The following is a 143,272-nucleotide window of genomic DNA, read 5'->3' on the forward strand; positions in this document are numbered from 1 at the left end:
GCGAAAGAGGGGTGGCTGTCGATAGGGGTGGCAGGTGTCCCCTGAGGGAGCTGCCAATGATGGCTGAGGTGTTAAAGCAACAAAGCAGACAAGCCAGCAAACCAGTACACCTGTGGGGGGGGGCACGGCACTCCTCCCTCCCCCCCTCCACCTGAGCCCCTGAGGAACGGCTGTCTAGGCGGTCTACTTTGTAACAACTGCCTGGAGGTCTCGTGCTAATGGGCCTGTTGGGCCTGTCCCTCCCTCCAACGTCAGTTCCTCCCGGGCAAAGCCCTTGTCTTGCTGGTCCTGTGTGTCCAGCGCCTGTGCCCGGACGCACAGGCCTGAGAAGGCTCCCCGGCGCCCCCCACCAGGCACGGGGGTGCTGCCCACCAGCAGCTTACAGCTTACACAGCCTTCTCCATTGCAGCTGGGCTCCTATCGCCCCGCCAGGCCCACGTTATGATCCTCTTCATCCAAAATTGAGGGAATGGCCTTGCGGCTGCCATCTTGTCTTCTGTGGTGCGCTCTTGGCTGACCCGCTTCACTTCTTTGGATTTGTCCTCTGTCCAAGGGGAGCCATTGTTTCTGATTTAGCCACAGGCCAGGGAACACCTAAGATCCAGGGTTTCAAAGAGGTGATGTGGTCGGAAGTAGTAAGGGAGGGGCAGAGACCCAGTTCAAACCAGCTTCTGAGCAGAAATGTTTCTGCCGCCCCATCAGCCTGGGGAGGTGGCTGTCTGCTCCTTAGCACCCAAGGTGATGGGGAGATACTTGGGAAGGGTTGATAAACGCACTTATTTTCTCTTGTTGCTTTGGTCATTATTAGGAATTTGTTAGGGGAGAGGGACAGGCAAAGGTCTACCTTTATGCTTATTTAATAACCTTTTATTGGGTACTCCTATGGGCAGGGGTGCGGGGCAGGCAAGTATAATGATGATACAGAGAAAAGCAAGAACATTTAACTCCTTACGGCAGGCAGGTGCCTGCAGAGAGAGTATCCAGGAATATTAGGGGTGGAAGTCTCCACTCTTATATAAGGCCCAGAATGCCAAGCGTCTTGCCCAAGTTCCACAAGTCAGAGGGCTCAGGCGATCTTTAATGGGATTTATCAAGGAGAAATAGGAGTGAGGGTTCTTAGCCTCCAATCCTGATGGAGTGAAGCAGGGAAAGGTGGGGCCTGGGAGACAGATAGGAGGGGGAGGCTGGCGTCATCCTACAAAAGGAGGGCGGGGAGCCCAGAACTGGATCCAGGTCCTCGGTCTTCCCTCCCTCCCGTTTGGAGGTCCCTGAAGACTACCGTTTCCTCACCAGAGGACACAGGGAGCGAGATGGAGATTGGCCTGTCCACGTCGGAGCCCAGAGCCTCACCCCGGGGAATGGGAGTGAGGGCTAGGAGTTTGCTCGTTTCTGTTAGGTCTGTTAAGTTCTCCTGATGTGCTTCTGGCTAAGTCCCTTCTCCCCTCAGTTTTGCCACCTGCAAAATGGGGTCACCGGCCCTGCCTGCCACACCGCGCGGGCCAGGATGGCCTAAGATGATCCGACGCGAGGAGCGCAGAGGCCGGGTTCTGTGCCCGGCTGCCGGGAAACCGGTTCCTCCCGGCTCCCCCAGGGCCCGTCCCAAAGAGGCGTCTGGAAATTGCACCGAGCCGGCCAGTCTGGGAGGGAAACAATCAGCAGCCCCGACGCTGGGGATCCGCTGACGCCGAGCTGCTCTGCGGACGTAGGGGGTTGGGGAAAGGCGCGTGTCGCACGCACCCCCGTCGCCGCCGGTGGCCGCGGCTGCCCTTCCTCCCGGCGTTCGGCTCGGCGCGAGGCCCGCACGGCCCCGGCCCCGCTCGGCCCCGGGCCCCGCCGGGCTTCCCCCCCAACCCCCGGCCGCCTGGCGTGTGGCCCGGGCCGCCGAGCCCGTCACGTCCGGGAAGGACCAGACGGGCCGCGGCGGGGACCCGGCGTCCGGCGGGCAGCGGCCCCCGCCCAGCCCCGGGCACGCCTCTGCGGGCGCCACGTCCCGGCGCGGGTGCGGTCCCCGGGCGCGACAACCTCTCGAGGCCCCGGGGTGCGGGGGGGGGGAGCCCCGCGCCCCGCCGCGCCCCTGTCCCCAAGAGGTGGCGCTTCCCGGAGCCCCCTTCACCGCCCCGACACTCGGTCAGCTGCGAGCTGACAATTTGGGGGCCAGAAGCAAAGCCAACCGGGAAGAAGGGGCGCCAACCACCGGAGCTGGGGCCCCTCCTCCGCTCGGCACCGCCGCCCCTGCCCCTGAACGAGCCCGAGCTAGCCTTGAACTGTAGGATGACCTCCTACGCCAAGGAGGGTGGAGAGAGCCTCCGGGTCAACCTTGTGGTTTGACGGATGAGAAAACCCAGGCCCAGAGAAGGGCCCTGACTTGCTCCAGGTCCCCACTGTCCCTTAGCGCCCAGCCCACGTCTTTGTCGCCGGGCCCAGGGCCCTTCCTCGGACACCCGGTACCCTGCTTCAGATTAAATCCAATCCACCCTGGGACTAAGGACAGCCAGACTTTTTGCCAAGAGTGGTTTGGCTAATTTAGTGAAATGCCAGAAAAAAAAAAAAGGAAGGTTTCTAATAAAAGCTGTCTCCACCAGCGGGAGCGTCTAAGCCTCACCCACTAGCTCCACAAGTCACCTGCACAGCCTTGCTGGACGCTGGCAGCCTGGCAGCAACAAGCCCATCCGCCCTCCCTCCTTTCTTGCCCCCCCCCCCCGCGCCGCCCCCCACACAATGACATTTTCTTCTCTGGTACCTGGAAGGGGCAGAAATGCCCAGCGACCTGATTTGACTCAGGCACGCTGCCCGTGCTTTTTTCCCTACGTTTAAGAACCCGCCGGGCTGGGAACGTGGGGATAGGAGACGGATTTGCTTCTTCCGCCGTCTTAGACCTCTAGCTAGGGTTCCTGCGTTCTACCCACGGCAGATCTCAAACTGTGTCCCGTGATTATATTTAGACATCCGTCCATTCCCAGTCTTTACGGAGGGCTCATTTAGCCATTGTGCAAACACACCAAGGCACGGTTTCAAACCACACCAAGGATGACCCTTTGCTTAAAAGTCCCACGTCAAACGCAGCTCCTCCTAGATCGCCGCCTGCCGCCCCACAGCTCAGCGAGGAAATGGCCCGCTGCCCGTGGTGGTAGATTACAAAACATAGCTTGGTCAAGACTTTCTTGGTCCGGGTAACCCAGAGGGGGAAGTGAGAACCCCAGCTCAAAATCTAGGTCACCCTCAACAAGTGTCTGGTTGAGCAAATCGTTCAGCCCCTCTAAGATTTTGCCTCCATCCCCACTCCGCCTTCTCACCTGTTCAAGAAACAGCATCTCATCTCAGGGCGTGATGACTGACCTCAAAATACATCGGGGTGACTGATCTACACTCACAGAAAGAAGAGAGGCACGTCTCACCCCCCAGTCCTTGTCATACCTGTGTGTATAATATATACATGGAATTTGTGTCCCAGGGACCTGCTTGAGGGTTTAGGAGTCCTAGGTCTTTCGCCTCTCTGTGCTTCTCAGCCATTAGGGCCCAATCCTGGAAGTGAGACTGAGGTCATCACAGACTTTTAAATAGGGAGGCCACCTTCAAGATCATACATCCTGACCCTCCCATTTTTTTTTAAGATTTCATTTATTTATTTGAGAGAGAGTGAGCGAGCGAAAGAGAGCACAAGCTGGGGGTGGGGGAGGCAGGGGGGAGGGAGAGGCAGACTCCCACGCTGAGCAGAGAGCCCGATGTGGGGCTGGATCCCAGGACCCTGAGATCATGACCCGAGCCGAAGGCAGCCGCTTAACCAATGGAGCCACCCAGGCGCTCTCATTTTGAAGTGATTCCGTAATTATTAATTTGTATATTGAGTACCTACCAAGAGCTACGGCTGAAGACTGTTCTCTTCACTCGGGCTCACAGCGGGACGAGGAGACAAGGAAGTCACACGCGAGTTACAAACCATGTGAGAAGCGTGACAGTCTTGTGCAGAGGGTAGGATGGACCAAGGAGGGACTGGCTCTGCTTGGGGGAAGAATCCTATATACAGAAGAGGTGATCCCTGAGCTGGGTTTCGAAGGATAAATGGTTGGCCCCGAAAGGTGGGCTGGGATAGAGGCTGAGTTTGGACTACAACCCCATTTCCTAGGCTGGCTGGTGCCCTTTCCACGCGCGGTCACTATTTCCATCACGTTGAGATGACGTGCTAGGGAAGCTGAGGACCTGAATTCCCAGCTGCCTGAAGTGGGGTACCCATGCGGTAGTCTGGGGAGGGCCACGATGCTGTGCGGCCTTGACCCTGCGTCCATCAGCAAGACCAGACCAGCCTGGGCAACAGAGGGAGGAAGTAAGAGCCAACCGCTCGGGCAGGCAGACCATGCCAGGCAGCAGCGAAGACTTGAATCTTTCAAACTCCTGGCATAGCCTGGAGGGAACCCAGGGTCTAGCTCTGTTTTGCCTGGGCAAGGAGAGGAAAGGTAGATTCCATTTCTCTCTCCACTCGTCGGCACCACCAGTATACCCTGGTGAATCCGAACAATGGATTCCTGGTTGTCTGTGTGTGGCTTGTCCCACGAGTGGAGAAACTGCTTCCTGGTCCCCGCCATCTGGCACGGGGTGCTCAGAGGAGGCAAATGTCTTAGTGCAAGACAACCCCAACTCAGAATGGCGACTGGCTGGGTTAAACATGCAATTATAGAATGAAAATCCAATAAAAACGAAGTTGGAAACTATTGCTCTTTTTGGATCAGTCTCTATATTGCTTCCCCTCCTTTAAAATATGAATGAAGTAGAATTTTTACAGTATTTGAAAAGACTGGAATATGAGCACTGGGGGTTCTATGCAACTGATGAATCACTCAACTCTACCTCTGAAACTAATAATACACTATGTGTTAATTAATCGATTATAAATTTTAAAAAAAGACCGGAATCAGAGAAATATGCAAGCGAAAGGAAGAGAAAGGAAGTCTACAGGGAGGTCCTGGGACTGACTTCCTGAGGGTCAGAGCCGCAGCAAGGCCGTGAACTTGCAGGCTGGCTTAGTGGCCACTTTGCCCTGGGAGACAGTTTCCTTACGTATAAGGGGCGAGCTGAGATCCCAGGACCCTGAGATCATAACCTGAGCCGAAGGCAGATGCTTAACCGACGGAGCCCCCCAGTCGCCCCTACAGCGTTCTGACTCATGAACCCACGGCTCACCTGCCTGATTCCATCCCCGGCCGTGTGGAAAACAGTGTGTCCTGGTGGCCGTCTGACACATCAGTCTAGAACACCAGAGTGAAGGAACGTGGCGAGGGTGGAGAAGGAGAAGCGTGTGCCCAGGGCCCAGACCTGAGTGAGCGCGTGTAGAGGGGAGACTGGGAGGATGGTCTCAGGGACAGGCAGCGGGGCTGTAGGGGGTGGTGAGGGCTGGCTGGAGGGAAGCAGGGGAGGCAGAGGGAGGGCTGTAGACCGGTCTGCCCGTTGCTGGTCAGGTGGCCTTGATGGAACTTGCTCTCCTGTCATTCCCACAAACTGTGGCTCAGCTCGTGGGGCAGCTCTTGGGATTCACCAGAGTGGGTCCCCCACTTGGGTGGAGGCTTCAGATTCTCCATCATTGGCGTCCTGAGCCGAAGTCCCCGGCTCTCTCCCTGACCTGTCCTCAGGGTCTAAACACTTGGATCATAAAGAAGTGGAAAAACCCCAAACCCTTGAAAAGGGCTCTGTTCTTTCAGTCAAGACAGTGGGTGTGAGTCTTACGAGACCCAACCCAAACATGTCACATCATCCCCAGATACATAATTCCATTCATTCTCCTTGTGGTAGGGATCTGGGCAGAAAGATGGCCTCCCCCACGACGAGGAAGGTAAATAGAGGAGTCTTAATTCGTAACCAGCTCTGTTTGAAGTTCTAATTTTGTAGCTTTCCAGGGTGAGCATTATTTTGTGGTCTCACATTGTCTGGCACCTTCTTTGCTAACCCAAGCCACCGTCGTTCACCTCAGCCGGCCTACATTCCTGTTCTTTAAACGTTCTGCTGCTCCAGGCCCGCACTGGGTTCGCTGGATCTTAACCCACCGCCGTGCTGGCCGCCAGCAACGGATGTCCTCTCACCGGAGCCCCGCAGGAGACCTCGCCAAACCCAGCTGGGACGTCGAGGCGCCAGTCAGAGCAGCTCCGTGCTGTCCTAAACAGATTTGCACAACCAGAAAGCAAGGAAAATCATTGCCACACACCGAAGAACCACTGTTCTCGTTTGTTCAGCTCAAGATTCCTGACTCCAGGGGAGCGCCCCTCATTACTCTGACGGGTCAGTCTCTCATTCCTCTGCTTCTGGCCCCCCCACATGCTGTCACTTCACACCTGAGGGGTTGCCGGGGGCTGGGCTTCTGCATTCATCCTGTGGGGACCCCACCGCAAACTTCAACACCTGTCCATTTCCCCAAGGCGTTGTGTGTTGGGGATATTTCCCATCAAAAGTCTTCTTTGGCGTGATCTGTGCCCACGCGCTCAGGTTGGCCGCACTCTGTGGTTACCATCTTGTCATCCGCTGACAACACTGCAGACTGTGACTTCCCGCCATCCGTGCTGATTAACACCGCGCATCAGCGCAAAGCACGGGTACGGGCCCGCGGGGTCGTGGTCCTGAGTGGTTTTCTTCTTGCCTGGTCTCATCTTTCCCCTCAAGTCCGTATTAGTGGACACCACACACCAGGTGCTTGGGACAGGTGAGCTGTGGCCTTCAGTTGGGTTCCCTGGAAACTGGTGATTTGGGAGCTGGAGGCTTAATGGTCACTCTACTCCTCCTCCTTTTTTTTGTTTTTTTAAATAAGCCCTCGGAGAGTGATGCGGGCACAGGCCCCGTACCTGTCCGGGCTCCAATGGAGAAACAGACCAGGAGGAGGGTAGCTCTCTCTCCAGCTGTAGCTTTATCTGCATATCCATCTGTAGTACCTATCTGGAGATTCACTGCAACAATCTGGCTTGCACGGTTGTGGGGGCCAGCCAGCCAGATCCCAGACTCGGCAGGCAGGCCCGCAGGCTGAAACTCTAAAGCAGGAGCAAACGCGGAATTTCTTCTTCAGGGAAACCTTGGGGTTGATCTTAAGGCCTTTCAACTGATGAGATGGGGCCCACCAAATTATCAAGGATCATCTCCTTTACTTAGAGTTACCTGACTTGTAAATATTAAACAGCATCACAGCAACACCTGGATTAGCATTTGGCTGAATAAGGGTACTCTAGCCTAGCCAAGTTGGCGCACGGAACTAACCATCCCGGGCCCTGCGGCAGGAAAGGCAAACCCATTCTCGGAATGTGTGTTGATTCCAGTCATGATTAATTGTTGCTTCAACAGTTGGAAGGGAGCCAATCTAATCAACTTGTCATCGAGTGGCTGGTTGATCTTTCTGAGGGATGGTGATGCCATATCAAGGGCATGGCATTGGTCTCTTATTGAGAGATTGGTGAGTGGGAGCTCATGAATCCTGGTGAGTGGGAGCTCATGAATCCTGGTGAGTGGGAGCTCATGCTGGTTGGCCCACTTAACACTTTCATCAGGGGGCGCCTGGGTGGCACAGCGGTTGGGCGTCTGCCTTCGGCTCAGGGCGTGATCCCGGCATTATGGGATCGGGCCCCACATCAGGCTCCTCCGAAATGAGCCTGCTTCTTCCTCTCCCACTCCCCCTGCTTGTGTTCCCTCTCTCGCTGGCTGTCTCTATCTCTGTCGAATAAATAAATAAAATATTAAAAAAAAAAAAAACTTTCATCAGTTACTCCCGTGGATCTCCATTCATGTACCTGTTGAGTGAGCACTGGGCTGACAATGACGGGGCTGGTTCATGTCCACTGGGCCGGCCATTCAGTCTACTTTGTTGTGTAAGTGCGTCTACCACGATAGATGCCCCGTGATAGGCACTGATGTGTAATGTGAAGATCTTCACAGCTCATGCCCCTTCCCACAGGCCTGTCCCCCTGTCTCATTACCATGCCTCTTTGTCCCTGACCTTCTAAACTTTCTCTCTCAAGCCCCTGGCCAATAGTCAAGCCATTTGCTGCTGTCCATGTCTCCGGTATATTCTCACCTTGGGCTATTTTTCTTCCCGCGCGTCGTGAATGTCCGGGTGGACTGCCAAAGCTCTGCCCACTGGCACTTTCCCTCATTGCCATTTTCCAGGATCACCCAGAGTAGGACCGTAGTGTAGGCAATGTCTCTTCCCAGCTTGCATTCGGCAAGCCAGCCCATCAGTGAGCCAAGCTCTGCATTTTTCCCCTGTACCTTCAGACGATCATATAGGAGCCTCCACCCTCCATCCCCGCCCCTGCTCCCAAGTAGCCACCACACATGTAAGCTGAAGGACAGATACCAGGGTCACAGTGGTGGATCACGTGGGGGGCTGGGCCACATGCCTGTGGAGCTTGCTCCCACACCTTACTTGTGTCGCCTGTTTTTGCCCAAGTTCACTCCTGGTTATATTCTTTGCCTCTTAGAGTGCTGCTAGGCCCATGTGACATTATGAATTGGTGGGTCTGAGAGCAATGAGCTCATGAGGGGAAGTTCTGGCTGCATGAGCACTGACGGCCGTGGTCAGGTGTTCTGTTTCCACCAGGATCCAGCAGCACTCCAGAAGCTGTTTTGGAAAAGGTTTCTAATGATCTAAGACAGATGGCATGGGCCCGTGTCTACATAATTCTCCTAATGGGGCTTGCCATAACCTCCGCGTAATTTCTTCATAGTTGCCTCTAATGTCACAGCTGTATGGCCCTTACCTGGCAAGCGGTAGGCCTGCTCGCACCATGGCCTGGACCTCCCGAAGATACCCTTTCCCATTCTGGACCCCACTCTCTGCCATCAGTGTTATGAGTTGAAGCGGCATGACTAAAGTAAGAAAAGATGCTTCCAGAATCCAGAAAGGCCTACCAGGCATTGCACTTGTTTCTTTGGGGTGGAAAGTACAGGATGAAGTAATGTGTCCTTTATTTTGGATGCCCTGGATCACTGGGCCTCTAGACATGTCACCGGCACTGTGGGTCCATAAATCATAGGGTTTATTTTCCACCCTTTAGAATAAATGTGTCTTAGCAGAGCCTCAACATACTTGCTGCTTCCAGCCCATGCAGTCTGATTAACACGGTGCCCCTGAGAGCGGGTCACTGTGATGTGCTCCAGGATGTCAGGTAGGTCCCTTTGGACCACATTATATCGGGGGGTGGGGTGGGGAACACAGGTAGAGGGTAGGGGGAATTAGACCATAATGTATACTTTTATCTGTCTGAGTGAATGTACGTTTTTCCTGATTCTCCTTGGCAGGGATGGAGAGGAAGTTGTTCAGTAGATCCGTGGCCATAAAGCAGGTGCCGTGGCCACGTCAGTCAGCTTTAGCCAAGATTCCACATCTGGCACGGCCCTTCCTAGCAGGTCTCCTAGTCGTTGAGTTTGCCGTGGTCTGTTTGAGCCCTGGAGGGTCTGTCTGGTCTCGGCAGGGGCCAGACCAGTGAAGGTAGGAGGCTATCATGGCGATGACCACTCGTGACATGCTAATCCCCTCCGCAGCTCTCTGCAGACCAGCACCCTGCCACCCCCGCCCCGAGTCTGACGCGGCCTCTCCTTATGATCACTGACCTCACCTGCTTCGGGTGTTTGCTGCCATCTGGCCTCTATCATAAGGCTCCCATCATCCCCGTGGCTGCTGGGGAGTCTAGTCCAACCTTCCACCACCCTACACCCCTTGACCCCAGCCCAGAACCCTGACCCACCTCTTATCTGTACATGGCGGCTGGGTCCTGCAACTTCACGTGCCAGACAGGGTCCAGTTGGGAGACAGAAACCACGCGGTCATCTGAACGGGGCAAGTAATAGGTAAGTAATGAAGTCTAACAGGGACCTGGAGTAATGAAGGATTGACTAGTGCACCAACAAAGAGGACTCCAAAGTGTCTAAGAAGAGCAGATCAAAGAACCAGCCACTAGCCCTGATGCTGAGATAGAGCCCGTAAGTGGCCTCCCCAGGACCGAGACCCAGATCTCATGAAGAGGACACAGCCGTGGCTTGCCGGACGGCAGGAGAGTCATCGCGCCGAGCAGATGGGTCTTGTGGGAAATTTGCTCCGCAGAACTCACCAAAATCTGCCCTCTGGGGCCCTGGAAATCCGTGCAGGAGGAGGTAGGTCCTGGGAGGCAGTCCATGCTGAAATGCCTGAGGGCAGTGTGGGGAGGCTGCTGGCCTCTGAGTGCTGCTGACTGCCGGGTCTTAGAATCAGAGCATGGGTAAGCTGTCCAGGCGCGGAAGGCGGGAGCCGGAGAAGCTGCTGGAGGCTGCCAAGAGCTTCACCCGAGAACTGCAAAGAGAACCCCTTTCTCCTGCAATGAGGCAAAAATTGACACTGGCCCAGTCCTTTTCTTCCTTTAGTAAGGCCAGCACTGCCCTAGCTGGGCTGTGACTTGACCCTCGCTACTGGTCTGGTGGCTAGGAGCAGAGGTGGGGTAGACCCAGAGATGCGGATCTGCGTCGGCTCTTGGCAAGAGGGGAACGTTATCCTCTTGCGGGAGGGGTGAACCACTTCTGCAGTCCCAGAGGGTTAAAAGAGATCTGGAACTTACTAGACCCAGATGTCCCCAACACAAATGCCAGAGTCCCACCCCTTCCCAACCAGGCCCCTGACCTTGTCATGGTAGGTTCTCAGTGGGTAAGAATTCAACTTTCTCTAGAGCTCTGCTATTTTAATAATTAAGTCTTGGACCTGAGCCCGATCTTCAGCTTTTGTGCTTGCTGGCCGCAAGAGATGAAAGTTGCTCCTTATATTCCCAAGGCAGTTAGTTTTCTAAGGCCGCATAAAAATTACTCTTGGTTTTGGCTCAGGTCATGATCTCAGGGCCGTGGGATCAGGCCCCGTGTGGGGCTCTGGGCTCAGCGCGGAGACTGCTGGATATTCTCTCCCTCTCCCTCTGCTCCTCCCCCTGCTCTCTCTCTTTCTCAAATAAATAAATTAAATCTTTAAAAAAAAAAAATTACCGCAAGCAGCTGCTTCCAACAGCATCCACTGAATATCACGCGATTCTGTAGGAGTCTGGGCTGGGTTCTGCTCGGGGTACCAGGTCAGCTGTGCCATGAAACGTACATAGCATGATTGTGGGAGTAGAATTTCATCATAGCGAAAGGTTTTGGGGTTAGGACGTGGAATCTGGGGCGCCTGGGTGGCTCAGTCATTAAACGTCTGCCTTAGGCTCAGGGCGTGATCCTGGCGTTCTGGGATCAAGCCCCACATCAGGCTCCTATGCTGGGAGCCTGCTGCTTCCTCTCCCACTCCCTGCTTGTGTTCCCTCTCTCTCTGGCTGTCTCTCTCTCTGTCAAATGGATAAATAAAATCTTAAAAAAAAAAAAAAGGACGTGGAATCTTGGGGGGCCACTGTAGACTTCTGCCGTCCATGCTCCTGCAGATTCATGTCCCTCCCAAGTACCAAATACATTCACCTCCCTCCAGATTTCCAAGCATCAATTCAAAGTCCCAAATCTCGTCGAAGTATCATCAGCTCCAAAGTCCAAACCTGCATCATCTAAATCAGATATAGATGAGGCCCCTGGGTACAACCCCTTCCAGAGCACCTCTTGGACGCAGTTCCTCTCCACCTACGGACCCGGAAACTAAAGATTTAAGTCATGTAGCCCCAACATTCCCAACACACGGGGCGAGACAGGCATAAAGGAGGTTCAAAAAGGGGGAAATGTCACCGGTCCAAAGAAGTTTTATTTTTTTTTTCGTGCACAAATTATCCTTTATTTATTATTATTTTTTTTATTTAATAATGATTTTTTATTATATTATGTTAGTCACCATACAGTACATCCCCGGTTTTCGCTGTAAGGCTCGATGATTCATTAGTTGTGTATAACACCCAGTGCACCATGCAATACGTGCCCTCCTTACTACCCATCACCGGTCTATCCCATTCCCCCACCCCCCTCCCCTCTGTAGTCCTCAGTTTGTTTCTCATAGTCCATAGTCTCTCATGTTTCATTCCCCCTTCTGATTACCCCCCCTTTCTTTATCCCTTTCTTCCCCTACTGATCATTCTAGTTCTTATGTTCCATAGATGAGAGAAATCATATGATAGTTGTCTTTCTCTGCTTGACTTATTTCACTAAGCATTATCTCCTCCAGTGCCGTCCATGTTGTAGCAAATGTTGAGAACTCATTTTTTCTGATTGCTGAGTAATATTCCATTGTATCAAAGAAGTTTTAAAATCGAGTCAGGCAAACTCTGTTAGGTTTCAGGCCTGGGAATAACCCCTCAGGCTCTCGCCTCTGCTCTCAGGGCTCTCGGAGCTGCCCTCTGAGTCACTCTTCCTGTCTCGTGAAAGATCGCGCACGTTTGCTGCACTTTTTACCAAACTGCTTTCTGTCAGTAAAATCTGGGGAAGCCCAAAGCTTCGTTCATTTTCTGTGGTCTCTTCCAGTCCATCCTCATGCTGTTTCTCCAGGGATAAAGTCTTCAAGAACCGGTGGGTTCCGCTCCGTTAGACCAAAGGCTCTCCCCACCGATCTTTCCGTGATGGTCTCTTCTCTCTATTGGACTTCTGCTGAGAAGGCCAAGGGGCAACACCCCCTAAGCTTCCTAGAGCACCCCCCCGTTTGATCGAGACTATGAAGAATACCCTTGGTACAGACTGAATTGTGTCCCCTGAAATTCCTAGGTTGAAATCCTAACCCCCCGCACCTCAGAAGGTGACCTTCTATGGAAATAGGGTTGTGGCAGACGTGATTCACTAAGATGAGTCAACCTAGAACAGGTGGACTCTTAATCCTATAGAAGTGGGAAAGTTGGCCACACACACACACACACACACACACACACACACACACAGGGGAGCGCCACGTAGAGGTGGGCAGACACGGCCGATGCTTCTACAAGCCAGGGAAGCCCAAAGATGGCCAGCAGCCGCCGGAAGCTGGAAGAGCAGCACGGGACGGGTGCTCAGCTTCGACAGGAACCAACCCCACTGACACTTCGATGGGGCTTTTGTAGCGGAGACAATACATTTTTATCACAGAGGCTGCCCAGTCCGTAGGCCTTCGGCCCGGCAGCCCCAGCACACGGCACAACCCTTGCTCTCCTGTGACTGGCCTTTGGGTCCTTCTCAAGTTTCAGCAGAAGGTTGCGGTGTCACGTCCCCGAACCTCGCTCCTCGCCAGTGCTGGGCGGCCGGTTCCGAACGCTAGCACCGCGCGCGTTCTGGACAGGCCGAGCGTCTCCCCGCTCATCTCGTCCTGCCTGGCTCCTCTTTCAGTGTTCCCCTTAGTTTCTTTCTCTCCCCCTTGCATTTTAACATAAGCAGCAAAAAGAAACCAGACTTGATCTAAAAAATCTCATTGAAAACATCCCGGTGTATTGCTTATATGTTCTGTGTTCGGTACCGCTGTCGGGCACAGCCCTGCTAAGCTTTCTGCCGCGAGCAAGAACGGCCCTCCCTCCAGTGCCGATGACATGGTCCTCACCTCCTTCTGAGCCCTGGCCATTAGTGTCCTCGCACCCAGGTGTCAGGGCGCCGCACGGGGGTCACGGTCAGTGGCGCTGTGGCAGCGCTGTGTGGGGACGGGAGCGCAGCGCAGCGTGCAGACGTGTGGAATCACTGTGTTGCACACCTGAGACCAGTGTAAACCGTGGGTCAGTGACAACTCAGTCAAAAACAAAACAAAACACCTGCCTTGGCAGAAGCCGCTGCCTCGCGCCGGGTGTGAAATTGTCCTTCAGCGCCCGGCTCGGAAGAGCCAAGTTCATGCACCGAAGTCACGGCAAGGACAGCGGAGCAACCGAACAGATCTGCTGTTGTTTGGCCAAAATGAGAATCCTTTGTTTTTCGCTTTGTAAATATATACCCTGCAATCGCATTTGCCACGAAGCTTTTTATTACACATTTTTATCAAAGATTTAAGAAAAAAGAGTCCAGGTTTCCACTAATGGTCTGTTCGTGGAGACTGAGCCTCTCCCTCAGGCAGTTCAGAGTCGGACTTTTCCTCATGTTCTTCTGACCGGCAGTGACTTTAACATATATATTTCCAGGGGCGCCTGGCTGGCTCAGTCGGTTAAGTGGCTGCCTTTGGCTCAGGTCATGATCCTGGGGTCCTGGGATTGAGCTTGCATCGGGCTCCCTGCTCAGTGGGGAGTCTGCTTCTCCCTCTCCCTGCTGCTTGTGCTCACTCGCTCTCTCTCTTGCACACTCTCTCGCAAATAAATAAATAAATAAAAAATCATTAAAAAAACCACACAAACATACATATTTCTACTAATGGTCTGTTTAGAGCAATCTAGGCTTTTTTCTAGAAGGCTAGAATGCTCCTCATAATTCCTGCAGCCTCCACCCACTGCCCGATTCCAGAGCCATTCCCGTATCTTTAGGTATTTGTCATGGCACTCTGCTTCCAAGTCCCCCCCCCCCATCTGTTTTACTTTTTATTGCTGTGTAACAAATATCACAATGCGGTGGATTTAAACAACCCAAGGCCCCCGTGACTTTCCCATTTGCCTTTCATTGGTGATTAAATACTCAGCCACTCATTAACTTTCTCTGCTCCGGCAGCGGCACTCACCAATGGCCTTCAGATTCTACTGTCCTTAGAATGAGTACTCCCCCCAACCTCCCCAAAGCCTGTAGTATTGCCCTCTCCCCACACCGAGTGCATCCCTTCTCCCAGTTCGCCCCTAGTGAAACTTCGAACGATTGTGCCAAGCCAGCAGGAATGCGCGTCAGTTCCACCTACGGCTAGTGACGGGGTCTTCAGCGCCAGCTGCCCCGCGAGGGTCCCAAATCTCAGCTTAGACTCTGCTTCCCCCAAATCAATCCTGGCACCGACTCTCAGGAACGGACTTCAGTGCTGAGAATCAAAACCTGGAGAGTGTTCCATGACATAGGCTTGGACAGAGGTCACGTTGGACCCGGAGTTGAGCTGTTTCTGAAAGGCGGAGAATCTGGGTGGTGCCCCACAGCATCCACCATAATTATTGTCTCCTGTATCTCCTAATAGCTAATATTTGCACTTTATATTGTCTATTGCTGCTTAATAAATTACTCCCAAACTTAGGAGCGAAGAGCAGCAACCCATCATCCCGTAGTTTCTGTTGGTCATGAATCTGAGCTCAGCTTAGATGAGCGTCTCTGGCTCAGGTCTCTCGTTAGGTCATCAAGCCATGGGCTGGGGCTACGGTCACCTCAAGACTGCCGTGGCTGGCGAGCCCACTTCCAAGCTCACTCCTGTGGCTGTTGGCAGGCCTCCGAGACCACTTCCAAGTTCACTCACGTGGTCTCTGGCAAGCTACTGTTCCTCGTCGCGTCCTCCGTAGGTGGCCTGTGTTTTCATGACAGAGCAGCCGGTGATTGGAAAGAGAGAGGCCACGCCCAGTCTTTCTGTAACTAATCTGGGAAGTGACATCTATCCCTTTGGTCATATTCCATTCTGCAGAAGCAAGTCACTGAATCCAGCCCAACCGAAGGGGAGAGGACCGCACAAGGGCATGAACGCTAGGAGGTGGGGATCACTGGGGCCATCCTGGAGCTGCCTGTCACAGACACGACTTGCCAAACACTGAGCTGAGCATTTTACCTGCTTTGCTTTATTTAATCCTCACCATGACCTTAAGGGAGCTGCTATTAATATCCTCTTTTAGCAGATGTGGAAACAGGCTCAGAGTGGTTAAACAGCCTGTTCACAGCCACACAGATTACTGTGTGGGAGAGAAAAGACTGAGCCCAGATCTGCCTGGGAACAAGCCTGTGTTTCTCTTTTACTACAAGGTCTCCCTCAATAACATCTCCGGAAGGATCCAAGTCGTTGCAGGAAGTGGAAGCTGAATAGGGCGTCACTATGCTTTCAGTGCTGGGACCGAGGCTGACATGGACCGGTCAGGGCTCCACAGCCAGGCATTCCCTAACTCAGGAAGTTCAGGAATAAGGCTGGGAACACAGAAGAGCAGGCCAGATGACCGGCTGGAGGGGAACTCTGAAAACCAGCTGCAGACAGGAGGAGACTCTCCCTCCTTTCCAGTTCGCAGCTACCATAAGCATGGACTGGAAATAGAGGGAGCAGGAGCCTGAAGACGGAGGAGCGATAGGCATTATTCAGATACGGCCGGAGAAGGTTCAGCTTCTTGCATAAGGAACTATGCAAACTTACAAGCGCTTCATAACTGCTGGACCTAAATCCTAGGGCTGTTCCGAGTTACCTACTGCTGTGTAACAAACCACCCCAAATCTCAGTGGCTTACGGCAATAATAATTTACTTCTGGTGATTCTTTGGGTTGGCCGGGCAGCTGCTCTGCTGGTCTCCCCTGGGCTCCTAAGCATGCATTCAGTTGGGGGGCCAGCTAGGACCTCTCTCCACACAGGCGTCACTCCGTGGTCGAGTCTGGGCTTCTGGTCTCACTGGGCAGTCATGTTCCAGGAAGCTGCGAGACAGCTTGAAGCATAAGCTCCGGACCTGGCACCCCATTTTTGCCATTCTACTGGTCAAAGCAGCCACAAGACGAGCCAGGATTCGACAGGGTGGAAAATGGCCACACCACTAACTGGGAGCTTACTGGGAGGAAGGTCGGGGACACACTATGACAGGGTGGGCACACCAGGGCTTGAGACTCATCCAGGGTCGTTATTAATCCCATTTACAATGGAGACCTTGAAAGGGGGTTCATGTTTGAATCGCGATGAAGGACAGTTGACCCTTGACCCACATGGGTTTGAACTGCGTGGGTCTACTCATCACATGGATTTGGGGGAAACAGCACAGTCCTGTAAATGTCTTCTTTATGATTTTCTTAATAATATTTTTTCTCTAGCTTACTTTATTGTAAGAATACAGTAAAAATGCATATCTAAAATATGTGTGAATCGACTGTTTGGTATTGGTAAGCCTTCCATTCCACAGAAAGCTATTAATAGCGAAGTTTGGTGGGTTGGGGGAGGCAAGAGTCCAAAGTGATACACGGATTTGTGACTGCACGGGGGGCCAGCACCCACAGCCCCCATGCTGTTCAAGGGCCAAATGCGGTCCTAGTTACCCTGGTGAGGGCAGTGAGTCACAGGCCCCATGAGAAAGGACTGCCCTGTGCCTGCGGTTTGAACGTCTCCACGGCAGGGTGCTGGAATGAGCAGTGGGCTAATCTGTGCAGGGAAGTCCGAGTTGGGACCTCGTCAGAAATAGGAACCCGTTAAGATGTTGCATGTTCGTTACAACGGGTTCTATATGAAAGTGAATGCAGGCTGCTGTGGGAAGAAAATAATACACATATACACTGCTTTAGAACAGGAGTCTTCAGGGGCACCTGGGTAGCGCAGTCGTTAGGCGTCTGACTTCGGCTCAGGGTGTGATTCCGGCGTTCTGGGATCGAGTCCCACATCGGGCTCCTCTGCTGGGAGCCTGCTTCTTCCTCTCCCACTCCCCCTGCTTGTGTTCCCTCTCTCGCTGGCTGTCTCTCTCTGTCAAATATATAAATTAAAAAAAAAAATCTAGAACAGGAGTCTTCAAACTGCAGGAGGACTTATGAAAGATATTCGCCTTGAATTTTTAATTCACTTATATAAATAAGCTTATAGATCTGCATCTTGGATTAGCTGAGTCATGAGAAGATCCATTTCTTTCCATGGGTCACAAAGTTTGAAAGCCACTGATTTAGTCTCTATTGAGGTGGTGGGGGGGGTATCTACTCTCTCTCCGTGGAAAAAAAGGCTGGGACACGGGGTGTTGACCTCTCTAGCCAGAGTTATACAATGATAAAGAGCAAGAGTGGTAATCCTATGATCTGGACGGTTTCGTTCCCTTCTAAGAGGCCTTACCCAAAGGGAACTTGAACAGTAGGACTTCTTTCCCACTGCCTTCACTCCCTGCTGGAAAGGCTTGCGACAGAGAACAGCTGATCCTGCAGTTGGCTCCCAGGGTGAGCCTCGACCAGCCTCTCCCCACCTGACGTCGTATCAGATCGTATTTGTTTATTGTTGAGTTTCCTCTACTCGGGACAGAAGCTCCATGGTCTTGCTCACCGTGTGAATTCCCAGCGGCCGGAGGAGCGCCCAGCACATACGAGGCACTCCGCGAACATTCGTGGGCTCGACCGCTGAGGGAGGGAGTGAACAGGGGCGGGCGCAGGAAGAGGGGCCTCGGCCCGAGGGCCGTACTTTACGATCCCTGCTTTTCGGGGCCGGGACTCTGGTAAGCTGTGTCCGTCCGGGCTTCCCGTTCTTCAGACTGCTTCAGATCTCAGTCGTGATCCTTTTCTCAAATACTGTTTTCTAGGATATGTTCAGACGGCCGCTCGGCTGGTCGGAGTGGGCGGGCGGCAGCCCCAGCGGACGAGAACTGCCCACGTTCACTGTGGCCGGCAGCCCTGAAAACATGTCATCCTGCAGACGGAGGCCGTCGGGTCAGTGAGCTGGGCAGGACTAAAGGCCACAGATGAGAGCAGATCAGGACGGCCCATCTCGCAGAAAACAAGGACAGTTCACTGAGCAAGGAGACCTCAAAATGGTGCTGACATAGGGTGAGGAAGAGAGGGAGGTAAGAAAGACACACGACAGATAGGGCTGCTTTTTTTTTTTACTCTGAACATTAGCATTAAGTTTGTTACCGTACACATCCAAAGGCCCAGCACGTCGGAAATAGGAAGTGGCACGCCTTGTACCAGAGTCTCACAAGAATAAAATAGACAATGCTACATCGAGTGGTTAAAAATACACAAAAAAAGTAGTTTTAACAGTCTATAAATTTTTTATACTTAAAATCATGATTGAGTTGAAATAAAAAAAGTGCATTTCAATTGTTAAAAAAATAATATTGGTATAGTTAACATGAGGGGGGAAATGAGTACGTTGAGGGATCTGACAGGATGCTGGAAAGAGAGGACTCCGGGAAGCGAGGCTAACTGGGAGATGCAGGGGGAAGCCTGGGTCTGCCTGGCCACAGCTTCCTGGGGCCAAGAGCTCTCCTCTCCCCAGCATCTTCCCCATCTGAAGAGATCCTGTCTCACCTACCTGTCACCTCCCCAACTGAAAGGCTCCTCTACGCTTTGCAGCAAGAGAAATACCTGCCCTACGCGAGTCCAACTTGACCTTCAATGGCGTCTTCACAGAGGTAGGAGAGGGACACTGCCCCCTTCTGGACTTGACACAAGTACCCCAGCCGCATGGCCTGAATCCTTGCGACCTAGCAGGCGAAACAGAGACCAAGCAGCTTCTGTTTTGTCAAACTCCTTTGGACAAATGTTCAACATTCAACAACAAGCTTTGTAAACCTAACGCTAAACAATTCCTGGCAAGCAAACTGGGTTTTCTTTTCTTTAAGAAACGAGGAAAAGTGCAAGTGATTTCAGTACTGTTGGGGAAACCAAAAATAAAAGCCAACAAGTTACACCTGGCCACCTGTTACCTAAACCAATCACAGCTTCAGTTTCGCTCGCGTTTTGTCAAGTGTGGGAGTGGGTCAGACTCGGCCGGGGGCGGGGGTGAGGGGGGGGTGGGAGGTGGGGAAGGAGCCAGGCAGAGATCCGGTAAGAAGGCCGTTCCGGGTGCAGATGCCTCCTGCCTCGACGGGGTGAACAGTGATGCTCGAGTGTTTGCCCTCAGTCATGACTGGCTGTGAGGAAGATGTTGCGGTGAGGACAAACCTCGTGGTCAGAGCGCTGACGAGGGTCAGGAGCGGCAGGACAAGTCCTGGACAGAGATGGAACAGAGACTGAACTCCAAGCTGGAGAAGCGGCTGCTGCTGGGGACCTCCCGCGGGTCAGGACTTGCTCCCTGGCATACCAGACCTGCGCTGGAGCAGAGGGGAGAAGCATTTCCTCTGTCCTACTCCAGAGTCAGCCCTGCTGCTTGTCCCTCTCGTCGATGGGATCCTCCCGCAGCGATGGTGGGGTGTGTGAGAAAGAAGTAAGGAGGGCTGCCTCCCTGCTCTGCGCAGTCGAGCGCCCAAGGGTGGGTCCTAAGCTCTCCATCTCAGGCCACCGTTTTCAAGCGGCTAATTCAGATGCCTGACCCACTCATCAGTCTTTGTTTGCATCCTGAAGGCTGAGCAACCACTGGACTTGGCAAGAAGGGAAAATGTCTTAAACACACAGATCTATAAACAAGCTCGGAGCCAAGAGAGTCTATTCTGTAAGACTTCAAAGAGGCATCTCCCGAAGTTTTGAGAAGAAAGGCGCTGAAGGACTTTGTTGCCCTCTTGTGGAAAGAGCCAGTACTGCGGATGGAAGAGAAGCCCTTGTCAAGAAATGAGTAAAATGCATATTGAAACTGATGGAAGATTGAGAGGAATTCAACGGATTTTCAGAGCCTGCGGATCTATCCTTTGGGATACAACTTTAGAAGCAAACCCCTAAATCATGCCACACAGTCTCTTTCTTTTTCCCTTTTGGCAAAACCTAATGAGTTGCATCATCAAGCACAGAAAGGGTATTTCCAGGAGTGTCAGAGATGCTAAAAGAATAAAATGTTTCCCACCAACCTTCAAACGCACTTAAACGCAGCCCTGACTCCTCTGCAGGATGTGATGGGACGTCCCTGTTCACCTGTGAAAGGCAGGCAGGGAGGAAGCTGGGGCTGCTCAGGGGAGCTGGATAGTCCCAAACAACTTGATTCTTTGGCACATCCGAGTCAGACAGCGGCTCTGGGGCTGATCAAAACCAGCATTCCCTTCTGAAGCGAAGCACAAGTCAGCTTCCACCTCTTCTAGCTCCATTCCCATTTCCTTCGTGTCCCCGAAATTGTTTTCAAGGAATCTGTACCATCCCCCATCTCACCGGAGAAGCTCGGAGAGTGTGGAAGAAACCTGGAACTAGAAGTGGAGGGGATGCTTCTCAGGGCCCTCTGAGACTACTTGAGAAGACAAAGACCAAGCCAACAGTCTGTCTCGGGGATGTGGCTCCCCCAAGAGTGAGGCCGCCGTGCCTCTCCCCAACCTGTTGGGCTGCTTCGGGCTTTGGAGAGAAGCCACACGTTTCAAAGTGGTTACTTCAGGTGGCCAGTTACAAGAAAAGAGGCAAACTTCCAGGTCAGTAACAGGGACCATTGAGGCAGATTAAAGTGGAAAGGATTTAACACATGACACTCTTGTTACTTATTTCTGTAGTCTACTTTTTTTGCATTCTGTAAACTGGCCTTTCAACTCCAAATAGTTAGGGAGGCCTTCAGATGTCTTGAATTGATTCATTATCAAACATTAACCAATTCTTACAATTTTGCACCATCTCACCAATTTACATACTCTTGCCAGGCAAAAAGGGTTAGGAATTTATTAACAGCTGCCTTCACAGACTCCCACTTTGTGTGGTTATTAGTCTTGAAAACCTGAGTGTTAGTATTATCAACTTTAAGAAGAAAGGACATGACATTTTGGGTCAGAAAGGAACAATTTTGACTACGACCAAAATACTCAATAGCTTTCATTCACTTAAAGAAAAGAAAATGCAACCCAATTTCCTCATTTTAAAGAGTTCTACTTGTTTTCGGTCTTAGAGGAGAACCGAACAGGAGCAAGGGACCTGCACAATGATTACACGTCAGTTCTGACTGAGAAAGATGAGCCGATTGCTACCAGGGTTTATCAAGAAGGTGCTCCTATCACGTGGAGAACACACTGCAACCCCCTTTTCATTACATCCTTCATATATTATGTACCAATCACACTTTTAAAATTCATGAGATGAGAACAAGTAGCAAGGAAGGTAACTGGAAGTTTCTGAGGGACAGGCGGATGGATGAGAGAGGCAGATCGACAACCAATAAAGGACTTCTGATCAACCCAGAGAGCGATTTCCAATTCATCTGACTGAACTAGAATTATGGGTGCAATCTTCCGGGATGTTTCTGGAAGAGAGAGTGCATGCAGCAGCAGGGCACAGCAACAGCAGCTTTTGGGATCCCTTCATCAGAAAGGGGAGGCATTCAGGGAGACCCACCATGAGAAGATGTTCAAGACAGGTGCTCAGTGACCTTTAATTTTAAAGGAATATCTTGTTTCTGATGAAAGCAAAGCAAATGAGGAGTAAGGATAAAATCTTTCATCACTAGCGACAGACGAGGTCAAGAAATAAGATGGAAGCAAGAGTGTAAATGTAAACTGCAAGTGACACGGGGCAACAGAACAGGAATAGGTCCAGAATTCGCACCCAAGGGTCTAGCAAGTTTGGGGAGCCACACCAACGGGAGTAAGGTGACTTCCAATACTCAGGAGAATGAAATAATCAGAGGTAGGATTCAGACCAGGGAAAGGCTGTTCCGGGATGCTGGCTTTTTGAAGGCACTCAAGAACAGAGTGAAAGACTGAGCTGCAGTGAGCTAATGGGGTGGGAGTGGGGTGGGGGAGGGAGGTCGGGGGGAAGCGTGGACTCACTTATCTGTCACAAGGAAATAAACACAATTCCAGGAACGTTGTGACAATACATATATTATCGAGGAATACACAGAGTAACAAGGTAGTAGAAATCCACTTTATAAGTAGTTTCTTACAACAAATATAGCTTCTGCTTAGGGAATAAGAAAGTGTTTTCTGGATATGCCACTCTGCAAAACAGCTGTGACTTAAATCAAGAATTGGATAAATGGTACATTAATCTGATTCTTTAGACAAATTTACTGAAGCTAGGGCTTCAAAGTTGGGACAACCAAGGAGTTTGCTTTTCCTTTGAATCTTGCACAACCTATCCTCTAAGACAAAAAGATCTGATCATAGAGTCTATAAAAAGTCTAGAGAGTATAAAAGTATAGAACTATGAAAGTGGACTTATTGATGGCAACTTTTATGGCTTCCATAGAAAGTGTGGAGAGGATCTCTGGTTTCCTTTATCGAGGTAGTGTCCAGGGCCGGAAGGCCGTCGTTACTTAGTACAAATGCTACAGATGACAGGAGCAGGGTAGTTCGGGTGTTCTTATTGCATAAAATGCCACTGTCTCTGGTGGCTAATGACCTTTCATTCCTGAAAAGAAATGATCTTTTGGGAAATTTCCTACCTTAGTTTAGGCAAAGAGAAATTAAAACCCGATATTTATTTGCTCAATTTTATCGTCCGAAGAATTCCAAGTGAGCTGGCTTTCGTCATGGTAGAAGAGTTGATAAAATTCTTAAATGTAACTTATCCCCCTTTCCATTAAATACTTCCCATACAGTCTAGAACAGCACCGAAAGGTTCAGCGTGTGCATCAGCAACGCAATACAAGTCGTCTCTTCTATACAGTAGCTCGAACAGAAGGGTTTCCCCGAACTTGTTTTCTTCCATCTACTTCCTCTTCCTTTTACAATAAAATCCCCTGCCTACCATTCTGTTTCACTGGCTGAAATCTGCAAGATGGGGAAAATACATATCATCGGCAATGGATTTCTATTTCTGCCTGATCTTCTCAAAATTTAAAACTTCCAGTGACATAAAAATTAAACACACATATCCATTTGACAAACAGAAGAACTGAAAACGATTTCAAGAACTAGGAAACTCAAAGTGGACAAGCATCTCTTCAGCGTACTTTGCCGTCCGTTACTATCCTAGGGACGATAAAATTATAGGGAGCCTTCTAACCACAATGAAAAGGTACTTCCAACAAATGTATTTTTTTTTTTTTAAAGATGGTACAACCACGGTAATGTCATGCTCAGTCATTAACTTGGGACGATTCGTGTAAATGGTAGACTGTGAACGTATACATAACTGATTTGCACAGATTTCTTTGAACTTCCATAAAGTCTTATGTGGAGACTCCCTGCTTGCTAAAAATAAGAATCAAATCACAAATACACACAGAAGTGAAGCCACGTGCCTTTAAACTGCTCATCTTATTTTCTTCATTCAAATTAAAAAATCTAACTCAGAATGAGCCTACCTGACTCAGTTTGAGAAAGCAGCAAGCAGCCTTTTGTTAAGGCTGAGGAAGAGTTTATGTCTGAATGATACATCTATGAGAAAAAAGAATAGAAAAAAAAAAAAAGGCAATGTCAACTCAAGAAAGTCCTTGGGAATTTTCCTCGAGTAAGCCTTAACCCTACCAACGATCTAAGCCTTTGAAGACAGTAAAATTAAGTAATGAGAAACAGCCTTGACTGGGCATCTAGATAATGCTGAAATGTGGCCTCTCTTGTCTTTAAGAGACGGACAGATAAGGGCTGAGAACACAAACTCCTCCATGGTTCTTTTTTCATAGACAGACAGCAAGCAGGCATGAAGTTCTGAAGTCACAGGGCGCTGTGCCCTCTGTCGGAGGGAACACACCACAGAACGCAACTTTCATCTTAGTGAAGGACCCCAATCAAATTTCCAACCCTGAGTCTGAGTCTTAAGCATGTTAAACCTGATGCACAATTATGTTTAAGGCTTAATCCTGCAGTTCTTGTACTCAGAAGCACGAATGCCGCGAATATTCTTAATGCATTTCATTATTTACATGTGATAGGAGACGGACGAGGAGTCACTATGTTCTGAGCAGTGCTCCTGAAGACCACAAATCCCAGGTCAGGGAAGGTATACTTATCCAGGGAAAAAAAATTAGAAGTTTCTAGATTGTTCCACAATACATTTCACTGTGAACTGTATTATGTGACAATGCTGATTTAAAAAAAAAAATCCCTTTTTTTTTTTTTGCTTCTGTTAAGGGTGGTGGTGATTATTTGCTTAATACTGGTTTTCCTATGTAGTAGGCATTTTTTTATGGCTATAATCACTCGGATGAAAAAATCAAATATGACTACCTGAATTTTCCAGTGTATAATTATAGTACACTTCATAAAATGGTTGATTTAACGGTCTCAAGTCTAGAATTCAGAATTGCTGCCCAATACGGTAAATTTACGTAGAATAAAATAAGGGACTAAAACCAATGAAGTTGCAATTTACATCTTTAAAAAAAACCATCTTAGTATTACAGGCTTGGCCATTAAGTAATGATATGTCTACATGAAGGTACAGATCCACCCACAGACTTGTCATGGAATGGGAGGGGGCTTGTGGAGTAAGGGGAGGCAGCCACTAAAGAAATAACGGTCACAAACAAGACATTAACTTTCCTCATTGGTTTGGGTACCTGGGTGTCCAAAAACTGTATACAAAGACTTGAAATAACATTCTTTAAAAATGACATCCACAAACAGGAAGAAAAGTAGGTCTTGGGATACTTTTCTGCCTCATTCCAAAATTTTCCTATGCTCATCACAGAAGAGGAAAGGCAATAATCAGAAGGAAAAAGTGAGGAAATTTTAAACCAAAAAGCTAGTAGCGAACGTGGTATTTACAAAATAGGGACTTGACCTCACTTGAGAGTTCCATTTTTTCCTACCACAGAGCTAATCAGCCAGAAAAGTGCTTGAAACATATCTGCACATTTAATATTAAAAATTAAAAATAAATAAAAGCCAGGGTTCTGATTTAGGCAATGATCTAGGAGCCTGAGGAAACACAAATGAAGACATGTCCAGATTAAAACACAGAGGGAGAGAGAGAAAGAGAGCAGACCTAGTTTTGGAACTCTGTTCTCTGAGATAAAAAACAAAAACCAACACCACGGTTTTTAGCTATACTGAGTCTGGAGAAATCTGATCAGTTAAATAGGAGCAAAAAGTGAGCCCTTCTCTTCCGCCTTCCCCATAGAAGCTCCTGATTGATCGTGCTTCTCTGAAGCTTCCCAAACCCGAAAAAGGAGCCTGTCTTAAGGGTGTTAGAGACGCTGCTCTCCCCACCTGTGAACACTGCTGTCCCGTAATTATCTGCAGAGAACAGGGCAGCCCAACGTAGGCGTTTTCTTCCCTCGCTACGACTGACCCTGTGATAGAAGAGCTCCAAGCTGTGGCTATATCCACAGATGAACAGACATCTGAAAGCCCAGAGTCCATTTGTTCTCCTCCCAACTTCTCAGCTACTGTCGGGACACCGTGTTTGGGGTCTTAGTGTACTATTTCGCCTTGTCACAACAACGCTAGAGAAACGCAGCAACCTCAAAACCAGCAGCGTGTCGTGACACTGGCATCTGTCGTCGCCACAGGTGGGACACGAGCAAGCTCTGGGGACAGGGAGACACAGACATGACCGAGGACACGAAACCTCCACCACTTCCTCCTCCTGACGGTGAGCAGCTTGACTCAGAGTTTTAAAACCCGCAAGCTTGAGGTGACCCCCCTGGAAAAGGTCCAGCTCCCTGCCACTCTTTGTTCCATGGAACACGGGGACCCCACCAAGTGAAACGCGGAGGACAGGAGCGTGTCCACGAGCCTAACACACAGACACTTGAGCGCGACGCAGAGATCTGAAAACCTAGCAAGGACGTAACGCCAAGTTCGGAAAGCGACACCTCATCGTGCAGTGACCTGGTGTCTGGAGACCCTCGCACATACAGCTGGCCTCTCTGCAGCACCTTTGAGTTGTACGGATGTAAGAATAACTTTGAACTATAGAAGTTATATGCATCTTTAAGAATCACATTTTGATGATTATAAAAATTTTTTTTTTCTATTTTACAACATAGGCCCAGCTACACTGAAAAAATTACACCGCTTATTGAAATACATTTCATTTTAGAAACAGACCACTAAAGAAGTCTATACAAAAACTCTAAAATAATTTCTGTAGTAAAATAAAGAGTGCGTTAGGAGAGCTACACAAAGAAGAAACTTCCCGTCTTTCTCTATAATGCTGGATATACTGGGTAACACGGCCGGCTCCATTCCGAAGCCAGCCCCAAAAGCTGAAAAGAATTTGTTACGATACACAGTGATACAATTAATGCTCTGGATTAATCTCACAGCCTTCCCGATTAGTACAAAGGAAACCAGGCCTGTCCCCTCTTTGAGGAGAAGTCCGGGATATAAAAGCAAGCATACCTCATCAGCTGATATGAAATTATAAAATTCCACAAGTCTGAGTATTTGAAATCTATAAAAGTCACCAGAAAATGCGAGCAAAATGGGCTTTAGTTCGGTGGTTCCCCTGGTTTAGATGACAGTTCCCTCCGTGAGCTCAAGGTAGTCTTCGCGTTCATTCCCTTGGACGTGCTGATTCACCAAGACGATGACAAAGCTCTCGGTGGAGGCTGGCGACGGAAGTGCTCACCAGCTCCCTCCCTGCACACTCACACGCGGGCACACGTGGAGAACACACGTGAGGAGGTGGACGTTAATGATGCTGTGCCGAACTGGTCTTCTCGGCCAGGTGCCGCAGAAAGTTGTCCTCGCCCTGGCCTCTGTGATTTAAAGGCTCGCTCTTGAAGAGAGCGGGAGGTGGGGGCAGGTGCGGGACCGGCGGGATGGGAAGGTGGTGCGGGTGGTGAGGGTGCGGGTGGATGTGGAGGTGAGAGAAGGGGTGGGGGATGGGCCGGGGGGGGAGAGCGCTCACAGGATTCATACTGATCGGAGGGGTGGGGGTGGCGGGCGTGTTCACTACAGAAGGAACTGGGGTGGCCGGGGAAGTGGTCAGTGGGATCTGGACAGCAGGCGGCACATTCACGGGGCTGGTCACCCGGAAGCACTTCTCCTTGTGGGCCTTAAGCATGTTGGAGAAGCGGAACCGCTGGCCGCACACGTCACACGGATAGGGCTTCTCGCCTGTGTGAGTTCTGCGGTGCCTCTTCATGTTGGGGCGGCTGGTGAAGCTTTTGCCACAGATTTCACAGATAAAGGGTTTCTCTCCTGAGACGAACACAGACACAAAAACATGATTAACATACTAGGCGGTAATTATGTGCTCCCGCTATTCCTCATCTTTAACCAGGAGATTAGCGCTCCTCTCCCTTCACGGGATGTCATAGTCTAAGTGCCATGAGAGAGTCTCCCAAAGTTGGGAATTCACAAGTAAGAGCAGACAGGAGTGAAACTTACACACAACCTACCATCTGGGCATGGTCTAAAAAAAAAAAAAAAAAAAAAAGGGGGGCCCTACAGTCGCGATCCTTGACGGTGCAGAACCGTTCCCATCGTTCTCCTGTGCTCAAGGCAGCTAGGACCGCGGACGTTATCTCTGCATCTTGAATTTGGGCCAAGCTCGTCTGTTAGCCATTTCTAAATTCCAAACAAAAGGAAGACTGCTAGAAATGTCCCGTGGAGCAAAGAAGTCTCTTCGTGTCTCCTCACACATAATCCTTAGCATGTGGCGTACTTTGGTGCTGGACTTGGAAATGCTGGATGGCTCACCCGCCACCAGGACTGTCCCGCCGCAGCGGCTCCCGGTGGGGGAGCTCCGGCCGTTCCTACAGATGATGTCTTGGGTCTGTGGGGACTACCTGGCACACCTGAGCAGCACACGGCGTTTCTGGGGCCAGTCTCCTAACTGCCCCCAAGAGACTCTGCCAACCCCGACTGTCCTCACACCACTCCCAAATGTCCATGGGGGGCGGGAGGGGCGGGAGGGGGGCTCCTGGCCCTGGTTGGGAAGCGTGGGGCCCGTGAATCAAAAAGGAAACAAAATTCCATAATTCTAAAGGCACTGAGGGAGGAAATAAGGGGTTAATTTTTAGGGTTCCTAAGTTTCCTTTGGACCACAGCACAGTTCCATGCAGTCTGCCTGCTTTTCTCCCTGGGCCACAGGGGGAAACGAAACGGTTTCTGAACATCTATGTCCGTTCACCACTTCACACGGAATGCTACGGTGACACCTGTGTGCACGTGCTTCACGGACCACAGGCTTGTACTGATGAATTCCTTCGTCAGTGCTCGGTGGGCGGAGCTTGGACCTTTCCTGGCACTCCCGCTGCGAGAGGCTGTTCTCACCGCAGTGACGGCTCCCTTTTGTTCCGACAGTGTCCTCACTCTACTCTGCATATATGATAGCTCTGGTGTACGGAGGCTTCCTGTGTGCCTGGTACCGTTCCAACCACTTCACACCTATGACCTCTGGTGATCCTCACGGCGACAGCCCGTGGGAGGCAGCTGTTACCATCCCTATTTTACTGATAGGGAAGCTAAGGAGTTTGCCCAGAGTTCTACAGCTAGAGGGGAGCCAGGATTTCAAACTGCAGTCTGGTTCCATCCACAGCGATGTTTTGACACACAAAACATGGCACTTCACACCTTGACGCTTTGTGCATCCTGGCAAGCACGAGGGAAAATCACGTCCCTCCTGTTCTCCAGTCTGGGACCCCTTCGTACGCGAGCAGAGAACACCTCTTCACCATAGCACGGTCCTTATTTCTTCTCTCTGCCTTTGGAAACTGGCAGCTCCCACTGCCCTCCTTCTGTGAACGCCAGAATTGTCCTCGCTTCTTCAAGAGACTGGACTGTGCAGTCAGGAGGGAACGGTCCCGGCTGTAATCACCGGTACTAGTTTCTGACATCTTTCTCTCTCAGCTTTTCATTATTCGGTCGCTGCCACGGCTAGGCTCTTCACTGTGATTCATATTCAACTTTCTAGATAACCTCAGAGCCCACCTTGTTTTTCCATCTTTTTAACCCGTTTCCTCCAATTACCTTAAAAACTTCAAATCTCTGTTAAACAGAACTGATTAAATCAATATGGCATACCCAGCTGATGGAAAGCGCCATTAAAAACAGTATTATGAAAGTACAGAAATAGAATTACTAACAGGAAAATACATAATCTATTAAGCTTATAGTCTATGAAGTAAAATGAGCAAGTTAGGAAAATGTACACATGGTATTACCCACTTTTAGTTAGAAACAGGTATAGAAAAAATATGGAAAGAACCACAACAAACGTCGGTGATTCTCTCTAGGGAATGGGATGATGAGTGATGTTTTGTTTTTTATGCTTACGCGCACTTCCTGTTTCTCTCACATAAACACGATTTACTTGTATAATACAAGGTTTTAAAAGCACACCTGTCTGACAACCTCTCAACCGCCCCCGGGCTCGCCAGAGTTAGCACTCTTTACTCCCAACAGCTATAGGGAAACAGAGCCAAAGGACTCACTCTCTGAATTATTAGTCTAATCGGAGCACGGGCTCACTTGATTCACTAATCACTTCTCAGGCACACTAGACCCTGCGTCCACAAACAGCACGGATTCATCGTAAGCTCACTGAAATACACAGACACTAACTTTCTGTTGCGTGTTCCAACCGGGATCAAACCAGGATCTCTCTAACCATCGCCCGTTTGTAGTCTTCTCGGCTATAATGATTTGCCACAGGAAGGCCAAAAACTGTTAGAACCCACCTACCACAAATCCATGGATTCAAATTAAAAATGGGTCCTTTTTATTGCTTAGTACTCTCTTATTCATTTCTTGAAGTCCTACCAAATTTTCCACATTTGTTGTTCCAGACGTAAGCCTACAATCCCACTTACCCCTAAGTCTCCCTACTCATCAGGCCCCATCTCCTAATTGTACTAATGAGTGATGTTAAGGTCGCCGTGAGACCTCGACGTAAGATTCCAAGGAGGCTGAAATGAGGAAAACTAAAAATGTAACATTTGCAGTCAACCACCTGCAGTGTCCCACTTTAAGGGAGAGCTGGTAACTGGGTGGCTGGGAGCTACACTAAAGCTAAGCGCAGCGAGGTAACTGGAAAAGTGTCTACGTCAACATCAATACACCTGAGGACACGACCTCGCTGCTACATAGAAAGCGAAGCTGGTTCTAAGAAGCAGTACTGTAATGAGTCTGGAGAAAGGCTTACACACGAAGGCAGAGTCTACAGCGAGATAGAAAAGAACAAGAATTTGGCTGGCTACCTAGCTGTTCTTTGCACTGTTCAGAGGAGAAAGCGATCTGGCTTCCAGTCGGCTCTGTATGAGCTTCCTTGAGCGGCAACCAGGAATCTGTATATCTACACATGCAGCCGAAGTCTCTCTCAAGTCTTTACCTTTAAACCCAGTCTGCAAACTGCCTACTGGCTATTTCCACTTGACTGTCCCGTAGGGTCTCAAAACTAACTCGTGCAACATTAAATTCATTACCCTACTTAGCAAACCCGCTCCGCCCTCTACCGTTCTCTATCTTGACAAATGGCATTCCAGACCCAAATCTGGGATTATCCCTTGATTCTTCCCTTCTGCACCACCTTTATCCAATCAGTCCCCATGCTCATCTAGCCCTATCTTGTGTACCACTTTCATTTCACCCACTGCCATCACCACAGTCCCTATCATCACCCTCACTCGCCTCCATTCCTGTGACAACCATCTGACTGGTTTCGCCGTCTCTTTTCTCGCTCCCTACCTTCCCGTTTTCTACCCCGTAGCCAGAGTGAACTTTCAGACTCGTGTCGCAATCTGCTCATCCCACTGTCCTTAGAATAAAGTGCAAACTTTTTACATGGCTTATGGGTTTTTTTTGGTGACCTGGCACCTGCTTACTGCTCTCCAGTCTCATGTCTCATCAGACTTCCTGCCTGGCCGCCCCCATCCACCAAACTCTAGCCAACTTCGTTTAGTTCCACGCACTTGCTGTGCGCTCTTCAGTGAACCCTGCGTGTCTACCCAGCCAGCTCCATACTGCAAGCCCTGTGAACCTGGGGACCTTTCAATCCCGTTCCCTACAGTAGCCCAGTTTAGTAGGTTCTTGGTTAATGTTTATATATAAGTATTTGTTAATTCTCAGACATGTGTTCCGTGGCATACTGCCATCCCTGAAACAGATCGATACCTTACACTCAAGGGCCTGCCATTTCTATTTGCAGCGTTTCCTTAGCAGTGTACAAATTAAGTTTGTCTTACAAGAGATGGCTTCTTGGACTTGTGCATGTAGGGTACTCACCATTAAGATCACTCAGCTACCTTCCTCTGCTGTAATGCCCTGTCCCTACCAATCTTCTGATGATAATTTAGCTTCTAATACAGATTTTTATTTAGGCAAAGAACATGCTGACCAAAGAAATAAGAGTTCTGAACCATCTGCCACTCAGCCTTTTCACGGTAAATTAATAAATCAGCAATTTAATCTATATGTCATTAAGGCTACTGAACGCATTATCAGTCCCTCTGATCTTGATCTGCGTGCACGGACTCATCCCGGAAGCTGAGAACCAGACTCTGGAATGGTGCGGTTTGCCCTTACGGTGTCCTGCACGTCCCTCCATTTTATGACTCGCTACATTCAATTATATCAGAATCATTAAAATATGTGGTTCTGGAATCAGACTGCCTTGGACAAGTGATTTACTCTCTGAGCCTCAGTTTCCTCATCTGAAAAATGAAGATAATAATAGGTGATTGTGATAAGCTGAAAATACAAGGAAAGCGCGTAGAACGGTATCTGGCACATAGCAGACACTGCATTGTAGTGCTTCCGTGATCACGATTACGATTATTACCACCACCAGCCCTGTCCCTGGACTGTAAGCTCCTTGAGGGCAAAAACCAGGTCTGAATTCATCCTTGTGTCGCCAGGCACTCAGCGCTGTACCCGGTACAAGGAGAATCAGCAATTATTCTATGTTGAACTCACCCCACGTCCACACGGTCCCAGGAAACCCCGCCTGAGGGCTGGGTGGCCTCCCTAGACAGGGTCTGCCTCACTTCTCTTTAACTGCAAAGAAACAGCCCAATCAAGGGCAGTTCCTGCAATGGCCTTAATCCCCAACAAAATATACTCTAAATGTGGTTACGTCCAGCCTCAAAAGAGCTCTTTTTTTTCTTCTTCAATGCTAATCCTTCTCTTTGTATTTTCCCAGGTCCCGTATTTAACACCAAGGAACCAGGGACCCTCGAGGCCGTGGCGAACCCCACCGGCCGGCCACTTTCCCAATTTGAGTATTACGAGCAATATTAAAAGGCAGATGACAAACCAGGGGAAAGTACTTTAATACTGGTGTGAAACGAGGTCCAGTATATGTAATATGTATAAAGAGCTATTAGAAACAATAAAAAGAAGTCAAACGCTGCAATGGCAAGATAAATACAAAAAAGGCACGAGCAATTCAGGAAGGAAAATATACTGACACCAAGCACGTGAGGAAATGTCCAAGCTCACTTAGCAATGGGTTAAATGCAAATTAATACAGTCAGAAACCATTTTCCACCTATCAAATCAGCAAGGGTTTTATTTAGCCCTGGAAAACGCTGGGGAGATGGGCGCTTTCATAGGCAGCTGGTAAGAGCGTATGTGGATGGCTATTTTGGAATACGTACCACCAAGTCTTAACACTGTGCCCGTCTCTTTGCCCTAATAATCCCGTTTCCGGGAATTTATCCTAAGCGAATAATCATGGATGTGTTATTTATAACACAGTATTATTTATAACAGCAGAAAAACTGGAAGCAGAAATCATCCAAATGTCCAGTAGGCTAAATAAATGTCCAGCAAGCTAAATAAAATGGAAACGGCATTCTTTACTTGATAGGACTACCGTAAAAGTTACATTGATTACGTGAGGTAATGTACGTAAAGCACTTTATAGTGCCTGGCATATATGTGCGTAATAAACAATGGCTATTATTACAGCAAATTTACCAGAAGGAATATTATATAACCATTAAAATTATATTGCTGTTAATGACATAATACAGTAAAAAGGAAAAATCAACTACAATAAAGACCCAGTTTTTGTTTTATGTCTATCTATATACATGAATACATAAACACTTATGTATAGTATCTATCTACATGTGTATTAAGAAACTAAAGAATTTTTTTTAAATGTTTGCCAAAATGTTAACAGTAATGATATTTCAGTGATGATTTTTGTTCTGAACTTTCACATTTTCTTTCTTTCTTTTTTTTTTTTTTTAAAGATTTTATTTATTTATTTGACAGAGAGAGACAGCCAGCGAGAGAGGGAACACAAGCAGGGGGAGTGGGAGAGGAAGAAGCAGGCTCATAGCTGAGGAGCCTGATGTGGGGCTCGATCCCATAACGCCGGGATCACGCCCTGAGCCGAAGGCAGACGCTCAACCGCTGTGCCACCCATGCGCCCCATGAACTTTCACATTTTCTAATATTCTTTTTAGTAAGTATGTACTACTCTTTCAATGAGAAGGATATTAGGTGGCTGTATTTCTTTGGAAGAAACAGGTAATGTTGAGCTTGCCTATTTGGTTAAAGAAGAATATTTAACTTAAAATTTTATTCAACAAATATGTTAATCATAAAACATATACTCTGGTTTATATTATGGACATTTCAGGGTCTAAAGAAAGAAGGACAAAGGGGAAGGGAGAAAGAGAAAGAAAGGCGGGAGGAGGAGAGAAGAGGGAACTGGGAGAAAGACGCCTAGGAGACACGCAGAGAGGAGGAGGGCAGCGTGGGGACAGAGGTGTCAGTGGCTGTGGGTTCCTTCCAACAAGTGATGCGGCCAACGGCTCTGGGGCACCCACCACGTCCCAAGCATCGTGTATCAAAGTGACACAACTTCCGCCTTCAAAAAAGCTTATTTTCTATCAAGTTCCATGGCTTCCTGCTTTACAACAAAAAACTGAATCCTAAAAGTGACTCAGAACTAAGAGCCCATCCAAGAGTCACCAAATTATAAGAGGAGAATTTGTTAATTACTCTGCTATGTCCTGCTGTCTATCCACTCAGGTCTCAAAGTTCTCATTACCCTTTAAGGTGGAATTTATTTAATTAAACTCCTCTCATGACTCTTCATCTAGACTCATCCTTAACATCGGAGGATGCTCTGCTCTGAATGGGAAAAAAGCCCACCAGGCAGGCACTTTTCTCTGAACTTCAACAGGAGAATGGGAGCTAAAGCGATCCAGCCACGGCACAGTTTCCTCACCTCTGTTACTCCGTGGACTAACAGGATGTAGAATCCTGTGAGGAGATTTTATTTACAAACCCGAAAAATGGCTCACACTGTTCAATTTGTACAAAGACAGCTAACCCCAGAATATCAAGTTAAGGCTGTGATACAATGATGCAGTGTTTACAGGGGGCGCTACTGCTTTAGCCAGTAGTCAAATGCTTACGAGATTCACCTCCATGCTAGGAAGCAAAACCCCCCAGAAACACCAAATGGTTAAAATACGATTTAACTGCAGCTGATGGGAGTTGTTCCTGAAAAGCGGTAATCTTGGGGAAATCCAATCTGATCAAACTTTAAGCACACCGAGGGGGTATTGTATTTAAAGCAGTGTCCTTCAGTTTTGAAAGGTCCAGAAGCCTTTCCTTAAAAAAAAAAAAAAAATCACATACATTGTGTACAATGCACAGACACGAAACAAACTGCATACAATTTCAGGAGACCCTGTGCCCCAAGAAAACAAGCCAGGGTCTTGAAGGGACCCACGGTGAAAAGGCACTCACAGATATTCCTTTTTTTAAATGAACAGAGTGATGAAAGCCCCATTTTTCAGGCTAAAAAAATCTGGATTTTTATATGCCAGGCTTCTTGCAAGTGGAATTTGCACTTGGAATGCAAATCCGGGCTTTCGGTTTTTACATAGACAGACTCACAGGTGACCGTCAACAAGTGTCCGAGACGTAGCTGTACTTTCCCCAAGAAATTCTTACCAGTGTGTGTTTTCATGTGTTCGTCGAAGTACTGCTTCATGTTGAAATCCTTGCCGCACCACTGGCACATGAACTGCTTGTGCCCGATGTGGATGCTCATGTGGGAGCGCAGCTGGTACTTGTACTGAAACCTCTCGTCACAGTTCTGCATGGGACACAGTGGAGATTTTTGAACGCCGAGCATGGCAGCTTTCCTCGAGCCCACCCTGCAAAGTCTCTGAGATGAGGCTTCTCTTTCACACGTAAAATAGAAGCTGCCGTGTCAACTATTTGGCTCTGCTATATTCCTGCCGCTCAGTTACTCATAAAAGGGGAATTTTCTCCCATAATTAGCACTGAAGTTACACCCAACTTCTCTGGATTACTGAGGGAGGAAACATAACCCACCGTGTGTTATTCTCGGGCTTAACCTTATCTATGAGGGTTAACAGCGTGTTAACGATGACCTTTCTCTGCCTGGCAGTGAAGGCGACACGGGGCGCTCCGAGCGCGTGTCTGCAGGGCCCGTGGAAACGCAGCCTCGCGCCTGTACTATGCACATCTCTCCCTCGCTGCTTGCCACGTCTATAAAAGCTCGCCCCTAGGCCTGGGCCTGGGGGGCAGCGCGTTCCTTACCTCGCATCTGAAGGGCTTCTCTCCAGAATGCTGCAAGGAGTGCACCTTGAGGGACATGCTGCGCTTGAACGACTTTCCACAGGTCTCGCACGTAAAGGGCATGTCTTTCGTGTGCGCTGCAACACAGAACGCACCACACTCAGAATAAGCCCACCGAAAAGCTCACACGGGGAGAGCTTCCTGTCCTACTGCCAGGGGACTTTCTACACTTTAATTTGCGAGGCCGTAATAGCAACATTCTGAAGAGAAACCGAAATAACAAGGTTGGAAAGGCACCTGTCCCGTGCCAGCCGGTGACGCTTGCTGGGGACGTGTCGCGGGTAGCTTCGACAAGTCAGAACGGATTAAAGGGAGGCCGTTCCTCAGAGCCTGCCCCATGTGAAGCATAAAACACACCAAAGAACAAGGAAAAATTATAGGCGTGAGAGAAAAGCCACAGAAGAAACTTACCAACCATGTGTTTCCGCACGTGAGCCATGGTATAGAATTTCTTCTCACAAATTTCACAGGAAAACTTCTTTTCTGCATATCCATGGACGATCTTAATGTGTTCATGAAGGGACCAGAGTTTCTTGAAGGATTTGTTACAGGAAACACACTGAGCAGGATAAATAGAAATAATCTTTATTTACAGGGGCTTGCAGAAAGCCATAGCTGCCGACTGGCTGATGGAACGGGCGTGCCTGAGAGTCGAGGCACAAGGCGAGAATCCGAACAAACGCCAGTCCTCCGAGGAGCCCAGATGCCAACACCAACATCTGTATGTTCGACTTCCCAAGAGGCATCTTTTAGAGACGCTTTGGGAGTACGAAAACACTGGCAAAAAGTAAAACAAAAAGGAATGGAAAGTTCCGCTAATATGAGAGACTTGACTGCTTTTATCAAATTAGTACAGTACCAGTGGAGAAGAACCAAGTTCTTAAAAATAAATGGATTACCAAGAGCAGCTGCCTCCTACACACAGGTCACTAAGCAGTTCACAGGTGTTTACCAGGGAATACAAACTAATTTTAAATGAGCATAAATAAAGACGAGATAAAACACATATTAATGGTTATAGATCTGCAGAAGTGTAACAATGTTTCTGTACCTTCAAGAGTGCATCGGAAGCCTTCGTTAACACGATTATTGAGATTTTATTATACTTTCCCATATCTGATTTACTCTGTGAGACATGTCCCTCTGGCAGAATTTCCTGTGACTTCTAAGCTGTCAGTATCATCCTCCCGCTTCCTGGTAGCCAGCCCCAGATCGACAGGAGACACACGCAAAAGTGCCTCATTCCTTGTATTACAAATCAGCAACAGTCTGGAATATTAGGCATAACGTGTATCAAAATGAAGTGCTTCCGGTGAAAGCAAAACAATACTAGAAAGTTCTAGGTAACCACCAGCTTGGAGACATTTAAGGGAACAAGTTAGTTACTCACTGGAAATAAAAATCTCTGAACATCATAGTCGCTTCAGGAAACAAGGACTCTGAGAAGAGTGGGAGGAAAAAAAAGCCTCTGGTTGGACCCGCTCGAGAGGAGGACAGACCTACCCCTACAAGGCACTGTGCAGGGCAGGGTTTCAATTTTTACTCATGACTGGGTCTCCAGGATCATGAGGATCTGTATGCATGGACAGAGCAGCATTCTTCAGGAAGGTAAAGAGAGCAGAAGCCACAAAACCCGAATGCAAGCTGAAGTGTCGCATGGTGAGCAACAGTCAGGAAAGTCACAGAATGAGGATGTAGTCACTGTTTCCTTTCTGTAACTTAACAAAACACATTTAAGTAAAAAAAAACCTAAAAAACAAAAAACCCCCCAAAACCAAAAAACAACCAAACAAAAAAACCCACAACTATATGGACATCAAGATACAACTTTCAGCAGTGAGTCGGTGGTCGGAGAAGCCAAGGATGACCCCTAGGGAGCAGCACCGCATCACAGCGCCCTCGGCCTGACCGGTCAAAACCAATCTGTAACCAAGCAAGGGCAGCGGTAGTTACCAGAGGGTCTGGGCGCCACGACTCAGCCTTCTTTCATTGCCAAGCGTGTCAGAGACCAAGTCACAACTGACGAATCAAAAAGCAGCGGAGTTTTGGCAAACATAATTTATATTTAAAAGAATCTCTTTCAAGTAAAGCAGTGATCTCGATTGTTGATTAAAAGCGAGAGGTAAAGTGAAAAAGGAGGCGCACTCCAGATGAAGCGCACGCCAAGAAACCAACCAAACCAAAACAATCGCATTTTTCAAAAGAAGTCTGGCTTAAATGCGGCACAACACATTTGCATTGTACATATCTTACGGAGACAGTAATAGACTTACCTTTTATGAACATTCGTTAATATGCATTCACATGTACAAACCAATACAGCTCAACGTAAGATCATTCACTCGACATAATTAGCACACCTCTGAACCTATCACAATACAGTCCTTTCAAGACATCAGCCTGCTTTGAAAGCCACATTGTTACCTTAATAATACTGCACAGTAGCATTAGTAACCCTACTGCCAGGTGGGCAACATTTTCAACCAGCTCAGCCTCTGTTTAAAGTCTGCATATTCCCATGGGCTCAGCCTCTTGATAAATTTAATGTTGTCATCTCTCCACCGGTAAAAGCAAACTCACTCCTGGAGATCTTCCATTTTTCACCGGTCTGAGTCATTACGGTTTTTGTCCCCATCAGCTGCACTAGAATCTGGCATCCTTTCAAACCTAGAAGGGGACCTCTCTCTATTCCTGACCTTTACTCAGTATCTCCCACCTTGACAGAGAAGATGCCAGAATGAATTACGTATTACACGTCTCACAACAGTGAATCTCAGTGCAAAGTCGGTGTTGACTTTACCTCCTGGGCAATCAATCACCTACGACAGATTCCCCCTTCAGTGTACCTGGGTTCCCACTAGTCCAGCGTCAGGTAAGTGTAATGCTTTCGAAAGAAAATGTTAAGCCTGGGTTTTGAAAAGACCAAAGCAGGAGCTTTTTAAAAAGAGACATCGGTGAACACTGTCCCTTCAGCCTCTACTGTATTTATTCTCTTGGGCAGATACCAGGTGAGTCTGAACAGCCAGGTTCTATCCTGGAAAGTTTGCCCTCTCGGTGATGAAACCTACCTGAATATTTTTTTCACAGTCTGTTTGCTGGTGAAGGGACAGCTCACTTTCCAGGACAAACTTCTTGCCACACTTATCACAAATCTGCATACGCCTGTGAGTAACGTTCATGTGCTTCTCCAGGTACCAGCGAGTATTAAACACCCTGGGGCACTTCTCACAGGTCAGAGTCTCTTTCTCTTCACACTTGGCCTTCTGGACTGGCGCCTTGGGCTCCTTGGCGGCCCTCTTCTTCCGCTTCGGCGGCTCCACGCTCTTCCTACGCCCTCTCGTAGTCCTGGGAGTCGGGGAAGTGGTCGCCGCAGCCACGGAGCCGGCTCTCCTGGTTCTCCTTTGTGTGACGCTGGCCTTCGCCGCCGCCTTCTCCTTCTTCTTCTGTCTTCCGTTCTCTCCATAGTCATTGCTGTCATCGGTGGCCTCTTCCTCACTCTCTTCCTCCTCCTCCTCACTGCTTGTCTTAAGAACAGGAGTCTCTTTGGACTGAGAAGAGACACCCTTTTCCCCTTTAGAGACATTTAATGTTTGATTATTAAGGTTTACCTCCACTATGATCTGCTCCCTTTTGTAAGAGACTTCCTCCTCCTCCTCCTCTTCCGTGTCATCAGAATTCTCCCGGTCCTCCTTCACAGCGCGCACGTCAGACACTGCTCTTGGCTCCCTGAAATACGGCTGTTCCTCGGCTTCGTGGAGATGGGGCTTGCTCATCTTGGTGTCCACTAACACGGAATAAGGACTTCCTGATTCCCTTTTGTACACTTTGGTGGACAGGTCAAGTTCTTGGTTGGCACCATGGTAAAAGGTAGATGGCACTGGGGCACGACGGCTGTCTTCCTGTGCCATCCCTACTGCACGCGCCGCGCAGCTCTCCACCAGCTCCTGACGAGAGCCGGCTGTGTGGCTCATGGGGGAGTGGCCCGATTTATGACGCAGTTCAGACTGCAGAGAAACAGCTTTAAAACAGGGTAGTTATTAAGACTCAAATCTTTTTCCATCCACAAAGAATCACTCAAAAGAAAAAAAAAAAAAAAGTATTCCTGGAACCTGTGTGCAATCCCTCCAGGGTGGCAGCACCAAAGCAGAGGTCGGGAGGTTTGGTATTGCGGCAGGAGCAGAGCGCTAGCGACTTTCTTTCGAGGAGAGCTGCAATGGACTTGGAGCATCTTACCTGCAAAGAAAAGCAAAGAGGAAAAAGGTCAGATACCACGATTTCCTTCTCCCAGCATGCACGTACATCATACAGCACAACTGAAAATGATTCAACTCTTTACAGAGGCGACTCCTTATCCTGCGTAAATGGATCAGTGTGGGCCACTGGTTTGCTAAATTCAGCACAATTTTGTTCGAATGTAAATTCTAAGAAGGCAGGAGTCTATCTGTCCAGTGCACCGAGCTATCCTTAGAGCTTAGCGTAGTGCCAAGCGCTTAGGAGGTGTTCAGGACGTATCTGATGACAAAACGAACACGTACTATCGCATGGCATTCGTTATGCTGGATGCTACAGGACACACTGACACGGCAGAACATACGGTCTCTGTCCACAGGGAGTTTACAGTCTTGTCATATAAACGGGTGTCCTAGGTGAAACGCACCAGAGTTTTATGCTGGCTGGCTTTGTTTTCAACATCAGTCACTACCATCCACCACAGTTAGGCCTCAGAGAACAAAGCGGGCCGTGAGCTAGGCACTGGGGACCAGGGAAATAAAACAGCTGATTTTTTTTTTTTTTAAGATTTTATTTGACAAAGAGAGAGACAGCCAGCGAGAGAGGGAACACAAGCAGGGGGAGTGGAAGGGGGAAAAAGCAGGCTCCTGGCAGAGCAGGGAGCCCGATGTGGGGCTCGATCCCAGGCCCCGGGATCAGGCCCTGAGCCGAAGGCAGACGCAGCCTCAGCCACCCAGGCGCCCCTAAAACAGTTAACTGGTGTAACTACAGAAGAGACAGAAAATGTCCGTGGCCTTAAATGATGCATAATCTCGGCAGAGATATTATTATAGATATTACTGGTTTCAGGTTCATCAGCGTAATTTCAAAGTTGCTAAGTGTTTTTAAGTTTGTTCCATGAGTAGCTCACTAGATCCACTCAATAGCCGGGGAATTTTTTCATATGTCAGTTGCACAGAAGTCTAATAAATTCTAAGAAACAGTAACCATCAGGTTGATACGGTTCCAAGAAAAATGAAACCATCCATTAAAAAAAAAAAAACAAAAAAACAAGAAGGGCGCCTACGTTGCTTTGTGACATAACTCACACTGCTGTTCAGCCAACCGCCTCGCCCCTGAGTCGTGACTATTGCCAAAAGCACATACCCTGTCCCGCCGACACGAGGAAGGAAACGCGCTCACGGAGGGCCTGCCGCGTGCACCAGCAGGCAGACGTGCCTCGCCTTATTCCTATTTAACAGTCACCACAAGACTTTGGGGGATGCCTTTCAAACTCATTTTCGATTTTTAATCGAAGTAATCACAAAGAAAAGAAAAGCACACATCGCTGTCCAAGTCACACACACGGCCAGGTCTGTCACAAAAAGAGTAGCCCTCTGTCGACTCCATCCTACCTGATCCCGCAGCCTGGAGATGAAAATGTTCAACTCCTTTGGCTCCTCCTCCCCAGTATTTCCTTCCATATTGCTAAACATGATGATATTTCTATTTCTTGATTTTTTTTTCATTTTGTTACTACTTGTCTGCCACTATAGTTTTTTCTCACCTATTGCTCCCAATCCTCCCAATATAGTCGTATCACAGCTTTTTGTTACATCAACATTTGTTCTTACATGACGATGACTCTAATATGTAGTCCATGACTACTTTGTCATTTCTCTGTTACTATCTTCTGTTTTCTTTGTCCTTACGGATTTGTTCTTTTAAAAAAAGGGATTTGGGGCACCTGCATGGCTCAGTCGGATGAGCGTCCAAGTCCTGGTTTCGGTTCGGGTCATGATCTCAGGGTCATGAGATTGAGCCCTGTGTCAGGCTCCTTGCTGTGTGTGGAGCCTGCTTGAGATTCTCTCTCTCTCTCTCCCCTTGCCCTTCCCTCCATCTCTCCCCCATCCCCATAAAAATTAAAAATTTTTAAAATTAAAAACAGGAATGACTGGGTGGCTCAGTTGTTAAACGTCTGCCTTCAGCTCAGGTCTTGATCCCAGGGTCCTGGGATGGAGCCCCGCATTGGACTCCTGCTCATCGGGGAGCCTGCTTCTCCCTCTGCTCTGCCACTCCCCCTGCTTGTGCTCTTTCTCTCTCTCTGACAAATAAATAAAATCTTTTAAAAAATTAAAAAGTAAAAAGTAATTTTACTTTCATTTCAGTGGAATTCTGAAAGGCCTGGTGATAAATGCCACCATGTTTTACCTGACATCTGTAGATATATTTGTACTTATTTGTATTTATAAATGAGCAAATTATGCCTCTAAGAGGCTAAATAGTTTGTCTAAGATTACATATCTATTAAATGACAGAAGCAGTGCTTGACCCAGACCTGCCTGACACCACGGCTCATGGTCTATTTCTACTCTGGCAAATGACACTCTAAAATAACTTAAACTCGGTTGTCCCTACAACCACATATCTTTTTGCACATATCAAAATTTCCCATCTCATATTTTAAGCAGGAAGATCTCAGTGGCTTTTAATTCTACTTAGCCTTATTTTGCATGTGCCAAAACTTCTGACCCATGGAACTAATCTAAACTACTACAAATACCATTAAACTTACTCACATTAATTATCTCAAATTAAGCAAGGGAGGAGAGACTGTAAAATTCAATTAACCAGCAAAAGCCAGGAATTAAACAAAAAGCAGGAAGACAAAGAAAAATAATTGAGGGGAAATCCTCTGTGGTCATAATTAATGTGTTCTTCCCAAAGACCTCTGGGCTCTCAGCCTTCTGGGCACGTGGCAGGACTGCGTGTTCTGGCCCTGCCCCTCCCCTGCTGTTGGGTGGGGCCGTGTGACTGCTTCTGGACGGCGGGACATCATGAGCAGAAGTGGTGCACAGGAGGACGGGGCATTTTCTAACCAACGAGACCCTCTAGACCTCTCTTCCCTCCGCCACAGGGACCACCAATCTTCAAGATGACCACTGCTGTCACTGCTATCCACCCAGGTCCCGGAGTGACTACAGTGACCTGCAGGCTACCCATGGCACAGTGGATTTTCTTTCTCTTTTTCATTTAATTTTACACAGACTGTGCTTCTAAAACCTCAGAGATCTTACGTTGGCTAGTACTGCAGCGTCGTGCAGAACATGGCCTCTCCTAGCTGACACAGCTGGGATCCAGAAGTGGGGTGCTGTCTCATCCAGAGAACCCAAATACGTGGCAAAAGCTTAGGAGCTGGTGAAAATGGGCAAGGCCACAGGTACAGGAGGCTAACGGGACAGCAGTGGCGAATTCTCAGTGAGACGATCACCTATCTCAGAAGACAGAGGACTCACAGCTCCCACAGGAAAATGGACTGCGAAGACAGTGTTGGCTACCGTCGGCTCTACCTGACCAATCATTACAGGCAGAGGATGAATTCAGAAAAGAACCGGTGGGTTTAGTCGGGATGAAAGGAGTTCAGAAAGTCAGCGATATGTAGGTTAGAAGAAGCAGATGCTTAACAACAGAGAAGGTCGTGAGCTACAAATGCCGACTAGACTTCAGTCCTGAGGCAGAATCAAGCCAGAGACGTACCCTCCACCCCCACCGATAAAACGATAAAACGTCCCAATGGATTAAGGCGGTGCGCGGGAAAATAGCTCTTCTAAGAGAGACGCGAGAAGGTTCTCTCACTGAAGCACTTTCTTAGTGTATTTTGCTACAAAGCCTATTTCTCTAACGTGAATTAGTTCAAATGCTATTAGTAAATAGGGGAATGATGTCAGTGGAACACCGAAGTCCTGGTGGTTAATACGAGATTTTCCCCTGCAAGTCAATGCTTCAAGGGATCAAGAGAAAGCTTGCTCACAATGAACAAGATAGGCTTAGCGATAAACGAGGACCTTAAGAAAAAAGCTGAACATCCTACCTGTGTACCTCCTTTAATGCAAGTAGTGGCTCGTTCACTGGCTTCAGGAACCACTAAACTTTCTGCTTTGTATCTGGTGAACTTGAGGGCATATGTTTCCCTTCCTGTGTTTAAAAGTTTTTGATCGCCAAAGCCTACACATCTCATACATCGAATTTTTAATTATAATGAAATTGGTCTCTATTGTAAGCGAATGTCTTCAAGACCCCACCCAATCTCAGAGGAGGAAACCACCCCCCAGGGGATTAAGTCTGGAAAGGTTCAACAGACTGATGCTGGGTGTGTATGGCAATGGAGATTTAGTATATTTATAATTATATTTAATATATTTATTTATTGTAATACATTTATTATAATTATTGTTGTTTCTATGAGTGTACTGGTCGCAGTGTTTCCCAGATTTTGAGTGCTCTGCCCCAACCTGATTTTTTCATAAGCCCCATTGATTTTAAAGTATGACTCTGCAGCATCCAGGAAGGCATTTATGGCATCACAGCAGAAATACCCGTACTCAAAACTAAGTCAAGGAAGAAGTACTAAGACAGAGCTGTGTAGCAAATTCATGTACGATTAGGAAAGAACTGTGGCTGCAGCGAAGGCCCACAGAGCTGACCGGAAACTACTCTATAAAAAGTCGATTAAGTTTTTGAGAGTTATACTTCCAGAAGAACTTCCAGACTGGGTTAAAGAGACAGTGACTGTCAAGACTTACGATGGTCTCTGGGTTCTCAAGCACCTATGGCAGGAGGCAGGATAAGAAAGCTGCCCGCTGTCCATTCCCCTGAGGGGGCAGAGTCTTCATTGCCCATCTCACATACAACCAAAGATAACAGGAAAAAAAAAAAAAAGGAGGAACCAAGAGGATGAAGCTAGGGAGCAAAGAAAACACAGACAGATGAGCTACCCCTAATGAGCCAAATCAGGGTCTATTCCAGAACATTCCCCAACCCTGAGGAGGCCCGCTCAATGACTGCTCAGAGATTTCAGAATTTGCTACATATCTCCTACTCTTCCCCCTTACAAATGGGGAGTATTTTTATTATGCTGCCGATAGTCATGACTGCGTTTTGTATGCGGGGGCAGGGATCATGTGTCCATTTCTTTCCCAAGTCTCTGGACGGAGAAAAGCAACATCTGGAGCCAGTGCAGAGACGACTGCGCACCATCTCCTCACTGACAGAGCAGCAATCATCAGACCCTTGTGTCACTCAGAGATCCTGGACTTTGAGCTTGATGCGTGACTGGATAGGGCCTCGGGGTCCCCTACCTTGTGGAGGGACTGAGTGTATTTTGCCTATGAGAGAGAGTAGACTGAGGGTCTGATGACCAAAAGGATGGTTTGTCAAGTGTTTCCAGCTGTGTCTCTGGCGAAGGCAGTGCTACCCCTGCGGCCCCCGCTGTCGGCACGAGGGACTACCTGACTGTTCTGGCCATCGTGCTGTGAAGTAAGAGACGAGCGTCATTGCTGAGCTACCGTATCTCATGGCTAACGAGAGACCCTCAGACCTCTTTCCCATCTCAGGCATGGAGACCAGTCATGTACAAGAAGACGGTTGTTTCCATCAGCCTGCATCACCGAGCGATACGCACAGAGCTTCCCTGCTGACCGACCATGGCCATGCAGTGAGAAAGCAAGCCTTTCCCGACTTAAGCTGCCGAGACTGGGGACTGATTTGTCCCGGCAGCACCACCTCACTAACGTAGCTCTCTACGAATCTGCACGTGTGGACATCCTGCATGTATCAGCTCTCTCAGTCCTCAGCTGCACAGCACAGACCGGAGAATTACTAAGTGAAAAGTTAAAAAATCAGAAAGACAAAGGGCTGAATTCACAGGGGAATTCTCTACTTAGTAAGTTAGAAAATAAGACTATTTTTTCTTTAAAAAAATTACAGTTAGAGCTCTTTACTCTATTTTATGACGCACACGTACATGCACTCGCATACGAGCCTGAGACCCGTACCTCCCACTATTACAATCAGGGAGACTCACAGAAACATGAACAAGCCACACAGTCACGGCAGAAGATGTAGTCTGACTGTTCACTTTGAAACACACGCAGGCTTTCTGCCCACATTTTACTTTTTTCATTCGATTTTGGCACCTTTTGCCTTATCTCAGTTTTGAAGATAATCTTCCTTTATTCTCCTTCCAGAAGATTTAAACTATCTCCTAAGAGCACAATCGAGTAACCTTTACAAAACCAAAAGCACATTAGGGAAATTAGAACATTCCACGTTTCATTATCCAACTCTTAATGTGTATCCTCAGTTCTAACTTACTTATTACAAATCATCTTAACTTCATTTTTTAGAATACTCTCTAGGTGAATACACTGAGCTCTAAGAACCTGAAAGCAGACAGAAGCAGCAAATAAGAAATGACCCTCGTTAATATTTAAAGCTGTTTTAATTCATCTCTCTTTGGTATTAAAACAAGTTCTTAGAGATCATTTTCTCCTGCTTCTTAAAATAAATTCTAAACTAAAGCAGGTCATTCCTTAGTGTCTTGCTATAATTAACGTTATACAACTTCGGAAAAAATGTGGTATGTTTATTAAGAGGTATACAAATCGAGAAGCAACAAGTCCTGGCACTCTACATTCTTGACCAACTAGTAGGAAGAAAATACAATCTTAAGGAAAAAATTAGGGGCTCCTGGGTGGCTCAGTCGGTTAAGCATCTGCCTTCAGCTCAGGTCATGATCCCAGGGTCCTGGGCTCCCTGCTCAGCACGGAGTCTGCTTCTTCTTCCCTCCCTCTCTGCCCCTCCCTCCGCTCATGCTCTCTCTCTCTCTCAAATTAATAAATAAAATCTCTAAAGTAAATAAGTAGATCTTAAGAAAAGAAAAAACTAGAAAATATAATAGCATATTATAGATAAAGTACAACTTCCAGAATGCGCTTTTTCTCATGCCATTTTTTCCCCCAAGTGGACTACAAAATAAGTTTACAGCGTCTTCAAGAATGTTTACTTACATTTAGTCTTAAAAGAAAAATAACTTTGTTCCCTGAAACGTTTTCGTAGTTAATTTTTGACAAATCCAACAGTTTTCTCTCTATTAAAATAGGTACCTATGCATCCTCCTCGTGTGTTAGAAAGATTCTATTTGGGGCGAGTTTGTTCAGGTTGAAAGGGCAGCTGCGTAAAGCGTATCACTCTGCCACCTGTGCTTACCCACTGGCAGAACCGCCTCCACCGGCCTGTCTCCAAAGCTCAAACTACCCGCGGTCCTGCTGAACGCAGAGCTTTCTAAGGCGTACAACCATCCATGAGGATCGGGCCAGAAGAACAACTACCAAGAAATGGAAAGGAACAAGGAGGGAAAGGTAAGTGCGTATCGGCAAAATTCGCCCCCAAAAAAGATCCGCTAGGAAGGATGGGCAGGAGGACAGGTGGTCTGTGCTAATAATGGTCTGACACTTTACCCAAAGCTTTATGGCTTTTCCAGAAGGCTACTCACTTCTTTCTTATTAGGAAAGTATGTTAGTGACACATTTGCCAAGTAACAACTCATCTCAAAGTCTTTGGACAGTCACATAACTATTTAACAACTACTATACACTTGAGTAAAGAAAAAGTAGAAATCTGAAAGTTTAGAAGAGAAAAATCACTCCTAGTTGGAGAAATCAGGAAAAGTCTGTGAAGGACAGTGTATTTCAGAAAAGCCTGAAGGGCAGATATAGATATGTATATTATATTACATGTAATAAAACAAACACACAATTAAGCAAGATAAAATAAATTAAAAATAAGTAAAAAAAAATTGAAGTAGAGGGGCGCCTGGGTGGCTCAGTCGTTAAGCGTCTGCCTTCGGCTCAGGGCGTGATCCCGGCGTTCTGGGATCGAGCCCTACATCGGGCTCCTCTGCTGGAAGCCTGCTTCTTCCTCTCCCACTCCCCCTGCTGTGTTCCCTCTCTCGCTGGCTGTCTCTCTCTCTCTGTCAAATAAATAAATAAATAAATAAATAAATAAATAAATAAAATCTTAAAAAAAAATTGAAGTAGGAAAGATAATACTGGGAATTAGGATAAAATAAAAGCACAAACCTTTTTATACTAAATTTTCAGTACTGACAAAAATAAAAATTTAAATATCTGAATTGTAATTTTAAAAAGTTTTTTTTATAAGAATGTGTTCCTTATGACATAATTATTTCATTTCCCTACCTGTAATTACATTGAGTTTAAAACTCATGTCCACACTAAAAGCTTAATTTTTTTCTTTTACTTTTTAAAGATTTATTTATTTGAGACAGAGAGAGAGAGTGCGTGAGTGGGGGGGAAGGGGAAGAGAGAAAGGGAGAGAGAGAAAGCTCAAGCAGACTCCATGTAGAGTGCAGAGGACGACCCAGGGCTGGATCCCAGGACCCTGAGATCATGACCTGAGCGGAAATCAAACGAGAGCTGACTGCTTGGGATGCCTGGGTGGCTCAGTTGGTTAAATGTCTGCCTTTGGCTCAGGTCATGATCCCAGGGTCCTGGGATCGAGTCCTGCATCGGGTTCCTTGCTTAGCAAGGAGCGCGCTTCTCCCTCTGCCTGCCACTCTCCCTGCTTGTGCTCTCTCCCTCTCTCTCTCTCTGACAAATAAATAAATAAATAAAATCTTAAAAAAAAAAAAAAAAAAAAAGAGCTGACCGCTTAACTGACCAAGCCACCCAGGTACCCTTAATTTTTTTTTTTTTTAAGATTTTATTTATTTATTTGAGAGGGGCAGAGACAGAGGCAGAGGGAGAGAGAAGCAAACTCCCCACTGAGCAGGGAGCTGATACGGTGCTTGATCCGAGGACCCTGGGATCATGACCGAAGCCGAAGGCAGATGCTTAACCGACTGAGCCACCCAGGCACCCCTAAGTTTTTCTTAATACGGTAGGTTCTACTTGTCTGAAATGAATGAAATCTCACTGTGTCCTTGTCTTTTTCTTAAAAAGAACCTCTAAGAGTAAGACAACTTTGAAGATACCTACGGTGGACAATGGAAGACTGACTACTTAAGACCCTGAACTGCTACGTAATTTTATCAAGTACGGTGAGAATCACTCAGACCTCTCTGACCTTGTTCTTTTACATAAAACAAGCTGTATTATTATGGCAAAGAATGCGTGACCGAACAGGCTTAATGACGGGACCTATAACTATAGCTCACGTTTAACCCAAGTTTTGGTACTGTCAACCCTTAAATTTTACCAATCCAAACTTCAGTCTGCCACCTTGAAAAGTGGGAGCCAAGACAGCAAACTGCAAAACTGCAAGTTCGGTAAACTGTACTTCTGATTTACCAAGTGTATATGGTAGTGGTGATAATAATTCGCATTTATACGATGTTTTACAGTTCGCACAGAGCACATTTATCACACACCTGTTAAACATTTATTAAGTGCCTACTATGTGTTTGGTATTGGGGGAGCTGGAGCCAGTTCAAAGGTCTAACTAGGGAGGCAGACGTGAAAACCGGTAATCACAGAACAGCGTAACAGGGACAACGACAAAAAACAGCCCAGCCCAGCGGTGAGGAGCACACACCGAGGCCTGACTGCCTGCACTGGAAATCTGGCTCTGACACATACCAGAGCTCGGGGGCCTTGGGCGAATTATTTAACCTCTCCACGTCTCATTTTCTGCATCTGTAAAATGGGGATAATAACTGTGTCTGCCTCATGGTGTGTTACTGGGATTAAATGAGTCAGTAGGTATAAATGCTTACAAGAGCACTGTTGTGTTTCTTGGGTAAACACACTCACCTTTACATACAAGGTGCAGACGAAGTGCGGAACGAGGAGGTGAGTAACTGGTGTAAAAGGTGCTGGGCCTGTCAGAGGAAGTTTCAGAAATGAGCTAAAGCTGGAGCTGGTTCTGAAGGACAAGCAGAAGTCAGAGAGATGGAGAAGGGAAGTAGGCAAGTTGCACACAAGAAACTCAACATGAAAAAGACAGGAATGAAACCACACCGGGTTTTGTTTATCTCCTTTAAGCATCACTGCCCTACAGTGACTTGGGACTGTTCCTATTTTACAGCTAAGGCTCAGTGTAGTAACGTTCCCGTGGCATTGCTGGTTAAGTGATGGAGTAAGGGCTGGAATCCTGGTTTTCTAACTCCTCATCCCAGCTAACCAACCCTATTGAGCTAACTTGGTAAATAACAATTACTTTAAACGACGTATTTAGACCTTGAACAACAACAACAACAACAAAAAATCTCTAATGACACAAAGTAAAAAATAAAATTCTAGACTAGTATTCAAGGGTCTAAGTTTTAACCTTAGCTAGTGAACGCCCATCTCCCTCCACAAGGTCTCGAATGTTGGATGAGTTCAGATGGAAGGGCGCCTGGGTAGCCCAGTCAGTTAAGCATCTGACTTTCGGCTCAGCTCATGATCTCGGGGTCCTGGGACTGAGCTCTGAGATCAGCGGGGAGCCCGCTTGTCCCTCTGCCTCTGCCCCTGCTGCGCTCTCTCTCAAACAAATAAAAAATCTTTAGAAAAACTCACATGGATACATTTCAGTTTTCAGAGTGACTCATCTGCACTTCGTGTTCCACAGTCACCAGGCTGACCAAGTGAAGATTTAAATTGTTTCAGTTCATCTTCTTGCAACAAAATTCTTAGGCTTTCAATGGATGAAACCTGAATAAATCTGTGGACCTTAAACTTGACGTGTAAAGTGCAAGTTACGGATACAAAATCTACAGTGAAAAAAGTTGTCGCAAGATCCATAGCATTCTATAAATGTCCTTCATTTCCAAGGGTGAGCACAAAATCAGCCTGGGTTGCACAGCAAAGCTACCAACACAACATGTGGGAGTCAACTTCACAACAAGCAAAACCTCAAAGGACACACATCACTGCTCCACATTTTAGATCAATGTTGTAAAACGTTCTCCGATGCCTGTATTTTATATAGGTGAAAAACAACTAATTTTAATGCAATCTCACCTAATATAATTTCATACATCAATTATTTTTTAAGCAGTCCATCTAATCGGTTATCTGTAAGACATGGAACTGAGAAATGCCTGTCACCTTCAGTTTTAGACAAAGCTTTTATAAAAATAAATTTTCACTGTAGTTTTTTTACACATGCATTTAAATGAGACTGCCATTGTGTTTCCTCAATAATACGCAGGAGAAGCTAGGAGAAAGAGGACAAAGAAGAGGTACTCCCCCTAAGGCATTACCTAATTACCTTCAAGCATCAACAGTCCCAACATTGCCATAGAAGACAATAAAAACAAATATGCATTTCTCATCCCAGTGGCTTAAGCAACCTTAACTTTCACCCGTAACCCCCTGGGGCCAAAGAAGAAATCAAATACTAAGTAGGCTACCCTGCAGGACCTGAGTGATCACAAGGTGTATTCAAAACATCTTTCCATTATTCAATTCACAAACATCACCCACAGACAGGAGAATATAATTTAAACAAAGGAGTCCTTTTAAAAAGAAGAGTAAGAGTCTTGTATTAGTGCTATCTTTTCCACTAAAATCTGACAAAGTCCTCACTGCAGGGAACGCTCAAATGAAATTCTGTGCCCTTAGAAACAGTCAGAACATACCCATAAGATACATAATCTGGGAAAGTCTCAGTCTAGCCTTGAACCAAGGGGCTTTATGGAATGCAACGAGTTAATGCACTAGTCTGTTTTCAACATGGCCAACTGTGGGAGTGCCCTGATCATTATTAACTGATATTCTGCTCATTAGCTTTATTAAGAAAAATCAGAGACTTTCAGAGGCCTTGTGAATCGTTCTTCAGACTGTGGCTACCTATAATGTAAGCCATTATGAGAGGCCTATCTATATGTTAACTGACGAGATCATCATGAACGTGAATGAAAAACTCATTCAGAAACTGAAAATAACTGAGAAAGGCCCTCATTACATTCTTATATTTTATAGAAATAAAAATAACAAATATTTCAGATGTGTAAACAACATCAGGAAATGCCAGAATTAAGAAAAAGGAAATGCAAGAATTTACATATTAGACCTACCAAAAGACAAAGGACTGTTACTGTTTTCTAATTCACAGAAAATTTTTTACACTTCAAAAATTAACACTTGGAAAAAAAGTTTAACAGGAATAGTCTTCAACCAGCAGGCATAAACAAACAGTCTAAAACAAAAATATCTGACAGCAGATGAGAAGTTTTCACCCAAACCATAACATACCCAAAACATGGCCAATGGGAAAAGACAAATGCTAACATGCTGCTTGTCTGTTCCTTCCCATAAATCTGTATGTGACTCTTCTTAGCAGCAATTCTTGAACTTTTGAGAATCTTTGGAAAATTAAAAATCTTCTCCCCCAGAAAAATGAACATACAAAATTTTACATGCAATTTCAAGGAGTTTGCCCATTTCCAGAAACCCATCCATGGAGCCCCTAGGGATCCATAAACCCCAAGCTAAGACCTCATATTATAGAGCAGATTTTTCCATTTCCTTATTTGTAATGTCTAGTTAAATCAGGTTTATAAATTAATTTTTTCTCCTGTTCCTACACCCCTCTCAATCTCTACAGCATATCCATGATCATAAGGGAATTCACAGCTGAATGAAAGAACAGTGATAAGTATCACTAAATGTAAAATAACGATCTCGTGTGAACCCCGATACACTACTTAGCCAGGTATAGGACTTTGGACAAGGCAACTGATCTTACCCAATTTCACCCTGTAAAACTAGAATGACAGTACCCACACTGATATAACCTGATAATAGGCAAAGTTCCCAGTAGGTAGGGGGGAGGGGTTCACTGCTGGCTCCTTTCTCCTTATTTGGGAAACTCTTTCTTAAAGAAGTTATAAACGACGGGTGGCAGAGCAGAGATTTATGTAATTTTAGGGTTTGTTGCATGCATTTTTCCATAGTGAACATGACGTAACGAAGATGAGAAAAGGCAAGAGACAGGGAAGGGTAGATAAGTTTGAGAAATGAAATGGGCGGGGCGCCTGGGTGGCTCGGTCAGTGAAGCGTCCAATTCTTGATTTCAGCTCAGGTCATGATTTCAGGGTTGTGAGATCGAGCCCTGCATCAGGCTCCACACTCAGTGTGGGATCAAAATTCTCTCTCTCCCTCCCCCTCTGTCCCCCCTCATTCACTCTGTCTCTTTCCCTCCCTATAAATACATAGAATGAAATGGGCTAAACAGACACATGAAAAGATGCTCACCATCACTCATCATCAGGGAAATGCAAATCAAAACCACAATGAGACACCACCTCACACCTGTCAGAAGGGCTAAAATCAAAAACACAATAAGCAGCAAGTGTTGGCGACGATGTGGAGAAAAAGGAACCCTCGTGCACTGCTGATGGGAATACGAACGGGTGCAGCCACTGTGGAAAACAGTTTGACGGTTCTCAGAAAGGGAAACACAGAGTTACCATATGACCCAGCAATTTCACTCTTAGGTATATGCTCAAGAGAACTGAAAATAAATGTTCATACGAAAACTGGCATATAAATGTTCATCGCATTACTCATAATAGCCCCAAAGGAGAAACCATCCAAATATACACAAACCGATGAATGCATGAATAAAATGCATATCCATATAATGGAATATTATCTGTCAAAAAAAGGAATGAAATACTGACACAGAGTACAACATGGATGAATCCTGAAAACATTATGCTAAGTGAAAAAAGCCAGACACAAAAGGCTACACGTTGTATGATTCCATTTATATGAAATGGTCAGAATAAGCAAATCCATGGAGACAGTAAATTAGTGACTGACGGGAGCTGGGGGTAGGCAGGCGAGGACTGCTAATGGGTTCCAGGTTTCTTTTCGGGGGATGAAAATGTTTTGGAATTAGATACAGGCGATGGTTGCACAACTTTGCGAATATACTAAAAACCACGGGACTGTACCTTTTAAAATGGCGAGTTATGTGGTAGGTGAATTCTATCTCAATAAAAAGAGAGAAAACGAAATAGGCTATCTGGGCACTAAGAGTCTCAAGGTGGTCTGAGAAAATAAGATTAGCTGAAAATTATGAGAGTTTGCATAAAAATGACATTACTGGATGGCAAGGCAGGCCAGTAACGAAGAGCTGGGCCCTAACAGCAGGGATGCGGGGACACTGAGCGGAACGGGGACCACACCCTGCACCCCGAGCCGGGCTCTGCTGCGCTCTTCCACACCGCCTGGCAGGCTACTTGACCTTGCCAGCCCTTGGCTTCTTCAGCCGTACAGTTAAGGGGTTCCCTTCCAGCACTGACATTTACTGTTTGGGTTATTTGTTTCCATTCTTTTACCTAATTCATCTGGTCACCTACTGCCACACAGTCATTCCCAACCTTTTCAACAAGAAGGGCTGTCATACACGCCCCTCTCCACCCCCAACTCTCCTGTCACATTCCCATGGAGCACTGCTTTTAAAATATTGTCTCAGAATTTGCATTTAGATCATACTTTTGTATTTCTTACTAACCAAATATAAAAAAAAACAAACAGCCATCTAACTTTTCGGTTAGACTGTCCAGCTTCACCATGATTTCCATTTGACTTTTGAACATTAAAATTAGCTTATTGGGGTGCCTGGGTGGCTCAGTCAGTTAAGTGGCTGCCTTCAGCTCAGGTCATGATCTCAGGGTCCTGGGATCGAGCCCAGTGTCAGGCTCCCTACTCAGCAGGGAGTCTGCTTCTCCCTCTCTCTCTGTCCCTCCCCCCACTCATGTGCCACGCTCTCTCTCTCTCTCTCAAATAAATAAAAAGAATCTTTAAAATTAGCTTATAAATCTCAGGTTGGGGATGCCTGGGTTACGGGAATATATTATGTATGGTCTTGAAATACGTGTGATACAAATGAGATCAAGCCCACAACCTTACCCATGGTGTAGGTTAGGTTTTTCCAAAAAGTTTTTCTAAAACTGGGTCCACCACACTTTCTCAGGGTGGAGAGACATGACCACACTTAACACCATTCCATGGAAGATTCTGTTCAGTCCTTTGCCTTAGTAAGAAAGCATTTAAGGCAAGATGCCCAACAGGATGTGGAAGAAATCCATGAAGCCTCAGATACCGGCCAATATCCATTGCTGCCTCTTCCTTTTTTTAATGGTCCTTTTTTTTTTTTTTTAAACACAAGTTGCAGGCTGAATGAAATAAAACCAGGTGACCATGCCACAACTATGCCAAAATTAAAGGCAAAAGTGGTGGCACAGAGCACAGCTTTACTCAGTAGAGGCGTTCTACACTGGATGCTGGCAGACAGACCCGAGGGATCCTCTCTCCCTTTTGGGAAGTAGAGCTGAACAGAGAGAAGAATGGATGGCTAGGCTTGGGGCTGTTGCCCTCAGCACACTGAGTTACGGTTACGAGTCTCACAAGACAGTATACCCAGCACCCCACAGTCCTGGAAGTGACGGGACTCTGTTTACTAAAACTGTTATCAAATACAAGGCTTATTTATGAATGCCCAGATCTCCTTTTTTCCCTCCAAAGAGAGAAATAGCTTTTTGACTTTTTTTCTGATTATAAAAGTGACATTTATAGTTAAGAAGAGCTTACACATTAAGCATTTTTTTAAAGATTTTTAAATTTATTTGAGAGAAAGAGAAAGAGAGTTGGGGAGAAGGGCAGAAGGAGAGAGAGAGTCTTAAGCAGACTGAGCACTGAACGTGGAGCCCCATGCAGAGCTTGGTCTCATGACCCTGAGGTCCTGACCTGAGCCGAGACCAAGAGTTGGACGCTTAACCAACTGTGCCTCTCAGGCACCCCCACGAAGCATCTTCTTTTTTTTTTTTTTTAAGATCTTATTTATTTATTTGACAGAGAGAGACAGCCAGCGAGAGAGGGAACACAAGCAGGGGGAGCGGAAGAGGAAGAAGCAGGCTCCCAGCGGAGCAGAGAGCCCGATGTGGGGCTCGATCCCAGGACTCTGGGATCATGCCCTGAGCTGAAGGCAGACTCTTAACGACGGAGCCACCCAGGCGCCCCCATGAAGCATCTTCTGTGCAATTCTCACACTCTACTCTTTATTCATAAGCTTTGACTATCATCTACATACGAAGCACCAAGAATCTAATATAAGGAAAAGATATTACTCATTCTTTCCAATAATTACTGTGTTGGCCCTAATCTTTACAAGCTTAAAGAGTGTTTGGAGAGCAAGCAACTATACAGAAAAAATAAGTCACAATTGCCAAATAAAACAAATGCTATTTCTTTTAAAGGTGCCATATAATTATTTAAAAGGGCAGGAAGGACGTCGGACGCCCAGGCTATCGGAGGCCCCGTGCAGGGCATGAGATCTGAGCTAGGTCCTGACAAGCGGGAGGGATCCGAAAAGGCAGAGAGGAAATTAAAAGACAGGTGGAGGGGAGGGCTGTGTGAATAAAGGTATCTTCAAGAATAAGCATAGTATATTCCGGGGGTGATGAAGACAAAGGCCTAGCCAAAGGAGTCTGGCCGGGGATTAGGAGGTGACAACATTGTAAATACGGAGTTGGGACAGAAAATGGAGGGTTCTGATGGCAGGCCTGAGAAATACACGTAACACCAAAAGGTGGCAGAGAGGCAAAAAAGGAGAAGTCAACAGAATTTGCTTATTGATGTGATGGATAAAGAAAGAACTAGATCAAAGATAACGTATGCAATTTAAATTTCCCTTCCTACAGCTAGGAGAAAAACACAGGTGGGAGAGGCAAAGCAAAAACTATAGGTAAGACAATCAGCCTCAAATTCAAAGAGAGTATGTCTTTCACACAGTGAGTAGAGAAGTCTTTTGCTAAATACTGCTAAAATTCCTTTACAGTGAAACCACTGCCAAAAAATTAAGGCCAAACCTCCTTCAAGGTTAGACCCCTCATCTTACCTCTCTAATCTCATTTCCCTCCACATCCCCCCACAAACTCTATGCACCGGCTTTGGGGTCTACTCAATGTTCCCTGAACATCCTAGAATTTCTCTAAGCCAGTCATCAGTGTATGTTGTCCCATCAGTCAAGAATGCCCTTATCTCCCTCCCTAACAAGTGAACCTCGCTAATTTTTCAATATTCAGTTCAAACACTACTTATTCTTTCTGAAATTCCCCAGCTCCATCACTTCCCCTTTATTTGTAACTACTACCTCTAGTATACTTATTCCTTCTATTTTGTATAAAAATTGTTTACATGTCCATATTCCCACTGCCAGTGATTGGTTTAGAGGTGGGCCTGTGACCAAGTTTTGGATAGTGAGATTTACGTGGAAGTCAGCTGGGAGGCTTCTGAGAAAGATTTCCAAACTCTTGAGAAGCAAAAAGAAAGCAATAACCACCCCCTGCTGGATGTCCTCTTGTCTCGATATGATGCCTAGAATGGAGGTGCCCATCTTGCGCACATGATGGGAGATGGCCCAAGGACAAAGTAGACATCTCGAAGACGGCACAGTAGAAAGGTGGAAAGAACATGGGTCCTTGATGATGTCACTAGACCAGACTTAAACCAATCCTAGACCGAGGCATCTTGTTCCTTGTAATGATACATTTTCTCTATTTTAAAATTATTTTGAACTGGATTTTCTATCAGTTGAAACTCAAGGCATCCTACTTGATACAGTCACGTGTAAGATGCAAACTAGACGTCTAAGTAGAGATGTCCGTTGGCTGGAAGAGGGTGGAGATCGACAGGAAGTCAGGCCTAGAGGTGACTATTTGGGAGACATTGGTATACAGAAAGAATTTAAATTTGGGGGCTGGGAAGACAGGATAAATAAAGAAAAGAAAGCTTTGGGGAGCCCTCAGGGCAGAGGAGAAAGCGCCACCAAAGAGAAGAGACACGGACATGGCTAAAAGGAAACGCGCAACTGCAGGGCACAGAAGCTAGGACAAAACCACACCTTCTCAAGAAAGAAGAACTGGTCAACTGTCGCAAATGCTGCTAAAACACCGAGTAAGACCGAGAAAACTGACCACTGAATTTAGTGGCTGAATCATTCCCTAACCTGAAGGCCCACTTGTCCTCTGGCGAGCCTCCTGTTTCCCTGAAAAAACAGCAGTCTTGAGTTACTTAGTACACTGGCTCAGGGCTCAGACTCGGGCTGGGTTCTGCAGCTCTCGCTCCCTAGCTGCGGGGCCTCCGCTACCAGCTGGCGAGGGAGTGACCAGGACGGAATGGAAGCTGAGGGACAGAAGCTGCAGTTGGAGTCAAAACAGGGACAAGGCTTGAGTTTGGTCTCTAAAGATGGGAGAGACCTGAGTGTGTCTGAATGCTGCTGGGAAGGAACACCTCTTAGCACAAAGAAGCCTTTACAAGAAAACATTTTGCAATTCATTATAGTGGGAGGTTCGTTTGTTTAGCTTTTAAAAAATTGTAAGTAGGAGAAAAAGTATGATAAAGCCACAATCTTAAGCTCTTCCTCATTTCAGAACCTATCAACCAAAAGAAAAAAGATGGTACGTTACCAAAAGTAGTAATAGTAAATAGTAAATGGAAAGCGCCTAATTGTCTCTTGGTTATACTATAAAGATGGTTCTAACATTAAAACACACTCAAAGTACTAAACCACAAAAGTCCAGATATCAGAAGCGAAGGAGATTACAGAGCTACCTAAAACCATTTGGAATACGCTCCTAAAACACCGTCAGTCTTCAATACTTCCTCAAATCTTCAGTATTTTTTTCTTTTGGTCTTATTGAAGAAATACGTTGTCTGGAGATAAGCCTTCTATAAACTTGTGTACAACAACCACATAAGAAAATATTAAAACATTTTTATGTTCACTTCAGGAAATTCTAAAATTTAAAACCACTCCAAGTTAAAATATGACCACTTCAAAGAATAAGGGATAATCTCAAAGTTAAGACCAAAACAGCTTTTGATACAAACCACTGCATGTTACAGAACCAGTAACCTAGTTTCATTTTGAGTGTAGTGTTTGTTGCCCTCAAGGGACCTGCAACTTTCGAGCAAGTTTTTTCATTAAGTGCCAGATAACAGGTAAAGTATGGGGGGGGGGATTTCAATACATCTTCATGCGACAACTCATCCTAACTTTTCAGGTTAAGGAAAGAAAGGCCCAATCCTTATGAACACACACACACACACACACACACACACACACACACTGACAAACCTCTGTTAGTTACTGGTGACATAACACTAAAATTTTAACTCCAGGCTAACCTACAGAGCACGCAGCAACTTAACAATCTGCTTGTTAGGAGGGGAAAAAAACCTCTCGGCATCACACAAAATTATTCTTGGCTATTTGCTTCCTGGCCCAACAGTTGGTCAGTAATAACCTGAGCAGGAAAAGCTGATGGAAGATGTTCAAACACAAAAGTTATCTTTCCACATAGAATTCTTAATTACCTTTTCCCAAAGGATTCTTGTATTGAATTGTGAATGGCTGTACATGTTTCAGTAAGACAAAAATCCCAAACATCCAGGTTTCTGAATGAACGGCATGTTTTAAGATACTATCTGCTCATACACTCCAAAGAAGTTACTTTTAGGGTATGAAATGAATTAATTAGTAACAATACACACTTTAGAGATTTATATTTTAACTGCACTGGAATGTCTAAAAAAAATGAGCCCGTGAACAGCAAAGGCACCGAGCTCAAGAGGAAGTGAACAGACTCCTGGCTTGCAGACAGATGAGTAGGTGGAGGAAACATTCATGTGGGGAGGATGATTTTTATATAGTGTCTCTTAATCTAAGGAAAACCACAGCTCTTCACAATATATGTGCTATAAATAGATGTAATGAAAAACCTGCATAAATATTTATTTGCTCGCTTGTTTTGTTTTTAAAATAACTTTTGTCATTACTCAAATCCAATGAGTGGTCAAGATAACCAAGCCATCATGACCAAGCAGGTTACCCAGTCAGAGGCCTGAGGACATATGACTAAATTTAATTCCCCTTCATCTATTTATGTCGGAGAAGAGATTTCAGTCAGTAACTTGGACTCCACATACACGTCCTTTACCACAATCAAAGAATTTTCACAGTAGTTCACATCAGTGCAAATTTTCTATCACTACTTTTGGCAGTATCTTTAAGAAATGTGGCTAGAGCGACCAAAGATAGTTCTGATCACAGAAACATTGTTCAAGTAATCACTCCCTCCTTCCTCAGCTCCTCCCCACTAAAAAACCGCATTTATCTAAGAGTCACAAAGTTCCTGTCAGGTAAGTATTAGCCTCTTTTATAAATGGAGGAAACTAAGGCCCACTGGCTACAAGGTGAGTCAGAGGGATTCTGAAAGAGCAAGAACTAGTCGAATATATAACTGCTCTGCTCTTTTCTCCCTTAAAATCCAACCAGAAGACAGAAGACTTTTTTTTTTTTGGTAAGTGTAGGGGAGAGGTGGTGGTGAGATTATCTAGATTTTCTCATGTTTTTATAATGAACATGTATTATTTCTATAATAAATAAAACATCTAATTCTAAACTAAAAGAATAAGTGAATTCATCATATCCATTCAGATTCGATATATAGGATCATTTCGATGCAAGTGTTAATGAAAGAAAATCTGAAAAAAGTGCAATCATAATTTAAGCACAAAAAAACACTTAAAATCTACACCAAACCTCCAAATATCCACAGGCTTTTCGTAACAGCCAACAAATACTTACTGAGCACCAACAGTATGTGAGGTACCACAGACATTATTGTGAACGTGACAGATACGATCCCTGGTCTCAGGAGACCTATGGGTATTGTCAGTTAGTTTATAAGTAGGGTGAGCATATGTTCTACTTTGCTGGGCAAAGTCCTGGTTTATACCTGTTTCTCCCAAAGTAATTATTAATAATGCCCCTCTCACGTATCTCCCAGTCTGAACAATAAATTATATGGTTACCTACTTATGCAAAAACAAACTACTCTTCTCACAGGGTAACATATTTGTAAAATGTATATCATTTCAAGTTTTTATCTTTCTAAATTCATTTTATTCCTTTTTATTACATATTAAATTTTCTTAAATTATAAAAATTACTTATTTTAGACAATCATCTCACTTTGCTATAGGTACTTGTTACATAATGAAATCAGAGATTGGCTATAATCGAGTAAGAAGAAATCAAAAACTGATTTTATCACATCAAAAAATGTATACAAATGAATCAGATCAATAAAAAACCAAAAACTTTAAGGACTATGAACCCCTGAGGGCAGGTAGTTCTTTTCAAAATACTACTTCAACATTCTAACCTGCGTTTAGCTCAGTACTGAGAACATATTGTGGTTTTCAGATATTTATTAAAAGGAAAGAGGACAGAACATGTATAAGATGAATCTGGAACATCTTGTCATAATGGAAAGCAAGGAAGCTTTCAAAGATTACGAGGGCTGTTTCAAAAGACTCAGGGGTGCCTGGGTGGTTCAGTTGGTTGAGCGGTTGAGCGTCTGACTCTTAATCTCAGCTTAGGTCTTGATCTCAGGGTGGTGAGTTCAAGTCTCATATTGGGCTCCACACTGGGCATGGAGACTACTTAAAAAAATAAATAATAGGGGCGCCTGGGTGGCACAGCGGTTAAGCGTCTGCCTTCGGCTCAGGGCGTGATCCCGGTGTTATGGGATCGAGCCCCACATCAGGCTCTTCCGCTATGAGCCTGCTTCTTCCTCTCCCACTCCCCCTGCTTGTGTTCCCTCTCTCGCTGGCTGTCTCTATCTCTGTCGAATAAATAAATAAAATCTTTAAAAATATATATATAAATAAATAAATAATAAAATAAAATAAAATAAAATGCAACTCTGTGATATTGAACATTTAAAAAGACTTAGGAGCCAGCCTAACAAACTCCTAATGGACAAAGAACAACTGAGTATCAATAAGGATTAACAAATGGACTGAAACACATCAAATATACTTAAATCCTTTGGTCATCTTTAGAGGACACTAAGAGAAACAACTCATTCCTTTGAAAACTGGTAAGTGAAGGGCAAGAATCAAGCACTGAGTCTGCCATTCCTATCAGATCTAAACCTTAAAGAAACTAAATACTTGTTGAGGGAAAATTTCTTTTTATAGAGGTATTCCAGCTAATAGCTGAAGAAGAAATTATAGGATTTGATATCATTTTGCAACCCCTAATGAGTAGGCAAAGATCACCACTGGCTGATTAACAGTACCAAAAAAGAAACCACAAACACTCTATGTCTCCAGGTAGACTTGTATGCCAGCACCTATTAAATAGTCTTGCCCCACACCCACGAGAAAAACGGAACCTCAATCTGATCAAGCTTGTAGATCTAAAAACCAATTTATAAAAAATAGAAGGGACTGAGGAACATGTTAAATGACACCACATGGATGCAATCAGCAAAATCCAGACTATGAGAAATGATACAACAAATGATCCGGATTCTTCAACTAAAACTGCAAGAAAAAAAAAAGAGAAGAAAGGAAGGAGCACCTACAGATTAAAGAGACTTAACAGGGGCACCTGGGTGGTGCAGTCGTTAAGCGTCTGCCTTCGGCTCAGGGCGTGATCCCAGCGTTCTGGGATCGAGCCCCACATCAGGCTCCTCTGCTGGGGGCCTGCTTCTTCCTCTCCCACTCTCCCTGCTTGTGTTCCCTCTCTTGCTGGCTGTCTCTGTCAAATAAATAAATAAAGCTTAAAAAATAAATAAATATATAAAGAGACTTAACAGACATGTTAACTAATCACTCTTCTTTGGACCCTAATTCAACATTCTAGCCTGTGTCTGTCAAAAAAACAAATTGAAGAAACAATAATGAGTTATTACTGGGAAATACAGACACTGACTGAATACTTAATGATGTCCAGGAAGTTTTTTAGTGTAATAATGATATTGCAGTTGTCTTATAAAGAAAGAATTCTTATATTTATAAATGATATGATGTCTAGAATTTTTTTAAGGTATTGCAGTTGTCTTATAAAGAAAGAATTCTTGTACTTATAAATGATATGATATGATGTCTAGACTTTTTTTTAAGTAATCTCTACACCCAACATGAGGCTTGAACTCACAACCCAGAGATCATGAGTCAGATGCTCTACCAACTGAGCCAGTCAGGAGCCCCTAGAATTGCTTCCAAGTAATTGGAGAGGGGAGTGCAGTGAGGGTGGCTATATATGAAACAAGACTGGCCATGGGAAATGGGCATATTAGGTTTATCACACTTTTCTCTTTATTTTTTTATATTTGAGAATTTCTATAATGCAAAAAAGTTTTTTTTTTCCTTTTCAAAAGCAGCCTTATCTCCTCTGAAAGACCAAAAACACTATCATAATTTAGAAACATAATAGGACTCTAACCTGACAATGGAGAAAAAAATATTGTAACAACCACAATTAAATCTAAATTAACTTTTTGGTATGACTAAGAAATTAGAGAGCAAGTCAAATATGGTGTGAAAATCCCTTCATATTAGGACTACTGTATATTTTATACAACTTAAACTCATATCTCTAACAACTGTAATGTGGGCAACATGGTGTATTTCTGATTTAAGAAAACTTTGATCCCAAATACGCTCACACATAATGACCAAACATAAAGGAAAAATTCCACATGTTAGAAGTAAAACAATTCGCCTAGGAAGGTCACAGCTCAGTCACGATTAGAATCCGACCTTCCAGTAGCCACCACTGTATTTTGCTTTTAATTTTCCAAGGACAGAACAATAAACCAACCCCGGAACTCTGTCTATACGTGGAACTACGCAGATCTATACTGTGCAAGTGCGCAGCCAAGGCTTCCGCAGGAACTGCACTCAAGCCGCTTTCTGTGCGCTCTCTAGCCCACACACTACACAGCGGGCTCTGCCGCCTCTGTACGTACAGGTCCACCTACGAGACTGTTATGCAAACATAGTACACACACGTTTACAGCCACACGGTGCGAGCAGACGAACGTTTCAGATCATCTCCATGTGCCATACCGTGAGATGACCAGGATTCTCTTACTCAGTGCTGTGGTGCTGGCGTTACTGTCTAGAGGGGCTGAAGCCTTTCACTGCACAAAAATCGGACGTAAGCACAGGTGATAACCACAGCTCTCACTGTTAAATAAAAACCCACTTTCTTCCCTTCCTGGTTTGCTCCCTCCATCCTAAGTCAGCAACTATCATGTATCCTCAATTCTAAGCCACATATTTTATTGCTTCTGAAACAAGACTGCTACATATTTTCCCTCAGTTCTCAGATGTTACTGATTTTAAGTTTTTATTTTATGGTCAAGTCTATGAAGATCCAAAGGAATCAACTATAGTCTCTGACTGAGGCCCCAAACCTCCTGCTCATTTTTGGCTGTTCCCTCTACCTTACCCCACTGTGTAATGAACCCACAAGTCCTGGGTTTACAAATTGTCCTGTCCTCCCTGTTCCAATTGCTAACACAACCTCCCAGTTCAGGCCCTAATCACCTCATACACAGATTATAAGTTTCTCTGACTCCCTCTTTTAAACCACTTTACACCGAGATCTTCTAAACTACATTTCCCTAAAGAATTTGGAACATGTAACTCCCTAGCTACGAAACCTTTATTGGTTTCTAAAGCCTTAGAATAAAAATACAACTCTTCAGCAGAGCATTCCAAAAGCCCTCCACCATCGGAGCCCCACTTTTTCAGTCTTGGCTCCCAAAGCCCTCTTCTCCTATCTAACATCCTCGTGCTATTTCTCAAACACACCTTGATTTTTTTCCACCTCTAAACCTTTGACTATGTCATTCTTTCCTTCTACCTAAAACATTGCTCCCCTGCCATTCGATTATAAAATCCTAGCCATCTTTCAAGACCTAGCTCAAATGCACCTTCTTCTTGAAGCTTTTCTTGACCACGTTGTTTCCTAGAATGCTTAAGAGGATTTTTTTTTGTTTAGAAAAAAATGTGGCATGTTAATGGAGGGAACACTCAAGAGTTCCACTTATTCTGGGAGGAAAACTGATTTTAAAAAATCCACATCTACTTGATGTTGCCAATTCCTTCCTCCTCTTCCATAAACCAAACAGTTTCAAGGAATGACTCAAATTAATATCACGAGTTTAGATGCCATGGTTTGCCTCAGGAGGGATTCTTTGCATGAGCAAATGTGAGTGAAAGATACCCCGGTACTTCCCTCTCTAGAATGGTATTCTGCCTCACGGCCAGCACCTTCTTCTCAAGAGCCACCTGATACTTAAATTATCTCAGAGCCAACCAGCATAGTAGACTGGTAACTGCCACTCTTGATTAACAGACAAGTTAACTTCCTAGTAAACAAAAGATGGCTTGTCCCATGTTTTCCTGGAGACAGCAACTTGTAACTATATTGGAAGGGGTACCACTGTGCAAGAGTTACACTCATCCACACTACAGATCCTGTTTTTATATGGAACACAGAGGGGTGGGGAAAAAAATCTGCAAGCGTATCTAAAACGGCCTTGGGCAGAACTGTCTGTAAATGCCAAAAGATAACTTTCAAGGTATTAATGTTAAAGATAACTCAAACTTATCTAAGTGGAGATCTAGACACATTATATATGGTGTATACCGTGTATGACTAAAATTAATCTATGAACAGATATTCTAGCTCATTTAAGCATAGAGTTTAAAAGCCTGATTTAGGGGGCGCCTGGGTGGCACAGCAGTTAAGCGTCTGCCTTCGGCTCAGGGCGTGATCCCGGCGTTATGGGATCGAGCCCCACATCAGGCTCCTCCGCTATGAGCCTGCTTCTTCCTCTCCCACTCCCCCTGCTTGTGTTCCCTCTCTCGCTGGCTGTCTCTATCTCTGTCGAATAAATAAATAAAAAAATCTTTTAAAAAAAAATTAAAAAAAAAATTAATAAAAGCCTGATTTAGGATGTCTCCAAATAGAAAAGGGATATTAGTTGAAAACCTAGTGAAATCTGAATGAACTCTGGAGTTGAGAGTAATATACCAATGTTGCTTCTTCAGTTTATGTAATACTTTAACATGGTTAGGTAAGAATTCAACAATCAGGGGAACTGGATGAGGGATATACAAATACTCTTTCTGCAACTTTTCTGTAAACCTCAAGCTATTCCAAAATTAAAAACTTATTTTAAAAAATTTAAAAAGAAGGGCACCTGGCTGGCTTAGTCGGTGGAGCGTACAACTCTTGATCTCGGGGTTCTGAGTTCAAGCCCCACCTTGGGTGTAGAGATTACTTAAAAATAAAATCTTTAAAAAAATCTAAAAAGAGACTTATTGGGATAACACAAATTGAGTTATAATCACTTTATTTATTTTATTTTATTTTTTTAAAAGATTTTATTTTATTTATTCGACAGAGATAGAGACAGCCAGGGAGAGAGGGAACACAAGCAGGGGGAGTGGGAGAGGAAGAAGCAGGCTCATAGCAGAGGAGCCTGATGTGGGGCTTGATCCCATAGCGCTGGGATCACGCCCTGAGCCGAAGGCAGACGCTTAACCGCTGTGCCACCCAGGCGCCCCATAATCACTTTAATTAAAAGATTTTCTTTGAATTAAAAAAGCATGTTGCTTTATCTGTTTATTTTTCTCCAAAGTGAGATTTTTTAAACTGACTTGGTCTTTTTAAGCTTTGATGTTTTTAAACATTCTCAGGTTTACTTGGTAAAGACTATCAATCAGCAAACGGGCTGGGTTTTTTTCAGCAGGATCCATGTGCGAACATGTGTACATACGTTTTGTGGCTTGAATCCCAAACTGGCTAATGCCAAGATACCCTGACTGATCTATGACATGACCTGGCACAGCCGATTATCAAAGTACGGTGTAACCTTCCTTAGAGGGGTTCAGTGCCATGCTTCTAAGTGTGAAGTGTGCATGCTTTTGGACCCAGCCACCTAAGAATTCACCATTAGAAGATAATGCCACAAGCATAAAGTGATGTGTGTACAAAGGCATTCACTGTAGCATTATTCATTATAACAAAAACCCTGAAACCTAAATAAGGGAACACACAGACAATGGAGTACTATGTATCCATCCAGATTATGATATAGATTTATATTAATTAACACAGAAATAAGTCCATGTCGGAAAAAAAAAAGACTAAGGGGCAGGATCATGCCATCTCATTAATGTAAAAACCATGTCCTTACATGTAAGCATATGTACAGTCATACCTAGAGACTCCTCAGGATGGGGTGAGGGTGGGGAAGGAGATACTTTATTTCTTTATATTTTTCTGTAATCCTTAAATAGTTTTAAATAAGCACGTATAATTTTTTAGAAAAATAATAAAGCTATTCTTTTTCATGCGCTATAGGAGCAATTTGTCTCACTCAAAAAAGTCATTAAGGTCAAGTTCCTAAATATGCAATCTTTAAAAAAATAAGTGATCCCTCATTCATGACAGGAAATGGCAAAATATTTGTGATTAAATTTTATAAACTGTAACCCTAGAAAGCTAAGAAATAGTTATATTATAAAAACATCAGACATTAGCCAAAAGATTATAGGTTGTCAATGTTAACAGTAACATTAGCTATGTAATTTTTGCTTCTAGATGTGACACACACCATCACAATATTACGTTTCACTCCCAAAGACAAACTATAGTTATAAATATCGAGTAGTTTCATATGGGTTCTATTTATAAATATGTATGCTGCTTATAGTGTTTTTACTTTAGCTCAGAAGATTGGTCGATAGACTTTTGGTGCAAAAGCAAACACAAATCTGTCCTCTTGCCAAGGATTTCTCTTTCCCTATCAATGAATTTGGGAACCGCAGGAGAGCTTACAGGACACTCAATACTCCCTATTTTATGAGAGACAAGGATACAAGAGGCTCAGAAAAGTTAAAGGGTTCCTTTAAGGTCTAGCTAGCTGACAGCAGAGCTGGGCCTACCACCCAGATTCTGGTCATAAGGCTCAAAAGGAATTATTTCTATACACCTGTTAGAACAGCTAAAATAAAAAATACCGACAATATCAGCTGCTGACAAAGATCCAGAACAACTGGAACTTTCATGTTTTTGGTGAGGATGCAAAAGAGCACACTGACTCTGGAAAACAGACTGACATACATACTACAGTGTGACCCAGCGATCCTGTTCCCAGGGATTCACTCTACAGAAACGAAAATTCACATTCACCCCGAAACCTGTCCGTGAATATTTATGGAGGCTTTGTTCATAATCGCCCAAAAATGGAAACGATCCAAACGTCCTTCAACGGGTGAATGGAAAAACAATCTGTAATCCATCCACATAATGGAATATTACTTGGCAATAAAAAGGAACTGCTGATATACACAAAAACTAGGATGAATCTCAAAGGCATTAAGCCAAAAGAAGTCAGTTTCAAAAGGTAACGTATGGTATGATCCCATTTACAGAACATTCCCCAGAAAAGGATAGGGATGAGCAACAGGTCATCACTTGCCAAGGACACCGTGTGGGGGAGTGTATAAAAGCAAAGAGGCTGCAGCAGCGAGCTTTTTCAGGTGATGGAACTGTTCTCTATCCTGACTGTGGTGGTGGTTACATGAATCTATAACACGTACTGATATTCACAGAATTGTACACACCAAATGTCAATTTTACTGTATGTTAATTTAAAAATTAAAACAAATGACTTACTTAGTCTCTGGTTTCTAAAAGCCAGAAATAGTTAGGGATTTTTAAATTCTCTTTTTTAAACTTTAGTTTTTATTTTTTATTTTTAAAGATTTATTTGAGAGAGCGTGCGTGTGTGCAAGTGAGTGGGAGGAAGGGGCAGAGGGAGAGAGAGAATCCTCAAGCAGATCCCCCACTGAGTCAGAGCCCCACACGGGGCTCCATCTCACAACCCTGAGATCATGACCTGAGCCAAAATCAAGAGTCAGACGCTTAAGTGAGACTAAGCTGCCCCCTAAACTTCAGTTTTTAATAAGTAAAATCAAATGATTGAATGGGTCCTTTCTTATAAAACCTCATTGCCAAGAAAAGAACGTATTTAACTTGGCAAGTTACATAACCTCACTTTGTCTCAATTTCCCTGCTGGTAAAATGGGGTAATAATAATACAGTACCTCAAAGGCTTATATGAGGATTAAATGGCAAAGGCTTTGTAAAGGTTGATAAATAACAAAAATACAGACAGTATATAGAACTCTGGGGACAGAAATGAAAGACAATGCTGACCAAGCAACTTTAAAGTTTTATCCTTCTGGAGAACCAGGTTCTGCTGAGTGCTTTTCTGATAGAGCAGTCTCTGAAACAGTCCAACCCTGGAGTTGGATTTTCACACAGAAGTAAACACTCACTACTGAGTCCTTGGCAGATTTTTATTCTGTAACCATCCTACAGAAGCAAATTATCGTCTAAACCAGGCTCTGTGTTAAAGAAAGTCATATTACAGAGTTAAAAAAAAATCTTTCCACATATTCATTAATCCCCTCAGTTCTACCTACCTTAATAAACAGGTAGACTGTGTGTGTGTGTGTGTGTGTGTGTGTGTGTGTGTGTGTACTAAGCAACAGTAGGTGTACTACCCTCCTGGAATACCATAGTTTAAAACACTAGGGAAAATGAGGATCCAACCTCAACCCTTCTAGCGTTTTTGGTCTTTTAAGAATTCCCTTTCTACATGGAGTAAGGTCATAAATACAATGATTTTCTTCATGTCACATTACTTGGATTTCTACTGCAAACTTACACCTCTAAGCATAGCTTTTAACTTCAGCACTCTCCCAACCCCCACTTAATCCAGTAAGCATTTGCTCAGCATCTACTTCAAGAAAATAATTTTTGTTAAGCACAAAAGGGTGATGTTCACATAGGGTGATTTTCAAACTGTCTGACCCACCCCAATTTTGAAAAATGAAATGGAATAAAAAAAACCACCGACTGCCTCACAACCAGTAAGGGTAAGTACTGTTTCATGAAGTTTTCGTTTCAGTTGTGGGCGGGGGTACGAATGTGAGAGAACACACGTGACCACACGTGCGCGGCTTCTCACTGGGGGTCACGGTCAAAAGGCTGAAGAAAGAGGGCTATAGGAAATTCAATAGATTGAATTTCATTCATCTCAATGGCTTGAGAATTGTCCAATTCTGCAATATTTGGCTTCTGTGGACAAGTCTTTTAATGCTCACTGCAGCACCTGACCTTAGAGACAGAAGTCACCTTCAAAGAAAAAAGATCTAACTTTCCATTTGAGTTGACGAAAAGGTTGAAGAGAGACTGGGAGGCGGAACAAACTGTCTTTTGGATATTGTTATAATACCCGACAAGGTGGAATTGATGCAGAAGTGTATATTCTTTTTTTTTTTTTACGATTTTATTTATTCCTGTATTTATTTGAGAGAGCACGCACGCATGCGCGCAGTGGGGGGAAGGGGAGGGGCAGAGGGAGAAAGAATGAATCTCAAGCCGACTCCCGGACCTTATGACCTAAACCGAAACCAAGAGCCAGACCCTTAACCGACTGAGCCACCTGGGCGCCCCAGAAGTGTATACATTCTTTACCATAACCTGACAAGAAGAAACTAGCCATTTGAAAGTAGAAAATGTTTGTACTATGCATGTATTTTCCAAATTTAATTTAAACATTGTGTCACTTGCCAATATTAACTTCCCACATTATACGAGATTTAAATATATGTTATGTCAAACAACCAAATATTTTCTTTTAGAGAACAAGATACACCTTAGGATCATAAAAATTAAAATGTATCTGCTTTTTTTAAAAAAAGTCTTCACACTGTGTAATATATATAAAGACTTTTTCTTTTTGTGAATAGTCTTGTAGATAAGAACTATCTTCTGAAATAATCTGGTTTTACCCACTAGGAGACTCTAAATAGCCTATTTTTAAAAAAGATGACTAGGAGTGCCTGGCTGGCTCAGTCAGTAGAGCATACGATTCTTAAGACCTGGGGTCATGAGTTCGAGCCCCACGCTGGGGGTAGAGTTTGCGTAATAAAAAAAAAATTTTTTTTTAAAGATGACTTGTCCACTAAAACTTATACTAAAATCAGTTTTCATACTTAAAACCTTATTACAATTTAGACAATTTCCTAGCTATTTCTTCCCTAGACTAGATAAACTAAATATGACTTTCCAGTGCTAACTCTAACAAAGTCAGTGCTAGAAATTGCTGCCTGCCTCATAGCATCGGCTTAGCTAGCTGCTGTAGAGCAGTGTTTCTCAACCTCAGCACAGCTGACGTTTTAGACCAGATCATTCTCTGTTGTGAGGGGCTGTCCTGGTCTCTGACCACTGGATGCCAGTAGCACCCCCCAGGCCCTGCTTGTGTCAATCAAAGATAATCTCCAGACATTGCCCAACGTCTCCTGGAGGCAAAATTGCCCTTGGTTGAGAACCACTGCTTTACAGGTTTGTATTTTAATAATAATTTCCATGTTTGGGCAATAAGAGGGAGAAAATGACAATAGTGCAATTACAGCCAAAAAATGTGACCAAATGCACTTTTCAATAGAAACGATGGCGCCCCAGCAGTGACTACAGTACCTGGACCCGCACGAGCACCTCCCCCTGTCCGGCTGGGTGGCAGGCCCACTGCACTTCACAATATTCCAAACCAGGTTAACTATATTTGAGTAAGTTTCTCCTGCTGCTATTTGTTTAAAACCTTGGGTTTCCAAAAAGTTTAAATATACCAGAGTTATAAAAATATTAAGTAAACATTTTTAATAATTAGCAATGCAAGAAGGATTATTATTTCATTATTATGAAATGAGACAATGAAAGAAATATTTAGCAGTTACAAAGATAAATCTTTCAAGCGATGTAACTATTTTTAAAACTTATTCTGTCACATTTTACCCCTCTTTAAGGATAAAAGTATATAGGGTTTGCTCTCAGGTTGACTTTGGGATTCTCTTAATATTGTAAAAATCCGAGCTAGGTCTTTGAGAATGTACTTAAAAAAAAGAGGGGGGAGTGCCTGGGTGGCTCAGTAGTTAAGCATCTGTCTTTGGTTCAGGGCATGATCCCAGAGTCCTGGGATCAAGCCCCACATGGGGCTCCCTGCTCTACTACGAGTCTGCTTTTTCTTCTCTCACTCGCCCTGCTTGTGTTCCCTCTCTCACTGGCTGTCTCTCTCTCTGTTAAATGAATAAATAAAATCTTAAAAGAAAAAGGGGGGGCTGAAATTATTTTGCCCCACTAAATATTTCAATATTTAATTTGAAATTGGACATTATAATTTTCTTATGGATAAGTTTAGGCATATTTTTTAAACGCAAAAATTATTTAGTGGGTATACATTCACATGGATCAAAAGTTTTAAGTACAGAAGAAAATACAGTGAATAGAGCATCATTACTCATGGTAGCCAAAACCAGAAGTAATCCAAATGTCCATCAGTAGTAGAATGGACAAGTAAATTATAACATATGCATACAACTGAATAGTGTATGAGCAAAACTAATTATTGTTACACATGAAAACGAGTGAATTTTATAAACATAATTTTGAGCTAAGGACACCATACACATATAAGTACATACTGTATTCCACTTACATACAGCTTAGAGATTTTTCCACAGGAATACATAAAGAGTTTCCTCATTCTTTTTTGCAGCTATAAAATTTATTCTACTGCATGAATATACCCTAATTTATTTACCAATTCTATACTGACAGACATTCAGGTTTTTTCCAAACCTCTGTTGAGTTTATTTAGACGAATCTGTATGCTAGAAAGAAAACTGTAGGGCTCTCTACAAAGAGGATCTTTCAGGCGAGGTAACTTCAAATGCCAGTTCTAATACTATATTAATACAGGAAAAGTCCCGGAGCATCAAGGTCACAGTCTTAACAGGAATTGGGGGAAAAAACACAGATTCACCTATACAACTAAGATCACACACACTCTCCTCATCCCCTCAAAAACAAACGAACAAACAAAAAACCCAACACTTCACCATGTGTTTCTATGTTCACAGGCCACAGGCATTACTTTAGATACATTCAAAGGGTACACAGGAAAGGATGAAAACAATTCATAAGGGCCTAGTTATAAATCTCATTTTGTAGGCCACACAGTGTAATTAAGAAGTTTTATTCCATTGAATCTCCAAAACCGAATCACAATTCCAAAGCTGAAAAGTCTCAATTCCAAAGCGGTTAAAGGCTCTATTCTTCACTAGCATGAAAGATAAACACTGTATATCTTTGTGCAGTCCAGCTAAGAGTAAGGACCGTCTGGTGCCACATGCCCAGCAAGATCAAGAAATCAGGCTCTGGAGCCATACTCTGGATCATTTCTATTTCTGTTCTCTTCCAACAATCCCTTCTCACCACACACTGATTGGTTTAGCAAGAAACTGACAGAAGCAACTAGATCTCTGCTAGGCCATTTGACTCTAGTAAACCAGAAAAAATGATAGTTAAAAAAAAAAAAAAAAAAAGCACCCTCCTCCCCAGAAAAAGTTTACTTAGCAAAATGTATTACAGTTGAGGAAAAAAAATATGTAACTCAATCATCTAAATTTTATTTGTTTAGTCAGTCCGGGCTCACATAGCGTACGTGCTCTTATTATTATTATACATTTGGCTGAGATTAAATTTTTTCAAGTGTTCTGCAAAATCTAAGGCAAGTCTAAGACCATTAGTTGCCAATCCCTCTTTATCAGCAATCCAATACTAGTGACTGATTCCATTGATGGGAAAGCCCTAGGTGGCTCCATAATAAAGAAAATAAGGATTAGCAGAGTCCCTTGAGGTAAATCCTAATGCATTACTGATGTGCCTACCTTATCTGAAAAGTCTCTACGTAACTCTTGTGGGTTCACAGACTTATCACAATGATATCCTGCAAAAATGACAGAATAATTTAATTCTACAGAAGCCAAGAAATTCTATTTTAAAAGCTCTCTGCACTGAATAAAACTGTATCCATGCCCTTGAATCTACTTTCCAAAGGAATCAATCTCTTAAACTATGTTTTAAAGAGGAAAAAAAATAGTCATATTTTACCATAAAATTGCCTTAAAACAAGGCTAGGGATACACACACACACAATTTGTAGGTACAGGCCTAATGTGGAGAGTTGATAAAATTTGACAGGTAAGGGGACCTTACTTTTCTTTCCTTCACCCACCAAACCAAAAATGCCTTAGGCACTCAAACTTATAACCCTAATAACTCAAGACCTCAGATGAGCAGGGGCGCCTGGGTTAAGCGTCTGCCTTCGGCTCAGGTCATGATCCCAGAGTCCTGGGATCGAGCCCCGCATGGGGTTCCCCCTGCTCAGCGGGAAGCCTGCTTCTCCCTCTCACACTCCCCTTGCTTGTGTTCCCTCTCTTGCTGTCTCTGTCAAATAAATAAATAAAATCTTAAAAACAAACAAACAAACAAAAAAACCCCACCTCAGATGAGCAATGGGAATTCTTTAGGAGAAAACGTTCATAAGAGTTTTTTCAAATCAAACATAACTTCTATATAAACAAACAGATTAACTAAAATAAGCATCTGAGGTCTTCACTGATTCTACCAAGCACTTTATGGCGTTCATTAACCCTGAAAATTTACACAAGGCTTCGCACGTGATTCAACTCTGGACACAGAACTCATTGAGACACGTCAATGTCCTAAAACACCCCTTTCACCACACAAGCTTTGAATAGGCTTGAAACAAGCACAGCCTGTGGGTAGCACTGCAGAATCCGGAGCTAAGTGTTACTGTCTCCACCACGTTCAGCCAGCCGTAGCGCAACAAACCAAAGTTCCAATAAGCACGCTGCACCTGCAAGACTTAGGTATGCTCCAAGACAAATATTTGCAATTTTTTTTCATCCCAAATCTGCACAAATGAAAGTATGCAGATCACAGCACCAGCCCTCCCATCAGCCAGAAGGATCTCTCTTTCCCACATCAGCCGTGTCCTACCACTTACTGAGTCCTGAAAACGGACATGTGCCAGGCACTGTGCCAGCAGCTTGCTATGTTATCTCTAATCCTTAAAACAAATCCCATTCTACTGTTGAGGTAAGTGAGGCCAGAGAGGTCAAGGTGATTTGCCCAACGCCCTAAAGCCAGTAACTGGGGGGAGCGGATTCCAATCTTGTTCGGCCAGGCTCCAAGGGACCACCTCCCTGATCTTCCTTCAGCTAAATGCACTAACGGCAACACAGTTTCCCTCTATCAAAGTAAATTCAAGCGCTAACGGTCAGAAATGTGACAACAGGCCAAGGAGACTATCCTACCTAAAACGGGAGCACAAGATCCAAGAGTTCCCCGCAAGGAAATGCAGTCACCTCCTTGAGAATAACTAGTTCCAAAGGCTACGGTTCAAAATAGAAGAGAATTCACAGGGGTTTTTGTTGTTGTTGTTGTTGGCTGTCTCTTAACCGACTTTTTACAACAAGGGAAATGAAACTCAAGAGTATAGGCACATTTTTTGGGTGAAATTATCTAAAACCCTTGAGGAAAGGGTGATTTTTTTTTTCTTTTAACAGTTCACTTTCATGGTTTACTTTTGCAGACATTCAAAAACAAAATCACATCAGTAGCATTACTAATCAACTTTTTTCGACAGACTTGAAAAGTATTTTCTTACCACACTACAAGATTACTTCCCATACTTTGAGCAGAAATGGAAACAGCTCTGGGCGGCACGAATCAGATCTTGAGGCCACAGTCGCAGAAAGTAGGTGCTGTTTCCCCTGAGTAGGAGCCGCTGATCTGAACCGTCCTAAGGGAAGGGTGTCTGAGGAACAGTGCTGAAGAAACTCAAGCAAGCTGTTTGTATTAACGAGGGAGCTGCAGGCACTATTACTCCGTGTTCCGCTGCCGTGCGATTGTTTTCCGGCTCCCAGGCTCTGAGTCTGCCTGGCAGAATGCTGTTCTCACAGCCATACGGGTTATGTGATCAGCTGCTCTGTGGCGTGTGGGTGTTTAACTAGGTAAGTGACTGGTTCGAAGAGGTTCTGCGATATTAAATCAAGGAAGCACACTGTCCCCTGAGATTTTAGTGATCTGCCACCGTACCACGCTGACAAAGTAACATACTTGCAACTTTGAAATGGTTTAGGTTTAGGATAGGCAAATAATTTCCGACAGTAAAGCTCCAGGCATGACATGAACAAAAAATATAACCTGTAATACAAGCCACTTCAAGCATGTTTATTAGATAATAAAAAATGCAATATTTGCCATCTCAGCATGCTTTCGAACTTCACAGGGCGCGCGGCATAATTATTAGAATAAATGCTGGTCTTCAGGTGTGTAGGACAGGTTCCGTGTGAGATTCCAAGGCCCCCTTGCCTTCCAAAAAATACGTTAATACCACCAATTGCTTAGCCTTTCAGAACCCCAAAGATGTCCAAAAAAACAAACAAACAAACAAACAAAAAGGTCTCAAAGGATTCCTTAAGTAAAAAATATTGTCAGAATTGTGAGCTCCTGGAGAGCTGGGGGCTATGTTTCTTGAATGTCACTGCCCATCACAACAATATCACAAGTAGAATAAATCTCCCTTGGTTGAAATATAATCAAGAGGCAAAAAGCTGGATGCAGAGTGATTTAAACAAGAATAGCCGATATTTATCCCCTGCTTGTTGATAGAATAGTGCAACGTTCATCCCTTGTTCTAAATTCTAAACACGGAGACTGAATTCCCTAACTGCAATTAAGATCCTTCCATTAAAACAAAACTTTAAAACGGATGATTCTGATGACAATGTCGCCCTGAATAAAGACAAGAAATCATATTTAAGGGGTGCCTGGGTGGCACAGTGGTTAAGCGTCTGCCTTCGGCTCAGGGCGTGATCCCGGCGTTATGGGATCGAGCCCCGCATCAGGCTCCTCTGCTATATGAGCCTGCTTCTTCCTCTCCCACTCCCCCTGCTTGTGTTCCCTCTCTCGCTGGCTGTCTCTATTGCTGTCGAATAAATAAATAAAATCTTAAAAAAAAAAAAGAAATCATATTTAATAAAGTTGAAAAAATCTGCACACAGCAGGTGCTCTACTATGGGAATGCTAAAGCCGTCTTTTTAAGAAATCAAATCAACCTCCATCAACACATCACGGATAGGCATCACGAAACAGACCACTGACTCTGCTGTGGAAATCTGCTAGGTTTAGAAAACAGTGCAAGAAACAGACATCATCAGCTGGTCAAATTCAGACAAATTATTTTGACTCCAGTTTTAACTTTTTCTGAAATTCTCACATACATCTCATTTTTACAGGAAGACAGGAAATGATACCTTACAAACACCTAACCCACTGTAATCAAAGAACAAAACAGGAGGATACATATATGATCTACTTTGTTGCTTACTGCTCAGGACCAAAGTACTGTAATGCCAATTCTTAAGAAAACAAAACCAAACACAAAACTCAAGTTCCTTTCACTTTTGCATAATATAGATCTCAACCTGACCGTCCCAGGACTAGCTTCAATTGCATACAAAAATTAAGAGTCTCTTTCACTAAGAAGAGGACCCTAAAAGCTTCCATGATCCCAAAGAAAGGTTAAGAACCACTGAAGCAGACATTCCCAGAATCACTAAAACGCAGAGGTGAACATTTTAAACAAAACTGTATTAAAGGCAGTATCTATCTGAGTACATGTGCACGGTCCTGACACAGGCAACCAACCTGCTTGCCAGTCCTGACCATCACTGCAGCGGACCACTCTCAAATCAGCCCCAGGCGGGAACATCCCCTGCCTTCCGCGCGCGCACACATGCCAGCCACAGCAGTTCTTCATTCCTTAAGCATACACATGTTGTCAACAAAGCATGTGCAAGTTGCCATTCCCAGAACAATACAGGCCTGGCCATCTCTGGAAAAAAAAAATACACATTCTTCCCAAAACATGACCCTATTTATTCACTATGCCTTGACGATCGACCTTAAATATTAAAACAAAATAATGAAATGCCCACGCACATGTATCTAATCAACTGAAGAAAAAAGCATCACCCAGGTATTACTGAGGGTACAACGGGAGATGCAGATCAGGAAAACACTGTGATAACGATGCTTGAACGTGGGGACAATCAAAGACTCACGCAGGAACATCCTGAGAACGTGGTTGTGGAAAGAACCCTTCTCCAAAAGCAAAAGCACATTCCTTTGATTGGCACAAGCCATTCCTGACAATGGATCCGCAATGACAGGGGCTGCTCTGGCAATCAGGAAGTGTGTGTGTGTGTGTGTGTGTGTGTGTGTATGTGTTGTGGGGGAGGGATGTACTAAATGTGATCAAAGACTGCCCTTTTCAAAGAAGAGCATATGGGATCTCGAATCGTGAAGACAGACTTCGAGGGTGAGGCAGGGGCATTTACCATTTCTACAGGAGACATCCCTCGACAATGAACATGTTATGTGCAGATGTAACGGGGGTGTCACTACCTTTAGTGTCTCCCATCTAAGAATCTTAAGTAGAGCCTGATTGGAGGGGAGGAGGAGGTGGGGGTGGAGAAAGGTCTGCATAACCCTCTGGGGTGAGTGGTGGGCGGGTGTACACTGGATGCATTTTATCTCGGGCGGCACAATACTCCCAGGGGTTGGAGGTTTGGGCGCAACCGCAGGGCCGGGGAGGCAATGGGTGCAAGCCACCAGCTGCAGGGCAGGGGAATGCTCGCAGGAGGACCGGTGCAAACCTCCCTCGGCCCGCTAACCCAGGCAACCCCAGCCTCCCCTCGGGCCTCGGGGCGAGCGGGCTCTCTGCAAAACTGGAGCCCGGCGCGGGTCCGGGAGCGAGGGGGCGAAGGAGCAGAAGCGGGCGCCCCCGGCCCGAGCTCGCGGCCAGAGGAGCGCAGCGCCCCGGGCCTCCCCGCCGGATGGGGGCTGCTCCGGCCTAGTGCACGCAGCTGCCTCGGCGAAGGGTTAACCCGGCACCCGAGCCCCGGCCGGCCCGGCGGGCGGCGGAGAGGAAGGGCTGCTGCAAGGGGCGCAGCCGCGACTGTGGCGTGTGCGTGGGGGGCAGGGGCCCCTACTCACCCTGGCCGGCCGCCTCCGCCTCCGCCGCCCCGACCGCCGCCTCGGCGGTCCATCCCTGCGGCGGGGGGCCTGTAGCCGCGGCGCTCGAGTAACAACCGCCGGCCGGGCCGGCCCCTCCCCCCAGCCCAACGTCTGTCCTCAGGGCCGCTCCGCAGACCCGGCCTCGGCCGCCGCCGCCGCCGCCGCCGCAGAGCTACGTGGCCGCCGCTCCGACGTCTCGCGACTCCCTTCCGAGCGCGCGAGGGCGAGCGGGGCCGGCGGGGCGGGCGGCGCGCGGGGAGGGAGGCAGGGGAGGGGGTGTGCGTGTGTGGTTGTGTGTGCGGAGCCGGGGGCAGGGAGGGAGGGCGAGCGGCGGCGAGAGCGCGCGCGCGCCCGCGGCCCCGTCCCTCGCCCGTCCCCCCCCCCCCCCCCCGCCCAACGGGGAGCCGACACCTCCCTCCGCCCGCCCCCCTGGCATCCCGGCCGCTGGGCGCGGCGGCGCGCATGCGCAGCCCCTCGGGCCGGCGCTGGCGCACCTTTTCTCCCCGCTGCCACAATGTGAGCGCCCCGCCGCCCAGATAACCGCCGACTCCCGCTCCACCCCCGCCCTCCCCCACTCCGCCCACTGCCGAGCGCCCAGGTAAAGGCGTGTACTGCGCGTGCGCACCGCCCTCCGTGGGTCTGGGGGCGTGGTTGCTGAAAGGAAGCCAAAACGCAGAGTGGGAGGGAGCTTGGGGCGGAGGGTGTGAGCCTCCCCGAAGTAGGGGCGGGTTGGGATTGAGGAAAGGTAAAGTGAAGAAGGGGGGCCGAAGTAGGAAAGTGGGCCCAAGTGAGATTTAGAAGTAAAGGAGCCTTTGACTTATGAAATAAAAATTTTTAAAAATCTTGGCTGGCCTCTGTTCCTGGAGGGTAAGGTCAGTGACAGAAGACAGAAATAAAGGAGGCAAAATATAAGCAGTCGTGGTCATTCACCAGATAAATGGGACAGCTAATAAAACCTGGAGAAATTTAGAGATTGCCAGAATGGTCAGAAAAACAAATTTAGAGCCGCGTTTGTTCTGTGGCCAGGAACAGGGAAGGGGATGTGTGTGTGCTTGAGACATTGAACTACTGCAAGAAAGGAAGCCTCCATTGCAAGTATTACAGCATTATGACTAATTAGCTATTAATCATTAATATAATTAATGGTACTATTAGCTAACAAGGTAGCATTTATCCGTGTTCCGAGCCAAGAGAGGGTGTCTGTAATTGCGAGTGCTTGGCGTACAGACAGGGGAAGTGAGGCAGGCAAGGTGAAGGCCTAGGGAGGAGAGGCCCAAAGACAGCAACTTGGAGGGTCAGGATGACCCTTTCCCACCATCACCCAAACTTCCCTGATGTTTCCCAAATCTTATCTCCATTGGAGCTCCTCATTCTCCTTCCATTATGAAAAACACACTAAACAAATGTCTTTACATTAAGACCTACCTTACACATTTTTCAATATGGATGCAACTACTTCTCTCCAAAATAGCCACCCCTTCCACCCTCCCCCCGAAAAAAAAAATCCCTATAACAAGTAAAATGACCTCAATCTGGGATAGGGTTAGGGAAGAGATTGAAACTTGATACACAAAAGGGTTCCAGGGCTAGCTCTGTCCTTGGCCCCTTCCGAAAACAGATGCTTGGTCTTTATTATACTTGGACTCCGCACTCCAGGGAGTGTAATTTGGCACCTTTGGGTTGTGTTCCTCAGTAGTGAGTGTCTTCAGTGGATAAACACTAAGATGACATCATAATTCAGCAGGTAGAGAGAAAATCTTCAGGCAGAGCAGGAGGAAATAAGAATGCACAAGTAAGAAAAGGTAAGACTTAGGGGCACCGGGCTGGCCCAGTTGGTGGAGCATGGGACTCTCGATCTCAGGGTTGTAAGTTTGAGCCCACCTTGGGTGTAGAGATTACTTTAAATAAATAAAATAAAATAGAATAAAATAGAATAAAATAAAATAAAATAAAATAAAATAGAATAGAATAAAAAACACTTAAATTTAATATAAGAAAGAACTTGGCCTCCACGGGGGCTGGTGAGCCCAGAACATCTGACTGAGACGTCTAGTTTGGCCCTTCTAGGACATTTAATCCATTCCCTACTCTGCCTGTCAGGGCAATCCAGCTTGGAAGACTGGTGTGCAGAGCGATGGCTAAAGAAGCAGGTAGCCTTCCAAGTGTCTATGACCCTCCACCCATAGGCCAGCTCTCTGAAGGGCTCCTAGTACTTAGAATAGTCATCGTATTACCTTCCACTGGAGGAGTGCTTTATGGTTTCTGCAGGGAGGTTATGTCCCTTATCTCATGAGATCTTCCAACAACCCTGTGAGGCAGGCAGGACAGGTATTATTCCCAATGAAGGAAATTTGGGCCAAGGAATGTTTAATGGCCCAGTCGATCATTCAACCCAGAAAACAATGGAGGGTTTGACTCTGAAAGGCTGCTACTTATTCCTGTGGGTAAAAACAGGTAGCCTTGGCATGTGATTGGGAATAATTTTAATATTCACTTTTACATCTGCATCTCCTTTCTTTCATGTGTTTTCCCCCTTTTCTTCTCTCCAGGATCCTAGCACTTGCCCCTGTGTGTCTGAAGCCTTGGGGACCAGTACTTTGGAAGGACTTGAGCCGCAGGGCTAGCAAGAAGATCCCAGTTGCTCTGCTTTCTCTTAACTCTTCCCTTTCATGTATTTACCCTCCTTCTGTGGGTAGTGACTCACAGAAGTGACCAATGTCCCCTCTCGACATGTCAAAAGAGGAGGACATCTGCTCTTAGCCAGACTGCTAAGCCCAGGCCCCTCTTCTTCGACTGCTGGCATTACAGCTGAAACTCAATGCAAGCACCATTTAGCACCCACATCTGGTCTTACTGGAAGATCGGGCTTTTGTCATCCTTGTTTCCTGGCCTTGGATAGTTCTTCACTAACTTCTTCATTAAGGGAGTGGACAAAACCCAGTAGAAGCCATTTTCTTTCTTTCTTTCTTTTTTTTTTTTAAGATTTTATTTATTTATTCAACAGAGATAGAGACAGCCAGTGAGAGAGGGAACACAAGCAGGGGGAGTGGGAGAGGAAGAAGCAGGCTCACAGGGAGGAGCCTGATGTGGGGCTCGATCCCATAACGCGGGGATCATGCCCTGAGCTGAAGGCAGACGCTCAACCGCTGTGCCACCCAGGCGCCCCCATTTTCTTAAAACGATTTTATTTATTTATTTATTTGTTTGACAGAGAGAGAGAGAGGGACAGAGCATGAGCCAGGGGGAGTGGCAGAGAGAGAGGGAGAAGCAGACTCCTCATTGAGCAAGGAGCCTAGCACGGGGCTCAATCCAGGAACCTCGTGATCATGACCTGAGCCAAAGGCAGCCACTTAACTGACTGAGCCATCCAGGCGCCCCATAGAAGCCATTAAAAAAAAAAAAAAAGGTTTAGTACACACACACACACACACACACACACACACACACAGAGGAATATTACTCAGCCATCAAAAAGATTGAGATCTTGCCATTTATAACAACAAGGAAGGACCTAGAGGGTATTATGCTAAGTGAACAAAGTCAGAGAAAGACAAATACCATACGATATCAGTTAGAACAAATGAATAAACACACAAACAAAAAAACAGAATCGGACCTACAAATGCAGAGAACAAACTGATGGTTGCCAGAGGGGAAAAAACGTGGGGATGGACACAATGGGGAGAGGGAAGCGGGAGGTACAGGCTCCCAGTGATGGAATGAGTAAGTCACAGGACTAAAAGGCACAGCAGAGGGAATCTAGTCAATGATGTTGTGATAGGATTGTATGGTGACAGGTGACAGCTACACTCGTGGTGAGCGCAGCATAAGGTAGAGAGAGGCTGAATGGCCATGTTGTACACCGAAACTAATGTAACATTGTTTGTCAACTACACTCAAACAATAAATAAATAGTTTTAGTATAAAAAGGTCTGCACACTTTGACAGTTCTGAAAACCTTCAAAGACTTCACTTAAACAGCAGCAGACATATCTGGTTCTTGAACAGCCTCATGCGAGCTCCCAGTTCACTGCATTTCCTCACTCCCCAAGCTTCCAGGAATGTACCCGCAGTTACTGATAGTTCTTACCACCTCTACTTAAATAGGGGCGGTGGCTGTGGCTCCCTGTCCCCTCATTAATATAACCTGGTCCCAGCACAGCAGACTTGGGGCCGGGGCCCTGGTCATGGGCTCAGGTTTTCACTTGTGGTGCTGCAACCTTTGCTCAATCCCTTTACCTTTGAGACTTTGTAAAAAGACTGGGATTATCCGGTTCTTAGAGTCTTCCAGATCTGATACCTAGGATTCTATTCTAGAAAGTTGACATGGTTCACTAATATCTTACAATGCCATTCCTTTGCTAAGAATCACTACCCAGTTCCTGTCTACAGGAACCCTTCCTTCAAGAAGCTGCCCCCTTTACAGAATGGGTAAAGCTGGCCTGGACTCTCCTGTTTTATTCACTTTTTCTCTAAGTGACGGTGTTCAGAGGTCTTTCAGAAAGCTGGACTGTTGGCTTTTCTGCCATAGGGCTGGCACGCATATGTGCCCTCATGCAGTGTGTATGTATGTTTATGTCCAATCTTAAAGGGATGTGGGCCAAGGGCACTTGCACTCTGTGGCCCCTCACCTCCCACCACACCTGTTCCAGTGTCCCTCGGAGCAAAGCTGGGTTTCAGCTGCAACATGGCCTGGGGCCATCATTGGGCTCACAGCCCCCTGCAGCTATGGTCTCTGTACATCAGAATGCATTTTATAATTATTTTTTAAATATATAGATATTTATAAGATTTTATTTATTTATTTGTTTGTCAGAGAGAGAGAGAGCACACACAAGCAGGGGGAGCGGCAGGCAGAGGGAGAAGCAGATCGATCCCGATGTGAGGATCGATCCCAGGACCCCGGGATCATGACCAGAGCCAAAGGCAGACACCCAACCAACTGAGCCACCCAGGCTCCCCTCCCCCCGCTGCCCCCCCCCTTTTTTTTTAAAACAACAAATAAGAACACAGTCTGGCTTTTGTCCGGACTTTGTGACACTGTGCCGCAGCCCTTTGCTGGATACCATACAAAGCAAATTAAGCAGATGTGGTCTCTGCTCTCTGGAAGTTTGGACTTACATGGACTGCCACAATTCTGACAAACACAAAAGGACAAAGTGATTCACAGTCAATTCATATATGCCAATAAATAAATGAGTTAAATAGATAAGGAAAGCCATGTTTACCTGATCGACTAATTTTTTTTTGATCTATTAGTAGTGAGGGCCATGTGAATGAGGCTAAGGTCTTCAGCCAGTCCCGTCTCTGCCTCCTTGCTTTGCACACGGAAAAACACTAGTTGTCCTGCACGCTTGTTGGGCTCCTTGTCTTCAACATTGTGCCAACGTTCCCGGAACATCTACCAAGTGTCACACAAGGGCGGTTATCAAGAACCATCATTATGAAATCTCCTCTGTCCTTAAGAGACATCTTCAACCCTTTTCTTAAAGCAAACCGTTGCAATAGCTTCCATCCGCTCTGCCTCTACCATCTCTACGGACCGGAAAAGGACAGATCAACTCAGTGCCCATCCTATTGGTAGAGGGCCTGAGATCCATCTTTATCCATGCAAGACAGCCAGTTAGGACAGCACGGCGGTGGGTTGGGAATTTGAGGGACATTGGTACCATTCCAGAGAAGCGAGGCCCCTGCCCCACCTGCAACAGCTTAGCTTCCGTGTATCTAAGCAAAGGCAGAGAGGACCCTGGCGTTAGGGAATGTGGGCAGCTGAGGGCAGGAACCCCCGCAGAACACCCTCTGATCCCGAACTATAGCAGCCCAATACCGCCCCTGGGGCTTCTGCCTCAGGGTCTGTCTCCAGCAGAGTGATCTAAGTCAGTTGGGTCCCAATTGTGTTTGAGTCTTTAAAGAGGCTCGCAGATTCTTTTAGGCAGCATGCTTAATTGTTGTCTGTAATTGATGTGACATATGCCCCAGAGGCATGCACCGAGGGCCAATTGAAATGATGGTTTTTTTAAAAATTGAAATTAATTAATTAAAGAAGGCAGCTGTGCTGGGCTGTGAGTTAGTGCCAAACTCCGTAACCCTAAACCAGCTAACCCACCCAACCGGCCTCACCACCTGAGGAACAATCCCGAGGTTCTCAGGGAGGTGGGATGGGAGACCCTGGATGTAGTGCGGGAAGCGCGGGCTGCAAGGGGGAAGTTGAGGGGTGGATGTAGGGGGGAGGGGGACCCTCTCCTAACTTTCATAACTCCCCAAAATTTTGGCTCTTGAGAACTGTTTGGGTGCCAAAAGAAGTGTGTTAGGGGGCTAGGGAACTGCAGGAAAGGGACAGCAAGGTCCAAGGAGGTATGTGAGATTATGGGGAGGGGCAGTCAAGGGGCAAGAGGGTGTTCGGGGCTGGGGTGGGATGGGAGCAGGAGCCGTTGGCAGCCCCGAAGCAAGATGGACCTGCTCAGGTGAGGACTAGGAAGACTGGGGGTGGAGAGGACCCTGTGGGCGGAGCTCAGAGGAGGTGGAGCCCGGGTGTGGGGGCGAGAACATGTCGCCTGGGGCCTCTGGCATTCAGAGGAGGTATTAATTAAACCCCTGACCTGAGATGGTTAACAAAGCTGTGGCAGCTTTTCATTTGAGTTGAGTTAATAACAATAATAACAATAATAATAACAATTAACGATAATGAGACCTTATCTGCAGCAAGTTATTCCTAGAGCTTTGTAGGCATTAAGTCATTAATTCCCCTGGCCCCTCGGGCCACCTTTTTCTAGAAGTAATGGGAGTGCAAGAGGACACAGACAATCCTTGTGCCTTTCTGCTTGTTGCCATTGGCTAGGTGGGTTAGTTCATTTACAGAAACTCCAGGATTCTTGAGGGCTTCATAAACTGTTACAAGCTTTTGCATTTACTTAAAAATGATGTGTAAACGGGATGAGTACAGAAATGTAGAACTCGGTCACCACAAATACCTCAACAGCTGCGAAAACTCAAATCCCACGTGAGAGCACCAGGTTGAACAGTGTGCCACAGTGGAGAGTGACCTGGAGGTGACCAGGAAGTGACCTGGAAGTGACCAGTGACCATGTGCGAAGCCCTAACTAGTGGCAAGGCTGAGCCTCAGTTGCAAACAAGGTAAATCGGAGGACTTCAGGTGGCTCCCCTCCACGGACCAAGGAGGGAAATTTAGAGCGAAATCTCAAAGCCAGTGAAAAGAGGGAATTATTCTACATTGAGGGGGATCACGTGGGATGAAGCCTGGGAACCAAAGCCTTGAGAAAACCTGAGTGCCAACAATGACCAGCCTTGTAGATTTCCAGGGTTGTTTCATTTTATGTTTTACAGCACAGTGAGTACAACAAATTATATGCACTCAGTCCAAGGACAAGCTTTCATCTGCATCCCGTAGACCGTGAGTGTCATCATCCTTATCCTAGTCAAGATCAAAGACAATTAGAGCATGCATTGGGTAGGCCATTTTTAAACAAAAAATCTCAATATGCTTAGACAAGGCATGCCGGTGGTCCTTAGGTCACAGCGGTAGGAAGGATGATTCTCCCCATTAATAAAGAAGGCACATGAGATCCAGAGCAGGAGCTGAGCTTGTCTGAACCTCAGAGTTGAGCAGCAGAAGACTCAGTCATGGTTTGTGACTGTGAAATAAGAGGGACCAGACCTCACTCTCCTGACCCTTGCCATCTTTCCAGAACCATGGCCTTCCTTCCCTTCTCTGTGTCACTACAGAAAAAATCACCTGTAAGAGGGTACTAGAACTTTCAGAACTTTGTAGATTGCATCAAAGAATATGCAGTAAAGTGATACACGGTGAAGTTGGGAACAGAATGTTCTGGTGAATAAAAGAATCTGGTTAATAAAGTAGTGCTAAACATTTAGTACTAAATACTAAAATTATTCATTATTTATCTGAAATTCAGATGAACTGGTTGTCTTATATTTTATCTGGCAACCCTCCTTGTAGGTAAACTGCTACGAGATTCATATTCACTCTTCCAGGGTCTCTTAGAGTTCGAAGCAACAGGGAGGAGAGAGATACTTTGATAGCTTCAGGTTTATTGATTCTAGGAAATGGGGACAGAGAATACAGCCAGAGATATATTAAAGAATCAGGGGACCCAGAGCCAGGCGCCCACCAAGTCTGATAAGCACACTCATCATCATCATACCGGGTACGTGGATAAAAGATTCATGGATAAAAGGTCACCACGTCTTCAAACTAAATGGTTCTATCAGAGATCTCACAGCAGAAAGCTTAATACAAACCATCACCTACTCTTTAATATTATTCAACATCCAGACAGAATCCCACCATAAAACGGGAACAGATCGGGGCAGCCTCTGTTCCTTGTTTCTCTATGCCAGCAGAGAGGAGGAAGGCGAACGCTCCACAGAGCAATGTGACATCCGGAGTAGCTGCCTGTTTCCTCTGGGCCGGAGAATCCCCTGGGGCTCGGATACCCCCTTCCCTATCATGCTGACGGTCCTGGGGGGGAAATGGGCCTCCTAGGGAGATAGGTTTTGCTCTTCAGGACATGGACTGTGAATGGCCTTTTCCTGATCTGGTCGCTATTAGCACTTACTGAGCACCAAGGTGTTCCCAATTCATTGAGTGCTTTCCGCTGTCCTGTTTCACTTCCATTGTTACCCTTCCAACCGCCCTTTGGGGTAGGCAGTTCCATTTTACAGATGAGAAGACCAAGGCAGAGAGAAGTGAAGTAGGAAATGACCCAAGGTCACAGAACTCTTTCATGGCGGACTCAGGATTGAAGGCAGGTTTAGACCCCTAAGCCTTCTGTTTCAACCATGACGCCACACACCGCCTAGCACCCTAATTCAGTCACGCCAGCCTTCCGCTCAGAATCCTTCAGTGGTCTCTGTGGTAGGCAGAACCGTGGCCCCCTAAAGATGTCCATGGGGCCACATCCTAATTCGTGGCACCTGTGAATATGTTACCGCATTTGGCAAAAGGGACTTTGCAGTTGGGATTAAGGTAAGGATCCTGGGATGCAGACTTTATTCTGGGTTATCTGGTGGGTCCCGTGTAATCAGAAAGGTCCTTAGAAGAGACAGAAGCCTTAGAGGCAGAGAGGGAGCTGTGCCATGGGAGCAAGGGTCAGGATGCTGTGAGTGCTAGCTCTGAAGATGGGAGAGGAACAGGAGCCAAGGAGTGTGGACAGCCTCGAGCAATGAGTAGGGAAAGAACTGATCTCCCCTAGAGCTTCCAGAAGGAACACAAGCTGTGGACACCTTGACTTCGGCCCAGCAAAACTTCCGACCTCCGAACTGTAGGGTAATAAATCTGTGTAGTTTGAAGCCACTGCGTTGGTGGCAATGTGTTAGAGCCGAGGAGAAAACGAGTACAGCGCCCCATTACTTACAGGGAAATTGGAACTGTTCTGCAGGGCATTCAGGTGCTTTGGGTTATCTGCCCCTAGCCCTACCCCCTTCCCCACTGTCTGCCACGCTTTCCGTACTGAACTTCTCAAGAGGCCGTGGCCTCTCTTACTGCCGTGCCATTTGCATGTGCTGTTTCTTCCACCTGGAACACCGGCTCCTCACTTGTTTGTCTGGCAAAGTTCTCATCCTTTCCGTCTCGGCTCAAACAATACATCCTCTGTGAAGCCTTTCCTGGGGCTCCTTTCCTGCATTTCGTATGCACGCCCATTAAAGGACCTGTCTGTTCCCTTCCTGGACTATAAGCTATTTGAGGGCATGGGATGGCTCTTCCCGCCTGTGATCTCCCTTTGCACCTGGCACGGTTCCTGGCACGTGAAATAAAGGTCCCCAAAGACTAGAGCTCTTAGCCGGACTTGTGCCCTGGATGTGATGCAGCCCCTCCAGATGCATCTCTCCTTCCAAAACAAGCATTGGGAGAGCCTCTCCTCTCCTCCCTCTTCCCCTCCCCTCCTCTCCCCTTTCCTAGTGAGAGATGAAGACAAAGGAAATCAGGTGTGGCAGTGTTTCAAATTCAAAAAAGAAAAAGGCACAGATCAAAGTTTTGTAATAGCCCCACTGCATCCACAATATACAATGCTTCTTCTCCGGGTCTCAGTTTCTTCAGCTGGGAAATGGGTCTAGAGATAAGCTGCATGGAAACAGGAGCTGTGGTAGTTTCAAACTCCATTGCATCCTGCCCCCCCCCCCCATGCCTAGCACTGCTCTTTACTCTCAAGTGAATTCCCCGGTGTTGGGGAGCTGAAGACCTTGGGGAAGACTTTCCCACATTCTTCAGATTCATGGTTTCTAAGGGGCATGCTGATGTTAGGTATCGTCTTGAGCTAAGGTTTCCCCACAGTCACTGCATTCATGGAACTGAGTTCCAGAATACTGAGTCAGATGTGTCTTCTGAGCCTCCAAACTCACCTGAGGGCTCTCCCATGGACACATCAGACACAGAGTTTCTTTCCAGTAGGAATTCTCTGATGTTGTATAAGATGGTTACTCCACCCAAATAAAGACTTACTCACATTTATTACACTTATGAATTTTTCCCCCTGTATGAATTCTCTGATGTTTAATGAGAAGTGAAAGGTAAATGGAGGTCTCAGTAAAGGCCTATTACGTACCCAGCCCTGTGCTCAGCGTTCGGAAGGAGTCCAAAACCTACAGAAGGGCCTCTGCCCTCTAGAAGTTTGCAACCTGGTTGAGGAGACAAGATTTGTGTGCATGAAACAGTGGGGGAGCAGGAGATGCTGTGTAAACACACCAAGCTGCATAGTTTAAGGGAATTAAATGAGAATTCAGAGGAAGGAGCATTCCACCAGAGATTAGGGAAAGGTGGCTAGGCTTTAGCTTGACCTGAAAGGATGGTAGGGCTGAGGCTGGAGGACAGAAGAGGAAGGTGTTTGGGATGTGCCCCTAGGGGGATGAAGATATCCTTCTGTAGGAACTCACTGGTTTGGTTCTGGAGGAGAGAGGGAGAGAGCGAGGGAGGGAGGGAGGAAGGGAGGAGGAGGAAGGGGAGAAAAAGGGAAAAAGGAAAGGAAAGGAGAAGAGAAGAGAGGAGGGGAGGAGAGGGGAGGGGAAGGGGAGGGTAAAGAGAGGGGAGAGGAAGGGGGGGAGGAGAGGGAAGGCGAGGGGAGGGGAGGAATGGAAAAGAAAAGAAAAGAAAGGGAAGGAAGGAAACTCTTTCCAATATAGTGAGTTGCTCCTCCATTTCAGAAACTCCCATAGACTTAGGGCGGCAGCCTTTGAACATTTTATTTCTCTAATGCCGGTTCTTGTTTTTTTGAGTTCCAACCACTTTCGCTTTTACCAGGCACACCGAAGAAGGAACCCTCTAGCACTGCAATTCATACGCACAGCCCCATCCCCCACCCACACCCCCGCCCCCTTGCATTCCTCGGGCCCATTTCAGTTCCTTGACCATGCACGTCACCCTACCCCGGGTGACAGAGGTGCCAAGTGGGGAGAGAAGGGCACCCTCCAGAGCGCCCCAGGCAAGCACCCCTCCCCGGCCCCCGTACCCTTGAAAACAACTTCACCTGGGATGCTGACACTTGGCGAGAGGGAGAGTCCTTGGATCCAAAGGCCTTTTACTTATGTCGGTTTTATAGAGGATTTCTGGGAGCAATGGGAGTAGGGGAGCACTTTAGGACTTGTCCTTGTTTTCTCCATTCCGCAGAGGGTGGCCCGCGAGCAAGGGGGTGGAATTTGCAGCGTCTGTCTCGTCTGGGTTAGACAGTTGGAAGACGGTTCTCCCAATTATAGTGGTTAAACACTGACTCAACAGCCAACAGCCCCATGAGGTGGCAGAGCCTTCATTCATGGACAAGTTTCAAAATGAGACGCGATGGCACCACCTGTCATGGGCAGTGCCGTCAGAGACCAGAGGGGAGTGGATTTCACAGGCAACAAGGTGGCTTTCTGGAGGGATCTGACAGTTCCTAGCACGGCGGTGGCGACATTGTGAAGTGCCACCCCACTCCCCCTGCTCAATGGGTTTGTTTGTACGGGGAATTCTTAGACTCTTAGTTCCGTCCCTGCTTCCTGCATCACTTCCCTAGGAGATGGAATTCGAAATCGGGAAGGGAGGGACCTCACCTCTGGGGGGGGGGGGCACGGACAGAATGGGGGCTGGTGCCTTTGGGTCTTACCATGTGGACATCCTGTGGGAATATTCTCCCCTCCTCTTCATCAAGATACACCCCGCCCTGTGGAGAATCCAAGCAGGAAGTCAAAGAGATCTAGGAGGCCACAGTGGAAGGACAGCCCAGACTCTCGGGCCCCCGGTGGCCATCCAGTCTGACCACACACCACATTCTACTTTCATCATTGGTGTCTGTCCTCCCTGCGAGTTCACTGGCCCCTCCAGGGCAGGAGGCATGTCTGTCCTAGTCACCATCGGAGCCGGCTCGGTACCTGTCACAGTGCCTGCTACACAGCCACCGCTCAGTAAATGTTTGCCCAATAAATCAACTCTAAACTTGGAAGGGATCCCCTTAAAGAGCTCCTCGCACTTGTGCAGAAGTAGAGTGACATGGCAAATGCTGGTGTGCTGGGGATGGGAAGGGACGCCGTTGGGGAATAATAATCGTACGAGTTAGAAACACGTGGGCGGCCCTTGGAAAATAGCCCAAAAGTTCAAATTGTATCTGCAAAGCATCAGGGGAATGAGTGTGTGTTCTTCCGGTCACCCCCAGGAGCCGGCAAGTGGGTAGAGGCTTACCAGGCTGCATTTGGTCTGGAAGAGGGGAGGGCCACCAAAGAGCAGTGCCTCTTGGAGTAGTCTGGTCACTGGGGCGAGCTCAAGATGTGACTTTTGTGGCTCGAGGCGGAATGGTCAGCCAGGTGGGCGTCAGGGTGAGCGCTGCTCCCGTGTGAACTCGGGGAGGTGGCGTTTGGAGCAGAAGCAGAGGCCAGTGCCATCATGGCCAAGAATGGCCAAGGAGGAAGAAGACGCCTTGGGATTCTGGTGTTGTATTATGTGGAGTGGGGGTGAAGCCCAAAGGGAAGATTTATCTTTCTCCAGAGAGAGCTTCCTGAGGACAGAGGCCATGTCTTTCTCTCTTTTTTTTTTTTTTTTAAGTTTATTTGTTTATTAATCTCTGCACCCAACTTGGGGCTCCAGCTCAGAACTCTGAGATCAAGAGTTGCACTCTCTTCCAAATGAGCCAGCCAGGTGCTCCAGACAGAGGTCACATCTTATGTATCTACACCCGCAGCTCAAAGAGAGTGCCTTGCACATAGTAGGTGCTAAATAAACACTTGATAAAGGAATGCTCGGCTGGTTGACCGACTCTGGGAGGCATTGAGGATCTGAGAGCTTGTGGAGGCCCCTAGAGTTCTGTGGACTGCCTTCTCTGCTCCAGAATTCCTCGGTCTCTTCTTCTGTGTCATCCCACCTCTGTTTAAAGCCAGAAAATGTTCCCAAAGATTGCTGGTCTCTAGGTGGACGGCAGATAGTAGAGAGGGTGACTCTAGCCCCAATAGGCTGGGTCTCAGCCTGCAGCTTTGCGGGTCACACCCTCCCTTCTCCTGGGGGTCCCACGGCTAGACTGGGTCCATGCATGTTGTGGGGTCCCGCTCAGTCCCCCACCCAGGCATCAGGTCATCGATCACATTTTCTTGCAGTCTTTCTCCCTTTGATCTCATCTTGGCAAGTAGCGGCATGTCACCACGGGAGCCTCATGTTAAAAAATGCAAACACACAGACACACAGACACACACACACCACTTTCCTTGTCTCTGAGCCATTGTCTGTCCCTCTGCCTCTAGGCCTGACCCATCTTTACAAGACTCTTCCTCTCCCGGGATGCTGAATGTGGCCTCTGATGCGAGAGAGCCGGGCATTTTGCATGTCCGCAGTGCTGGCCTCCCTTAGGGGACTGCAGAAGATCCACCCATATGGCAGAACCTTCCAGCAAGACGCGAAACCAAGAGCCTGACCTCATGATGCCCGCAGCGTCTGGCAAGGAGGGCACCAGCTCTGCTCTCCTGGCCACCATCCAGTTCCCTCTTCTAGAATCCACACCTTCCCTGGCTCCCCTCCAGGCTGACAAGATCTGCCCCAGTTGGGGAAGGATAAGCATGGCCTAGTGAGTAGCGGATGGGAGGGGAGAGAGGGGTCTCTCTTCTAAGACCTGGGTCACATCAGTCCCCAGCTCTGTGCCTCAGTTTCTCCCTTGAGAAATTCTGCCCATGCTTCTAGGGTTAGAAAGCTGCTCAGCACTAAAAAGTTCCCCGAGCTCACGGGGGAAGAAAGCTACAGTCTTGTTGTGTTCCCTTGCAGCCAGGAGCCGCCCGCCCCGCCCCACCCTAGAAGGCCTTGCTAGTCGGGGAGGCAGGGCCAGCAAGGCGGGGTCCTGCAGGATGAAAGCTCGGAGAAGCCCGAGCAGGAATAATAACCATGACAATCACCAGCTGCGGCGTCTTAGCCATCCAGGAATGCAAGGCCCCACGCCCTGTGCGCCTCACACCCCAGGACACTCGAAGGGCTCCTCTCCCTTCGTTTTATTGCAGTGATCCCACACTCTGCCATTCCCAGCCCAACCCATTTGGGTTCCCAAGGAGTGCAGTCCAGCCACTGGTTCATCCACCACCCAGGTTCCATGGGAAGATTCGGCTCAACACGACCCAAGCCAGCAGCAGGACAGAACGCCCAGCTGCTTGGAAACTCGGGCTCCGGGCTTTCCCAGAGAAGTTGCCTGCCCGCACCTGGCCTGGAGCACTTTCCCACAGACGCGTCCGTGTCTGGCCACCGTGAGGGCCAGGAGCGTTGCCTGTGTCAATACAACTCTGAATTCAAGGCCTGGCTGGCCCACAGACTCACTCGCCATAGGACCGTGGGCAAGTTTTGTTTTGTTATTGACTTCTTTGGGTTCACTGCCCCAAAACTTTCCAAGACTCCCCATTGCTCACTGAAGATAAACTCTGGATCTCACAGTCTAGCGTGTGGCTGTTTAAAATCTGGTTCTAATCCACTTTTCCAACCCCACTCTTCTCCTTTGCCCTCCAGAAACCCCCTGGAAGTAACAACTCACTGTTGGTCATATGCGGCCCATGCTTTTTCATGTGGTGCTCCAGTCCTTCTTGGGAAATGTCATTTCCTTCACCTACACCTGGCCAGACCCTCCTTGCCTTCAAAGCCCAAGTCAGAGTTCATTGCCTCCGTGAGTATGCCTGACCCTCGTCCCACCATGGAACGTGGGTTCCTCTGTGTGAAGTTCTCGAGCTCTCGTGCCCACCTCCCATGGTGCTAGCGTGTGTGTCTTTTTTTTTTTTTAAGATTTATTTATTTATTTGAAAGAGAGAGAGAGAGAGCAGGGGAGGGGCAGAGGGAGAGGGAGAGGGAGAGAGAAACCCAAGCGGACACGGGGCCCGATCCCACGACCCCGAGATCACAACCTGAGCCAAAAACAAGAGTCGGCCGCCCAACTGACTACGCCATCCAGGCGCCCCGCTTGCGTGCGAATCTCAACGCATCCGGCGGATCATCCGCGTGTTGAAGTCTCACTCACCTCTGTGTCCCCATGTGCCTAGCACAGTGCCTTGCACACCAGGCTCAGTAAGTAAGTGGGGGCCATAAATGGTGGCCAATAATCATCCCCTCCCTATTCACTTCCCCACACAAATATGCTTTGAAAAAGTAAAAATAATTATTTTAATATAGAAGTTTATGCTCGTGCGTCCCCCCCAGCGTCCTTGTTAGTGGAGTGTGGGCCCCCGGGGTCTCCCGTGAAGGTGTTAGGTTTCTGGCTTTGGCTCCGGGGCTGGCCAGGGGGGTGCGTTCCCCGACCGCTTGCGGGTCCAGTCTGGCTTGCCTAGTAGGAGGTGAGCCCTTCCCTCCCTGGAGAACGGCAGTCCCACCCTTTGGAGGCTTCAGTTTTTCGAAGCCCCAGCAGCCTCCTTGCCCCATTGGACTAACACAGCCGAAGGCCCCCTGGGGTCTTGAGGTGAACGAGATGAACGGCCGGATGTGTTCGGAAAATTCTCATCTGGATCCTTAGTAGTACCCTTGGAGCGGTGTTCGCCCCTGCCGCCTGTTAGTGTTGCTAGTAATAGTCACATGACTTCAATATTTACTGACTGCTTTTCTCCAGGGAGCTCAACTCATCTTTCCCTCCAGAAGGAAGAGAGGGACCAAGGCGATGAAGAGAAGTGAGCCATTGTGGCCAGGCTTCGAATAGAAGCATTCTTCGTTCTACGAAGATGCATGCAACCCATGGTATCACAGATGCGTAGATCTGATCAAGTAGGAGCCAGTTCCTGCCTTGGGACCCGAAACCTCTGCCTTCAACGCTTGCCCAAATCAAATCCTGTGTGAGATGACAACTCCGTGCTGCGAGGTTACATCTCATCAGTGGTAGGATTTGAGCATGCGCCCCGAATATGCGTTCCATTCTTTGTAAGTTGTAGACGTGGCTGACTATCATTAGTATCTCAAGACAATATATACTTGGGGTGAGGTTCATTTTTAACAATGGTAGGAGGGTAAGTTCACATTTCTTTTATTCATTTTTTTTTTTTAAAGTAAGCTCCACGCCGGGTGTGGGGCTTGAACTCACGACACCGAGATCAAGAGCCACATGTGTTACTGACTGAGCCGGCCAGGTGTCCTGGTTAGTTCACATTTCAATACAATTGATAATTACAAATTACAAAACAGTTCTGTGGTTCTTTTCATGTTAGAGCTGATCAGACTGTCACCGTTTTCACCTCGTGATGGGGCTAACAAAGAGTTTGTTCGAGAAGCTTCAGCTTTGCATTTTCTCCTGTGCTGAATTAGGAAATCTTTACCCTGAGGTTTCTCTGCAAGAATCTCTCTCTCTCTCACACTATATATATATATATATTTTTTAAGATTCATCCATTTATTTGAGAGAGAGAGAGAGAGAGTGGGGGAGGGGCCAAGGGAGACTCCCTGTTGAGCAGGGAGCCCTATACCATGCGGGGCTCAATCTCACGACCCCACCCCCACCCCGAGATCATGACTCATGACCTGAGCCAAAATCAAAAGTCAGCCACTCAACCGACTGAGCCACCCAGGCGCCCCCAGGAATCTTTTTAACCTCCCCTGTCCATTTTTGTGGAGGTTAATTTAGTGCAAGTTAGGTAACATAATCCATAATGTCACTTAACCAGGTAACACTTTTTTTTTTTAAGATTTTATTTATTTATTTGACAGACAGCCAGAGAGAGAGGGAACACAAGCAGGGGGAGTGGGAGAGGAGGAAGCAGGCTCATAGCAGAAGAGCCTGATGTGGGGCTCGATCCCAGAACGCTGGGATCTCGCCCTGAGCCGAAGGCAGACGCTTAATGACTGCGCCACCCAGGCGCCCCTAACCAGGTAACACTTTTCAACCATGATCTAGAAACAGTGAGGGACCTTGCCCACCTCTCCAACACGCTCCCATGCTTCCCCCACATGGCCCACAGCTCCTGTGCAGCCCCGGGTTAGAATAACAGTGAAGCTTCCTTGACTCTGTCTGGAGGGGGCTCTTCTGTAACCCCACCTCCTTCCTATCAACGCATGTGCCGGTTCAATGATCTCCAGCGCCCTCATGGCTCTCTCAGCCACCTCAAGGTCACTTCCAAAACCTTCGTTGTTAAGCCCACTTCTCTTTCTTTATTCCCGATGTCCGTTAAGGGCCCCATGAAATGCTCTGTTGTACAGACTAGAAACCACAAACCCGTCCCGTGGCTGAGGACCCTGACCATTGCTAGGGCCACTTAAGCAGTTGGCCTTCCTAAACCACTGTGCTTTTCCTTTCATCCTCCACATTTCTTCCAGAGACATCTTCCAGAGACATCTTCCAGATACCCAAGCCCGATGTGGGTCTGCCCTCTTCCTAGCCTCTCCATCTGCCTTGTGCCGAAAGGAGAAAGTATGAACTCTTGGCCAGGCCCTATGGACCTTTCCAAATTGGTCACCCCCAGCCAACCACCCAGGAGCTGCCGAATACCGTGTTCGCTCTTACTCAGACAGCTTTTCACGTTCTTTCTTCTCCGCCTGCTGAATTCTATTACTTAACCTCCAAGACCAGCACCCCTGGCACCTTCCAAACTCTGTAGGTAGAGAAAATTACCTCATCTCTCCGCACCTTAGTGCTTGGTGAGAAACTCTCCCGCATATGCTGACATGGGATCGTTCAATTGTTTGTATCTTCCCCACGATGCTGGTTCCTGAACACTGGGGCTCAGATCTTATTTCTCTCTCTACCCTCCTCTTTCCGCTCCCTCCTAGCCAGGTGTGAGGGCAGACTCTCTGGGAAGGGCTGTTCCACTGACCTGAGGTGTCAGGCCCCCCTTCTTCACCCCCCCAACACCTCACACTTAAAAAGCAATTATTAGGCACCGGGGACTATTCTAGCCGCTTTGGGTATATCAGCTTCCTTGATCCTGACCATAGCGCCGTGTAAGACTGGCAATTACGGCGTGCCCATTTTATAGATGAGGAAACCGAAGTCTGGCGAAGCCTCCTGACAGGCCTAGATCACGCAGCTCGTCAGGGGCACAGCCGGGAGTCAAGCTCTGCCTCCTGGATCCAGAGCCCCGATCGTAACCTCCAGGGCATGGTCAGTGCTCTGGCTCCTCACTCCCCCTCACCGCTCTCCCTTTCCTCGACAAGAGTGGCTGCTGTTCCCAAGGCCCGCGGAACACCCTTCCACCCTGCGCAAGGCTGAGGGACTGGCGGCTCGGGTGGCTCTCTCCTCCCAGACAAATGTCAGGCCCAGCAGTCTCCCCGTTGTCCTTGGGGGGTAGGGGGTAGGGGGGTGAGGGGTAGCCCTCTGCGTGCTCACTCCCTTCCTGGGCCAGGGCTCTTTGGGGAGATCTGAAAACTGGTATCGGTGGGACCCCATCGCTCCTCTGGGAGGGCCTACCCGAAGCACGCCCAAGACCCCTTCCCCTGCCCACCAGCCCCTCAGGCACCTGGAGGGCGGTCCCCACCTGTTCTACCTGGTCGGCTTCCGGCCATTCATAACAGCTCATTCTCCGGGGCTCTTTGTCTCTTCTGCCTTGCCTCCCCACGCTTCCTTCCTGTTCTTCTTTCTCTTTACAACAAGAGTGGGTATTTTTAACCTGAGGTTTTCGCTCACCTCTCACTGTCCGGTTGGGACCGGGCAGGGCCGCTGGCGAGCCGGAGGGCTGGGAGGGGCATGCCAGCCTTGGAGGCCACTGCTGTGTCCCTCACTGCTGGCTCCAGCCGCAGGCCTCACGCTCACCTCTGTTAAGCTCTCCCTCCTCTGCTTGGAGAGTAAACACCCCACACCGGCCGTGGGTTGAAGCTTTGGACACTGTACAGGACACACGGGGAGTCGAGCTTAGCCCTGAGGGATGCGGTAGAGACCATCTGTGGAGCCAGGTGAAGTTCAAGATCACCAGAACCTCACACATGCCCGGAAGAGCCACCGGGGCCATCTCTCAGGCCACCCGTGTGAGCTGTGTTAGCGATGCCCTTTGGAGGGTCTAGGGGGACTTTCGTGGAATTCTCTCACCCTGGGAGATGCAGCTCGGAGAGCTCCCCTCCCCCTCCCCACCCTCTTAGAAACTTCTCGAAGGTCTCTGCTACCAGGAAGCCCTTTGTGCTTCTAGTTCTCCAACCTCAGCCCCCAGCCTGGCCCACCAATCAGTCTCCACTCTGTCCTCACCTGCTGATCTCTGGCCCCCACCCAGTCTCAGGTCTCATGCTTCTCTGCACCCCAGGAGCTCAACAGAGAAACTTTTGTTTGAAGCCTCAGCAACTGCAAAAGCGGAGATAACTGGCCTTTCAGGGTTTTGTCGTAATTGTTGTTTGTTTTGAAGTTTGGTTTCTGTACCCAGCTTTCTTAAAAAAGAGAACAGTGGCAACTGAACAAGTTGGTATCAGAGATTTGTTTTGTTTTGTTTTAAAGGAACTGACAGTGACTCACGGCAGGCTCTGGGCCCACGGCTAATGTTCTTAAAGTAAGCAATAGTCTTAATGCTGGCCCGGGGCACTGCCATGTCCTACTGCGCGCTCTGAGTCACCGCCAAGGATCAAATAGCTTCAGCCTTGTTTGTATGTCGACCGTGTTTCAAAATTCCTTAAAAAACGAGCCCCCCTGTATAATGTACTACGGATTGAAAATCAGAGAACAGTTTTTCCACGTGATTGATCTAGTGGCCTTGAGGACTCGCTGAGGAGACAGAATATCTGGCCCTCTCATCTCTGGCCTCTGTCCTGGCCACACCTCTGCTTCACATTCTGGTGACTGTCCCCACCCCTCCCTCCTGTGCAACCGTCCCAGGGTCCCAAGTAGCCATGCCTTCGGGCCCCACCGTGAGCTGTGGCTGCAACCTTGTTCTGTCTCTTTTGTCCCTGGCCCCTCTTTAGGAGTTGGTCAGTCATTCAGTCTACAAACATTTCTTGGGCGCCATGCTGGGCAGGTAGGAGGACAAGGCAAAAGAGAGTCAGTGCAGGGAGAAAACTCTCCCACCACAAACACCTAGAGAGCTGCTTACTGCAGGCTCTAGAGAAGCCCTTCTCAGAACTAACGGGGGGGGGGGGGGGGAGCCAAGCATGGTGGGATGTATCAGAAAAGGCTTCCCGAAGGGGAGAGACCTGAGCTTAACCTTGACTGTCACTAAGGCTGTCCCGGCTGGGCAAGTAGGTGCACAGAGATGGGGAGCCCATCTTGGCGGGGGGACCCAGAATTCCCCGGCCACCTCCGCCAGGAAGCCGCCTTGTGGATCCTGGGCTGCCCCTTCCCCTCCGGGCTAGCAGGCGATAAGGACGGGGGGAGCAGCCCCAGCAAGGAGGAAGTGGACTGGCTTCCTGTTTGTTTGTGAATCTCAGAGCGGCCCCGTGCAGCCACGAACACCAGCTGAGCCGAGCAGCCGGCTCAGAGCCCCAGCCGAGAGCGCCAGGGAGCCTAGCCACCAACCCAGCAAGCCTTCCTGCAGCCGGGCGACGCAGGGACTCCATCCCGGGGCGGCCACGCTTGGCTGGCTAGCCCCGTAGCAGTTATGCCAGCTTGGCACGGACAGGAGGTGGAGTAATGACTTCCCTAAAAAAGCCAGAGTCACACATTCATAACATGAAACCTCTGGGCAGCTTGGCGGGGGGAGGGGTGGGGGGCTCAAGCATTGCTATTCCCTGACCCTAAAGATTATTATTTCCTAGGACCCTGGGCACAACTCTTTTGCCCTCTAGGGAAATCTTGTGCAGAGATCACCGATCACCAGGTGCTTTAAAAAATCAGGCAGCATGCACTGTGGTTTTGTTTGCAACAGCAAAATACAAGAAAACCACCACCCAGTCCTCCAAAAACCGACTGGTGACAGCAAAACACGATAGATCCATACAGAGAAAATGCTGTAGCCATTCAAAAGAATGGGGGTGAATTAGTAGGCGCTACTGTGGCGAGATGTCCAAAGGTATTTCCATAAATGAAAACGGCAAGGTGCAAAACAGTGTGATCCCTTTTGTGTAAATAATTGGAACAGCAGAGGACATGTTCATAGAGGCTCACAGACACATGTACTGTTGAATGTGTGACTTTTCTTCCGCAAAGAAATTTAAGCAACCTGACGGTGGTTATTTGGAGGGAGAGGAACTGGGAGAAAAGTAGTGGGAAGGCTTCACTTTTCATTATTTATCTTTTGGTACCATTTGCATTTTTTAGTAAGGTTTATATATTTCAAAAATACTACCTGTGGGCAATGGAATTCTGCTCCATTCTGTTTTCTTTCTTCCATGTCTCTGTATCATTTAAAATACAAAAGATCGGGGCGCCTGTCTGGCTGGTTCTGTCACAAGAGCATGCAAATCTTCATCTCAGGGTTGCAAGTTCAAGCCTCGTGTTGGGTGTAGAGATTAGTTAAAAAAAAAAAACTTAAAAAATAGCATTGAACCATTAAGTATTATTTTTAAGGCAGTTGAAAGAATCGGGCAGTGTGCATTTACAAGATGAAACAGGTGGGTCACAGATTCTGCAGGAAAATTTATGGGAGAAGATGGGAAGACGCTTCGCTTTAAGATCCATACACATCAGTAACGGACAGCGGCGTCAGTTCTTCATTCCAGTCTGGGGATTCCTTGCGGCAAACGTTTGAGCTGTCTCTGGAGTCCTTCCAACCACCCCCATTCCCAGTTTCATTCCCCATTTCACGGTCTCATCGTTTAGCTTTTAACCCAAACCAAGCAATAAGGAAGAGAAATCTGAAGGGAAGAAGAAGACAAACAATGTAAGGCACTTCGATACACGTGACGCGATCCCCTGTCATTTGGACTAAGTTGTATGAGTTTCTGTATAAAGGACCTGGGTGTGGTTCATCTTCTAATCCCGGGACTGTGCACCGTAGGTACTCATCAATCATTGGTGGATGAATGAATGGGGCATCTTGTCGAAAGGGTCCTTGTTGTCTGCAGGTCTGTTTGCTCTTCCTTAGGAGTGCTTTGAGAAATTGGAAGGAAACTCCCGGAGCCTCAGAAAGAGAATCTGATGTCTCCTTTGTGATTCATTAATTCATTAACAACTGGGTGAGCTCCCCAGATGGACCTCCGGCTGCCAAAGACTGAGTACCCAGCTCCCCGGGAGCCTCCCGGGTTTAAGGAAGAGGTAAAGCTGTGCTGGGTGGCAATCTCTCACCTGGCAAAGAGGGGTGGCACCAGTTTGGCTGGTGGTTGGGGCGGGACTCTTGGTATATTTACAGCCACAGATGCCCCAGGGGTTCTGTATCAGGAAGTTGTCTACAAAGGGTCACCTCGACCTATTTACTTGTCCTCGGAGCTGGCGCTGACAGCCTGCTAGTCCCTTCCCTGAGATCTTTTTTCTGAACATCTTGTACTTGCCGACGGAGCCTGGCACCTGCAGGAGCAGGCAGGCTGCTGCCATCTGGTGGAGAAGAGAGGCCATCGCCTTCCCAGGCTCGCCTGAAACCCAAGAGAGACGGAAGGAACCTCTGACAACAGCTTCCACGACCGTGGCTTTCAAACTTTTGCAGCTGTGGAACACGTCCTTCAAACGACAGCAATGACTAAGGTCTTCATGTTGGACTGATCAGTTCACTGCTCTGGCTGCAGCAGGGAGAAGGAGGGACTCGGAGCCCCACTGAACCTGCAGGACACTCCCCCGAGTTCAGTTGGGGAATGGTTGATAGACTTCTGCGATCATTGTAAGGATGGGAAACGGAGCCTTGGGGGGGATTTGAAGCGATCTGTGCAAATAGTGGCATAGCAAAGACTAGAGCACAGAGCCCCTGTACAAAACACACCTGGGCATTTGCCCAGCCAACCGTACCCTCGAGCTCAAACAGGGGCCGAAGACAGCTTCCTGAGTGCTCGGTCAAGCCACCTATCCCAAGACATCTGGGTTCCCGGGGAGGAGGAGCCCGGAACCTAACTCTTCCTGTGTCTTCTTGCTTGAATCAAACCAGGGTCAGACCCATGATAGTCCCTATGTTCCCTCTTCAACAGCCAGCATGGAATCAGGGGCACAGAGATACCCATTGCTATCTCAGGTTTCCAAAGAAGTTTCCTGGCCTCTGACATGGGGAGAGGCAGGCAGTCCCCCAGAACGCGAATAGGGAAGGTTCGAAACAAGAGTATTTTGAACATCTACTGCATGCTGAGGCCTGTGCTAGCCATTTTCACATTTGTCAGCTCATTTACTCCTCAAGGACACTGTGATGTGGAAATTCATTTCCTCGGGTTTAAAAAAATATATTTTATTTATTTATTTTTTAAGTAGTCTCTACACCCAACGTGGGGCTCGAACTCACGACCCTGAGATCAAGAGTTGCATGCTCGGGGCACCTGGGTGGCTCAGTCGGTTAAGGGTCCAGCTCTTAGCACAGGTCCTGATCTCAGGGTTGAGAGTTCAAGCCCCACATTGGACTCCATGCTGGGCATGGAGCCTACCTGAAAAAAAAAAAAAAAAATGAGTCGCGTGCTCTACCGACCGGGCCAGCCAGGCACTTCCATTTCCTCAGTTTTTTGCTAAGAGAAAAAAAGGATGCTTGAAGTATTTAAGTAACTTACCCAAGGTCTCCCAAGCTAATAAATGGCAGAATCAGGGCGACTGGGTAGCTCAGTCAGTTAAGTGTCTGCCTTCAGCTCCGGTCACAATCCCCGGTGCTCAGCGGGGAATCTGCTTCTCCCTCTTCCCCCGACCCTCCCCCAGCTTGTGCTGTCTCTCACTCTCTCTCTCAAATAAATAAATATTTTTATTTTTTTATTTTTTTTAAAGATTTTATTTATTTATTTGACAGACAAAGAGACAGTCAGCGAGAGAGGGAACACAAGCAGGGGGAGTGGGAGAGGAAGAAGCAGGCTCCCAGCAGAGGAGCCTGATGTGGGGCTCGATCCCATAACGCCGGGATCACACCCTGAGCCAAAGGCAGACGCTTAACGACTGAGCCACTCAGGCGCCCCTCAAATAAATAAATCTTTAAAAAAGCCCGGCAGAATCAGAATCCAATCCCACATCTTTCTAATTCTAGATCCCGTGTCTTTCCAGTAAATGGAGTTGCCTTCTGAAACAGGAAATCTGGGGCGTCCAGCCCAGCCCAGAGTTCCACTGTGTCCGTCAGGATGACTGCCGCGGGCGGGCCTCACAAAGACAAGATGTTGTCTCTGCCTCCCACCTGTGATGGTCCAGTGGGGGAAAAGTGTGCTCGGGGAAGTGTGAACGCTTCACACGCGCCCACTCACCTGTGAGTGCCAGGAAGGATTTACAGGACAAGGAGCGTCGGCTCTAGAACATCTGGAAGCTAGAGATGGGATGGCAACAGCACTGGACAGTCAGGAGCCCTGAACGCCACCCCGGGCTCTGCCACCCGCGTCCTGCGGGACGTTGGGCGAGTCCCCTCGCCCTCCTCACCTAAATGAAGGGGTTGTTTCTGAGGATGTGAGCGTCTCCCGCTCGGCTCTCTGCTGTCGTGATTTCAGTGGGGGCGGCGTCAGACGAGGAAGAAGCCCTGAAGGAAGTGAGTTTCGGACAGGATCTTGAAGAGGGGAGGGTTAGAGACATGGAGGGGGAAATGCTCACACTGACAGCTTGACAGAGGCAAGCAAGGACAAGAAGCCGTTGCTTGCTAGAGACGGCGAGCTCACCCGCTGTTGAACGCTTGGTAGAGACTGGGTTTGCCGCCATCCACAACGAGCAGCATCTGTAATTCTTTCGGGGTCTCTGGTTATCCAGGATGGGTGTGGTATTTTTTTTTTAAGATTTTATTTATTTATTTGAGAGAGAGAGAGAGGGAGGGAGCACGAGCAGGGGGGAGGGGGAGGGGCAGAGGGAGAGGGAGAAGCAGATTCCCTGCTGAGCAAGTGTGGGACTCGATCCCAGGACCCTGGGATCATGACCTGAGCTGAAGGCAGACGCTTAAGCAACTGAGCCATCCAGACGCCCCCAGGATAGATGCGGTCTTAACCGAGACTTCTCCACCCAGTGGCTAAAGCTCCCAGAGGCCCCTGTTTCTGGGAGTCATTGAGTACTGGGCTCCCTTTCTTAGCTGTACGCCCCCCCCTCCCCCGCAAGCTTTGGAAGGACAGTCCAGCAGCAAACCCTTCATGGAAGGCAAAAGGGTAGAAAGGAAGTGCTTTTTTTTTTTTTTTAAAGATTTTATTTATTTATTCGACAGAGATAGAGACAGCCAGCGAGAGAGGGAACACAAGCAGGGGGAGTGGGAGAGGAAGAAGCAGGCTCATAGCAGAGGAGCCTGATGTGGGGCTCGATCCCACAACGCCGGGATCATGCCCTGAGCCGAAGGCAGACGCTTAACCGCTGTGCCACCCAGGCGCCCCGAAAGGAAGTGCTTTTACCCCAGGCCTGGAGATCCTCGAACCTCTAGGGACCATCGGGTCCTTCCCTCCTAATTCCCACCTGTTTGCCACCTCCATTCCCACTTCCTGTCTAGTTCAGAAACATGTGCAAGCCTCGGAGAACGGCAGGCATTATACATCTGTGTGCCAGGGCCCTGGTGGGACTTTGCTTTCCAGATCACCAAAGCCTCAGCCTTGCCACACGCAGGAACTCTAGTGACAATGACACTGTATGGGACTGAAAGCCCTCAACCTGCTGGGTGTCTGAGACTTCCACATCCCAGGCTGCTTCTTCTTCTCCAAGGCTATCCAGTCCCCCGAGTCAGGGCTCAGCAAACTTGTCCTGCAAAGGGGCGAAGACTGAATCCTTTCGGTTCTGCAGGCCATGTGGGCTTTGCTGGAACTTTCTACCCCTGCGCTGAAGTGTAATGGGCGTAGCTATGTTCCAACAACACTTGACTTGTGGACACTGAGGTCTGAATTACACCTAATTTTCATGTGTCACCAAATTGTCTTTCTTTTTTGATTTTCCCCAACCATGGAGAAGCATAAATACTACTATTCGCTTGTGAGCTATACAGTTGGGCTGTTCTCAGCTGGCAGGCCAGTCCCTGACCCAAGCAAGTGTTTGCAGCTAATTCAGCCGAACTCACACGGTCCGAACCTTTGCTACACCCTGGGCTTTCTGGTTAATCCGGATGGCTTGGCTTAGGCTTCAGGGGTGACAACAGTTTTCAGCTCTCCCAAAGTGGCCTTGTCCTTTCGGCTTTTCTCTCTCTTCCAAAGCAGCTTGATTGGAGGGTGCTGGAAAGATCCCCTCCTCCCTATCCACCCAGGGTTCTGTGCAAAGGGGTTCTCTCTCACCTATAAAGTGGTTTCCCAGCGCCAGTACATTTCCACGTTCTCTCTTCCAGCTCTGGGCATCCGGCCTTGCCAAAGCATCCCAGCCTCGACCAGCTCGGGCAGGCCTCATGGCTCTTTTCATGTTGAATTCTCAATCCCTGTGTTGCGGGCGGTCCAGAGCCAGCATAAAGGGAGACCTTATATGCTAGGAAAGCTGGGCGAGTCGGCCAGAAGCGAATTTCCGGAGAGGAGGGATTTTAAGTTGGACTCAAGACAGGGAGAAGGACAGGGACTGAAGGAGGGAGAGAGAGAGAAGTTCCAGACAGAAGCAGGAGGGACTGAGCTGCGGGCAGGCAGCGGCGAGGGGAGAGTCCCACACGGAAGCCGTTTGAAGCAAGAGTGAGGACACTGGAAAGTCGGCCTGGGGAGGGGGGCGCATCAGTGGAGGGGTTGGCCTGCCGGACCCCGAGCCTCCGATCCAGAGGACCTTGAAGTAACTTAATGTGACGGTGTGGGAGAAGAGCTCAGAGGCCCGGCTTCTGACCCTCCGCCCAAACCTCGATCCTTCATCTGTTTCTTCGGCAAACACTCAGGAGCTCCCGCCAAGAGCCAGGGACCTTCAACTTGGGGAAAAGATCAGGCAGTGGTTGGGGGAAAGAAGGAGAAGGGGGAATATTCAATCATATGAAGGTCCTGCCCTTTATAAACGTGGCGTAGGAGAGAACACACACACTACAACCCAACGAGGAGAGTGCTAAATGCCTCATGCGACTGTGGACAGGAATCCAGGCAAGGTAGAGGCCATGAATGGGGGCAGAGGGGACTTCGCAGATGTTCTCCAGAAGAGAAAGTTTGGAGGATGGGGATAACTGGACCTGTGAAACGTGGGGGAAGGGCTCTCCAGGGTGAAGTGACACTGAGCGAAGAGGGTGCAGGGAAAGCATGGGGGTGTGTAGACAAGAACTCAGTTTGGCCTGTGTTTTCAATGGGGAGGGTGTTATTGGCATTACTTTGGGGGCAATTCTTCGTAGAAGGAGTCTGGCCCATACAAAGTAGGTCTCGTGGCATCCCTGCCACCCCCCCCCCCAATACCAGTAGCTGCTGGTGTTCTCAACGCTCCCCACCCCACTGGGGCCACTAGGTTGGTTTGTGAAAGCAAGCAGGAAAATACAAACTTGGACTAGAAAGGTAGCCAGGGGTAGCCGGACCATGGAGGGCCTCGAATGTCAGGACAAGACCTTGTACTTTACGAAGGGAGCAAGGAGTGGCCGTTGAAGGTTTTCCAGGAGATCTGCTTTAGAAACATGACGTTTGGAACCGTGTGCAGGATGAATGGAAGGCCTAAGAAAGGGAGGGAAATGTTACAACCTCTTGCGACCTTTCCACCCAAGTTATCTTCAGTCAGGGTGGGCTGCTTTGCTCACAATTATTGGTGGATGTCAAAGGTCAAGGGGAGGTCCTAACGGCACATCGCCCTGCTGATTGCTGGAATGGCCTATTAGAATAGCATTTGCTAAATCAGGATTTGACTAATATTCCATGGCCTCTTCCTGTCTTTCAAATCAACCCACCTGGGGACGGCCACAGTGCAAGTCCTCCCCCCTTGGTCCACACTGGCAGAATTTGTGTCAAACTAGCATAAGGAAGGAAAAGGCAACCCTTTGAGAATTCTTCTCTCCCCTGCCTATCCAGGGTCCTACTGCTGCCTTAATAAGCAGCGAGCTCTCAGTGCGCAAACAAGGAAGCAATTCAGCCTGACCCAAGGAGACAGGGAGGGAGGCACTCCCTACCCTGGCCTTTCCCTGGCCAGGACAGGACATGGCTTTTGATCCACGGCCCAGAGAATCCCAAGCTGATAAAGGCCCATTGTGGCAACTTCTGGAGAAAGCCCGAGGCCATCAGGGAGCTCTGGGGCTAAGGAGCCAGTTAACATCACTTGAACATTTTGTGGAAATAATGACTTGGCGGAAGTCAAGGCAGAAGGAGGCCCCCGGGCTGCCAGTGGCATCATCCAGGGCAGGCCAGCTAAAGGCCACACCAGCAGGAACCTGTCTGCGGCTGGAAGGGCCGGCCTGGAGGCGGACGGGACCCACAAGCTGTGGGAGGGCCCCCCTGCAGACACCTGGAGGAGGAAACCCAATCTCCCACCAAGTGTAAGAAACACAACTGCTCTTTTTATAAAGGGCCTGGGGAGGGGGGGGTCTGCCGCCCTGCCCCTTTGCCGCCCTCTCCCCCCATCCCCCCCACGGGGGTGTCCACAGCAATGAACAGCAGGAAAGGAGGAAGCCCATCTGGAAGCTATTGAGACATTCTGCTCTCTGCTCGGGGCTGTGTTGAGCCCGGAGTACAGGCTCCTCATCATTCACAGGCCTCACTGCTCCTACAGCAACGAACCGAGTAGAAAGGGCCACCCCGAGATGAAGGGTGCCAGGGCAGGTGAGGGAGCTGGGCTAGATGGGGGGTGTTCACAGGTGTCAGGCAGGACCAGGCTTTGGTGCGAGGTTTAGCCAGGCCCATCACACTTTCGGAGCGCTCCAGGGCAACGGGGACTGGACTCCCACTCGAAGGCCCTGGGAGGGGAGCAGGTGCACGGATGGGGGGACTGGGTCTCTGCTTTTCCCAGCTGACCACCGGCCCTCACTCGGGGGGGGGGGGAATGTGAATACAGGTCAGAGACCAGCCTGCAGAGTCCTCTTCAAGACCACTCTCCGTGGCCGGGTGGCGAGCCCAGGGGTTAAAATGAGCGCAGAGATCAAAGCATCGTCTGCTGAGTGCTCACTGCACTTGTCCCCGTCTTGTGTCTGGAAAATTTCAGGTGAGTGACTGGTTCGTATCTCAGTGATGGGTCTGCTTTCCCTCCCCACCATCCAAAATGGACCAAGCTGGACCCCTCAAATGCCAAGTCATTTCTACATCAAAGCCAAACAGGATAAGCCAGATAAACCCACCGCAGAGCACCTGAAGCCATTTAACGAATGTCAACATCGACCTGTCTCCTGTCTCCTGTGCTGTCCGCCCCCCTCCCGCGAGGGGCAGACACTGCTGACGGGCTGCTGGGCAAGCCCACGGCTCCTGCTTAGGAGCGGTGCTACCAGAAGCCACAGAGGAAAGGCCGCTCACCTCCACTCACGTGGCCCCCCAAGAACCCATCCTACGACAAACCTCACCTGACACCACAGAGACTCATTTCAGGCTGGGGATGGACCTGGAACACAGCACAAAGCTGTTTTCTGAAACCAAAGCGTTCTCAGCCTTGCCAGAGAGTCTGTCCCAGCTGGCGATGCAAACACGTGCACACAGAGACGGCTGGAATGCTCTGTTCCGATCCCACGGCTCCCACAAACAAAAAAGCAAACCCGTAAGACTGAGCTGCAAGGTTCTGGGTGTCATTTATTGACAGCAGTTTACACACATTTGTGTTCTTCCCACGGCCATTTCCTTCAAAGCACAGGCACAGAGCCCTCTGGAAGGGCAGTCTCTGAACGCGGGAGCCAGGAACGCAGGACGCACACGGCTTTGGCAGGCGTGTTCAGACTCGGCAGGATGCAATCCTTCAGGCTGGAACTCCGTCGGGGACTTGGAGACACCGAGGTGGGGGGTGGAGAGGAAGTCTTCAATGGGACTCACATCTCCGGCCAGGCCCTCTCACTTGCGCTCCAAGTCCATCCTGGCGGCAGGACCCTGGGGGGCAGCGCATCAGGCCCACCCACCTTCACGGGGGCAGATCCTTCAGTCCGTGCCCCCTGTTCACACCTGCTTCCGCTGGCCCCGCGGTTCAAGAGAATCAGCCTTATGGAGACAAACAGATGACTTCCTCTGACCCTCCCCTGCAGCTCTTAGTGGAGTCCGTGGAGGAACGGCTGGGACACACGGAGACCTGTGCTTTCTGTTCAGCCGCGTGGGCCGTCTTCCTCAAATCCCACCTGCACGACAGGCTGGAGGCTCCAAGTGCCCCCGGGCCCAGGGCGCAACGGCCCCGCCTCTCCCCTGCCAACCACCGGCCTGGGCCGGAGCGCCAGCGGGCCCCGGGCTGCGTAGGCACTTGGCAATTCGGGGGAGGGAGGCGGATCAAAAAGTGGATGGAAATGGGGAGAATGAAAAAGCTTCGTCTGCTAATGAGAGATCTGAAGTGATTTCACTTTTATTTCCTTCACTTTAAGCCAATCATGAAATGTCACAGTGATTTCTGGGGTGGGGGCGGGGGCGGAAGGACCGCAGTGTGCAGAGTGGTCGGGGCTGGGCCCGGGCGGGCCTCACTGGGGCAGCTGCAGGAGCACGGACTGCCCGGCCGGCAGGTAGGTGATGTTCCGAGAACGCGACAGCTGGTACGCGATGTCCTCGGCGGCCTCCAGCTTGCGCAGCTCAATGAGGCCATCGCCCGCGGTGGCGAGCGAGTTGGCGATCAGCTCGGCGGCCTTGGAGTCGCCCTCGGCGGAGATGATGGCCGCCTTCTTCTGCTGCTCAGCCTAGGACAGTGGAGGCGGGGGCGAGAGCAAGACCACACCTTAGGGTGCTGGATGGCAGGCGGCGGCCTTGGAAGGACCAGGCCACACACCCTCACTGGCTCCCGAAGGAACTCTGGGACTCGACCTCCCCCTCCTCCAGAGACGGGCTCAACGAGCACTGTCCACCCCACCCTCCTCTTCCCTGCAACGCGCTGTCCACTTCCCCTTGTCGTGGGGACACATTTCTGTTGGCTGCGTAAGTACCTGTCTTATTTCAAAGTCCTCATTAACGTTAACAGCAATCCAGCCCAGCCACCTTACTCTGTGCCAGGAGGAGGAAAACAGGAGAGGGAGAAGAGGTAGAGGCCACCCTCAGGCTCGCCTTTCCCTCCAGTCCCAAGTCAAAGTGACTTTTCCCAAACACACCAGTTTGAGGAAACAGAGCAGGCACGTGTGACACTCCCGAGTTGGCCCTGAGCTAACCTGGTTCCTGACCAGGAACCCAGGCACCAGAACGAGCTCTCCAGGCTCTCCCTACCCGTATCAACAGACTGACCTCTATCTGCAGTGCACGACTTGGTCATGGGAGGAGGGTACGGTTATCAACAAATGTTAACCGAGCACCTCCTAAGTATTACCAGGTACGGTCTTAGACATGTTCTAGGCTCTGCAGATAGGGGGGAAAAGAAAAAAAGCAAGACAGTTCCTACCCACAAGGAGTTTACATTCCCTAAAACTAAATGTTGGCCCCCCATACATCGCTCTTTTCCCTGCTTCAAAGGACTAAGGGCTCTTGGATTAGGACTAACCCAAGAAAAACTAGCACTGGGGAGAAGGGACAGCAAGAAATAAATACACCTTTGCGAAGACCGGGCTGCTATGCAAATACAGTGTGTCCCACCACACTCGGCTCCATCTGGATGGATTTAGGGCTTGAAAAAAAGCCAGTGACGACAGCACATCTGGTGCAACGTTTGATCCTTTTTGCTGTCAGCTTTCACTGTGAGACCACGGTTAAAAATGACTTCGCAGTGAAGCTGAAAATATTCCAGGAGAAAACATTTTTATTTGCAGGAGAATGTTTCTGATCTTAGGGAAGTGGAAGAAAAATGACCCTTCGGTGATTTCGGAACATAACTTCACATCTCCCTGACTAGCCCCCAAAGACTCTGGAACCAATCGCAGGAAGACGGTTCCCTCAATCCCCTTCCGATGATCCCGGAAGGAGAGATGACAGCTGATGAATTTCCAGGCCACCCAGCAGACGGGGAGGCCGAGCACAGGAGAAAGGGGGGAGAGGCTCCTGCCATCTGGCTGAACGCTCACCTTCTCCACCACGAACCTGGCCCTCTCTGCTTCCTGCTGAGCCACCTGCTTGGCTTCCACCGCTTCTGTGAACTCCTTCCCGAAGGTCAGATGCGTCTAAGGGGAGAGAGGGCGCGCGAGATGAGGCAGGGTCATTGCTCAGGCAGCGCTGCTGCGAGGCCCCCCACCCAACCACTGGAAGGAAGAGGCCACGAAAGGCTCTGGCAGCTGGAGGCCTCTGTGAGGCCAGAACACCCTTCCACCTCCACATCCGTGGCCAAGCAGAGCTCACAGCCCAGAAGCCTCGGCCGCCTCAACGGTGCCTGCACGTCATTCTGTCGCCCGCGGTGTGCAGATCTCACACGGGAAACAGCCCGTGGGCACCAGAAGGTACCTGCTCAACTGACCCCTCCCAAGGGGAGGAGACTGTGGGCTCCAGGACCCCCGCCTCCGACTAGTGCTCATCCAAGGTCCTCTGATGGCCTGTTCAGAGCCCCCCGAGAGGCCAGATGGAAAACTGAGCCCCTGAGAGGGAAGGATGCAGCTGGTTCTCAGGGATTCGAGGGCGTGATGCTCTCTGCTTATGGCTTAACCAGTCCGCTTCTTTCTCACAGCAGCCCCACCGCAAAACAGGAAGAGGATGAGAGACGGTGGAACGCAAATCATGGTATTCCCCACGTGTGAGTGCTTCTGGTAAAGGGTTTAAGAGAGGAGGCAGGGAAAGCTATTGCTAGGGTGAGGGTTTACAACTCTGACTACCCACAGACCTTCTCTACTGACACGTATCACTGAGACTTGGCTGAGACGATGGTCTGCAGTGATAGCGGAAACGGGACGGAGCTCAACTCCTGATGCCTGGTCTAGGGCAACTTTTTTTTTTTTTAAGATTTTATTTATTTATTTGAAGAGATAGAGACAGCCAGCGAGAGAGGGAACACGAGCAGGGGGAGCGGGAGAGGAAGAAGCAGGCTCATAGCGGAGGAGCCTGATGTGGGGCTCGATCCCATAACGCCGGGATCACGCCCCAAGCCAAAGGCAGACGCTTAACCGCTGTGCCACCCAGGCGCCCCCCCTGGTCTACGGCAACTTGAACTCATCTATCCAACTTTTTATTAAAAAGCAAGACATGAAAGGAAGGATGGTATTGGTTTTGCTATCAAAATCTATTTGCCCCCTCTCCTCCTTGACCCTCCCAAACTCTGCTTTAAAAAAAGAAGAAAAAAAAACCCCAAGAAAAACATAAGCAGCTCAAAACTTCTCAGGAGTAAATCCTAGTCCCCCTGTCTTCCACAACTTTTAACACGCCTCGCTCTCAAACTGCAGCTGTTTTACGTCGCCTGTTCCATTTCTGGACTCGTGTTCAAAGTCTGGGGAAGGAAATACAGTCCTGAGAAGTGAAAAATGAAATGTGTAATTAAGGAATAAAGTTTCTTTCTCAGAGGGCCAGGTGAGGGCAGCAAATTCCCCATGAAATCTAATTTTCTTCTCACACCTCTTAGATAGGGTTTCTTGTGGTCAGCCCACATTTCCCCAGAATGGAGTATGTGGTTAAAGTCTAGTGAAACGCCAAGCCCCTCCTCAGGTTTTTACTTGCATCTTCTCACAGCCGAGGTGACTAGGTGAACAGTGAGCGGGCCAGCGGCCTGAGGAACGACCGCGGCCGCACGCTGCAGCCTGGCATCCTGCCAGTAGAGGGAGCCCGAAGACCCTCTTGCTGCCGGCAACCGGTGCGAGGTGGGGCTGCACCCTGCGGGTTAGCGGGGTGCTGCGGAGCGCGGCTGTTTGAACAGCTGCACAGAGCCTGTGGGGGAACCGGTGCCTCTCCCTTGCGACGCACAGGAGAATGAACAGGAAACACTCTACCTCGCTACCCGAACAAATCACTCCAAATGATTTTTCCCAGAGAATCTAGAAACACGACCCTTCCCCTCACCCTCCTTGATCTGAAACGCTATCCTCCCTGTATTGCTTTCTGTCGGAGTTATGGCATTCAACGTCCTATAAATACACACGCTATGCGGTCCCCAGAGGCTAGCTTATACCTCCGAGATGTCCCCTGCCCCCCACGCCAGGCTTTGGGGGGCAGAACCACTCATTTACACTCTATCGCCTTTCACCGGGGGTTCCCAGAGCTCACTTCCCTGAACTTCAGATCCTAAGTGTCGGGAAATTCTCGGGCGTCAGACTGGGAGGTCTGCACTAGGGAGAAAGAGCTCAGAGCCCTCTCTAGCCTCACCAGGCACTTTCTTCCTGCGTCAAACAGGGCTAGCAAGACGTTACTTCCTAGGGAGCTCCGGGGAACACTCGCCGTGTTGGGGAGGTGAAAAATCTAGTGGTTAGGGACCCTAGATCGGGTAGGGCTAGAAGTCAGAAGAAAAACGTGTGTGGCAGAGGGGAAAAAAGAACCCTCATCTGAAAACAAACCCAAGGAGACTGCCTCACAGTCAAGAAGGTTCCACATTCTTGAGTCTCACATCTAGGAAAGTGGAAGGCAGGACCAACAGTGTCCACCCAGAGACGGAGCCAAGCCCCTGCACAAGACCCGCAGCCCCTTCCCCAACAGGCTCCGCCAGGATCTTACCAAGGACACGTCATCCAGGATGAGCCCAAAGGTGGCTGCTCGCTCCGTGAGGTCATCGCTCACCTGTCTGGAGACCAGCTCTCTCTGGGTGATCAGTTCTCCAGCATCAAAGCGAGCCTGGTTCCAAAGGAGGGCAGAGGAGCCAGTCAGGATGACGAGGAAGCAGAAAGGCCAGGAGAACTACCCGCCACGTCCCAACCCGCCCACTGCCACTCTCTCCCTGCCGCCTAGGTCTTGGGGGCCGGGCTCCAGGCTAAGGCCCTGTCGCTCACCACCACCGACTTGAGGATCTCCGTGGTGATGGACGGCAGCACCCGCTCATCGTAGTCCTCCCCGATGCTGGTGAAGATGCGGGGAAGCTGGCTGGCAACTGGCCGGAAGAGGATGCGCAGGGTGATGTTGACGTTCTGCAAATCTGAGGGGGCACGGACGCTGGGGTTACAAATAAAAATCACGGTGGCCTTGCAGGTGACCTCGCCTACCTTCCGTCTGCTGTAATTCGTAAGCGAAGTTGCTGATGTTAAGACCCGAGAGAGGAAGAGCCCCTGTGCAAACAGCTCCCTTGGTACAGAACCCAGCAGAGCTGCAGACCTAGGGATTCTTAAAGGTCCGTAGTGATGACAGCTTTTCGGTATGTTCTGCATGCCCTCTGATAGAAGCGATTTGGCTTGCACGCCTGAGGGGTACCGTGGGATGTCTGAAACGGCGCATGTTTTCAGAACACAGGCCAATGCCAAGAATTTTCAGGGGCAGCCTTTCCAAGGGCCCAGTCAGGAGGATGCCCTGGAGAGGTTATCATGGGTCCAGTGGAAACAGGCCGCTCGGGCTGCACCAGCAGTCCAAAGGCCGGGGCTGCGGTCCTACCCCGCTGTTTACTAATGATGTGACCTCACTACGCCTTAGCCAATCTCGGCTTATTTCCTTGTCCATCAGAATGGGGGTGACTTCATCTGCCTTCCTGGAACGCTGGGGCAAGGGGAAGGAGACATGAGCTGTAACAGCACTGCGTCAGATGCACACCAGACGTAAGGGGCCGTCAGACTCTTCTGGAGCACGCTTGTCATTACTCGGCCCAGGCGAAGGAGGGCAGGAGGGCGCACGACGTCAGTCACAACGTCCCCTGACCATGCGGGCCTGCCTGAGGCTAAAGCACTGTCAGTGTGCTGGCAGTCATCAAGGATATAGGGCCAGGCGCCCACGGCCTAGTTCTGAACCCGGCACCCAGAGAAGCGGGAGAGCCTGCGCACTAGCTCCTGATCTCTGGAAATTCCTATCAATGGTTTTGAAGATGAGCAAGTAACGTATCCTTACAACGGTTGTAAACCAGCAGAGAAAGCAGCGCCCAAGGGGTGGGAGTTTAGAGCTACACTTTAAGTTAAAATTTTATTTTTCTCGATTAACCCCAACCCACCTTTGATCTCTTGTGGGAGGCCGGCCAGACCCTCGCCGGGCCAGGAGCTACAGGCCAGGTTGCGCAACGCCAATTCACCCGGCCTGCCTCTGCCTGACACGCATCTCTTACTACGGTCCCAGCTCACACCAAGTTCCTCCCGGGAGCCCTCACAGCCACCTGCGGGGGCCAGTCGTTCTCTTCTCTGCTCCCCTCCGCCCCATGCCCTTGGCTCTAGAACTCACCACGCTCACTGTAACCGCCGGTTCACACGTCTATGCCCCTAGGGGGACTGAGCTCCCAGAGGCCCCCGCTTCAGTTATCTCTGAACCACCCCCACCCTGTGACCCAGCACAAACCCTGGTACGGTCACAGTAAGCACGCCATCTGCTGGGGAACAGCACTGAAGGCATCAAGTGTGACCAAGATCAAAAACCAACGTCCACACGACCCTTGCCTCTTGCTGCGCAGAAATGTCACCGCTGAGCCACGCCTGCTATTCCACTCACTGCCTGGGCATCTCTCAGTGGAGGACGGTGGCACAGCGGTGACGGCCGCCAGGGGACTGCTCTCAGGGACTCGGGCCCCCGCCTATTGAGATCACAGTGTGAGGGGCCCCTGGGTGGTGCAGTCAGCTGAGCGGCCGACTCTTGATTTCGGCTCAGGTCATGATCTCAGGGTCGTGGGATCGAGCCCTGGGTTGGGCTCCACGCTGGGCATGGAGCCTGCTTAAGATTCTCTCTCCCTCTCTTTGGGAAAAAAACAAACAGGTAACAGTGTGAGGCCAGCACTGCTGGCAACAGAGGCCTTGGAGAATAAGGCAAACGGTAAGTCGGCCGTGAAGGCACAGGGAATGGATGGAGCCTGGTTTACATGGTCAGACTGGGGAACGAGAACCGACGGGAAGGGTCAACCGAGGGAGCAAAGGCACTTTTAGATTTCTTTAAAACTGGAGCGCTACCTAACTTCTTAAATAGGCCTTTGTGTATTTCTCTAAATTTGTACAGCTGTGTGTCTACCTGAGGTCCGTATTCCTATGAATCTGCGCTAAAATTCTCCTGGAAAAATACGCAAGGAATTCTTATTAGGGGACGTTCAGCTTTTTCTGGATCCTGTGGCAACCCTTCCACACCCTCTACTTTATGTGACCCACAGGCAAGACTCACCTTTGCTACCAGTGATCACTGGCACATTCCGTGGTCGAGAGCGGCAATCAAAGATAATAGGTTTCTGTACCCAAGGGATGAGAAAGTGAGTCCCTTCTCCTACCACAATGTCCTGTACTCCACGGAACCGGTCAAAGATGACAGCTCTGTGCCCAGCATCCACTAGCAACGACAAAAATAATGACAAGTCAGAAAAATCCCTCCATCTTTTGACCAAAAAGTCTATCTGTGAAAGCTCCTTGGTGCTTTCTCTTAAGTCTCCCCTCTCCTGCTTTGTCTTCCTGCACTTCCGGTCTCTAGCACCTTCTAAATAGCCACAAAACTCAGCAATCCCCTCCCACCCCAGTGTCTTCCCAAGGACGCTGGTAATAGGATCTGTTCTTCAGCATCCCTTCTCCTTGAAACAACTGGCTGCTGATTTTCTGACTATCCCATCCCCCAACACATTCTCAGGAAATCACCTCCCAAAACTTCTTTCCAAAACTCACCAGAGTCTTCACTGTTACCACATTCCATCCCGGTTCCAATTTAAGCCAGTGTTCCCAGAAGCAGCACCCTAACCATGGAAATCCTAAAATTCGGAAGGTCCCACTCTTTCCAAGAACTTGGGTTCTCTCAGGTTTTAAGGGTTAACAGAGCTGTTCTTTAGATTCAGAAAGAACTCAGCGATGGTGAGGACTGCCCAGGTGTGCGGAGTGGCTACAAAGATCAGAGCACAGAGCTGCGGCATTTAAACCAAGTAAGCTTTCTCGTCAGCTGCGCTCTGTCTCTGCCTTACTGGACTTTAGAGTTGCTCCAAATATCTTCACTCTGAAAGGAATCCTCCTCTTGTGCGACAGTCAGTCACACATGAGGCAGGTCAATCTACCGCTGCTTCCCAACCATGAAAGCCAGAGACTATCGGAGTTGGAAGATAAACCAGTTCAGTCCTACTGCTCGATCAAAGCAGCAGCTGAGACCTAGGGAGGCGGAAATGGCTTGCCTCAGGTCACACAAGAAAGTGGAAGAAAAGTCAGCTTAAGCCCCTGCCACACTGTCAAAAGCTGGGCAACGCACCTCGAAGACATTTTGTCTGGAATGACCCAAACGCAGCGGAGCAAAAGCGCCCGGTTGGGTTAGAGCACCAAAGATCTGAAGCCCCTGCTGAGTTATTCCACACAAGGCAGGAGGGAGCAGATGAGATCTCCTTTTCAGTGAACAGTGCGCTCCTGACCCTCTGCGGCAGTGTCGCTTCAAACCACCAAGAGCAACTGGGAACGTTTAACCCGCAAGTAGACTGGGAGACCCTTTGGGAAGAAAGGCCCTGAGAGAACCTATGGCTACGAGGAAAGACAGAGGCTTGATTGACAAGGCAACCATATAGCGTGGGATGGCAGCAGGTAACCCTCTTGGTCACAGACGCATTCACAGACAGTGGCTGCCACCAGGAGTGTCACATGGGCTGTGCAGACCAACGGAAATCCTCCAGCAAAGGGCAGTGACCCACCACCCCTCAGGGCCTCACCATTATACAAGGCAGAGTTCACCACTCCTCCTGCAACAGCTAAGGCCAGGCCGAACTTGCCGATGGACTCAAACACTTTGGCAGCCATGTCTCCTTCTGCTGGACCCACTCACACCTATGGGGATAAAAACAAGACAAACACAATAATTTGATCCCAAAATTCTAAGAGAAAGCCCTCTCTGAGACACCATATTCACTTCTCAAGCTGGCTATTTATTTCCCCACTCTTGAGGGCTCTAAGTCATGCACTGAAGGACACCTAATAAATAACTCTATAGCTTGGGTAGTACCAATTCTTCTGCCTTTATATTTTTTTTTATTTCTTTCTTCTTTCTCTACCACTTTTTAAAAAAGATTTTATTTGATTTGTCAGAGAGAGAGAGAGAGTGTGCACAAGCAGGGGGAGCGGCAGGCAGGAGAGGGAGAAGCAGGCTCCCCGCTGAGCAGGAAGTCCGATGTGGGACTTGATCCCAGGACCCTGGGATCATGACCTGAGCCGAAAGCAGACGCTTAACTGACTGAGCCACCCAGGCGTCCCTCTTCTTTTTCTACCACTAAGGAAAAGGGGTCTGGAGCACTTGATTCAATAACGGGAATGAGGCATGGGCTTGATACCCACAGAGAACGCCACACCACACTAAACCACCCTTCCATTTCCTGGACAAGCGGGCCCCAAAACGAAGGCTATGTGGTTGGTTCTGGACAATTCTGGTTTGGAAAAGTAACTCAAAGAATGCACTACATAGTGATTCCAACAGCAAAAGTTGGAACAGCTAGCTTTTATTCCAGGAGGCAGTCTTCTAATGGCAATTATTTAATCCTCACACCAACCCCTATGAAGCAGGTTATTACAGATGAGGAAACCGAGGCACACAGCAAGGTTACAAGAAGAGCTGACGATCACATAGCCATTTCATGGGGGAACCAGGATTAGAACCTGGAGGTCTAAGTCTAGCAGACACCACTTAACTCCTCACCGTAGTGCTTCTCCACCATCAGGTATTAAGAATAACCTGTTATTAGGGAAGCAGGAGGGGGGCGACATTCCGGGACCAAGATATCAGAATCAACGGGGCAAAAAGGCTCCCCATAGCCACACTGCCAGGGAGAACCCTGGAAGAAGTGGGAGGGCGGGGCTGAGGCGGGGTGGGCGGGAGCACGACTGACTAACTAGAATCTACTCCCGCACCGAACTTTTTAATGCCCCGCCCCAGCGTCGTCGTCCACTTCAGATTCAAATCCTCCCTCCCTCCCTCTCGGACCCGAGGCATCCTTGCTCACTCCAGTGCACTTCAGTGTTCCTTACCCGAGGCCAGGACGCACAGTCCGGACCCCTCAGCCTTTCCATTTCCAATAGCTTCTGGATTATTCCTCACCCCGCCGCCATACACACCTCCCTTGCTCGAAGCAACCCCGGGCTCGTCCCGGGCTCACCCCCTCTCCCTTCCGACACGAGGCAGACCAACGCACGCACCCCGCCCACCCAAATTGCGAATGGGAACGCAGAAGGGATCTGCAGAGACGCCCGGACGCCTGCCAGAACCTTCCCCCCATTCTCACCTGCTCCCACTCTGACCTCCACATGAATTCCCCAGCCACACGTATCACGCATGCGCTGGGCAGCTCCTTCTATTCCCCGCCCCCTTCCAAGATCCGGGCCTCCGATTGGTGGGAAAGAGCGCTGTGCGTTCTGGGAACGGTGGCTTGCGGCCTTACCCTTGTCCCCGGCTCTTCGGAAATGAACTACAATTCCCAAAAAAACATTCAGCGTCCGGCCCGCGCTGAAAACCCTTTCCTCTTTGGTGGGAAACGACGAAAGATTGTCGCAAAGCCTTTTGGGGGCTGTAGTTCCTTGGGGTTAAATGCACGTGCCTGTCCCGAACGGGTGCTGGAGCCTGCCAGGAGGTGGGCCCTAGGGCCTCAGAAAGAGTGGCTGGGGATGCGGCTGGTGGTGGCAGGGATGGGCCGGGGCAAGTTTACGGCTGATTTAGGACGACAGGTGGGCATCCTGGAGAAAGTTGTGGGGAGATAACTGATGGGCTGAGAGACCTTGAGGGAGGCAGATGGGGCCATCTTTCCAAAGCCCTGTCAGGAAATATCCTGAGTCGTGGGACATTGATTGCCAGAACCAGAAAGAATCTTAGAAACCATCTGGACTAGAAAAAGAGGACTAGAGAGAGGAAGGGATTCATTCACAGTCACGCACCAGTTTCGCAAAGGGGCTGGGGTTAGAGTCCGTGTACCTTGGACGGATGGACACACACACACACACACACACACACACACACACACATTTGGAAAAGTGGCAAGAATGATACAAAGAACACATATCTCCCTTACTCAAATTCGTCTTTGGCTAACATTTTGCACCATATGCTTTGTCATTGTTGTCTCCCTCTCTCCTCCCATCTTCTATTTTCTAACAATAGGGGCATCCTCTTACATAACTTAAGTAAGTTTATCCCCCGCATTCCAATTTTATCCATTGACCCAATAATGAACTTTATAGCAATCTCCACACACCCCCACCCCCATACAGGATGCAGTCTAATATTAGGTATGATATTTATTTCTCATGTCTCTTTAATCTCCTTTAATCTGAAAATTGTCCTCAGCCTTCCTTGTATTTTATTACATCAAAACAAACAAAAAGCATATTTCTCTTTTTGGTTTTGTCTGATGTTTCTTCATGATTAGATTCAGGTTTTGCATTTTTAACTAGGATACGACGTAAGTGGTGTATGGACACTTAATTTTAACAAAACTAGACCCATTTCTGGATTCTAGTAGGATTGGATTCTTTCAACTTCTTTTTCCTGCATTTCCTCTCTTCTCTGCCCCCTTTCTTTGTCTCCACTTGGTACAATCAAATGACCAGAGATAGCCACAGCGGCATCCTTCAGGTGGTATAAGTTTACCCTAACCAACCACAATTTCTTCCTCTGACTGTCAGAATGCACGCTCTATGATAGCTGCAGGTTTAGCTGGCCGTCTTCATCGTTCTATTCCCAGAACACACAACAGTGCTTGGCATCCGGAGAGTCACTGCCTTACAGAGAAACCCACCACTGGATGAACATTCATGCACACGAAGCTTCTAAGCAGCTCTTCAGCAGCTTGAATTACTTGGGATATTAGTTAGAACAAAGTCTAAGTTGCTGTACCAAGGAGACTCCCAAATGGAGTGAGTGGACTAAGGAAGATAGAGGTTAATTTCTCTTTGTTCCAGGGGCCATTCACAGGCCTGCTTCCTTTCATCTCATTGGTTGGCCATCCCCTAAAAGATTGTCTTTACCTAACCGTGGGCCATCTGTGTTGCCGCCTGCAGGAAGGGAAAACAGGAGGTTTAGGACAGCAGTTTTGTTGTTAAGCAAACGAGTCAGAAGCAGCACATATAAATTCCACTCTTTTATTGATGAAAACTTGATTACATGACCTCATCTAGTCCCTAAAGAGGCTGGAAAATGTATTCTTTACCTGGGGCAGCCAAGTAGCCAGCAAGAAAGGATTTGAGGGCTAACCAGCAATTTGAGTACCTTACTTTCAAACAAAACAGTCAGAAAAGTGATATAAGTCCATTTGAAAAAAGCCATAACATGAAAGAGAAAATCGAAACACAAACAGCTAAGCAAAACAAAACAAAAGCAACACAAACAAAATACTTGGCAGAATCAGAGACAAGGCAAGGAGCATGAAAAATCTGAACAACCAACCCTATAATCGATATGCTCAGTTAAAGGGAAAGATCCTACTATCCGTTAACCCAGAACAAGATGCTATTAAGAAAGATAGATAGGAACGTTTTCCCCCAAAGTCAAGAACAAGGCAAATCTGCTCGTTCTCATCACTTCCAATCAATAGGAGGTCTTAGCCAGTATAATAGCCTACAATAGGCAAGAGAAATAAATAGGAGCCTTTCTGTGTGGCCGATGAAGGCGGAGGGCGTGTGAAGCCCCATCGCCACGCGGGCTGGGTGGCACTGTCTGCAGGCCAGTCGCTGGGCTCTTCGAAGTCCAACAGACTATGAAGTGAAGATGAATGAAGGTCATCCTGATGTTTTCCAAACACGTCTCAGAGGGTGGCTGTGATAAAACCACTAGGAACACAGCTGCATGTAATGAGCGCATAAGAAGCTGCCAATGAACGTTCAAGTCCCTAACTATTGTGGTTAAAAATTCTTCATTGCCTCAAAAGCGTGCATTTGGAAGGAAAAATGAAGAATTGGTCAAGAAGACCCAAATTGAAGCAGATGATGAAAATTAATATTTTATTTAACATTGGTCACCTCACAATAAGTTATGTAGAAAAATACATGTTTGAATACTTTTAATTGCTGGGCAATAAATCCTCTTATCTTTAAAATATTTAAAAAAAAGAAAAAGAAATAGGCATTTAGTTTGGGAAAGAAGAAGTAAAACTGTATTGTGTATGTAGAAAATCCTTCAAAGATTATTAAAAAAATTATTGGGACTAAACCAAAACAAACCTATTAAAACTAATAAGTGAGCTTAGCAAGGACGCAGGACATAAAGACAGTTTACAAAAATCAGCAAGAAACATTTGGAAATTGGAAGTTAAAAACACCATTTACAATGGGATCAAAACCATGAAATACTCAGGGATGAATTTCATGACACCAGTGCAGTAAAAACTACAAACATTGGGGTCCCTGGGTGGCTCAACTCTTGATCTCAGCTCAGGTCTTGATCTCAGGGTTTGAGTTCAAGCCCCATGTTTGGCTCCACATGGGTGTGGAGCTTACTTCAAACAAACAAACAAACAAACAAACAAACAAACAAACACACACCAACTACAAACATTGCTGAGAGAAATGAAGAAGACTGAAATAAGAGGAGAAATATACACCACATTCACTGAAGAGAAAATTCAATACTGTTACAATGTCAATTCTCCCCACACTGGTCTATAGATTCAAAGCAATCTTAACCAAAATTCCACCAAGCTTTTTTCTGTAGAAACTGACAAGATAATTCTAAAATTTAGGTGAAATTTCAGAGGACCTAGAATTGGCAAAACAATTTTGAAAAAGAGAACAAGGTTGAACGGTTTGGTGTACTTGAAGGATAGTGTCCACTCATCCATAAAACTACAATAATCGGAAATTGTGTGGTATTGGTTCTCAGCAGAACACAACAGAGAATCCAGAAATAAACCCACGCATCTATGTCAATTGATTTTTGACAGAGTTAACAATGTTATTCAATGGCGAAGAGATAGTCTTTTCAGAAAATGGCACCAGAGCAACCAAATATCTGTATGGGGAAAATAAAAGTATTTGACCCTTATCTTACACAATACACAACCATTAACCTGAAATGGATCACAGACCCAAACGTAAAAGCTAAAACCATCAAACTGGGGTGCCTGGCTAGCTCATTCGGCAGAGCAGGTGACTCTTGATCCAGGGGTTGTGAGCTCAAGCCCCATGTTGGGTGTAGAGCCTACTAAAAAATAAATCATAATAAAATAAAATGATACAACTTCTAGAAGAAAAACAATAGAAAATCTTCATGACCATGGTGAAAGTTCTTACGTAGAACACAAAAACACAAACCGTAGGCCAAAAAGAATGTGATAAATGGGAGTTGCAGAAAATAAGGCAGAGAAAAGAGAGAATGATGTGATCAAATAAATAATATCATGAATTTAAGGACATGAATTTCAGATTAAAAGATCATTCCAAGTAGAGCACAATGAATGAGAAAGGCTGACGCCAAAACTCATCACGCTGAACTCTTGGAACAATGAGGACAAAAAGATTCTAAATGCTCACAGCAAGGAAGGAACTGGAGTCAGGATGGCATGGACATCTTACCAGCCCCACTGGAACTTAGATACAAAGGAGCAATGCTTTCAAATCTAAGGGAAACTGTTTTGCTACCTAGTTTTGAATACCCAGCCAAATGATCAAGGGAGATGCTACAATCAAGACATTTTCCGAGTACAAAGTCCCAAGACTTTACCTTCCATACATGATTTCTCAGGAAGCTGCTTAAGGATGAGCTGCAGGAGAAAAAAAGAGAGAGAGAGCAAAAATTTAAAGATAAGACATAGGATTCAGGAAGTAGGTGATCCAAACATGAGAGAGTCAAAAGGGGGTTTAGAGGACTCTGGGAAGCACCCAGACCAGATGGGAGCAGAAGGAAACAGGGTTCCAGGAGAGATGTTGCAAAAAAACAAAAATTTTTTTAAAAGATTTTATTTATTTATTTGACATAGAAAGACAGCCAGCGAGAGAGGGAACACAAGCAGGGGGAGTGGGAGAGGAAGAAGCAGGCTCCTAGCAGAGAAGCCTGATGTGGGGCTCGATCCCAGAACGCCGGGATCACGCCCTGAGCCGAAGGCAGACGCTTAACCGCTGTGCCACCCAGGCGCCCCAAAAAAACAAAATTTTTTGTTTGAAAATACTGACAATTTTAATTACTGTCAGAGAATGTGCAGAATAATTAGCAGTAAGTATATAGGAAAGTAAGCACATTTTATTTATTTATTTATTTATTTATTTATTTATTTATTTATTTATTTATTTTAAAGATTTTATTATTTATTTGACAGAGATAGAGACAGCCAGCGAGACAGGGAACACAAGCAGAGGGAGTGGGAGAGGAAGAAGCAGGCTCATAGCGAAGGAGTCTGATGTGGGGCTCGATCCCAGAACGCCGGGATCACGCCCTGAGCCGAAGGCAGACGCTTAACCGCTGTGCCACCCAGGCGCCCCTTTATTTTTTTTAAAAGAGTTTTTATTTTTAAATAATCTCTACACCCAATGTGGGGCTTGAACTCACAACCCTGAGATCAAGGGTCTCATGGTCCACCAGGTGCCCCAGTAAGCACATTTTAAAAAAGAGAGAGGAGGGGCGCCTGGGTGGCTCCGTCATTAGGCGTCTGCCTTCAGCTCAGGGCGTGATCCTGGCATTCCAGGATCGAGCCCCATGTCAGGCTCTTCCGCTGGGAGCCTGCTTCTTCCTCTCTCACTCCCCCTGCTTGTGTTCCCTCTCTCACTGGCTCTCTCTCTCTCTGTCGAATGAATAAATAAAATATTTAAAAAAAAAGAGAGAGAGAGATGAATTTAATTCCAGGGAAGTGAAGTCATTCAAGATAGGAAATAGTATCATAGTATACTATGTGACTCAGCTATCAATAACGTTTTCATAGTCATAATAATGTAAGCACTTAATGATCTCATAAAATATGAGATGGCAGCTCTATGGGGAAGATGGGGGAAGGGAAAGATGATGTGTATGTGGCTGAGCTAAATATCCATCTTCCAATACAGGAAGACAGCAAGTAATATTTACAGCTGAAAACTCAGTAAGGTGTTGAAGAAGCACGTGACTTAGAAACATGAAGGGAAATACCAAGAGAAATTGATCAAAGAATTGTAAGTCTCGGCCTCTGGGGAGCAGGAATTTGGGTGAAAAGAGAAGGAGTAGGGACTTCTGTTTGTCATTTTAAGCCTTCTGGAACGCTTTGAGTTCTTTAACTGTGTGCATATATGTCTTTGATAAAAAATAAAATTCTTAAAAAAAAGAAAGAAGGTAGCTTAAAGGAGGAAGCATACACAAGAACATATGATGAAAGTTATCTCCCTGAACTGCTACAAATAATTACAGACAATAAAGGCCATGATAATGAGGCAATATAAGAAGACATCTATTCTTCCTAGGCAGAAATACAACTGAATTTTTTTTAAGATTTGTTTATTATGTTTCGGGGGGAGGCAGAGGAAGAGAATCTCAAGCAGACTCCCCACTGAGCACAGAGGCCCACACGGGGCTCGATCTTATGACCCTGAGATCATGACCTGAGCCGAAATCAAGAGTAGGATGCTTAACCAACTGAGGCACCCAGGCAACCCCAGAAACACAATCGACTTTTCATTAGAGGGAGATTTCTCCTCTTTTGTGTAATATTTAATTTTTGAATTAAAAAATGGAAAGTGCGTTCACGGTAGAAAATAGGACAAGAGAAAAGCATACGAAAGCAAATAAAAGTCACCTCTAACTTCAACATTCGCTGAATAATTGCTGTTAGAATTTTGGTCTTTCCTTCATTTTTAATGTATAAAAAAATCAGGGTGAGAGTAATATGCACCTTTGTGTCTCGCCTTTTTTCACTTTATAATTTCTTGCAATCATTGTGTCATTAAGTGTTCTTCGTGAGCATGGAAGAAGAAAAATAGAATAAGAGGTGAGGAAGTAGAAATCAAATGTGTCAACAATTCTTTGGAAAGGGGAGAAGGAAATTCTTTGGGGTAGGGGCTGGAGGACGATGTGGGAGAATAGGGTCTCCCTACCCATGGGAGATACTCCATCCTGTCTGCAGACGGGTAGGAATTACCCTGTGGTGAGAATGATGGCTTGAGACGGGGTGGTTTACAGACAGAACAGAGTCTCTGGAAAGGTGGGGGGGTGCTATGGAGTGTAGGTGGAGGTGTCGCCACTGCAAGAGGAGAGGAGGAGGAAGGGACAGTACAGATGCAGGAGGTTTAAGGTTTGCTGGCGGGAAATGGCAGAGTCAGGTCAGATGGTTCCTCAGTTAAGTATGGGGTAACGTCATCTGTTGGGGGGGGGGGCTGGAGGAGAGATGAGAGGGCTGGGATCTTCCGTGGAAGGGAAACAGGACTGCCAGAGAAACAGAGCAGGACTGTCAGGCCGACTCTGGCCCGTGTGAGGCCTGGGAGCATAAATGCGAGTGACTCTGGTCAACTGGGTGAGTTTCTCCTGCAAGGGCCGGGTGTGGAGAACGTGTGTGGCAGGCTGTATCCAGGCTTGGGGTTTTGCCAGGTGGGTTATGAGAACAGAAAGAGGGGAAGCGGGCGTGGGTAGAGGGATTGCAAGAATCTAGAATCCTAGAATGTAGGCTGGGCAAGAAGGGGGAAATCAGGAAGAGCTGATGGGGAGTGGGAGAGTGGTACCTGACCAGGATATCTCAATGAGTTTGCAGAAGCGTGGCCGCAGGTGGACCCGAGCAAGCCAGCTGGAAGGACGGGGCGGGGGGGGGGGGGGCAGTGGCTGGGATGGCATTGTGTGTGCGCTCCTCCCTTCCTCCAGCACAGCTACCGCCCAGGGGCTCTGTGCCGGGCCTGGTGCTGGTACTGTGTTCGGAGAGAGTGACAAATGCATGGCTCTTGCCTTCCTGGTTTTTCAGGGTCTAATGCCCGACTCATAGAGGGCAGAATATGTTGGAAGAAAAGGGGGGGGCGGGAGAGAGGAAGGATGGACGTGTATCAGAGTCAGTCCCCTGAATCCATTCTCTCCACGTTGCCAAGCCTGAGGTCATGACCAAACAGGTCTCTGAAAGGTCACGGATGGTATAAAGGAAGCACCTCGGTTGTCGGCAGAAGACGCTAAACTTGAGAATCCGAAGGCCTGGATTGGGTCCCTGCTTTATCACTCTTGCCGATCCTGTGAGCTCGAGCAAGGCTTCCGCCTCAGTTTTCTCCTCCGCTAAATGGAGGCAGGAGAACACAGCTCTCGCGTTCACGCGGTGCACAAAATCCCCTCCATGCCCGTCACGTGTTCCTTGCTGTTACAAGCCCCTCCTGTCCCTGTCCCCAGGCAGGCGGCGATCCTCACACAGGGCTCTTTTCTTCTTGTTCCCTCAGAAGCGCAGTCACGGCCAGGAGGGAGGAGAGGGTTTCGCCCTCCTCGGATGCCACATACAACAAACCCCTCACGTGAAAAAGCGAGGGAAAGTCACGCGGACTGCACCCGCTCCCCAGCCGCAGGATTGTCGAATACGCAAGACTCTACCGCTTCTAAAAGACCATATGGGAACAGAAACAGATGGGGGGAGGGCGGAGGAAGCCCTGCGGAGGGTTCCGACTCACCTCTGCCCTCCGAGGTGGGATGGAGGGGCAGGGAAGGAGGTGGAGGAGGAGCAGGCTGGGGCCTGGAGGGATGGGGGCCAGGTGGAGCCCCCAACAGAAAGCTGGATGCCGTTCTAGAAGCGCTTCTCCATCTCTACCGAAGCTTGGAGGGACCTGGCACTTGCCACGCAGCATAATCGGGCTTCTTCGTAAAAGGGAGAGATTGATGATGAACTGAAACTGAGAGCGTCAAGGGGTGTAGACAGTCCTGTCCTGGAAGTGTGTGGATGGGGTAGGGGGTCTACAAGCCCCAGGACGGCTGCGTGGAGGTGGGCTTTAATTCTGGCAGAAGTTTGGTGAGCACCCCGGTACATGTGAGGCTCTAGGTCAGACACTAAGGAAACAAAGGTTCTTGTCTTCCGGGGGCTCTTCGTCTGCCAGTGTGGGCTGCGGATCCTGACCTTCACCATCAGCCATGGAAACATCCATCATGGTCCAGGAATCCAGCCTGGAGAAGACAGTGGCTTGCTGGGGTCGAGCCTCAAGAATGAATGTCTCCTACGAGGGCAGGCGGAGTATCCGTCGGGGACTGGTAACTGGTACGGGGCCCATGTTGGAGATTGATCAGAGGGAATTGAGTCCAATGTTCCAGGGACTTGGACTCCAAGCTGACCTGGGGCCAGGGACAGTGCTCCTTATGGCCGCTAGGAGGAGCCAGTGTCCTCAAGTGGACTCCAAGGTGGTGCTCTCTAGGGATGGGGAAGGGATGGCATCAGAGGTCATCAGGCCTCTCCTAAACACCTCTCCTTTGACCCCGGGCTATCTCTTTCTCTGTCACACACATGGCTATAGCGGGGAGTGGGGTTCCAAGTTCTATGAAGATAGTCAGACTGTGCATAAATCAAAACCGATCTACACTACAGCTTCCCAACCCAGAGCAAGAGCAACTTAGGGGGGCAGTTTTAGCCAGGGCATTCTACTCATCTGAGCCTCAATGTCCCCATCTGTGAGATGATGTCTGAGGCCCCATGCTCCAGTTACAGCAAGGATCCCATAGCCATGGGGATCCTGCACTTTGCAGATTCCCAGCACTGGCCTCTCCCCTCTCCCCAGGCCTTTAATTGACTTCTCAGGTGCACGCCAGCCCATCCCACTGCCGAGCTCCCTGCCCCCTTTTCTGCCCTCCCTGCCCCAATTTAGGGACACTCCCCTGTGTGTAGGGGTAAGAGGCAGAATCTCTGGGAGACTGGTGACCTCTGTCAAGATCAATGCTCTTGGCATCACCTGGACCTCTCAGCCCACAGTTCATTCCCAAGTACAGACAGGGTCCCCAGCTCTGAAGCCGACTCTCTGTCTGCACGTCTCTCAGGCACCTGCACCCTAACACACACCCTGACTCCAGACCACTCTTCTGCTTGGGCTGTCCATGTCAGGAGTGACCCCAGCACCCTCCCAGTGAGCCAAGACCGAGGTCTGGGTGTTAACATCCATCCCTCCCATCTCGCGCGTCCCCCTTTTCTATCACGTGACCAAAAGTCCAGACACCCTTACCTCGGATGTGCCCACTTCTCGCTCTCTGGCTACCCCTGCCATACTTCAGGCCTGTACCATTTCTTTCCAGAACCAGTTGGTCTCTCTGACTCCAGTCTGTCCTCTCTCCAATCTATCACCCATCTGTGCTGCTGCCAGAGAGCTCTCTCTAAAACGCAAATCTGATTATGCACATCTCTGCTTCAAAATCTTGGCTGTTGCCTTGTAGCCGAAAGATAAATCCAAAGTCCTAATGAGGCTTCCAAGTGCATTCATGGTCTGACCCTTGTTTCTCAGTCCAAGCTCATCGCCCAGCATGCTCCTTGGTCCATCCATACCACCCTTTTCCCCATCCCCCGATCAGTCCATATTCACCCAGGGTCATTGCCTTTGCAGACATCATCCCCTCAGCCAAGAATTCTGACCCTGAGTTCTGCTTGGTGAACTTGGACTCCTTGAAGACAGAGCTCCAGGCTGTGAAGCCTTTCCCAAGGATCCCATCACACTTCTCCGTGTCCCTATTATCTCCCCCGCTGGGCTGGAAGCCCCTCTTGGGATCCCATCTCCATATCTGATCAATGCTGGATGGGTGGTAGGATCCAATGCAGGAGCTGGAATGAATGGCTTGGAAAGCTGTGCACGGGGTTGAAATCTTCCCTTTTCTCTGCTGGAGTGCACTGAGCCAGGGAAAGGCCAGGGTGGCAGGAGACGAGGTGGGGAAAGTGGGGGAGACCAGACCAGCCATGGCCTTGCAGACCAAAATAAGAAGTTGGGATTTTCTGTTTTCTTTTCTGGATCTCAGGCACACAAATTCAGTCAAGGAGCTCATGTTCCTCCGAGGGTGAGGTGCTGTCGCCGCCCTCGTCATGGCCAGGGCCACCTGACCATGATCTTGGTCTCTCCCATCACACGCAGTGAGAACCCCCAAACACGTATCTGGTGCAGATCTGCCGTTCAGCCCACTTCTACTTATGGGAGAGTTAGAGTTGCATTCTCGAAGCAATGAGAAGTCTTCGGAGGCTTTTAAGCCAGGGAGTGACAGAATATGATTTTCATTTTATAAAGATCGCTGTGTCTGCTCTGTGGAGAATGCGTTGCAGGGGGGCAAAGTGCTGCTGGGAGGCCAGACCAAGGCTGCTCAAGAGGCACCAATGAGAGATGGGGTGAGCAGGGGTGGGGGGCCGGTGGAGGGAGAGAAAGTGGATAGGTTGGCATAGGTTTTGGTGGGAGAGCAGACCAGCTTGGCCGGTGTATGAGATGTGAGGATCAAGAAAGAAAAAGATCTAAGCAACGGAGATTCCAGAATTTCTATATAGACGGGCTTGGGGGGCAGTCATTTGGTTAGAAGGGGGGTCGGGGAACTTATCTAGAAGCTGTGTGTCTAGCAAGCACACTGTTTTTACTTAGACTGCACTTATATGGAGCAGGCGAAGAGGGCTGCTTCTGGAGATAATGGAGGGGGAGGGTTTGTCCCTCCAAACCACTCAAACTAGACGACAGGCCACAGGGCCTTTGCATGGAAGGCTCTTGCCTTGCTGGGGCCTTGCTGGGGCCTTGCAGGAGAGATGACTTCCGCCCCCCTCCCAACCATCACTTGCTTCCATACTCTTCCTTTCTTTGCTGTACTTATCAAAGTGTTAGCCTAGTTCCCTGAGGCAGCCCGCTTCCAGAGATTTTGGTGCATTTCGGAGGCTCCTCTCCTCTCTCCTGCTTCAGGGACCTTGGCAGGTTTTGATGGACAGAGAAAAGCTAAGAACTGAGCCCTTGTGAGGGGGGGGTGCAGAGGCTGCACCCCAGGGCGGGAGAAACATGAAGGCCTTAGACTTTCAAGCTGGAAGAAGTCTCAGGCCCAGAAGGTGGTAGCTGTCCCCCTACCCTTAGTCTCATCCCCTCCCCCAGCTCAGCCAGCTGCTGGAGAGGGAAACTGGGGAGGAAGGAGGCCTGGTGATTAAGAGCTCCGGTTGTCAGGGCTGGGGCCAGGGGGCACGCCCCCTGGGTGACATTTTCTCGCATTGTGTCCTCCGAACAAAAACGAGTCTTATTTGAGGAGTTGGAGGGGGGCGGGGGCAGGGGGCCTAGGCGGCCGAGTGGAATCGTGGCTCCAGGGAACAGCGATTACTCATCAAAGGCCAGGGCAGCCCGTGTCTTTGTGTGCCCTCCGCAGCCCGCCCGTGCCTGGCCACGGGCCCCTAGCCCTAGACTGCCCCCCCCCCAGCATCCCACCCTCCCCAAGAGTGGGACTGGAGTGGGGGAGGGGCCGGATTGTGTGTGGGCAAAGGACTGCAACAGACCCGGTGGGGGGAAGGGGTGACCAGGGCGGGCTTCCTGGAGGAGGGAAAGCGGGAGGAGAATGGCTGTGAGCTAAGGGGGTTGAATGGAGAGGGTCTGGAGACAAGGGGGTGAGTGCAGGGGAGGAGGAGGGGGCAGAACTTCTAAGGTGTCAATTCAGCCCCCGGATGTGGAGTCCTGGAGGGGTTGTGGAAGGGGGGCTGCTTCCTGCTAGGACAGCTATTTTGGGGCCTGAATCAAATCAAATCCGCCGCAGCCCCCAGAGCCCCCAGCAGCTGCGCAGAACAGCTGTCCAGGCCGAGGGCGCAGAGCGGCTGGAACCTCGCTTCCTGCCCCCCACTGATCTCTCAGGGCTGCCCGGGGGTGTGGGCTGCAAGGGAAGGGGGAAGAGGAAGGGAAAGGGTTTTGTGTGGAGTCAGAAACCTGGGCTACATTCTTGTGCCCTTCCTCCTCCTGAGCTGTGCTACCTGGGGGTGGAGACTGGCCTCTGTGGGCCAGGGTTTGAGGGGCTCCAGAGAACAGGAAGATCACCCCAGAAGCTCTTCCCTGCACCTAACCCTCCTTTAAGCCCTCATGTCCCCAGGCCCAGACAGTCCCTGCCTGAGGTCCCTGCCCAGCTCCACCCTCCCCTGCTCCAGGAAGCCCTCCCAGTCTTCTCTTGATGGGATGGGCCCTTTCCTCCTCTGTCCCTGCCCCGCAAAGGCTATTCACCAGGTTGCCTTGGTCTCTGTTCTGGGGGGGAGGGGTTGTGCGCCCCGCATGTGCAAACCCCCCCATCAGACTGACACTTCATTCAGTGAGGGGGGTGCTCTCAGAGTGGGAGGAGACTTAGCAAGGAAGGGAACAGGGACTGAGTCTTTCATTAGATCAAGGCTCCCAGGGAGGCTCTGGACACATCTCTTTCCCCCCAGCTCAGCTCTCTATGGGCAGGGCAGTATGCTCTGTCTACCGTCAGACCTGGCTCTTGATTCTTCCTCTAGCCGAACCTCCCAGCTCTCCACTTGGGGTTGACCTGCAGGCACTGGGGTGTTGGCACACTGAGAGACAGGTCAGCTCCAGGTCAGGTTCCTGTTCGGGTTCCTGATTGCACTGAGGGGAGCCCTGCCCCGTGCATGCATGCCAACCAGAACGATAGAACCAGGGTCTATCAGGGAGCTTGGGGAGAGCACTGGCCCCCTCCTCCAGGAAGCCTTCCTGAGACAGGAGGGAAGGAGAACCTCTCTTTCTCTTTGGTCTCCTCTGGCTCTAGGCCAGCCAGTGTCCACAAGTGTGACCAAGACTGGGGTGGACCCTTGGGCAATTCTGTCCCTCAGGTCACAAGTCTATGACAGGGTCCCTCGTGCCCATCTTGTGCAGAAAGAGCCCCATTGTCCCGGGGGCATAGCTGAGGGGTGAGTTCAGAGCCCAGAGATGTCGGTTGACCACTGGGCTGGTCACTGGCTTTCTGACCACAGCAGGAGGGAGACAGGGAAAATCACTGGGCTGCGTGTTGGGGCAAGGGGCTTGTGCACACAACTGCACAGCCAGAACCTTCCGCCCAGACAGACATGGCCATCCTCACAGGGCCCATCCGCTCCCAGGCGGGGGCATGTCACACACCTGCCCCCAGGCCAGCCCAGCCCAGAAGACCTGATGACAGCTCCTCCTCGGTTCTTTCCGCATTCCTGCTGGCAGGTGCTCCATTCTTTCCTTCCCAGAGCTCGTTCTCACCTTCCAGACAGAGCACCAGCAAGGGAAAGCAGGGAGGTGGCACCTGTCCCTTGGGGCAGGGCCCGCCCCGAAGCCCCGCCCACATGGGGGAGGCCAGGGAGCTCTGACCTCCTGTGTAGGCCGTGTTTGTGGCGGGGGGACTGCAAGGTAAACAGAGGTTGGCAAGCCAGGTCTTTTGGCCAGATCTGCGTTCCTAAACGTGTTTCCAGATCTGGGCGCTCATCTTCCTCCAGAAGCTCCTCCCCTAATGAAATTCTCTCCCCTCACTGAGCGCCTGGCCTTATGGAACCACCCTGTCTCACTGAATTCTCTTTCCGCACTGAATTCCTCTCCCCTGCCAACCCCAACTCTGAGACCCCTCTCTGGGAGAGCAGCATTCTGTCCTTCTCATCTCTGTGGGCCCCAGACGGGCCAGTCTACCATATGGTCCCCAGAGACATTGCAGAGACAGGTTACTTTGGTCTGCCTGTGCCCAGCCCCAACCCCCCAACCACACACACACACACACACACACACACACACAGACTGTACCCATCACTACCACCACCACCACCATGAGGACCCAGGCTGGGGAGGCTCACCCAGGCTTTTGTAAGGTGGGGAGATTTGGTCGCCAGAATTTCAGCAGGTCGGACCATCTGCTTTAAGCCGACCAGGGACTAGAGAGAAGTGAATGACCAGGGGGTAGTCTAGGAACCAAACTCTTGCTTTAATTGATTTGGGTTGAACTTGATTGGGGGCCCCGGAACTGGGTGATGTGGGGTTCTACGATCCACCTGCAGGATCATTCACACAAATTTTTCCCCTGAAAGCTTCCCGAAGTGAGGGGCCCATTCCCCGTTCCCACCGTCTCCCACTCAGGGACGGCTCACCCTGGAGTGGCCAGGCCTTGGTTGTCAGCAAGTCACTGGACTTTGGATCGCAGCTCTTCCTGCGGTGGCGGGGGGCCCACCCTAAGTAGAGGCAGGGACCGTGGAGTGTGGAGTTCAGGGAGGGAGGGGAGAGCGAGACGCAAAGAAAACCAGAGAAAAAGACAGAAAGCCAGAGAGCGGAACACCAGAGCCAGAGGAGATGAGAGGGAGGGGAAAGACAGAAAGAAGGAAAACTGAGCAGAGGGAAGGGATGGGGGGGCTGGGGGGTGGAGACTGAGAGTGAAGAATGTGCAGCCAAGAGATGGGAGGGAGGAAGCTATCTGCGCGCCCCTCCCTCCTTCAGCCCTGCCGCAGTGCCAGGCAAAGCTCCAGACAACAAATGCTGCCCACTGGGCGTCTGGCACCTCACTGCTCTGAGGTCCCCCTGGGCTCACCTGGGCAAGGGTGTCAGGGGACTCATCACCCATCACCCCGACACAACCGAGGAACCCACACTGCCAGCCCCACTCTGAGGGTGATCCTGGGCATCCAAAAGAAGGAGGCAAATCTGCCCCAGCGCGCCCGGGAAGCGCAGCCCCTCTGTTGCTGGGCACCCACTCCCCATACCGGGACTGCACTAACCACTAGGAGGCCAGGCCTGTTGGCAGAAACAGAGACACCCCCCACCCCCTTCCGCTCTGCCACTCCAGTGACTATTTGCTGACTGTCTCTTTCATGTCGCTAATCGCCCGGCCCCATCTAATTGGTAATTAGCCTTGAGAGCCCAGCCTGTGCTTGGCTAATTGCTGTTTGTCTCACCCTCATCTCCGGCAGCGGAGCTGTGCCAACACCACCGCCTGGGCTCTATCCGGGCTGCTGGCACCCATGCCAGCCTCAGTGGAGCCCCACCCTGCTCTGCTCCGGAGTGGGGGGGGGGGCGGCTGCAGGGAACAGCCTCTCCCAGCAGCAGCGATCTCTGCCCCAGGGTGCTCCCCAACAGTCCTCTGGGCAGCTGCAGACTGTGGCCCCAGCTTTCATCCATATTCCGCACCCAATTACAGAGGGAGACAGCTCTGAGCGAGCCACGGTCCCTGCTCTGGAATGGTCTGAGAAGGCTCCGGGGAGGAGGAGATAGCGAAACTGGGACCTGGAACAAATCTGAGGTTTTAACCCTCAGAGAAGGGCGAGAAGACATTCCAGGTGGAGGGAAAGACAGGGGGCTGCTTGGAAAAGAAGGCTCCAAGGCAGGACTGTGCAAAGGCTGTTCGAGGACCTAGAGGTGGTCGACCCAGGGTGACCGGAGGGTGTGGCATGTGGAAGAGGAGGCTGGAGAGGCAGGCAGGGGGTTGGATGGTGGAGGACTGGATTTGAGTGCCAGGCAAAGGAGTTGGGTTTTATGCTCTGGGCAATGGGAGCCATGGAAGGCTTTTGAGCTGGGGAGAGACATGAACTGATCTGCTCTGAGGGGTCACTGTGGGACCATGGGGAGGACGAAGTTTAGTGAGCGGAGAGACCAGGACAGGGAGGGCGCCACTGCTCTGGCGCTGCAATAGAGAGGACGGGAGGAGTGGAGAATTGTTTTAGAAGGCCCCACAGGGCTTTGGGATGAATTAGAAGCAGGAGTCATTGATGGGGACCCTGGGCTACGATGACCCACAAAGGGTCATCTCCTTCCTCAACAGCCCTGTTGGGGAGCAGGGAGAGACACATCTCGATGTTTTCCATGACTCAGAATCGCTTGGGGACCTCTTTCTGAGAACCGACCCTTCCAATCATTTTTGGAGCCTCTTAGGGAGATGGTGCCAATGTCATGAGAACTGGCACTGGCTGGGCCGCTATCATGGGCCAGTCCCCGAGCACCCACTTCTCAGTCTCCCTTGTTTTATGCTCCAATAATTGCAGGAGGAAGCCACTATTAGGATCTTTATTTTTGGAAAGACAAAATTGCAGCCGGGAGAGATTAAGCCACTTGCCCCAGGCCATACAGCCAGTGAACGACCAAGGCTGGGTGAAGACTCGGCCTAACTGCTCAGCCAGGACTTCCAAGTTGACTTTAGAGTACCTCCCACCCTTCTGTGACAACTATTCTGGGCTGGGGTTTGTTTCATTGATTGACGTATCTTAATCAAAATAGCACCAACCATCTTGCCTCCTCCACCGGGAATCCTCTCCCTATTCAACGCTGTCCATATCCTGCTCATCCTTTTAAGCCCAGGGCAAAGCCTGCCACTTCTAGGAGGTCATCCTGGATTTCGTAAGCCTTCTCTGCACATTGGAGATCACCTGTCGAGTGCCCTTGATTTTGAACCTCATGGCAGCACTTCTCCCCCACCCCCACCCTGCCCGCCTCCCTGGAGTCCCCTAGATGGGGAAGGCCTGCCCTGCACGAGGCCCCACACCTGTTGTCCACATTGCCCTGGACTGCTCGGGATGGGTCTTTTCCTTCCTACTGAATGGTGGGTGTCCCGGATCCCCTGGTCCTCTTTGGGCCACCCCCTCTGCCACCTCCTGGCCTGGCACCACGCCCCGGGTAAGTAAGTGGCTGTCCCAGGCCTGTGTGCTGAATGACGCTGGCCCGTCGAAGCAGGAGGCATCTCTTGCCCACCACCCTGGGCCCGAGTGGCTCCTGGTCGTCCCCCAAACCCAAGTTCACCCCTCATGGCAGGAAGCTTTCCCATTGTCCAGGAGTGCCAGAGGCTTGAGGGGCTAGCTGTAAACAGGAGCTCCCCCAAATGGTGGGGGGCTACTAGAAAGATTGCTTTGAGAAGGACCACACATGATTCGACGAGTGAGTCCTGGCGCTTTTATCGAAACCATCAGTGACATCTTGTCCTCTTCTTGAAGGCCTTTATTTCCTCCAGCAGTGCTGGCTTGGTGCCCCAGGAAAAAGTGTACTAGCACTTCCCACCCAGCCTGGAGGGGCCTTTGGTAGAAGCGGGTGGAGCTGCGGTAAAGGGGATGAGCCCGTGGTCCTTGCCCCCCACCCCCGCAGCGGGCCCCAGACCAAAGCAATCTAAAAGCCATGGATCAGAGACCACACTGAAGGCAGGATCCCAGGACAGGATTTAGAACAGTGTTCTCTGCGGTGATCCGGAGAGCGGTGGGGTCCTTGGAGGTGCCTTGGGAACTGCTGAGGGGGGTAAATGGGCCTCATCCATCTCAGCCTTCCGCAGAAGTGTTCTTCCACTCCTGGCTCTCAGAGTCATTGCAGACATGGGCTCTGCCACTAAGCCGCCTGGGTCCGGCTGGCTCCGCCCCTTACTGCCTGTGTAACCACAGACCGCTTACCCAACCTCTCTGTGCCTCATTTCCTCACCTGCAATATAGGGATGACGATAATGATCGCATTCGCCTCGCCGTGGGCTGTGATGGTCATAACACCCGTAGCGTGACGCCCGGCCCTCAGTAGGACTTTGTGAAATGAGCTTGTATTACTTTAACCGTCTGCTTGTTTTTACGTTTTTAAAAATTCTCTCTAGCCTTTCTGCCGGGCCTAGGGAACAGCTTGGCACGAGGCGGGCAAGTGCAGAGGATGTCCCGAGAGCTGTCCCACTTCCTGGGAAGCCTTCCTTCCGGCCAGGCCGGGCTCCAGGCAGAGAGGCGGAGAAGAGCCAGGTGTCCCATGGCCTAGTCCTTCCGGGAGACCGCTCGGCCTTCCCACCTCTGAGAACATTAGGCCTTTGAGACATGGCCCCAGCCTGCCCCCAACCCTCCCAAGCCTGACAATGGGGGCTTCAGAGGGGACGGGTGGCAGGACACAGCCCCCTCTGTGAACTGGAGCTGACCGCCAAGCTGGTGAGCCTCAGAGGACACATTCCTCAAGGGGCAGGGAAGGACGAAAGGAGGGGGCCGCGCACTGGCCCCTCAGCCTGGCCCTGACCCGAGGGGTGGTTGCTGCTGGGGGCTTGGACAAAGGTCCCCTCTTCCTGCTCTCTGTCCTCTTGGCGCCCACCAGGCAATGGTGCCAACAAGGATCTGTCCCAGGGCCAAGGAGGAAGACAGGAGGCTGGCACGTGGTAGGGGTCGCCTCCAGGTTGGAACAGAGCACCCACAGCGCTGTGGCGGGGAGGTGGTGACCGGGCAGGCAGCCGTCCAGGGGACGGTCAGCTGGAGCTTCACGTGGCCCCCCAGGCCCAGGCGTCCTGGCCTCCTTCCCTGCATTCTCAATCCTCAGCCTCTGGACCATCTCTTGGACACCATCTCCATCATTCTCAAAGTTCTCCTCTCCCCTTCGGGTCTTCCCGGAGTAATCAAGGGGTTGGCTCCCCTAGGCCCTAGGGAGTTTTAGCACAGGAATTCCACAACGTGTGAAAACCCTCCCCCCTCATCAAGGTCAGTGTGCAGATGGCCCCGTTCCTTACCGTCGGGCAGGGTGAAGAGAAGTCTGAACCAGTAAGTCCACCTTCCCCTAATAGCACCGTGTCCCCTGGGGCCCCGGCTCGCTAGCTAACAGCTACCCAGCCATTACTATGCACCAGGCCTTTTTTTTTTTTTTTAAGATTTATTTATTTATTTGACAGAGCGAGAGACAGCCAGCGAGAGAGGGAACACAAGCAGGGGGAGTGGGAGAGGAAGAAGCAGGCTTCCAGTGGAGGAACCTGATGTGGGGCTCGATCCCGGAACGCCAGGATCACGCCCTGAGCCGAAGGCAGACGCTTAACGACTGAGCCACCCAGGCACCCTGCACCAGGCCTTCTGCGCATGACCTCATTTCACCCTCGGATGGCCCCAGGAGATAGGTAGTTTGATTATACCCGATATATAAAACCGAAGCTTAGGGAGAGGAAGCAACTCGCCCAAGGTCATACAGATAGGAGGTGACAGAGCTGGGATCTGGACCCAAGCAGTCTGCCCCCCGAGATTCGTTCCTCTGACGCAGAAGCCCGGGGAGGATGTCCTCATCTCTGTAGCAGGCCGACTGTGTCAGGACCCATAGCAGCGTGGCTCCTACAAAGGATTCTTGCCGATGAAGCTAACAAGGAGGCCAGAAGGAGGGGATGGATACCAGTGACGAAGGATATACCGCTGAAGAGGCGAAGGTGATGCCAGAAAATTCCTGCCTAGGGGTCATTAAGCTGTTGGTTCATTAGTTCCCTCATCCGTTGAATGAGCTCAGTAGAGTACGGTTGTAAAGAACGTGAGCTCCGGGGACGCCTGGGGGGCTCCGTTGGTTAAGCATCTGCCTTCGGCTCAGGTCATGATCCCAGGGTCCTGGGATCAAGTCCCGCATGGGGCTCCTTGCTCAGCAGGGAGCCTGCTTCTCCCTCTGCCTGCCACTTCCCCTGCTTGTGCTCTCTCTCTCTCTCTCTTTCTCTCTCTGTCAAAAAAAATTAATAAAATCAAAAGGGAAAAAAAAGCCCCTTGTGTTAAAAAAAAAAAAAAAAAAAGAACATGAGCTCTGGAGCCTGAGGCTGAGTCCAAATCTCTGCCATGATTCACTGTGTGATCTTGAGTAAGTTGCTTCACATCTCTGAGCCTCACATTCTGCATTCATAAAACACCCTCCCAACACACACACTCGAATACATGTGAACACACGTACACATGCACGCACGTACACGTATTTTCATATACATACCGGCTTACTTTGCAACATAGTCTAGCAGCCAAAGTTTAGGCTTTGGATGTAGACAGACCTAAATGGAAACTTTGTGACTTTGAGTTTTAAATAGTCTCTTAGTAAATCTAGAATATCAATGGTATTTACCTTACAGAGTTGTTGGAGTCTTATCTGACACATTGTGCTAGTCAGGTTTCTCCAGAGAAACAGAACTAACTGTGTGTATGTGTCTGTGTGTGTGGCAGAGAAGGAGAGAGACTGTGATTTGTGCTGAGAAATTGGTAAGTCTAAAACCTGCAGGGTAAGCCAGCAGGCTGGAGACCCAGGGAGGACTTGCTGTTCAAATCTGAAGGCCGTTTGCTGACAGAAGTCCTTCTTGCTCAGGGGAGGTCAGGCTTTCTTCTATTACGGTCTTCAACTAATTAGATGAGGCCCACCCACATTATGGTGGATAATCTGCTTTACCTAAAGCCTACGGATTTAAACGTTAAATCTCATCTAAAAAAATACCTTCCACAATACATCCAGAATAACGTTTGGCCGAACATTCTGGGCAGTGTGGCCCAGCCAAGTTGACGCATCAAATTAACCATCATACACATGTAAAAAAACTACTTAACAGTATGCGTGCCACATTAAAACAAACAAAAGCAGCAATGATAGAAGTAGGCTTGTTATAAATAATAGAGGATGGATGATACATAAAGTGGTTTGGATGGGGTTTAGTACAGAATGAACACTCAGTAAATGTTAGCTCTTGTTGTTACTTCTCCTCCTTGCTGGGGGCTTGGCTAAGGTACCAAAGTACAAGGATCAATGGGCTGCCCCTTCCTGAAAGAGACTAGTAGAAGAGGCAGCCATGGACAGACACAGTGTAATAGGTACTGGGAGAGGGGCCCGTACAAACAGCTTTGGACACATTTACTGTGCCTGGATGATTAAGGAAGTCTTCCTGGAGGAGGTGGCCTTATGTGGGACTTGAAGGATAAATGGGAGCCTGCCAGGGAGCTAGGCAGAGAAGAGATAAAAGCCATTCCAGGCAGGGAACGGCAAATGTGAAGTGCTCTGGTGCAAAGGAGGCAACATCAGGGGAGCACTGTGTGTTTTGCAGCCAGAAGGTGCTGGGTCTGGCTCCAGTGTTGGGTGTGAGGTAGGGATGCAGCAGGAGATGAGGCTTTATACAGGGGCAGCGCCTCTGAGATCCTGCTGTGCCTTGATGCTCCTGCAAGAACTCTTAGACACAGGGGGAAAACCAGTGAAGGGCTTTAAGTAAAGGCAATAGAAGACGCTCTCCATGAAGCAGATCCTAAGAATTTGGGTTTGACGTGAGAAAGAATTTCTGATGGACCCTGGGGATTTCATACAGGGGAAACAGAGGAGACTGTTGTTGATGCTGAAGGAGCACATGGACAGCTCTGTGGTGGAAATGAGAGCTGAGCACCAAAAGTTGCTCCTGATAGGAACAGAGTTTAGCCATAAGACTCGAGACACATTCCCGGACCTCTCTGCGTGTGGCCTGTGGGTAGCGGAGATCCTGCGTACCTTGGGGATACGGACTGTGATCTGGGATGTGTGTGTGCGTGTGTGTGTGTGTGTGTGTGTGCACGCGCGCCCATGTAGGAGGGTGAGGATATGTGGGGAAGTGAAGGAAGGAGGTGTACCCAGCCATTCCTCCACAGGGAATGAATCTCCGAAGAATAAAGTGGAGACAGGGATGGTGGGCACCTCTTGCTTCTGTAGCCTGATAGAATCTTTTGCTCCCAAACCACTTGGAAGTACAGACCTGGAGTCTTGCTTGCAACTGCGGAAGGTTCTAGAACAGTGACTTTCAAACTTCAGCCTGCATTCGAATTCCCAGGGCCTCTTGTTAAAATGCAGATTCTGAGTCAGCAGGCTGCAGTGGGGCCTGAGAATGTTCATTTCTAATGAGATTCCCCCTTCCCTGGGATGCTGATCACGGACTGCTGATGCTGCTGACCCAGGAACCACACTTTGGGTGGCAAGGATCTAGAACAGCCGCTCACCATCCAGGCTGCACATTACAGTCGCCTGGGGAAAATATAAAAAGAAAAAAAGACCCAAAAAAAGGATACCAGGGCCTCACCCGAGACCAACTACATCAGGATTTTCAGGAATAGAGCCTGGGCATCTAGAGTTTTAAAGCTCCCTAACTGATTCTGATGCATGAAACATGAAAGAAAAACTGCTCCAGAATATACCCCTTCAGGCTGGGGCAGGGGATTCCGAACTCCCTTCCCAGCGGATGATCTAGAAATAGCACGCAAGCCGCACAAAGTCCTAGCCCGTGGCCCCGTGAACAGCATTCCTAGTAATTCCAGAAGGGCAACCGAGGGGTATCCATTTCAGGAAGGGGAAGGGGCAGGAAGGGTAGCCCCCTCTCAGCTCTGTCCCTACCAGCCCCTTGGAAAGTGGCTTTGTCCAGTGTTTGAGGCACAAAGCTAAATATAGCCTGGGCTGGGGGCTGAATTCAGGCTATTGAAGGAACAGGCCTCTCTGTGGCCCTGCCCCAGGCCCGGGCTGCAAAGAGCTGGAGAAGAGGAGGCTGGGAAAGGAAGGAGTAGGGGTGGGGGGACAGAGCACGGGAGACAGAGCGGGTAGGTGGGAGATCGTCAGCTTGCAGAGTCAAAAGGGGAAATCTGAGCTATTGCATTTTCAAAAATGAGGGTGCAATGTGGGGAGAAAGGAGAGACAGTCCTCACCTTGTGCTATGGACTGAAGGGTACCCCTCCCATTCATATGGTGAAGGCCGAATCCCTAATGTGACTGTACTTGGAGATACCTATGCTTAGCCTATAAGGAGGGAATCAAGGGTAAATGAGGTCATAAGCATGGGGCCCTGATCCCATAGGATTAGTGCCCTTGTAAAAAGAGACACCAAATAGCTTGTCCCCGATATGCCCCCTTGCACATGCACAGGGAAGGAAAGGCCATCTGCGAGCCAGGAAGAGAGCTCTCACCAGAAACTGAAATGGCCGGAACCTTGCTCTTGGACTTCTAGCCTCCAGAACTGTGAGAAAATAGATTTCTGTTGCTTTCAGCCACCCCATCTGTAGTATTTTGTTATGCCAGCCAGAGTTAAGGTACCCTAGAAGCATAACCTGCTTGCCTGTCCCCTGACCATGCTTCACCCATTTCTCCCAGAGTCAACTTGCCTTCCAGAAACTTCTTCAGAGGGGACTCTTTTACTTCCCTCAGGGATGCTCCCTGTGGTTTCCACTCAACCCATGGGAGGAAGTTCTTCTTGCAGTCTAGCCACAATTTCTACAGCTGCAACTAGATATGTCAGGAAGCACAACGGAGCCCAACCTCCTGACCCATAAAAACACATTTCTTTGTTGAACTGCCTACCAGAGGCTTTGGACAGGCACGGGGGTGGGGTGGGGGACACAGCTGTCCACCTCATGGAGGGCGGGGCCAGACCCAGCCCCGGCCTTGTGCACAGCCACTCAGCTTAGACAGAGCCACTCAGGCAGCCAGGCACCCCTGAACCACATACAGCATCCCTGGTACTCCGCTTGGTACCAAACCCCACCCTGAGGAGTGTGGGCTCTGTGGCTCGTCCCCACCGGCCTGGAGTGTTTAAGTGGTGAATTTGCACAGCAGCGAGGCCAGAGGCACATTAAGGATTA

At 48.4% G+C, this 143,272-nt stretch overlaps 2 protein-coding genes across 7 annotated transcripts; both read right to left on the minus strand.

Moving 5' to 3' along the window:
* Positions 1-18,515: 18,515 nt before the first annotated feature.
* On the minus strand, positions 18,516-79,025 carry ZNF652 (zinc finger protein 652). 5 transcript variants are annotated; one of them, XM_057317922.1, is made up of 8 exons: positions 78,852-79,025; positions 49,787-49,854; positions 40,076-40,199; positions 39,035-39,984; positions 36,378-36,525; positions 35,928-36,043; positions 35,313-35,457; positions 18,516-27,590 (listed from the first exon to the last, which is right to left on the minus strand). In XM_057317922.1, exons 4-8 carry the CDS (start codon positions 39,935-39,937, stop codon positions 27,079-27,081), a joined length of 1,824 nt encoding a protein of 607 aa, XP_057173905.1. In that variant the 5' UTR covers positions 39,938-39,984; positions 40,076-40,199; positions 49,787-49,854; positions 78,852-79,025; the 3' UTR covers positions 18,516-27,078. The 5 variants fall into 5 exon arrangements, with proteins under 5 accessions (XP_057173905.1, XP_044245225.2, XP_044245227.2 ...); XM_044389290.3 differs by lacking the exon at positions 78,852-79,025 and adding an exon at positions 50,534-51,924; XM_044389292.3 differs by lacking the exon at positions 49,787-49,854 and having other exon boundaries at positions 78,852-78,988.
* Positions 79,026-109,582: 30,557 nt separating this feature from the next.
* On the minus strand, positions 109,583-119,500 carry PHB1 (prohibitin 1). Of its 2 annotated transcripts, XM_026513107.4 has the most exons (7): positions 119,411-119,500; positions 117,851-117,965; positions 116,347-116,508; positions 114,063-114,205; positions 113,791-113,907; positions 111,231-111,326; positions 109,583-109,925 (listed from the first exon to the last, which is right to left on the minus strand). In XM_026513107.4, the coding sequence occupies exons 2-7, from the start codon at positions 117,936-117,938 to the stop codon at positions 109,713-109,715; spliced, it is 819 nt and encodes a 272-aa protein (XP_026368892.1). In that variant the 5' UTR covers positions 117,939-117,965; positions 119,411-119,500; the 3' UTR covers positions 109,583-109,712. The 2 variants fall into 2 exon arrangements, with proteins under 2 accessions (XP_026368892.1, XP_057174084.1); XM_057318101.1 differs by having other exon boundaries at positions 109,583-111,326.
* Positions 119,501-143,272: the final 23,772 nt, after the last annotated feature.

The sequence above is a fragment of the Ursus arctos genome, unplaced genomic scaffold (assembly GCF_023065955.2).
Source record: "Ursus arctos isolate Adak ecotype North America unplaced genomic scaffold, UrsArc2.0 scaffold_24, whole genome shotgun sequence".
Classification (NCBI taxonomy): Eukaryota; Metazoa; Chordata; class Mammalia; order Carnivora; family Ursidae; genus Ursus; species Ursus arctos.

Coding starts and splice junctions, on each gene's coding strand:
- ZNF652 (XM_026513103.4), bottom strand. CDS start 50,020: ATGCTTAAAGGAGATAAACAAAACCCGGTGTGGTTTCATTCCTGTCTT. Junction 39,985..40,075: donor CCTGGAGGGATTGCACACAG/GTTCCAGGAATA, acceptor CCTGTTTTAAAG/CTGTTTCTCTGCAGTCTGAA. Junction 36,044..36,377: donor CGTGCGGAAACACATGGTTG/GTAAGTTTCTTC, acceptor TCTGTGTTGCAG/CGCACACGAAAGACATGCCC.
- PHB1 (XM_057318101.1), bottom strand. CDS start 117,938: ATGGCTGCCAAAGTGTTTGAGTCCATCGGCAAGTTCGGCCTGGCCTTA. Junction 114,206..116,346: donor AGTGATCACTGGTAGCAAAG/GTGAGTCTTGCC, acceptor GTGCCCCCTCAG/ATTTGCAGAACGTCAACATC. Junction 113,908..114,062: donor AGATCCTCAAGTCGGTGGTG/GTGAGCGACAGG, acceptor CTTTGGAACCAG/GCTCGCTTTGATGCTGGAGA.